The following is a 144,179-nucleotide window of genomic DNA, read 5'->3' as shown; positions in this document are numbered from 1 at the left end:
AAAGCCTGCGCGAGTTCACAGCTGTTTGAAAGAGTAGTTCAGTTATATCAAGTGACGATGTCTGAGACACAAGCAAAATAGTATGCATATTCGTGAAAATAGTATGTTTTTCTATCGAATTGTGAATGAGTGAGTTAAAATTTAACGTCACATCGGCAATATTTCAGCCACATGGTGACGACTATTGAACGTAACTGGATATTTCTGATATAGCCACTGGATACAATGTACACGTATATAAATTTATAAAGAAACCAGAAAAGATCCAGGTTAGAATTGGTCTTCAGCAACCCATGTTTGTAAGAGGCAACTAGCGCTATCGGGTGGTCAGGCTCGCTGACTTGGTTGATTCATGTCATCGTATCCCAGGGGGCACGGGTGGCCCAGTCGTCTAAGGCGCAGCGATTCGCTGTGCAGAGTTGCGTCCCATGGGCACGCTAGAAACCTATGATTGTGGGTTCGAATCCCGGTTCGCCCCGATGTTTCTAGGTTTGTCAGCACCATACCCATGCTCGTGGGTTTCACCAAAGTGGTAAACGTCTGAGGCTTGCATCACTTCGGGCTTTCCTCCTACATTAAGCCTACACGCCATGATATAAGTGGAATACTGTTAAAAGCGGCGTTAAACCCAACTCACTCACTCACTCATCGTATCCCAATTGCGTTGATCTATGATCATGATGTCAATCACTGGATTATCTGGTACAGACCGCCGTCATATAGCTGGAAAATTGCTAACAAGGCGTTGAACAAAAAATAAAAAAATAAAGAGGATATGTCAAAAGGAAACATGTCTATCCGTAATCGAAGAAAAGATGACGTATGGTAAAGTAATGAATTTGCAATGTTTTACAAATATTTATTTCGATTTAAGAACATTGAGGTTATGCTACATTCTTAAGTTCAGCTATATTTCAATAACCACTTCACAATTAGAAAATAGTATTAAGAAAGTTGGGTATTCATTGACATCTCACAGTGATAGAGAGCCTGCATTTCTAGTTTCAGTAAGTACGGTGATAAAACTGACAACCTACAAATATACGCCCTTCTTTAAATTAACTAAGGACGCCATAGAGTATGGGATTGTACAGCTGTTAAATAATACCCTACATGGGCAGACCTGTTAATTAACAACCCATGGTCGTAGTAGAGCTGAAAACCCATGCAGCCCTGATACGGAATATTGTATACGATAAACATATTAGCAAAGCTGCATTAAAATGTTTCTCGGGCACATTTTTTTCAAATGTGAGGACAGAGGTCTGACGTTTATAAACATTTTTCGTCGAAACAAAAGTAATGGGACCATTTCATTTTTTGTCAATCAACAATACCCTGAAGCAGAAGTGGGCACACATCGTCTCGGCTCTTTAATGCAATATCAGTTTGAAGACCGCCTTTGTGGTCTAGTGGTAGAGCGTCCGCCCGGGTTCGATCCCTGGCCGCGTCATACCAAAAGATGTTAAAAGATGGTTACTTGTTGTTACCCTGTCTGGCGCTCAACATTAAGGGGCTAAAACAAGGACTGGTCGGCTCGGAGTCAGTATACTGTGTCTGAGTGGGGTATTCATGTTAAACTGCGGCATGGTATCTCAGTGAGCTAGCACTATAAATCGGCATCAGTCCGGACTAGTACAAGCAGCCACACACACACATACACACACGTGCATGCGCGTCGCTATATAAGTGAAATAATCTTGGACGCGACGTTAAACCCCATTTCACCTCACCTCAAGTTTGAATAACAGTTTCTGCTTACATGACGCGGAAATTTGAAAACTTTTCACATTGGCAATGAGAATGACTGACGAGCCCCGAGTAAAATTTCCTTTTGTTTTTAAACTAACGCAACTCACGTTTCATCCGCCATAACCTCTGGTGCTTAGACTGCATGACAGTAACCGGACTATCATTGTTAACGGGGTCAGGGCTTATTTGCAATTCGTTTGTAGACATTACAGACTACAGAGAATACTCAATACTCATTTGCAAATCTCATGACCAAACTGTTGTAAACACGTCAATTTTTCCTGCTCTTCAAAATACCACATCACGGTTATGTGCATCCGTTGGGATGAATCCACAATGGCTATTATTGTGTTGTCAATTAGACGGGCCCTTTCTTACTGATTAGTGATGATGACAACAATCGATGATGGACCTGTGATTGAAATACATGTTGGCACATGAACGTCATGTCCTGAAAGAGTCATGCAAATACGGACACATACAGTGACTATCTATATCTATAAGTGGAATTGAAGAGATAGAGTTTGCAGATTGCAGAAATATCATGGTGGATTAGCACAATAACTGGTTTCAAAATGTGTCTCAATTCGAGAAATACCGCCGTCATATAGCTTCACTATTGCGGCGTTGAACAACAATGTTTGTAAACAAACAAATACACAAACAAACAATCCGAGTAATCGAAACTGATATGAATGTACCTACTGTAGAACCCCGTTTCCTCGAACTTTGATGGTCGAGGTTTAACTTCGAGCTATACGTACACTCGAGATAGTGGTTAAAGTTCGAGCTACGCGAACATTCGAGATAACTGGTATAACTGGTAACCGAATCCGGCAGAGAATAGGGGAATAGATATTTTCTTAATTAATAGCACTTGTTTCAAATGTTAAAGTCACCATGCAGAAAAGATGAAAATGTTGATACGCAGTTTCAAAGTGAAGACTGTGACTCATTGCTTAACATGCTTTACAAAAACGAACTTCGACATACAAGTACATCATGTTTATGATTATATCGTTACATAGAGAGTACACTTCGACTGAACCGAAGTTGAGGTAAGAGAGTTAAGGTTAGGTGCATATTCAAGACTCATTCGAGTTAACCTATATTTAGAGATGACAGGGTTCAAGACAACATAGGTCGACTATAACTCGAGATGAAAATACTGTATCGGTACTGATTGTGCTCACATACAAATCATGTGTACAGTTGCATTATTCACGCTCCCATCACGAGACTGCAATATAGCGTTGTAACTTGCAAGGGGTGATAAAAATGCAAGTGAAGATTCACTATGAAACAAAATGCCACTTTGTAAATCATATCAATTCTAGTGTGCATTCATGTTCTAAAAACAATATCTGTAAAGACAACACTTGCTAACGCCAACGAACTGATATGTTGTTCACTAGTGCAGTGTTTGCATCCAAAAAATAACACGATGCATATCAGAAAACTCGAAGTCAAGTCTGCAACATTATACCATAGGATAGAAGCATGTCTGGCAAGAGTAAACCTTATTCAAAGGCTAGAACATTTCGCGTGGCCCTGCCCTCTGTTCTGGTTTCTCATCATCCGACAATGAGATGGACTCCGTGGATGTGACCACGGAAGCCAGACTCTCACAGGAGTCCTTCAGGTTAGGGGCAGTGTGAACAGACAAATGCTTCACCCCCAACACCCCGTCCTTCTCAGCATTCAGGGGAGTTTCAATGGAAACTCTGCGGTGTGTCTTATTCGCACGGCGTTTTCTGGGCTTAGCTTTAGGCCTGGTATCGCTGGATTGTCTACTGAGGGTCTTCTTCAGAAGATCCGGTGCTTCCTCTTTGATGGGTGATTTGGCTAGAAGTAACGACGTGAACGGGGTGCAGTTGTATACGGCATCAGCGGTCAGCTGTGACCCCCTGCGCCCCAGAAGAGAAGCACCATCATCTATAGCCTTCTGTCGCTGAGGCTTGATCCTGTGGCCAGGAACTGACTGAGACTTCTTCTCGATGGACGCCGTTCTGGTGATCGGAACCAACGATCTCGTGGGTCTTGTCGGTGGCGGTAATAGCTTTTTATCAAAGACAGACATTGATTTGGCCTTCGCCAAAGATGTAGCCAGCTTAGCAACTCGGTAGAATTTCGTTTTGGGGCGAAGAAATTCAATTGAGGCCTGGTCAAACTGTTGTTGCTGAAGCCAGTCTATAGGGAGAAGATTTCTTTCTTTGTCTCGAAGGTTGAGAGAAGCCTTGCCGTGGCTTACAAGCACTTTACAGCACTCCAGATGACCATTGCGAGCCGCAGCGAGAAGGGCTGAGAAGCCTTCATCATTAAAGTGATCCACCTTTAGCCCCAGGCGTCGGAACGTCTGTGTGAGGAGCTTGATGGCCTCGTGCTGCCCGTGTCTGGCCCCGTGGATCAGAGGAGTATCACCTGGAACAGTAAAGATATATCATATTACAAATTCCTACATATCAGCTTCAGCGATGGTGACGGTGATCATTCATAAGAAGATATTTTGCTTGTTGTTTAACGCCGCAGTCAGCACTATTCCAGCTATATGACGGAAGTCTGTAAATAATCGAGTCTCGACCAGACAATCCAGTGACTGATATCATGAGCATCGATTCACGCAATTGGGATATGTTGACATGAATCAACCAAGACAGCGAGTCTGACCATCCGATCCCGTTAATCGCCTAGTAGTCGCCTTTTTCGGCAAGCATGGGTTGCTGAAGACCTATTCTACTCCGGATCTTCATTAAAAGATTTACAGCTGCAAAGTATGAAGAGGGAGGACACGTACTGCACCTGTATTGACTATATCATGGGGATCAAAGAACGGGCTGACGATATGAGAGGAATCCAAACTTGACGCTTCAAGCCAAAGCCAAGCTATTGACCGTAAATGACCAAGATGGCTGATAATGACGACGGCATCCGATGAGTGAGTGAGTGAATATGGTTTAACGACGCCTTTAGCAATGTTCGAGCAATATCACGGCGGGGGACAGAAATGGCTTCACACATTGTACCCATGTGGGGAATCGAACCCGGGCCTCTTGTGTGAGATGTCAATCCTTTTAAAGACGTAACAAAAAATATATATTCATGACATATAGATTAAACTACCAACGACTTCCAATCTCGTTGTTTCATGCAGTAAACATAAAGGTATCTACTGCCACGAAAATGGGCAAGTACATGCACTCTCCAGTAACAGTACAGTAAACTACGGTTATAACGTACTCAAAGGGACTACTAATTTTAGTTCGTTATAACCGTAGTACGTTATAACCGTAGTTCGTTATAAGCATAACTACAGGAAATAGGCGGGACCAAAAAAGTAAGTTCGTTATATCCATCAGTTCGTTATAACCGTAGTTTACTGTATTAAGATTATGCCAAAATGTTCGACGAATAATATCTTACTGAAGTAGGATTTTTAAAATATACACGAAGGTTTATACATCTAACCCATTACTACCAGACATTTAAACAATAGTAAACAGTTTTTTATGAGCTGTCTGTTTACAGATGAGTGTATAGGGTGAAACCTGGTAAGACCGGACAACGTACAGTGGTTTATAAACTCTTGAAAGGTATCGTTTCTACAACAGTTGCAGCATTTGAAATATTGCTTTAAGGGTTCCATATTAGTCTAAAAGAGAAGATTCCATATCTGGATTTTGAATTATCTTTCATTTACATACTCGATGTTCTGGTGAAACTAGATCATTCGTTTTATATTCATCAGTCTCGTTTACCGAGCAACCATACATATCAACTTCTGCGTGTCCCCATTGTTTTGGATGACGTATTGTAAGGTACGTGCGTGGTTTGTTTAAAGTCTTGATGGACCATTGATTAGGCCTTGTAACCGTTCATGATATACTGCTTAATGCATGCTATTTTGAGCCTCTGGACATAAACCTCTATTACAGCATACAGTTTTAGACATATCTGATGTGTCCACGATGTAAGAAGTAAGGCGCCCGTGGGGAGACGAATACATGTATATTAATTTCACTTTGTAGTTCGCTGTAAATTCAAAATGATGATTCAATGACGTCAAATTATCTTGAGCATATACGTGATTGTAAACGAAATATGGAAATTGATATCTCGTAATTAGGATGATTATTGGGTTTGCAGAGAGGTGCGATGGTATTTAATTACAAGAGATCAATGAAAACTAATTGTGGGGTGATGATAGGGCAAACCTATCACTACTACTACTACTACTACTACTACTACTACTACTACTACTACTACTACTACTAATACTTCTTCTACTGCTACTATTACTATTACTACTACTACTTCTACTACTACTACTACTACTATTACTACTACTAGAACTACTACTACTACTACCACTACTACTACTACTACTACTATTACTACTACTACTACTACTATTACTACTACTACTACTACTACTACTACTACTATTACTTCTACTACTACTACTACCATTACTACTATTACTACTACTACCACTACTACTACTACTGGTTGATGCATGTCATCGTATCCCAATTCGACCGCCGTCACATAGCTGTAATATTGCTGAGTGCGGTGTTAAACAAGAAATAAACATAAACAAACAAACAAACAAACAAACAAACAAACAAACTACTACTACTACTACTACTACTACTACTACTACTACTACTACTACTACTACTACTAAAGAGAGAATTTAATTATTGTAATAGACATTGCTATGACTATGATTGACATATTATTTTGCACTGTGATTTATTTATGCCTGACAGATATCATGTCTTCTTTGTCTGATTGATAAACTTGATGTTGATGCATATGTGAAAATAGATATGCTTTGCGATGATGATATGCTTTCGTTCTGTTTCGGTGCAGATGTTCATGACTTAACTGACGACATGATTATGATACTTGGGAATACATCAAACTGTCTCTCTGCCACTTTATATGGAATTTGAAGAAATGCATTATGTATAGCTATTAGACACTTATACCTTACTTCTCACAAATTGTACATTGTAAATTGTAAATTTCATCGTATATAGTCAACTAATCTAATTTATGTATTGTAGTGAGTGAGTGAGTGAGTATGGTTTTACGCCGCTCTTAGCAATATTCCAGCAATATAACGGCGGGGGACATCAGTTTTTGGCTTCACACATTGTACCCATGTGGGGACTAGAACCCGGGTCTTCGGCGTGACGAGTGAACGCTTTAACCACTAGGCTACACGACCGCCCTTATGTATTGTAAATAACGTATTTGCCTATGTAAGATCCTCGGATTCAACTCTGGAGGAAATAAATTCATTCATTCATTCATTCATTCATTCATTCATTCATTCATTCTACTACTCTCCATCAGACCATCACGACCTGTCTCTCTGTCACAACTGTCACCGCGTGACATTAGGAGGCCCAATCAGAAAATATCATACCCAACAAAAAAATACAAATTTAATTACGATTTGATTAGTAACCCGAGTCAATGGGACGTAAAGTGTAATATAAGTAGCATTGCCTTTAAAATCGACGGCATCAGGGTCAACGCTGTGGTGGCGGATCAGTACGCTGATGACGTCACAACATCCGACTTCACAGGCGTGACTCAGTGCGGTCCTACCCTTCAGGTCACGACGGTTTACTTCCGGTTCACGGTCCATCAGCATCTCCGTCATATACAGTCTCCTTGAGGGATCCTGATGAAATAACGGATCAGTTTAAGAATAAAGAAACGAATAATCTTAGCTTTTACCACTAAGCTATCCCTCAGTCCTTCAGAGGTGAGAATCTAGTTCATACTCAAAATGTAGATAATAAAAGCGATTGATGCCAAATTAAATTATACTTAACACTGTGGCCAATGTAAACATGGAAACACACCTAACATTATGGCCAATGTAACCATGGAATTACACCAAAGCACTGTGGCCAATGTAACCATGGAATCCCACACAACACTATGGCAAATGTTACCATGGAATCACACCTAACACTATGGCCAATGTGACCATGGAATCACACCTAACACTATGGCCAATTTAACCATGGAATCCCACACAACACTATGGCAAATGTTACCATGGAATCACACCTAACACTATGGCCAATGTTACCATGGAATCCCACACAACACTATGGCCAATGTTACCATATAATCCCACACAACACTGTGGCCAATGTAACCATGGAATCCCACACAACACTGTGGCCAATGTAACCATGGAATCCCACCTGACACTATGGCCAACGTAACCATGGAATCCCACCTGACACTATGGCCAACGTAACCATGGAATCCCACACAACACTGTGGCCAACGTAACCATGGAATCCCAAACAACACTATAGCAAATGTTACCATGGAATCACACCTAACACTATGGCCAATGTAACCATGGAATTACACCCAACACTATGGTAAATGTTACCATGGAATCCCACACAACATTATGACAAATGTAAACATGGAATCACACCTAACACTATGGCCAATGTGACCATGGAATTACACACAACACTATTGCAAATGTAACCATGGAATCCCACACAACGCTATGGTTCATGTAAACATAGAATCACACCTGACAGTATGGCCAATGTTACCATTGAATAACACCTCACACTATGGCCAGTGTAACCGTGGAATAACATCAACCACTATGGCACATGTAACCATGGAATAAAACCAACCACAATGTAATTAACCCAACACTGTAATGTAACCATGGAATACCTAACACTATGGCCAAAGTAACCATGGAATTAGACCCAACACTATGGCCAATGTAACCATGGACTAACACCTCACACTATGGCCAATGTAACCATGGAATAACACATCACACTATGGCCAATGTAACCATGGAATAACACCTATCAATGTGGCCAATGTAACCATGGAATAACACCTATCAATGTGGCCAATGTAACCATGGAATAACACCTATCAATGTGGCCAATGTAACCAGCGAAAAACACCCACCACTCTGGCCAATTTAACCATGGAATAACACCTAACACTGTGGCCAATGTAACCATGGAATTACACCCACCAATGTGGCCAATGTAACCATGGAATAAAACCAACAACTCTGGCCAATTTAACCATGGAATAACACCAACCACTGTGACCAATGTAACCAGCGAATAAAACCCACCACTGTGGCCAATGTAACCATGGAATAACATCAACCGCTGTGGCCAATGTAACCATGGAATAACACCTAACACTGTGGCCAATGTAACCATGGAATAACATCAACCGCTGTGGCCAATGTAACCATGGAATAACACCTAACACTGTGGCCAATGTAACCATGGAATAACATCAACCGCTGTGGCCAATGTAACCATGGAATAACACCTAACACTGTGGCCAATGTAACCATGGAATTACACCCACCGTGATGTGACAGGCAGCAATAAGTAACGTATGTCCATCCTCGTTACGAGCGGAGTCCAAAGACTCGTCGGACGCTTCAAGTATGATCCGTGTCTTTTTTATCCGCCCCTCCCGGAGCGCCAGAAACAGACGTTGCTGGTCAGTGAGATCGTCGTCCCGTTTCTTCCTCTCCCCAGCCATGACAAGCGCTGGAAGGAGCAGACGTGGTGGTGACGAGGGTTGCGGAACACTGTTAGATCTAACCAAATACCGTCGCCTTCTCTGTCGTACAGTATACGACGGGAATATAGTATTGATCAATGCCGTGTTGGGAAGAGAAGGGTTGTCTTGAAATTAGTAAATAGTTCACAAAATCCTTTACGTCACAAAGCCAATGATATCCTTCGTTGTTGTTGGTAAGGATTCGGCGTATCTTGCAAGTAAATGTATGTTTTGTAATTAAACCCTCAACGGAATCAGATACCGTGACTGGACTGAACTGGTATGTCTGAACGTCTGTGTCCAGTGGGGGGTGAAATCCAGGAATGGTGCTTTTTTCTCAAACAGAGAAATCACTTTTCCAAAAGTTTGTCTTTGTGTATAGATCACTGTTGGAGGTGATTAATGGGGGTTTCGTCGACTTTTAGTAAAAAGAATCCTGAAAGACTGTCACTCTTTGCCAAAATGGAATCTTCGTCCTTCGTTACCGTATACTTTCATCATCATCATCAGTTTCACTCACGCTGTAACTGGCAACCTTTTTCCGATCACATTCGCTGAAAAAAATCGCCGCACAAGCAAATAATCTATTCTTCCCCAAAAGAAACGCTTGAAAACTAGTTGCTACATTTGAGCGTTGTCCCTGCTGCGTCCGTTGTCTCCAGTACAAGAACAATGTCGTCTGCGCTGTGCAAGAACATCAACCTCTGACGTCAACGATTACTGAACACAGAGATGTGTGGCCAATTATCACCTAAACAAACACAATCGTTAGCAGCCCCAAGTGTGAGACTCTGGGGACGAGGTCCAAGCTCCACGTTACTCTTCAAAATCGTCAGCCACATACATGAAGGGCGGGAACATCATCCTGATTGCTTCACTCCACTCAACCAGGCGGTTGTGCATGTGACATTCACTCTTGATGCTGCGCCATTTTACACATACGCCATTAAGGGATATTGCGGTCTCAGAGACGTGCCACTCGCTGATTAGTCACGCAAACTAGACGCGATTGGAAGTACTTGGTAGGTGACGTCACTCTGTTTGATATGTCTGATCTGATCATCCAATGAGCAATGAGTCTGTTTCATACTTACTGGCGATATATATGTAGTCCTGACATTCACTAGACTAACATATAGTCTATGAAATCTTTTATTACACAATACATTTATTTCCTCTAAAATAAGAACAATTAATTTTCCCAGGGACCATAGACAGGTAGATGGTCTCTGATATTTCTGATGCTTATTTCTATTAAGTCTTTTATTACACAATATATTTCTCTCCTTTAAAATCAAAACAATTAATTTTCCTGATGTGGAATAGAGCGGGCTAGACTTGCTTTTATATAAATCTAGATTATTGGGTTTTTTTCATATAAAAAAATTCCACAGTCATGGTGGACGAGGCATTCACTGACGCCGATGACAACGACAAACTGGTTTCTATCATACTGAGCGTAAAAAGTAAAGCGACGTTAAACCTGTAACGAGTATAGTGAGTGAGTTTGGTTTTACGCCGCTTTTAGCAATATCCTTTAATATCACCGGGGGACACCAGAAATGGGATTTATACATGTTACCCATGTCGGGATTCGAACCCGGGTCTTCGGCGTGACGAGCGATCGCTTTAACCACTAGGCTACCCGACCGCCCCTTAACGAGTATAGAGTAGTGCGTAGGTCAACAGTGCAGTTGATACTGGCTGCATTGTCTTCCATATTTATTTTGGGTATACAGTGAAACCTCATCATAATCATCATCATCATAATCATCATCATCATTATCATGATGCAAATTAACAGTAATAGTGATACATCTGTACCAATACGGTGGATAATGTGTAAGTACTGGTCTAACCTAGGGGAAAAGGAAAGTTTTAAGCCACTTTCAGTAATATTCTAGCGTACCACGGCAAACGTTGTACCCATGTGGTTAGGAAATCGAAAAAGGACTGTGGCGTGACGAGCGAACATTTTAACCACTAGGATACCCCTCCACCCCTCATATACATGTACCTGGAATATTGATGAGTGCTAAGTTAAACAATAAACAAAGAAACTTAGAGAAGATATGAATCTTTTTGATAAAGATTATATTAACGGTATTGAACAGGTATGATATGAATCCCTCTCACAGGGTTCGCAACAACCAATTATTTTTAAACAATCTTTTGATATCCCTCTACATGACCTGAACTCTCGTCATGAATCCACCATGTTTCGCAGTAATAAAATGAACGCGTTACGGGTTCGGTATTGCCGCTTCAGCAATTGAATCATTTGGGGCTTTGTTCTCTGCCATGTAATTATTGTGCTTCAGCACCAAGCACCTTGAGCAGCGGAAGACAAAATACCTACAATCCCCCCCCCCCCCCCCCCCCCCCACACACACACACACACACATGCCTCTCCCCAAAACATCCAAAATGGTACAAGCGCCTGCAGCAGCGGAAGACAAAATACCACCCCCCCCCCCCCCACACACACACACACACACATGCCTCTCCCCAAAACATCCAAAATGGTACACTCAACAACACGACGCTTGATGTTAATTGCGCCAGGAAGCAATAGGTAATACAAGTACGCACTGTACAAATGTACCAGAAGCAGTTTCTGTTTCCTCTAATTGTTACAAAGCATCTGGTCGATACTGCATAATGCATCACACCAGTCGTCCATAGAACGCCGATCGCAGTCACAGCCCGCTTAACACAATCATAAGGGAAGAAAGAACATTTCACGACTCATACACATCAGCGTTTTGTTTACAGGATGCTCTTTTTATAGATCACAACTTCTTTTATACCTTGTAACGATAATTCAGTGCAATTCAACAGTTCCCTGCATTCGGTAATAATAAACCATGGGACTGCAAGGCCGAGGAGTCTGTATACTACCATTGAAAATATATAAAAAGGAAAAAGTCATGAGTCCCCCCCCAAAAAAATAAAATAAAAATAAAATAAAAATAAAATAATTAAATAAAAAAAAATTAAAAAATAAAAAAACAACAAAAAAACAACAAAATACAAAAAACAAAACAAACCGATAACCCTCCCCTTGCAACACTCGCAATATAGGATGACCCTCCTCAGATTCCCGCTGGCCCGACCGGTCCCTATCACACGGCTAAAAATATCCATGTGAGAGTAATACTGTGTGAGGTTACTGATAGACCGGTTTTTCCCCTGGGTACATATCTTTGACGGATCAAAGGAGTATCCCGCGATGACCTTGTTGAGTTATGTTTTTGTAAACATCCTCGAGAAATAGAAGTAGGTCGGTTTTCACACCCCAGTGCTCCTCTTCGGGAACGTAGTTGAAAAGTTTGTGAAAATCCCGATGTTGAGTATCAAACTCACATTTTTTTTATATCAATTGTGAGATATATACTCACCGACAAAAGAAACGCGGATACCATAGTTGTTAGTTCATATGTGAAAAATGACTCATATTCAAAAGACATCAGATTGGTTCGATGCACAAACGAACATACTGGTATGTTGTGTGAACCAACGCTCATGAACGCATCACATGTGACGTCATAGATCCATGACTCGAGATGCACCACTTGTCTCGTGCATGATTAGCGCGTAAAGTTTGGAAATCACGTGCAGGATATCATGTTAAGAATAAAGACATTCTGTGGTAACACTTGACTGATTGTTAGTTTTGTCATTAATTGGTACACATTTGAAACATGTGTTCTTAACGTATATATTTCTTATATGTTTCACCGAAGTGGTGAAACGTCTGAGACTTGCATCACTTCGGGCTTCCCTCCCACATTGAGCTGACACGCCGTGATATAACCGGGATACTGTTAAAAACGGCGTTAAACCCATCTCACTCACTTCTCATATGTTTCTGGAGGTCGCGTTTGTTTTGGCGGTGAGTATATCATGACCTTAGATTTGACTTAGTCAACAAAGCTTCTCCCACTGACCAAACTGCGTTAGATCCATCTCCATCAGCAACTGCATCCTCCATGTTTTGCTTGTTTGTTGTTTAACGCCACACTCAGAAATATTTCAGCCATATGACGGCGGTCTGTAAATAATCGACTCTGGACCAGACAATCCAGTGTTGGCATCATGAGCACCCATCAACGCAATTGGGATACGATGACATGCATCAACCATGTCAGCGAGCCTGACCACCCGATCCCGTTAGTCGCCTCTTACGACAAGCATAGTCGCTTTTTACGGCAAGTGTGGTTTGCTGAAGACCTATTATACCCCGGATATTTTATGCTACAAAAAGTGGCGTAAAACCATACTCATTCACTCACTAAAAGCTAATCGAGCTGTCTTGGCACGTTGTTTATTGGGTACACAGCACGAAGACCGGGTACCCTTTACACATCTTATGGACACATGTACCGTCACGTTCAACTTTGATTATCAATAAATTTAAGTTTTACTATTTCAATAACGTTTAAGTATATGTTCTGTTGTGGGAGAATTGTCTAGACGAAGTAAAATTACATTTAAATAATAAATCATTATAATATGTAGATTTAACCAAGCGTTAACAACGTTAATATTTTACATTTGTATAAACTTAATGATTATACACGCACTATTATGCATACATGTCCATGTATACTTGTCTCTTCTAACTATGACTAATAACTATAACGAGCTTTGGCAATGCGATATCCGAGACTAGATATATTTTAAATTGATATTAATTATTGATCCTGAAATCAAATCATTTGCGATGATTCTCACATCAGTATTAGAAGTCAAAACATTACTTTCGATTCCAACGGCCTTATTTTCCTTTCAATATATATATCGTGAATGTAAAACATTACGCACGTTTAATAATATAATAATAAAACAGAATTTTGCTGCATATTGCAGGCGTGTTTTCATTTCTAAGGCCGTGGATAGGGGAGGTAACTCTGATTAGAGTCTTTTTCGTACGAACCAATCAAATTGCTTTTGTCATTTCGATGACCTCGCATGACCCAAAATGGCAGCATCCATATGAAATATCTAAACCTTACGTGGCACAACCGAAATTCTTTACGTATTTCGCGACCTCACGGCGGATTATCTTCTACAAAGCCATCACAACACATTAGTGCAATACTCCAACACGTGAACATATTGCAACTGTGTGATGTTCAGCATGCGAAACGCATCTTAATGATGCCGACAGTACTCGGCCATCTTCAGTTCGTCTCACATTGAATGGTAAATCATTTGTTTATGTCTGCTTGTAATTGATAATATGGATTAGAGATTTATGTGAATTATGACGATTTATTTCTTTTAGCTTCATTGAGCAGATGTCATTGCAGCTTTGATTTCACGCCTGACGACTTCAATATGTCATTATTATTTTGCCATGAAGTCTCAGTTAAAAACATCATGGACACGTCCAGACGACAACTGTACCTACTAGTTAGAGCTAAGACGATCGTTGTTCCCATGTTGTAACCAGGGAATCACTATAAGAAGACTGTGCACTAGTTGTATTTACCGCTGTAACATCTGAAGGACCTTTGCCTCGACATGCATGGTGAATTTCAGAGTACCTGCGTACACAGTTGATGTGCATCCGAGCGTGGGGTTGCATTTTTTATACTTTTTGTGATATCATATCATCCACGGACAAACCAAATCGTTGGCTAAGGGGTTATGATGAATAGCGTGTGTTGGTGATTGCAATTTAGTATCACTATCATGTGCTCTTTTGGACAATTGGGGTATAAAATACCCTCAAAGTAACATATTTTGTGTTGGTGCATAAGCAGTCCTAAAAAGCTTCATGGTGCAGTGAATATATTGCTGATTGATTTGGATATCAATGAACATCATGCATTGTCCTGGGTGCAATCTCTATAATTAGAACTAAAATGTTAAAAAATAAAAATCATTATATAGGTTTATGTATCATGACATATGTTCATATTTGGATGAGGTATTCTTTGTTCGTTCAGAGTGATTCAAAGGATAAAGAGGTGTCATGAGAAAAAAATATGGATCTACACTTTATAGAATAGCAAATGCATTTCTTTGAGAATCATTGTATTTAACAGTATGTAACACTCACGACTACTAGAAAGCTCTACACAATTTATGCATGATTTCTGATGTCCTTAATGACAACAATTAAGAGATAATTAGGCATGGGCACAGCAGTTTCATAACAAACTGGGTATTTGGATAATAATAACACTTTTGAAAGTCAATACCCAGGCAATAAGCATGTCAATCAGTGACTGGTAACTGGTACTATTTGCATATTAAATTTTCAGTTGATTTAGAAGAAGATTATGAAAAGGTAAAAATAGAAGGATGAACAATCATAAAACATGTACAAAATCACACATTGCAGGGTTAGAAACTAACAGTTTTCATCCACTAGTCTATGATACCTTTACCATTGGGCAGATTGGCAAGGACTGTAGGACTAGTGCCAAATTCTAACGCTGCATTGCATTTCAACAATACCAGAGAATATATCGTGTATATGCATGAATTTACGAAAATAATGTCACTATCACTATAATACAAAACAAGTCTACCAATAGTAGAAATATGTCATTTACCATGTTTACACATATTATGTACACAAGTTACACATTTGACTTCACACGTTTCATGGGAGTCGATACGGGTGGCCCAGTTGTCTTAGGCACTGCAATTACATCCCTGCATCACTTCGGGCTTTCGTCCCACATAAGCTGACATGCTGTTATATAAGCTGAATACTGTTATAAGATTAAGCCCAACTCACTCACTAAATCACATGTTTTAGAAACTTGTATTTTAAAATGAGAGACAGAATTGCATTTTCTTACAAGAAATGACATACAAATGGATAATATTCGCAGATCATTCCTGTAGTACACAGAGTTTGAAAAAACAGTGTCAACTACAACACATGCATCTATTGTTTCACAATCACTGATAGTCCGTCAGACCCTGAAACAAATATATCCAATACAGCCCATGCTAGTCTACATGGTCTATAATGTTTGGCAAGTCTAGATTACTGCACTATCTGAAAATGAAGAAAGTCTCTGGGCTCCATTATATTATTTTTTATAACTATAATTTAACAACTGTTTTTTCTGTAAAATATGTTCATTTCAGAGACTAGATGTTAGTCTAAATCACTGACTGCCGCTGTGTTACCATTTCATCATGTTGCTCCCAACTTATCAAATATATCACCTGCAAAAATAGCTTTGGTATTTGGTAATCTTTAACCATGTCAACAGGGTATCGCAAAACTTTTCAGTGCTGCTAAGGCTATTGTTAGCCAGTCACAGTAATTTCATGGCGCAAACTTTCCAGATTTCCAGTATTGTGAATGAGTAGCTGGAATCATTTCTAGGGGGCACGGGTGGCCCAGTCGTCTAAGGCGCAACGATTCGCTGTGCAGAGTTGTGTCCCTTGGGCACACCAGAAACCTATGATTGTGGGTTCGAATCCTGGTTCTCCGAAATTATGTTTTTAGGTTTGTCAGCACCATACCCGTGCTTGTGGGTTTCACCGAAGTGGTTAACATCTGAGACCTGCATCACTTCGGGCTTTCCTCCCACATTAAGCTGACACACCGTGATATAACTGGAATACTGTAAAATGCGGCGTTAAACCCAACTCACTCACTCACACACTATCTTTCTATCACTGGTTCATCTGAGCTAGACTTTGTTATTTACAAGATGAATTGGGGAAAAATTCTTGACTGCAGCATTCAACTACCTTTACTCATTCCAGAAATACTTCTTTGTACAACTATTTTGTCGTTGTTTAATGCCACACTCAGCAATATTCCAGCAATATGATGGCGGTCTGTAAATAATCAAATCTGGACCAGACAATCCAGTGATTGACATAATGCGCATCGATCTACGCAATTGGGATATGATGACATGCATCATACAAGTCAACAAGCGTGACCACCAATTCCCTTTAGTTACCTTTTATAACAAGCATGTGTTGCTAAAGGCCAACACTAACCCAGAGTTTTTAGGTGACGTACAACTTTGTACATGTTGTAAATGGCGTGGGGTGGTCGGGTTGCCCAGTTAATAAAGCTTTCGCTCGTCATGCCGAAGACCCGGGTTTGATTCCTGACATGGGTAAAATGTGTGAAGTCCATTTCTGGTGTCCCCCATTGTGATATTGCTGGAATATTGCTAAAAAGCACTCTCTCACTCACTTGTAAATGGTGTAGGGTTGAAAGCCAGCCGAGGAACAGCTTATCAAAGATAATAGCGGTTGAGAACTACTGTTACACCCAAATTCACCCAAATCCGCATTCGTGTGGATAACAACAACCAGTGTCACTTTGCCATGAAAATCAAACTGGAATTTGAATAAAAATGGTTGATCGGTAGGAAGGTCCATGCAAAGTTTCACCATCCACACCTTGTGATGTATCTTTGTAGCTTTGCCCTTTTATTGTGCTCTTAAATTTCTTCTCTGCAATACCACTTGAGTGAACAAGCTGAAATTTGATGAGGACGTCTTGGCTAGTTCAAATCAGCATGATCATGATGATCAGTGTGATTTTGTTGTATTATTTTTTTTGTCAACATGTTCAAGAAAATATTAAAATAAATCATATTTGTTCTTGACTTTAAACTTTAAGCATTGCTTGAATGTAATGACCAAGATCCAAGTTTGTATAGAATAGGTCTTCAGCAACCCATGCTTACTGTAAAAGGCAACTTTGCTAGTCGTAAGAGGCGACTAACGGGATCGGGTGGTCAGGCTTGCTGACTTGGTTGATGCATGTCATTGTATCCCAATTGTGTAGATCAATGCTCATGATATCAATCACTGGACTGTCTGGTCCAGGCTCGATTATTTGCAGACAGCCGTCATATAGCTAAAATATAGCTGAGTGTGGCGTTAAAAAACAAACAAATGATGACCTCACTATTTGCACTCATCATCAATTGTCCTTAACAATGTTGCCCCTCACTATAGATATTTGTACCAAAATAATGATTACTTCATAAGTCAGGTGAGCTTCACAGCCTTGTAGCTCTTTTATTGTTGTTGTGAATTATCTGACAACTCAAGGATGCTGATGCAATTATTAAGAGGACTACCTTTTTGTTTTGCAGCTACCATATATTATAAGGAGGTGTAATAATCCACGATGAAAGTGACAAGAACTGTACTGATAGTGTGCCTGTTAACTACCTTGCACATCCACAATCAGTTAACTGAAGCTCAGGGTGCACGATCACAAGCTCAGTCAAAACAAACTGGTACGGGAGGAAACAGAGGTAGTTACCATGCAGGGGATGATGAGGAGGACCTTGATGATTATGAAGACCTTGAAGACTTTGAAGAAGGTAGGAAGTCTTTACCTCCCGAGAAGCAGGCTCCTGTAGGTTCCCAATCTGCCTCCCCTTCTTCTTCCCAGTCAGATCCCAGACAATCCCAGACTCACCAGGCAGCACAGCATAAACCACCACCTCTACCTCCACCCCATCAACCCCCTCCTGTTCACCAAGCCCATGTCCCTCCATCACAACAACAACCTCATCATGAACCTAGTACACAAGCCCCCAAAGCCCAAAGCCCAGACCAGTTAACCCAGGAAGTCCCTCCGGCAAGCCAGGTTTCACCAGACAATGTACAAGGAAGCCCACATTCTTCCTTAGAAAGCTCTCACTCATCCCAAACAGCAGATCGTGCCTCTCAGTCTTCTCAAAGTTCTCATGCTTCTCCTGCCAACCCTGAATCTTCTGAACGAAACTCTGAGGGGTTTGAACCCTCCTCCCACTCTGTGGACATCCCTCCACATCAGCAGCTGCCCAAGAGTTCTCAGCTCCCAGATGGAGGGCAAGGAGAGGAAGATGCTCAGCTTCGACAGGGAGGTGCTAATGCTGATGGGGCTGGAGTGTCCTCTACACAGGCATTGAGAGCAGGTGAGTTTCATTTTTTCTTTTTAGTATTTTTAAGTCTAAATATAGAGAATATGCTCTAGTGGTGAAGATCATGGCCTGTGTCACTGAGGCCTTTCCTTGCACAGAAATCATTGTCAAACTGAGCAATGTTGACAGGCCATGTTACTGAACAAATTCAAAATGATTATCAAACTGGCTTTATAACACAATTAATTCACTCATATTCTTGTTCCTATGTTCTGTTCAGCAAAATGATCAGCAGGTCTTAAAGACATCAATGTAGCTAAACAAGGATGTTTAACCTTTAAGTTGAGGCTTATGTTTATCATGTGTTTGAGCATGGAAACAGTCCTACTTTATACTTGGTAAACTTAACTGTTTTGTTACTTTGATTGCATACTTAGGGGTGAAACAGTACAGGAAGGTCACGATATGATACGTATCACGATATAGGTCATGATACAATACGTATTATATACTTTTAATCGTGAAATTAATGCGTCTCCAAAAGAATGTGAACGTTGACCCCTAGTCAATAATGCAACTCAATATGAATGCGACACCCCCTCCTCTCAAGCATCAGTGGATTTATATCTAAAGAAAATGTCCTCTATTAGGTTTACACTTAGGAGAATCCTCACCCTCATCCAACCTTACATTAATCCAATCACACACCAAATAGCACCGCTCATTAGCGCTGATTAGAGTACTTCCGCTAAAACATTACATGCGCACTGGCTTGTGTTGGCCATTGACGTAGTCGCAAAGAACAAAGACACCATATTGCGTGGGAGGCGTCTGTCTGGACTTGCAGGTGTGATCAGTGATGACCTAAGTGTGTAGAACTGTTGTCTTGACCCCAGCAGTGACAATTCACAGGATGTAATTAGTGTTTGAATGGCATTGTTTATATACTTGTTACGAGTGCTGCTCAATAAACAGTGATGTGGAATACATAGTTGTTTGTTTTCAGCGTATGTCTGAGTTGGTATTTCTGCTATCCAAAATGTCTTATTGTTGATATAAATGCGTTGTTTAATAATGCGAGCAAAGACCACTCACATATTTCGCATTTAATTCATGCTTGCCTTAATTTCAAGATTAACAGTATATGTATACTCAGATCGCATAGAAACTACTTGACAATAAATATTTCAGAGCAGGTTCAAAAAGAAAAGCTAGCTGAAGTGAGTGAGTGAGTTGGGTTTAACGCCGCTTTTAACAGTATTTCAGTTATATCGCAGCGTGTCAACTTAATGTGGGTGGAAAGCCTGAAGTGATGCAGGTCTCAGACGTTTACCACTTTGGTGAAACCCATGTGCACGAGTATAATGCTGACAAACCCAGAATAGAAACATAATTGGGGCGAACTGGGATTCCAACCTACAATCATAGGTTTCTGGCATGCCCATGGTATGCAACTCTGCTTAGCAAATTGTGGCGCCTTAGACAGCTGGGCCACCCGTGACCCCAGCTAGTTGTAGACACATGTTAGTAGCATCTATTTTTAGTAGTGAACTTGACCTGCTAATTACAACACATATTGTGATATTTGACTGACAAAAATGCTGGGAGTGGGGGTAGGCATTTAACAAGTAGTAAGTACGAGGAGCGTTCAATAAATTTTGCAACTTCAATATAAGACCATGTCGCAGAATATCTTTTTCACTTTAATTTTTCAATATAATCTCCATTCACCTCAATACACTTATTCCATTTGTCCTTCAAGCTTTTAATACCACTTTTATAGAAATCCGCAGGTTGGCCCTCTAACCACGCATCTGTGGCAGCCTTTATGGCAGGCTTTATGTCCTTGTCATCCTGGAATCGTCTTCCATGTAGGGTAGATTTCATTTGCCATAACAGGAAATAGTCACTGTGGCCTAAGTCTGGGCTGTAGGGTGGGTGATTTAACTGTTTGAATCCACATTCACATATGGCGGCCTGTGCAATACTCGACTTGTGAAACGTAGCATTGTCATGCAAAAGTAGAATACCATGTGTTAACATCCAACAGCATTTTTGGCGAATAGATTTTCACAATTCTTTCATTACATTAGTACAATACTGTTCATTGATTGTAGTATTTGGTGGCATTTAATCAGTCAGTAAAATGCCTCTTGCATCCCAAAATATGGTGGCGATTACCTTGAAAGCTGATGGTTGAGTGCGAAACTTCCTTGGAGGTGGAAAATTGCTTCCACTGCATGGATTCCAATTTAGTTTCTGGGTCCCAGTGGTGGATCCATGTTTCATCACCTGTCACTAGACGAGAAACAAATCTGGCTTCATCAGCAGTATAGAGATCCAGGAGGTTTCGACAACTTTCAGTTCTCTGACGACGATCTTGATCTCTGAGGTTTCTAGGTACCCATCTTGCAGATACCTTGGACATACTTTCACTCGTCAGTCAGACAAAATTCTTCGTTCTATAGCAGCAATGGGTTCCGGTTGGGTGGCATCTGAAGGCCTGCCTGACCTTGGGTCATCGTCTATGGACTCCCTACCCCTTTTAACAATGTTTAAACTGTAGAGACCAACGTCAAACTGTGGAATAGTCAGGAGCATCCTTACCCATCACTTTACACATGCGATCATGGATTTCTTTTGCTTTGCATCCCTCCTTGGTAAGGAACTTTATTACAGCACGTTGTTCATGTTTGAGAGAATCCATGATTGTGACCACCCTTAGATGAACGATGCCATCATATCTAACTTATTGTTGTGTCTGGAACTTGTTATGACACGTGTCAACCTGATGTTATGACTAGTGTCACCATGGTCACACCTGCCACAAGTTCACATTGTTTGTGTAAACACAAATGCCCAAGTTGCAAAACTTATTGAAAGCTAATTTTTTGTTTTAGCAAGTGTATCGGTTGTATTGACACATAAAAAAACGTATCGTGTATCGTATCATTGCATAAAAACTCATGGTGCACCGATGTATCGTTTCACCCCTTATTCATACAAACTACAAGCTGAAAGGGCACCAAGCAGCACTGAACAAGTCATTTTACAAGTTAACTGTTAAAAGAGGGCAAGTGTATCGTATGGGTTTTTTTACTTAACAAAAATATGCAAGACAACTGTTCCCGTTCAAAGAGATGTTCTTATGCCATGTACATGATGTATACCTTTCTAATTTTTCAAACTTTTAACATGCTTACACTTGTTAGAAACATGCAGCTGATGCGAAAATGTTTGCCATGCTGGCCACCTGCTTGCAAAGCCTTACATAGCTTAACAATAACATTTTGTTATTCGTCGACCAATATCAGCCGACCAGGAATAGAAAAGTACAGAATTCAATTATTCTTTTGTCACTACTTAGAAAATTGGAACAGGTAGATAAGTGATCAATGCATTTGGCTAACATGGCTAATGAAAGATGGTGAGATCATATGTTTATGTTATGCAGTAGTTATGTTTGTGGGAGATTTATATGCTTGCCATGCTTTCTGATTTAATGTTTTATTGAGACAATGGTATTTCTTATGGTTTTAGATCATTTTAATTTTTCATACATGTCAAAGAGAATTGATAAAAAATAGTATTGACAGGCGGGAATGTGAAGTAAACAATAAGCAGTGCATGATGTGAGCTTTAACAATGTAAATTAATTTCAGTTTAGTTTGTATCAACACCAACATCCCAGGATGTCAGCATGATCAACAGGTTATAAGAATATGTCAGGCACTAACATAAACATGAGAAGGCTGTTACGACCACTTGTGTAACAAGGTACACACCTAATGTCAATCTTACACATGTTAATCATTTTAATGTGAATGTCATCCAGTCAAAGAATCATAGATCAATCAGCATTAGTATGATGATGATGATGATGATGATGATGATGATGATGATGAATCCTTGAATTGTCTGTAGCACTGGTTTATTTACAAGTAGCACTAATCAAGAAATCATGATGTTCTTGAAGAAAACTAACCATTCATCATTTGATGAGGATTGCACATCAACTGTCTTCAGATCAGAGGAAGGCACCCAACATGCTCAGCTCACAACAAAGAACGCCGGACACAGGAACACATGAGCAACCAAAATTCAGCAAATTACACAATGCAAGGAATTGGCAGAGAATGTCTATTTCACATACCAGTGCTGATTCACTCGATGTTGGATATAAACACAATGAAGCTGAACAGTTGGAACAAGAAATGAGTGAATATGTTCATCCAGTTCAGCACAAACATAATGTTGTTACAAGTCCAAAGAGTCGACCAGAGCAAGAGGAATTAGATCGAAGAGAACTCGCAAAATCATCTGAGGACATTTCAAAACATCAGGATGCAGCAGGTTTGCATAGTAAGCAACAACAGGGTATGCATGACTTTGTGAAGGGAGAAAATTTGAAATGGCAGGCAAACATGAAAGGTATGCAGGGTCCATCTGTGTCACTGCACCAGAGGCAAGGTCGAGTCTACAAGGAAAATCAGCAACATCATGAAGTTCCCCCCCACCAGGCTAAACAGGCAGTTCAACAACATGATGATCAGTACAGGAAACAACCTGAAGAACCACTCCTGCAGACCATATCTCAACATACCCATCACCATCAAACACATCAACAACATGCACAAGGGTTAGCTCAGCAAGGCAATCAAGTTCATCAAAATCATAATGATCGTATGAAAAAACAGCATCATTGTAAAAATTCTGCTCGGCATGATAAAGAAATCTATGACCAACTTGCTAACCATATCAAACAGCATTCTCGTCCACTTCCTGGTGGCCAAGCCCATGTTGAGGATGATAAGGTTCATATGGTGCACATGTATGACCCAGAACAGTATGCTCACATCTTGAAACAACAACATCCACATGATTTCCCTTTGCGGAAACAAGCCAGTGGTGAACAGAAGGGACAACAAGGGCAAGATGTGCCCCAGGATCTGATGTATCAACTTCCTGTAAAAGAACATGCAGCATACAAACACTCACAAGTGACCAAATCTGACATAGAACACTCACAAAGGACCACCTCTGACAAAGAACAACATGAACTCAGGTCTCAGGGTCTGCTCAGGACTCAAAGTCTGAGGCAAAAACTTCAAGGAAAAGAACAGGCATTCTACAAACACACTGGAAGGACAAACACTGGCACAAAACACTCACCAGGGACCAACACCGGCATAGAACACTTCCTTGCGACCAACAATGAGATAAAACTCTCACAAGGGACAGACGCGAACATAGAACAACATGGATTTGGTCTGCTTAGGACTCAAAGTCTGAGGCAGAAATTACGAAAAAACAAACATCCATCATACAAACACTCACAAGGGACCAAATTTGAGGAAGAACACTCGCAAGCAACCAACACTGGCATAGAACACTCACAAGCAACCAACACTGGCATAGAACACTCACAAGGGACCAACACCGGCACAGAACACTCACAAGGTACCAACAATGGCATAGAACACTCACAAGGAACCAGCACTGAAACACAACACTCACAAGGGACCAAGACTGGCATAGAACACTCACAAGGGACCAACACTGGCATAGAACTCTCTCAAGGGACCAATGCTGACTTAGAACAACATGGATTTGGTCTGCTTAGGACTCAAAGTCTGAGGCAGAAATTTAGAAAAAACAAACATCCATCATACAAACACTCACAAGGGACCAAATTTGAGAAAGAACACTCACAAAGAACCAACACCGGCATAGAACACTCACAAGGGACCAACACCGGCACAGAACACTCACAAGGTACCAACAATGGCATAGAACACTCACAAGGGACCAACACTGGCATAGAACTCTCTCAAGGGACCAATGCTGACTTAGAACAACATGGATTTGGTCTGCTTAGGACTCAGAGTCTGAGGCAGAAATTTAGAAAAAACAAACATGCATCATACAAACACTCACAAGGGACCAAATTTGAGAAAGAACACTCACAAGGAACCAACACCGGCATAGAACACTCACAAGGGACCAACACCGGCACAGAACACTCACAAGGTACCAACAATGGCATAGAACACTCACAAGGAACCAACACTGGCATAGAACACTCACAAGGGACCAACACTGGCATAGAACTCTCTCAAGGGACCAATGCTGACATAGAACAACATGGATTTGGTCTGCTTAGGACTCAAAGCCTGAGGCAGAAATTTAGAAAAAACAAACATGCATCATACAAACACTCACAAGGGACCAAATTTGAGAAAGAACACTCACAAGCAACCAACACTGAAACATAACACTCACAAAGGACCAACAATGGCATAGAACACTCACAAGGGACCAATGCTGACATAGAACAACATGGATTTGGTCTGCTTAGGACTCAAAGCCTGAGGCAGAAATTTAGAAAAAACAAACATGTATCAGACAAACACTCACTAGGGACCAAATTTGAGAAAAGAACCAACACTCACAAGGAACCAACACTCACAAGGAACCAACACTCACAAGGGACCAACATCGGCATAGAACAACATAGATTCAGACCTCAGGGTCTGCTCAGGACTCAAAGTGAGGCAACAGCTTCGAGCTAAAGAATGGGCATCATACAAATACTCTCAACACTGGCAGAGAACACTCCTAAGGTACTGACACTGACATAGAACACTCACAAGGGACCAAAACTGGCATAGAACACTCACAAGGTACTGACACTGGCATAGAACACTCACAAGGGACCAACACTGGCATAGAACACTCACAAGGGACCAACACTGGCATAGAACAGTCACAAGAGACCAACACTGGCATAGAACACTCACAAGGGACCAACACTGGCATAGAACACTCACAAGGGACCAACACTGGCATAGAACACTCACAAGCGACCAACACTGGCATAGAACACTCACAAGGGACCAACACTGGCATAGAACACTCACAAGCGACCAACACTGGCATAGAACACTCACAAGCGACCAACACTGGCATAGAACACTCACAAGGGACCAACACTGGCATAGAACACTCACAAGGGACCAACACTGGCATAGAACAGTCACAAGAGACCAACACTGGCATAGAACACTCACAAGGGACCAACACTGGCATAGAACACTCACAAGAGACCAACACTGGCATAGAACACTCACAAGCGACCAATGCTGATATAAAACAACATGGATTCAGGCCTCAGGTTCTACTCAGGCAAACATGCATCATACAAGCACAATCACAAGACTGACTTTAAACCTACGTGGATGTCTGAAAGCAGACCACAACAATATTAACAACTATCAGACATTTAACGACATATGTTTATCAGCAAAAGAATATGGTTATTCACAGAATGAGGATAAAAAGATTGAAAAGGATGCCATCAATAGCCAAAAGAGAAGGGACTATGAACCTCATATGTCTGAAGACCGTTTTAAGTGGGAAGAGAGAGAACAAACAGAAACTGTTAATCTAAATATTAGTTTTTTTCACAAAATGTTAAACTGACGAGGAAGACAAATTTTACAAATACAGAATTTCTTTTAGATCTATTCAGACAGGTCATAGAAACAGGGGTGATCCAAAGTCAATAGACACATGTACGCTGACACAGTGGAATGAAGAGACATATGGGTGAAGACTTGACAGTCTGCAGTGAACGGGGGGGGGGGGGGGCTCTGGTCTGACGAGGCAAGAATATGTTTCTGTTACAGATGGCAACATTGAGGATCATGTTTCCAGGACTACCAACTTAGATAGTGACAAACCTGACAAAGAAGAACAATGGCCCTATGTTCTTGAAATGAAGAGGCAACAGTATATCGTCATTGAGACTCAGGGGCAGGGTGAGAGACGAAATGAAGTTGAATCAAAGGAGCAAGATGAAGGTCCTCAAGAAACCCTGGAAGAAGTTGAACAACAGGCCCTTGAAGAAGATGAACAGAAGGTTCTAGAGGAAGATGAACTTCAGATTCTAGAGGAAGATGAACTTGAGACTCTAGAGGAAGATGAACTTGAGACTCTAGAAGAAGATGAAAACCAGGCATATATGGAAGAATTGCATGATCAGCAGAAAGTAAATCTTATCGAATCTGAAGAAGAAGATGAATTCAAGGACACTGGCTATATTCCAATAAGGCAGCGGCAGTGGTATTCTGACACAATACCACCCAAGTCCTCAAGGACAGCCAAGGACAATTCACAGAAGGTAAAGGTTGAGCATCGACTAGAAAAAACAGCCAAGCCACTCACAGTTGAAAAACTACCCAGGCCTTATGACAGGAAAACCATGGACATGACGACAGTGAAGCGCATCTATACTACCACAGAGACAACTTCAAAGAAGACTCAACTGCTGTTCAAACCTGATGAGTTTGGATTTGTTAAGATGACAACATACATTCAGAAGCTCCTGTCAGATGGAACAGTCCACACTGAGTTCTGGACTGAGGTTGTTGAACACATCCCAGAGCTTGTTACACACAAGGATCAGTTAATCGCAGAAATGGCTCGGCTGAAAGGTGAGGGGACATCTGTGTTGATGGACGTGTCCTGTCTAGCGTAGCAGTTTTGTTGCCTTCCTCACAAACAGATGTTACCGATGTGCTTGTCTCTCTATTCTCAATGTGGAATAAACTCAGGGTTTATTAGATCTTAGACTGACTGGGACCCAAGGTTTGCAGTTCACCTCTTCAACATTGCAGGAGATTTTATGTAAAATAATTACAAGAAGGTTAAAAATGTGTATTGCAAACATAGCAAGTTGTGCTACTGCTGGTCCCAGGATTTGGTGAAATAAATCCCTGACTCGTTTCACAGTCAGAGCTCTCTCTAGCAAGGACTCCACTTAACCATAGCAACACTCAATAGGTAGAAAGTAATAAAACTAATCATAATCATGCTAATTGGAAGTAGTGTTATAGGATTATAAACAATTAAAATGGGACCTATATGACTATGTGTCTATCATCAGGGAACTAACAAGTTTTGAAGTTATTGTGGACTTGCATGCCAGCATGCATGTTGAAACCCGGAATGCTAACACCATCGTTTCATAGCTGCTATGTAGAGTAGGCATAGTGGGAGCTCTGACCTATGTGATCAGTGTTGTGATGATCTATGTCTGCACGAGCCAATGTCATGGTCTATATCTGCACTAGCCAATGTCATGGTCAATGTCTGCACTAGCCAATGTCATGGTCAATGTCTGCACTAGCCAATGTCTTGGTAAAATTAATGTCTGCACTAACCAATGTCATGGTTTTTCTGCACATGCCAATGTCTTGATTTTCTTCATATGCCAATATCATGATTTTTCTGCACATGCCAATGTCATGATTTTCTTGCAGTATTAATTGAGCTCTTATTGACATTGGCGATATTAAATGTATTCATTAGTATAGTAGTAATCATTAGTTTAATATTAATTGGTAGTAAAATAGTAGTCAGAACTCATTGTAGTATATTGGTTTTCTGTAGTCAGTGTAGTTGAATGGTCTAATAGTAATCTGTACTCATGTTAGTATGATAGTAATCTGTAGTCATCAGGGATAATTCTAGGGTGGGGCCTTGTGCTTTTAGCCCCTAAATTCGAGAAAAGGCTCACCTTTTCAAATATAATGGGGCATTTTAACATTGTGCTGTGTGGGCAAGTGTGGGTGTACATCTGGAATACTGGAAATTTTCACATGAAGGGCCCGTGTCCAAAAATTAGTAGAGTGAACCCAAGTCATGGTACTTGAATGGTCTAATAGTAATTGGGGCGGTCGTGTAGCCTAGTGGTTAAAGCGTTCGCTTGTCGCGCCGAAGACCCGGGTTCGATTCCCGACATGGGTACAATGTGTGAAGCCCATTTCTGGTGACCCCTGCCGTGATATTGCTGGAATATTGCTTAAAGCGGCGTAAAACCATACTCACTCACTCACTCTAATAGTAATCTGTAGTTATGTTAGTCTAATAGTAATCTGTAGTTATGTTAGTCTAATAGTAATCTGTAGTTATGTTAGTCTAATAGTAATCTGTAGTTATGTTAGTATAATAGTTATCTGTAGTTATGTTAGTCTAATAGTAATCTGTAGTTATGTTAGTCTAATAGTAATCTGTAGTTATGTTAGTATAATAGTTATCTGTAGTTATGTTAGTATAATAGTAATCTGTAGTTATGTTAGTCTAATAGTAATCTGTAGTTATGTTAGTATAATAGTAATCTGTAGTTATGTTAGTCTAATAGTAATCTGTAGTTATGTTAGTATAATAGTAATCTGTAGTTATGTTAGTATAATAGTAATCTGTAGTTGTGTTAGTATAATAGTAATCTGTAATACTAATAGTAGATCAGTGTACCATATATCCATATTGTCATTGTGGTGTTGAGTAAGATGGTGATGTGGTACTATCCATACACTATCCATACACTATCCATACACTATCCATGTGTATAGTAAGGTCATGATGCTATACATTGATATGTATAATTTGGCATGTTAAGGAGACATACTCCATCTTCAGTGTCAGTGCCAGAGAATAACTCAAGACTCAATCAGAAAATTGCTTTTAGCAAGCTTGCGACAGTTGAACAAACTATGGCCTGAGAGATGTTTTGGCAGATACCATCAGACATTTGTTCATATTTACATCATAGGAAATGACCCCAATGTCTTGCTTATGTATCATTTTGTATCAGTGTATAACCTGATGACACACTGCTTGGTACCTCATACTACATGTGTGATCCATGGATACTACTGTGTTTCAATACTGGCCTTGTGATGGTACCTCATACTACAGGTGTGATCCATGGATACTACTGTGTATCCATACATGCCTTGTGATGGTACCTCATACTACAGGTGTGATCCATGGATACTACTGTGAGTTGATACAGGCCTTGTGATGGTACCTCATACTACATGTGTGATCCATGGATACTACAGTGTTATGAGACAGGCCTTGTGATGGTACCTCATACTACAAGTGTGATCCATGGATACTACAGTGTTATGAGACAGGCCTTGTGATGGTACCTCATACTACATGTGTGATCCATGGATACTACAGTGTTATGCGACAGGCCTTGTGATGGTACCTCATACTACATGTGTGATCCATGAATACCACAGTGTGTTGATACAGGCCTTGTGATGGTAGCTCATACTACAAGTGTGATCCATGAATACTACAGTGTGTTGATACAGGCCTTGTGATGGTACCTCATACTACATGTGTGATCCATGGATACTACAGTGTTATGCGACAGGCCTTGTGATGGTACCTCATACTACATGTGTGATCCATGAATACCACAGTGTGTTGATACAGGCCTTGTGATGGTAGCTCATACTACATGTGTGATCCATGGATACCTCAGTGTGTTGATACAGGCCTTGTGATGGTAGCTCATACTACAAGTGTGATCCATGAATACTACAGTGTTATGAGACAGGCCTTGTGATGGTAGCTCATACTACAAGTGTGATCCATGAATACTACAGTGTATTGATACAGGCCTTGTGATGGCAGCTCATACTACATGTGTGATCCATGAACACTACTGTGTTTCAATACTGGCCTTGTGATGGTACCTCATACTACATGTGTGATCCATGGATACTACTGTGTATTGATACATGCCTTGTGATGGTACCTCATACTAGAGGTTTGATCCATGGATACTATAGTGTATCAATACAGGCCTTGTGATGGCAGCTCATACTACATGTGTGATCCATGGATACTACTGTGTTTCAATACTGGCCTTGTGATGGTACCTCAAACTACATGTGTGATCCATGAATACTACAGTGTGTTGATACAGGCCTTGTGATGGTACCTCATACTACAAGTGTGATCCATGAATACTACAGTGTGTTGATACAGGCCTTGTGATGGTACCTCATACTACATGTGTGATCCATGAATACTACAGTGTGTTGATACAGGCCTTGTGATGGTACCTCATACTACATGTGTGATCCATGAATACTACAGTGTGTTGATACAGGCCTTGTGATGGTACCTCATACTACATGTGTGATCCATGAATACTACAGTGTTATGAGACAGGCCTTGTGATGGTAGCTCATACTACAAGTGTGATCCATGAATACTACAGTGTTATGAGACAGGCCTTGTGATGGTAGCTCATACTACAAGTGTGATCCATGAATACTATTGTGTATTGAGACAGGCCTTGTAGTGGTACCTTACCACATGTGTGATCCATGGATACTACTGTGTATCAATACAGGCCTTGTAGTGGTACCTTACTACATGTGTGATCCATGGATACTACAGTGTATCGATAGGCCTTGTGGAGGCACTTCATGAATTACTAGCACTGGTTTTTAAGGAGTCCTCAGAAAATTAAATTGAAAACAAAAATGTAAAACATTTCAGTTTTTTTGTTTCAGATTGACAGTTTTTCACACCATTTTAGGACTTGAAGATTCATAAGTTCTTTGAATAAGTCAGCAGAGGAATAATGTTTGGCCATTGTAGAAACAGAACACAATTGTTTCATGTGTTTGGCATGTTGGGCACTATACCTGGTTTCATCTACCCACAGTGCCTGACGGACGGACGGACGGATCTTTTGGAATGCATTTGCATTTTATTGACTTTGGAGCCATGGGTTTCTAACCGGATGGCGTTTCAGTTGAAACCTCTGTGTCAGAATTAGAATCAGAATCAGAATCAGTTTCTTCTACCATGGTTACTGATGTTTTTTAACCTTTTCTTGTCATTGGTATACATGGTATAGATGAGAAAGAACCAATCTTCAATTGTGTTCTCTTGGCCATGTTTACTGACTGTCAAACTTAATGCTTAGTAGCAATATTCAATGCTATGCACTAACACTCTTGGGTGAAATGAATACTCAACTGTGATTGGTCAGATATGTAGCATATTAATGTAGCCTGTCTATTTATAGATATTGGAATTCCCAAAATGTAAATATATTTTTAAAAGAAGGCAGACGTAACTGCAGACTGCAAATAGCTTCAAATAGTTTTCAAGGTGGAAATAGATGTTATTTACAAGCCATAGGGACTGTTATGTTTCAAACAAACTTTCTGTTTCTGAACCAGCTTTTGTTTGGAATGCTGTCAACATTAACCCAGTAAACAAAACTATTTTGTAGGAATTGTACATCAAATAGGCAGGATTCCTGCATCATGTGAAATGCTGATATCACATATATAATAACGAGATCTATAATACAGCCCGAGGGATGGTACATTGTGTTACATGAAAGATCCTTGGATACTATAGTGTAGAGCCCTTGTGATTGAACATCAAATAACATGTCATATCCGACACAACATAAGACACAACATGCGACACAACATGCGACACAACTGATCCCATTGCAACTACATGGACATCTGCCTGTGGCAGCATCTCTTAAAGCTACAAAATAGATCTCAAATGGAACAACTCATCACACACCTTCAGGTCACCGACACTGACTTCATTCAGAACACAAAGACATTATTCAAGAAGGCATACCCTTAGATCTAGGATTATTATTATTATTATTATTATTATTATTATTATTATTATTATTATTAACACCATGCATGTATTGTCAGTCTTACTGTTGTATTACCATTGTTTTAGTTGTTAACTGGCATAAAAATTAAAATTAAATGATAACTTCAATGTTTAATAAACACCTGCAGGCTTCAAAGTTTAAATTTTTACCAAGTAGCCATATGGCTACAAGTATTTATTTCCAGGTAGCCAGTGGTAAAATCAAGAAGTCAAGCCAATATTGTACATGTTGTAGTTAGCCAAAGGCATTTGAAATGATCTTTTATCAAATAACTATTACCATGATTACATGTACAAGTCATAGCACTGCTCTTGTATATTGTATATTAGTGGAAACTGTACTTGAGTTTTGTTATTTGTGACTCGAACAATGATGCAACTTATGTTACTAGATTATATAGGTATATCCTTGCTTATCCAATAAACTATCAACTAAATTAAAATACTACTTACATTAATATTTATGCATTTCGGTTCAATGTTGACTTTAGGAGGAATTATTTGCAAGTACAATTAGTAGCAGACATATTTATTTTTGTGTCTACATATGTGTAGCAATAGAATTGAGTCACCATGAGATATTTTTCAAGGTAGTCATTTGGCAACCTCTGAATTGTAGGCAGTATTTAAATTGAAATTTAGGTCGCATTGGTGACCATTTTAGTCGCAACTGTGAGGCCTAACCTGTCTCGGACTTTGCCTAGAAGCAGGGCAAGGGTGGCACAGTCGTCTAAGGCATCACAACCCACATTGTAGTACTGCAGCTGTTTTGGGTACCTGAAATCCATGCTTATCGGATTGATTCCCAGATTTGTTCCATGGTTTGTCTGCACCAGTCCATGTTCATGGGTTTCCCCAAATGTGTTGATGCCTGAGACATGACTCACTATCCTGCACATCAAGATGACACACTGAGATTTAGCTGAAATATGGACCAAAGCATCAATGAACCCAACCGGGTCATTTTATCAAGATAGCTCATGGGGCCAAGAGTGGCCTCATCTAAGGCACTGCAGCTTACTGTGCAGAGATGCAGTATGAACCGTGGTTTGTCAACATGAAAACTTTGCTCAGGTATGCGTGGATTCAGGATTTTAATTAAGGGGGATTCCACTTGGCCATTTGTAAATTAAGTGGCATTTGGGGTGGTTGGGGGTGTGTGTCCACAAGGGCTGCAACGAATACACTGTGAGGCGAATACGCTTCGTATCATGAATATAGGGTAACGAATACAAATATTTATTCACGAATACAAATATTTACCCATGAATACAATAGCAGGTGAGCAGTTGATGTATTATTTATGATAGTTACGACAATGACCAGTGACTATAATACTGTCAAATTAAATAAAAAAGAGTGTTGTCTTTGATGAAATCTACGCATATATTAATATGTTCTTATGGATATTTAAGGGTCAGGGTATGTAAATGCACATGACTGCATATTCATTAGTATTCGATTCTAGTGACCACGAATAACGAATTCAATTCATGAATGGATACGGTTCGATTCACCGAATACACGAGTGAATCGCAACAGTTCTAGTGTCCACCCAAAAGCCTAACACAAAATATGTATGCCATTTTTAATAATTTCACTTTAACAACCAAGTCAACCTGTTATCAATTTATCATGTTAGGAAATGAGCATACAAAATGTCATCAGATGTGAAAACGGGGGGTGGTCACCCCCAGAACCCTGAAGTTTACCAGTATAAGACTGGCAGACTGTTGTTAATTTCGAAGCCTGTAAGTGTAGACAGTGCCACAAATGAGTCACTGTGGGCCTTCCATCTTCATTAAGCTGATGACAGTGATATCAGTCTGTAATTTTAGCTACTAGTCCTACATTGTCCGAAGCCCGAGTTCAGTAAAATTTAGTCTAGTAAGCTTTGCTAATTACAGTCCATGCCTTGACACTATCATCTACTGATGTCAAGTGTTTTGTTTGTTTGTTGTTTAACGCCGCACTTAGCAATATTCCAGCTATATGACGGCGGTCTGTAAATAATCGAGTCTGGACCAGAATATCCAGTGATTGATATCATGAGCATCGATGAGCATTGGGATTGATGACATGCAACCAAATCAGTGAACCTGACCACCCGATCCCGTTAGTCGCCTCTTACGACAAGCATAGTCGCAAGACTGGGTCATGTTTGTGGCACAGACAGATATATGCTGTGACCGAAAAATGTTCATCATCAGCTGTGTAAAACAACATTCATGCACTACCTTGACTGATAAACATGACTTATACAGATTTGGCTATAGGCACTGTTGTATGAAACACAAGTGTAGCTTGAGCATATTAAAACATACATTAACACTTTTGAGTAACCTCATGACAGTATCCATGGTATTGGTCATTGAAAATACCAGCTCTGTCAGCATGGTGCCGGAGCCAGATGGCATTAGGACATTTACATGATCTTGATAGGACATTCGTCTTTGATTACCAAATTTGAAAAAAATCTTGATTAATATGATTTTGGTGTATAATATGTCCTAGAAACTGAACCAATCTAAAAGTAATCAGGAGCATTACCTAATAACTGAAAAAAATCTTATTTTTTACAATCTTTGCCAGTGTCCCTCATTCAGTAGATTTGTTGGGGTTATGGGGGAGCCCTGGTGGCTATAATGTATGATTCCTACGATGGGTACAACACATGAAGCCCCTTCTTGGAGTTTCCTGTCGTGACATTTCTAGAATATTGCAGCAAGTTTTGTAAGTATCAATCAATAGAAAGTGTACAGTGAGACATTAATGAGAAATTCTTAAGAACTAAACCACTATATCACTCAATTAGTTTGCACGAATCCCTCAATACATGTTGTGCTAATGACCTAATATACTACTCAAATCAAGTTAAAGAACACCCACAAATGGAAGTGTGTGATGCAATACCCAGCAGCCATGACAGATTAACTATAGTCATGTGAAAAAATTGGGTGTTCTTTAACTTCTTTTGAGTAATATATATCCAGCAGTGTTTGAAATTAAGGTTCTCCTAGTCAGCGTTAGAAACAAACTGTTGTCGTCCACTAGTCCTCAGAATGATAACATATAGCAAAAGCCTTGAAAAGGGCACATTTCAACTAGTCCTTATGCTACCTTAACTTTTGGGCAGTTTGGCAAGGACTATAGGACTAGTGCCAATTTCTACCATTGCTAGTGTCCTTGTGGTATTCTGCTGTAGCATTATGATTTAATCCAGTCTAGGGACACCTGAATCTTGATATATTTCATCAAATCTGTGACAAGGATGCTTAAGACTTAACTTCAAACACTGTCATGTATGTTGTAACCATGGTAACCATGGCCATGACGGTAACTGATAATGTCTTACAACTTTCAGATGCCTGCATGCCAGTGTGCGGAGTCAGACACTGTGACTATTGCAATATCCCATTTCTTCCTACCACCCGACCCCTGTATCTATGGCAGTGTTTTGCTGTGTTTGCCCTTGTTGCCTTGTGTGTGTGTGTCTATAGCAGTGTTATGCTGTGTCTCCTGTCACCTGGGTGCTTCTGTTTCACACAGTTTTTCCCATTTTTATGTTTCATTGCCGTGTCTTACAAAGGTGTTAATTGGTTTCTCACACAGTATTATTGTAAATCGGCACTGTATTTTATTCCTCACACTCACTCACTCACCCATGGGTCATTTGTTGAACAGAGAATTCTAATCAAATTAAAATTAAACGTTTTAACTATTGAGCTTTATACTTACCACATATATATCATGTATATCATAATATTTGATAAATGCTAATTGTACTTCAGTACCTTGTATTATTGATTTCATCTACCACAGCGTGTGACATTTAAGAATCTGGCTGAAAATGGTTTGTGTTAATATAGTCCTAGTAGACCAATTCGCTTGACTATAGACTCACATGCTTGATGACAGAACCTCTGGCTTGACTATAGACCCTCTTGTTTGACTAAAGACCCACTTGTTTGACTGAAGACCCACTTGCTTGACTAAAGACCCACTTGCTTGACTAAAGACCCATTTGCTCGACTAAAGACCCATTTGCTCGACGAAAGACCCACTTGATGATAGATCCCCTTGCTTGATGATAGATCCACTTGCTTGACAACAGACCCACTTGCTTGACGACAGACCAACACTCTTGATGACAGACCTACTTGCTTGACGACAGACCAACTTACTTGACAGACCCACTTGCTTGATGATAGACCCACTTACTTGATGACAGACCCACATGCTTGATGACAGACCACTTGCTTGACGACAGACAGACTCTGTTGATGACAGACCCACGTGCTTGATGATAGGCCCACTTGCTTGACGACAGACTGACTCTATTGATGACAGACCCACTTGCTTGATGACAGACCGAATGAAGTTAACTAACTTTGTCATGCCTTAATGTTTGCAACAGCTTATACACATGCATGAATATGATAACAGGTTTTCCTTTATCTTCTGTGACCATTCTTGTCAAAATAACAGGAGGATCTGTTATAGGAATTGGTATTGCATATTTTTCTTATATCCTGGGCGAACTCAAAATACCATAAACTCTATATCTTCCACTGATGTCACACGCTGTATTGGCAGTCAGCGATCTGGTCATCGGCCAGTACAGCTTGTGAGGGGAAATATCCATTTGCCGTCTGTCAATGAACATTGTTTGCAGTCTTTATACATGTATTTTAAGTTACATGCTCCAAATATGTTGTCCTAAATGTCACCAGTGATGACGGCAGCATTGTTCTCTTGATGCTCCTAGTACAAAGATTAAATTGAATAAGAAGAAAACAACTCATCATTAACTTCATGGATGTTTATTAATCATCTTGAACATCATCTTGTAAAATGATCTTCATAAAAGCGTTCAATAATTCAATGAAAGCATCATTAGTACCTTTTTATCTTCCTACCAGTTGAGCACAACCTCTCTCCAACATGTTTTTGACCCTTTGAACAATGTTGAATCTCCTACTTTGTCTTTGACAACATTAACCGCTGCAATATGTCCATGGCTGGGGAATATGTTAATTTTTTAAGTCTTCTTTTATCATCATCATGAATTGATTAATCCCTCTCCGAGTCTGAAGATTTGGAAAATAATAATTCATATTTGGTATGTTATTAAATCATGTTACAGCAATCAATTTTGAGATATCTGCTGGAAAATATGCAAGAGTTATATGTCCCTAGCGTTTTCTGAAGGTTAGTCTCATGGACTAATTACACTGATAAATCATGTTTTTGGACGCCAGATATTGTTTTTGCTGTATCAATATGTTTGCTCTTGATTGCACACACTAATGTGTCTCCATAACCATGGTAACCAATAACATATGGCGGATTGCTTAATCTGGAAAAAAATATCAACCTAGTTCGGCATGTCCAAGTACTTGCTCCTCTAGCATGACTGGGAAGATGTTAGAAGTAGTTGTATGTCTGCCAGCAGTTTATTGATTGCCTGTGTATTGGCACAGACAGTGTAAGCTATCAAACAGTAATTAATCCATCTGTACATGGTGGTGATAATGAAATACCTTGCTTCTTAATGGAATAAACAATTTGCTTGTGTTGGCAGATGAGGAAGATGAGGATCTGCCTGAAGAAGAGCCTTTAGTGGAAATTGAACTTACACCAGAAGAGAAAGAAGGTAAGGGAAATAACTCTTTGTATGTGTTTCTATATATCTGTTGCTTTTGGGGTTGTTCCTGATGCATTAATATCCTATAATGTTTACCATGCTATTTATCCATTGATCTTCTGGGTAGAATTGTCTGCAATTTCCTGTGCTTGTAAGCTGGGTGGGTGGTTAGTAGGGCTTAAACAATATCCCGGGACACCGATGCACTGCGATTCACTCCATATGATACGGTCCGCAATTTGTGAGGTGCTGTATCTCTACTTTTTAAGAAACATTTTTTTTAATAAACTTTTATCACAGATACATTTTAAATGTGTTTTAAATGAATTTCAAATTCGAACCGAGTCATAAAAATGTAACACGGGGTATTCCGAACGATAATTACAGGCTTGACGACTGAATCCATACAATCTAGACCATCTATTAGCCATTCCTGAATGTTTCTTTGTTCAGGTTTCAAATTTTTTATCAAGAATTTGTCAAAATATGTTTCGCCAGTTTGAAATGAGTGCCGTAAAGCATGAGGAAGCTGCCTTCTGATTGGCTAACGTGAACTTCTTGTCAGACATTTCATTGGTCAGTCAAAGTTCGCGCAAGGTTGGTCTGACATGACCCGTAATGGGATGTCCTCAGATCTTTGTTTAGCAGTAGCGATCAATAACTAAGATCTGATTTTAATGAGCTTGATCCCAGATTTGCCATGATTATGTTTGGCTTTGTCTGCACCACATTAAGGCTTGTGGGTTTGATCTTCAAGTTGATATACTCTGATCTGATGTGACTGAAATACTGTCCAGAGCAGTGTTAAACCCAACTCACTTGCATACTCTTTTAGATAAGTCTCAGCACTAAAGTAAATCACTGCTTAAGTCATAAGTTCAATGCAGTTTCATCCGATTTTCATTGTGGAATAGTTGTCCAGGGCCCCATTCCTCAAAGCCATCTTTGTGCTAGGATTGTCTTAAACTGATGTTAAAGTGTGGGAGTTACGGATATCTTTGCGCTAAGATCACTTAGTGGAACAGGGTGGTGGAAAGGTAGTCACAGTGTGAATACTTCTAAGATGGGGGATGACAAGAATATGCCTGTTCTCAGCAACCTTAGGGCTATGATGATTGTAAGCCTATGTTAAAGTGTGGGAGTTAGGATGACCTTAGTGCTAAGATCACTAAGTGGTATGGTCGGTCACAGTGTGAATACTTCTAGGATGGGGGATGACAAGAATATGCCTATTCTTAGTAATGACATGGGCCCTTTTCCACAAGGTGATCTTAGCACTACGACAACCATAAGCCTATCTCAAAGTATGGGAATTACTAGGATTGCTTTGTTGAATGGGGCCTGGATGCTCCTGTGACATTATATTCAACATAAGGCTTAACAAAATAATAGTCTTGGTTCTCAGACACCCCGCATTATCCTAAAGTTCGCTGCTCTTTTCGTATTTATTTCTATTTTAAAAAAAAACAAACCTAAAAAACCCTCAAATATTACAAGTCCAATGGTAGTCAAAAACTGTATTCCAGTATTTTACTCAAGGAATACATTTATGTAGGGAGGCCTTTTCCCAGGTTGATTGTACACAACTGTTTTTTTGGTTACAAGCTAGTTAAGTTACAACAAAATAAACCACAAAAAACTTCCCACCTGCCCGCACTATATTTTCAAAAGCCATTGCCTGAGAACTAATTCTGTTAATTTTTAAGCCTAATGGATAATTGATGACTAGCATTTGGCCTGATCCAAGTGCAGATTGTTTTACAGGTTCTCCTAATGTAGTTGTGAATGTGATATTACTGTTAACACACAACATGGAATAGAAACACTCACTCTAACAGCTAATGTCTTCTAATCAATGTGATAAGCAAGACCTGCTTCAATTGTTCATATATGATGAAGGGAAGATTTCTGTTTCTGTGGAGCAACTGTTACTATCATTGCTCATTCAGTTCAAATCAACTTTCTTTCATTACATTCATTTTCAAGACAGCTGTGATAACAAAGTATGTTATGCTTCCTGGGGTTTGTGGTTATATGAAACTGAACTAAAGACAAATAGGAAAACTCTTCTATCAAAAATTGATTTGTTTGCAGCTGAAGAAATGTACCAGCAAGGTCAAGCTTTGATCAATGGCACATTCTCAAAGGACTACACACGGTGAGTCTACAGTTTCCCATGCTTGTCATAAGTCTACAGTTCCCCATGCTTGTCATAAGTCCACAGTTCCCCATGCTTGTCATAAGTATACAGTTCCCCATGCTTGTCATAAGTCTACAGTTCCCCATGCTTGTCATAAGTCTACAGTTCCCTATGCTTGTCATAAATCTACAGTTATGAAGTCATAAGTCTACAATGATTCATAAAACAACATGCACTTACTCACTCACTCACTCGTCTATGCCAGGGATTCCCTTCAGAAGTCTGAAGGAGCGAAGGTGCAACTATAGTATCACAAAACACTTTTACCAGAATCAATTATTGATTGCAAAACAGCAAATACCCAGTAGTTGTTGTCAGAGATACCAGACTTGGAGCCACTGTGATGGGACATTACTGTACGGGGGAACCATCAGGAATGAATGCCTCTTGGCAGTCAACTGGGTGTCGAGTAGTGGCTAAAGTGCTCGTCACGCCGAAGACCCGGTTCGATTCCCATAATGGGTACAATATGTGAAGCCCATCTCTGGTGTTCCCCGCAGTGATGTTGCTGGAATATTGCTAAAAACCGTACTCGCTCACTTGGCAGTCAACATATATATAATTTTGAAATGTGAATTCCCCATTCAGAGATGCAACTTAGTTTACTTAACAGCTAAAAAACATGAAGTTCTAGTCCTTGCGATACCTTACTATGAGAGAAACTAATTTTGACTAGTGGGCAGGTCCAGTATGCACCCCAGTCATTCATTGTTTTCTATTTACTTCTAATTACACTAATATACCGTCAAAGCCTTTTGCATACTTAAACTAGTATTGTCTTCCAACAATTTCAGTGATCTGACAAATGTGAATTTCAGAGCATACATCCATTTCCTGAAAGCTGCCCAGAAGAACCACACCAAGTCATTGGAACAGGTGGCTTTTGGCCATCTGTTCGGGGACTACCTGCCTCACAATCTGTCCCGAGCCAAGGACATATTCGAAGACCTGTCTCAGAGGGGGTCCCCTACAGGCCAATTGGTAGGTTGAAGTGGACACCACACTTGGCTAGTGTTCCTCAGGGCAAATATTGATACTTATAATGGATCAGACAGACAATATGGTTGATGATGTTTAGTACTTAGAGGACTGTTTTTAAGTCATCAAGTCAAACAGGACCCATGTATTCATATATATCTTACACTGTTACATGATGCAGCATTAGAAATTGGCACTAGTCCTATAGTCCATTGTGACATACTTGACACTGCAATCTGTGAATCGTCAATGTGCATTGAAAAAAATGGCTTAGGGGCCACAGAAAAGAGCACATGCAAGTATTGTGATACTAATCGGACCGCACAGTTGGTGTATCGCCCCTGCCCTAAGTAGAATAATGCTTCATGAGTCTTCATTTAAGTGAGGGGCGGTGAGGTTAAAACATTCGCTCTTCAAGGGCGGACTCGATTACCCACATGGGTACAATGTGTGAAGCCCATTTTCTTGTGTCTCCCCCCGTGATATTGCTGGAATATTGCTAAAAGTGGTGTAAAACCATACTCACTCACTCTTTTAAAAGTTGCCTGTGAAGATTCGGGTCAGAATAGCTCTTCAGAAACCCATGCTTGCCGAAAGAGGCGACTACTGGGATTGGGTGGTCAGACTCGCTGTCTTGGTTGATGCACGTCACCTTATCCCAATTGCATGAGTCAGTGCTCATGATATCAATCACTGGATTGTCTGGTCCAGACTTGAATATTTACAGACCACCATCATATAGCTGGAATATTGCTGAGTGCTGAGTTAAAAAACAAACAAACAAACAACTTTACAAAGTGTGCCAGCCAAGTCCATGAAGTCAGAAGCAATCTTCAGTTATCTTTTGCTGATGTTTTATTACTCTCCAGACTCTGACTGCTTGAGATTATACCACTCTCTGGGATGTTCCTGGTTTGCCAAGACTCAATGGAGTACATCTCAGTGTGATGCTCCTGTCTTACTACAGTGTAAAACAATACACAAACTTATGTTCCACAATAATTTTGTCCTACTTGACATGTCTCCTTCTCTCTGCTCTAGGGTCTTGGCTTCCTGTACAGTGCGGGGCTTGGTGTCAATTCAACTCAAGCGAGGGTAGGTTACCACACATATACACATACAGAGCAACATTGGTAGTCCACAAAACCTGTGCTCTCCATCATTGTTGGGAATGTACCAGTGTCCTCTAGTTCTGAGGGGGCGGTCGGGTAGCCTAGTGGTTAAAGCGTTCGATCGTCACGCCGAAGACCCGGGTTCTATTCCCGACATGGGTACAATGTGTGAAGCCCATTTCTGGTGTCCCCTGCCGTGGTATTGCCTGAATATTGCTAAAAGCGGCGTAAAACCATACTAACTCACTGACTCTAGTTCTGAGAACTACAAGTACAAATCAGGAAGGACTACTGTATTCAATGTAGTAAGCCCCCCATTCTAAACTGTGCCCCCTGATCAATATTAAGACCAGTCTGTATTCTTATTTTCCTGTGTATTTTACCAATTTTTTTTACAGAAAACACAGCAGGGTGGTATGGGTATATATTTATGTGCCGGTAGTTACTATAATAAAAAATGTTTTAGTCTATTTTGAAGTTTGAACTTTTATTTGTTCTCTACCGCTTGATCTCTGACATACTTATACCCCTTTGTCAATTTTCTTTGCATCCTGGGCATATATTACAGTGAATACAGTACTTGTTTTCTCTCCCAATCTTGTTACATGATTTTAGCCACAAGTCTGAATGAGCTGTGGACTAGATGATGTAATGATTGGTATCAGTGCCACATGGTGGAGGGGACATTATTGCTTATCCATGATTTGTTTATCTCGAAACTAGTTATCATGTAGGATTTCACTTTGGTTAACATTCTAAAGAAACCATAAATACCAACTGAACTTCACTACCCTGACAATCCTAAATTGGACCACATTCAGTTTTGAATGTGGCATTTATAATTATTAGTGGTCTGTTTTAGAGTTTTTGGCAGACATTAAAACCATAAGCAGTATTTGAAAAATATTGTGTATGGAGAAATAGGCATGCTAGGTGTAAATTGTTTTTCATATATTTTTTATATTTTGCATGAATTTGTTAGTTTCTTTGTTTAATTAACTACACAAAATACAAACTGGAACTAAATTATATTATTTTTGTTCCTTTTTCAGTCTCTGATCTACTTCACTTTCGGAGCTCTGGGCGGGGACCCAATGGCGCAGATGGCAATGGTGAGACAATCAGAGCAATTTGTCACTACATGCAGTTTTCAATATTTTCAGCAGGTTTTTTGCACCATGGAATACATTATCATAACGTTGTTGTGACAAATAGATTTCACCTAAGACTTTAGTTATTCAGCCTTCCATACTGTGCCAATAATTTTGATGATTTTCTATATTTGAGGTGTCCATTTATATAGTGCTGTACTCCATGAATAAGCATGCTCTAAGCACTTAGACATCATAACCCTGGTCAATGGATCCGTGTGCACTCAACAATCTTTCTCAGCTCCTTGGGGAGTATACAACCCTGTTAGTCGCTAAAACGTTAACAGCATCATATAGAGGTTGGTTTGATGTGTGTTGATGTGTGCAGGGTTACCGCTACTGGGCAGGAGTTGGAGTGGAGGCCAAGTGTGAGTCCGCCCTCACCCACTACAAGAAGGTGGCCAGCACAGGTGAGTTCCGCCACATCCCCTAACAAAGAAAGTTTCCTTATTGTTTGGGACCCGTGAAGTTCCGGGGTAGAATAGGTCTTCAGCATCCCAAGCTTGCCATAAAAGGTGGCTATGTTTATCGTAAGAGGCAACTAATGGGTTCGAGAGGTCAGGCTTGCTGACTTGGTTGATGCTTGTCATCGATCCCAATTGCGTGGATTGATGCTCATGATATCAATCACTGGATTGTCTGGTCCAGACTTGAATATTTACAGACCGCCATAATATAGCTGGAATATTGCTGAGTGCGGCATTAAACAACAAACAACCAACCAAACAAACAAACAAACAAACAAACATACAAACAAACAAATCCTTATGGTTTGGAAATACACAAAATGTGACATAATGGACAGGATAGTAATGACCTCAATCTCTGTTGGGTAAATAACTGGAGATATAAGTGATGTTGAGACTGTCGTGATATATTACTTGAGATGGTAGTAATATTTGGGTTTTGAAAATTTGGGAGCTAAAATAAAGCTGTGATATTTTTAGCTTTTGTTTGTTCAGTTAATGTAATGTTTGATTTTAGACTTGTATGAATTCTAGATATACTGTTATTAATTTACTGTACACACTGCAGAGTGAAAGAAATATTGACAGGTTATAGTGAAGTTTATATGTGCTTCATTTTAAAACATTGCTATGAAAAGCTTCTTCAACCACTGCACATAATCTGCCATGTAACTAACTGAGCCTACGCTTCGAAACATATTTTGACAAATTCTCGATTACAAATTTGAAACCTGAACAAAACAACATTCTTGAATGGCTAATAGATGGTCAAGATTGTATGGATTCAGTCGTTAAGCCCGCAACTATCTTTCGGAATACCCCGTGTTAAAGTTTTCGAGGTTGCATGATTAGAAATCACATTCCGACTGTCACTTTCATGATCTGGTAAGCGACGCTCTGATTGGTCGTATGTAAGGTCGTTCTGACGTGACCCCTTATGGGATGTCCTCAGATCTTTGTTTAGCAATAGCGAGAACTAAGATCTGATGTTAATGAGATTGGAAAAGGTCCTCACCAATCTATGCTGTTTGTAAGAAGTGACTTAATGGATTAGGTGGTCTGGCTTGGCGACTTGATTGTGTGTCATCTTACCCAACGGCTAGGAATGTTAATCAGAATATCAGTCACCAGATTGTTTGGTCCAGAAACGATATTTACAAGCTGCTGTTACATAGCTAGAATATTGCCGAGTGTGGCACTATACAACAAACAAACTGATCCTCCTGTTGTGTTGACAGTGGCAGACAGTGTGTCTCTGTCAGGTGGCCCCACCGTGCAGCGTGTCCGTCTCCAGGAGGAGAGTGAGAGTCAGACAGGCAACAGCCCCCTGCTGGACGATGACCTCTTGCAGTACTACCACTTCCTGGCTGACAAGGGTGATGTCCAGGCACAGGTCAGTCTTTAGTTCCAAATATCCCACGGGGACTCCAGGACAGACTAGATCCCCAGTCTCCAGTCTTTAGTTCCAAATATCCCATGGGAACTCCAGGACAGACTAGATCCCCAGTCTCCAGTCTTTAGTGCCAAATATCCCATGGGAACTCCAGGACAGACTAGATCCCCAGACTCCAGTCTTTAGTTCCAAATATCACACAGGGACTCCAGGACAGACTAGATCCCCAGACTCCAGTCTTTAGTTCCAAATATCCCACGGGGACTCCAGGACAGACTAGATCCCCAGACTCCAGTCTTTAGTTCCAAATATCCCACGGGGACTCCAGGACAGACTAGATCACACCATGATGGCTTTAATAATTGCTCATGCCATCAGTCACTGAATGCAGGCTCTTGCTGAAATATTTCTTCTGCCAGCTCAGAAGGAGATCACTTACTCCATTGTCTTGAGACACTGGTTCATCCTTTTAACATATACCAGTGCCAGGGGAGATAATCCTTCCAGGTTACCCATCAACACAAATACAATTTTCGGTATGTATCTGTTTTGCATGACAAGGCAAGATAATAATTAGGTAAATAATGTTACATTTCAGATATAATGTAGTAAGATTTTATTTTAAAATTTTTTTCTGAGAGAGGTCATTTGTCACTAAATTCATGAACGATATCAAGAGTTCTCATAGATTTTCTAGCATCCGCCCGGAGAGCAGAAGGTCCGGGGTTCGATCCCCAGCCGCGTCATACCAAAAGATGTTAAAAGATGGTACTTGTTGTTACCCTGTCTGGTGCTCGGCATTAAGGGGCTAAAACAAGGACTGGTCGGCTCGGACTCAGTATACTGTGTCTGAGTGGGGTATTCATGTTAAACTGCGGCATGGTATCTCAGTCTGCTAGAACTATAAATCGGCATCAGTCCTGACTAGTACAAGCAGCCACACACACACACACATACACGTGCATGCATGTTGCTATATAAGTGCAATAATCTTGGATGCGACGTTAAACCCCATTTCACCTCACCTCATAGATTTTCTAAAAGCTGAATAGCCTGTTAACATGGTTAACAGAAAATGTTTTAATTTATTTTCATCCCACCCAACTCACAGTGTTGTAGTGTTTCTGTTTTGTACACCATCTTTACACCATGTGTACAGTACTGTAGTGTCTCCATGTTGTACACAATACAGTACTTACACCTACTGTACTTATTTCAGGTGGTGTTAGGACAACTGTACTACCAGGGAGGTCGAGGAGTGGCCATCAACCATGAGGTAGGTCAGCACCAGGGTTTGCCAGAGTTGCATCACATACATCTGTCCTTGATGTGACTTTTTAGCCCACCTGGGTTTTGCCTAACTAATTTTGTTCTTATGAATAGTTTGTCACCATTTAGCATAGCATCCTTCTTGGTACAGTACTGCTGTCTTCTAGTGTCATCTATGTATTTAATGCACATCCCCCTTTCTGTTTCCACAGCAGGCTCTGCAGTACTTCCTGATGGCAGCCGAGTCGGGGAATGCCAACGCTCTAGCCTACCTGGGCAAGGTACACTTCACAAGCATACACATGCCCTATATTATCCCCTGCCACGAAGTGGAATGGGGATATAGAAATGATTGCTGTCCGTACATTAGGACCGTTATGATTCACTCGCGTATTCGGTGAATCGACCCCGTATCCATTCATGAATTGAATTCATAATTTGTGGCCACTAGAATCAAATATTTATGAATATGCAATCATGTGCATTTACATACCCTGTACCTAAAACATCCATAAGAACATATGATATGCATAGATTTCTTTAAAGACAACACTCTTATAATATTTAATTTGACAGGAATTTGGTCACTGGCCATTGTAGCATTTGAGCAGATACTAAGAGTAAGTACCTGGACAAGTGAAGTATATAAATGTATAATGTATATAATTAACAAACCAGGTCAAATAACTGTGGCCTCAATACTGGTTATTGAGCCATTGGTGACAAGTACTACACAGTATGTGGCCTCAATACTGGTTATTAAGCCATTGGTGACAAGTACTACACAGTATGTGGCCTCAATACTGGTTATTGAGCCATTGGTGACAAGTACTAGACAGTACGTGGCCTCAGTACTGGTTATTAAGCCATTGGTGACAAGTACTACACAATATGTGGCCACAGTACTGGTTATTGAGCCATTGGTGACAAGCACTAGACAGTATGTGGCCTCAGTACTGGTTATTAAGCCATTGGTGACAAGTACTACAAAGTATGTGGCCACAGTACTGGTTATTGAGCCATTGGTGACAAGCACTAGACAGTATGTGGCCTCAATACTGGTTATTGAGCCATTGGTGACAAGTACTAGACAGTATGTGGCCTCAGTACTGGTTATTGAGCTATTGGTGACAAGCACTAGACAGTATGTGGCCCCAGTATTAGTCCATTGAGCCATTGTTGACAAGTACTACACAGTATGTGGTCCCAGTACTGGTGTATTGAGCTATTGGTGACAAGTACTAGACAGTTTGTGGTCCCAGTATTAGTGTATTGAACCATTGTTGACAAGTACTAGACAGTATGTGGCCCCCATACTGGTGTAATGAGCCATTGTTGACAAGCACTACACAGTATGTGGCCCCCATACTGGTGTAATGAGCCATTGGTGACAAGCACTACACAGTATGTGGTCCCAGTACTGGTGTATTGAGCCATTGTTGACAAGTACTAGACAGTTTGTGGTCCCAGTATTAGTGTATTGAACCATTGTTGACAAGTACTAGACAGTATGTGGTCCCAGTATTAGTGTATTGAGCCATTGTTGACAAGCACTAGACAGTATGTGGTCCCAGTATTAGTGTATTGAGCCATTGTTGACAAGCACTAGACAGTATGTGGTCCCAGTATTAGTGTATTGAGCCATTGTTGACAAGCACTAGACAGTATGTGGTCCCAGTATTAGTGTATTGAGCCATTGTTGACAAGCACTAGACAGTATGTGGTCCCAGTATTAGTGTATTGAGCCATTGTTGACAAGTACTAGACAGTATGTTGCCCCAGTATTAGTGTATTGAGCCATTGTTGACAAGTACTACACAGTATGTAATCCCTGGTGTGTCACAGATGTACACAGAGGGCAGCCCGGTGGTGAAGCAGAACAACATGACAGCCTTCCACTACTTCAAGAACGCTGCAGACAAGGTAACGCCACACTTCAAACTCTTAAAACACAATGAAAGACCCTAAAATATAGTCAACGAAACAACCCTGAGTAGCCTTGGGTTACACTTGTTCACAGCCAACATTTTATTGTTTGTCTTAAGAGGCAACAATAGGGATCAGGTAGTCAGACATGGCGACTTGGTTGATTGCATGTTGTTGTACTGTGATAGCAGTGTGTCGTTGCTCATAATATCAACCACTGTTATTTTCTGGACCCTTGATTATTTACAAGCTGTTATGACACTTATCAATAATTTGGTGACACATTATTTGCAGTAACTATTAGGTTTTTACTCTTTCTACTTTCAATCAGGTGTGATCAATGGCACAGAATAATAGTATGATTTTGGACTTTGGTTTTCAAACTTTGGATGTTCTATCCTGAACATCTGTGTGTATTCTATGAAGGACCATGGGGATCATGTGTGATCAGTTTCATTTACAAATAAATAAATATATTCCTCTCATATCTGACATGTTACCATGGTTACGCCAAAATGAAACTTAAATGATTGATTTCTTCTTTCTTTACATATGGATACTGTTGTTAGACTAAGTGACTTGGTTGATAGCGTGTCATGTTGACTCGATGGTAGGACCACTGCTCACAATATCTATCACTGGATTGTCTGGTCCAGACTCGATTATTTACAGGCAACCAATATATATTTGGAATACTGAGTGTGGCGATAAGCAACAAACAACAACAACAACAAACAAACATTTGGACCAAATTGTAAGAGAGGAGTTCTGTATAAATTCACACTTAATGAATCCCTGTGACTGTTTGTTTGACAGGGCAACCCCGTGGGGCAGACTGGCCTTGGCTTGATGTATATGAACGGCATGGGGGTGGACAAGGTAAGAGACTCCGTCCCTCACCATGTGCTACCTGGGGGACTTCTGTTAAATGCAGTACCAGAAATATTGTTTGGATTGTAAATCACATGTATCCGCAGATTCAAATACCATAGGAGAAGGCCATTGTATACCTCACAACTTCCTGAGGCAAGGGCGTTAACGGAATATGAAATCAAGTGTCCACTTTCCACCTTTGCCAAACTAGGATGGAATTTCGTGCCTCAATCGTAGTGCCACCAGTGCCTATTACGATGTCCCTTCTATGTCCCTCCTATTGACCAATCAGATTCCACCGCTCATATCACTTGCATTTGCTTCAAACAAAACAGCTGCTCCCAGTCAAGATGATCTGATTGATAGTCAAGATCCAGTTGAAATCCATGTTGTCTATGAACGGGATATTTAGTTAGTGCAGCAAACATGTAACTCTGGAATTCCAGCCTAGTTTGGCAAGGGTGGAAACTGGACCTCTATCATGTCTATAGTCAGTAATTCCCTTGCCTCGGGAAGATGGTACCTCATGACACCCCTTTAGTTACAGACACGGGGATATTATGTATTAATGTTAGCAGATGAAATGTTTGTAATGAAATTGTAGGCTATCTCTGTGTAAGCCTTGACAGCATTCTTAAGGATGTAAACAGGCTGTGACATGTGTGCCACTTGTGCAGGACTTGACGAAGGCAGTGAGATTCTTCACCATGGCAGCAGACCAGGGCTGGGTGGATGGACAACTGCAGCTGGGAATCATGCACTTCAGTAAGTTGATAAGCCGCCCCCCTCTCCCTCCCCTCCCCCTCCCCCTCTCTCTCTCTCTCTCTCTCTATCTTCCCCCCTCTCTCTCTCTTCCCCCTCCCTCTCTCTGTGTCTCTCTCTCCCTCTCTCTTCCACCTCCCTCCCTCCCTCCCTCCCTCCCTCTCTCTCTCTCTCTCTCTCTATCTTCCCCCCTCTCTCTCTCTTCCCCCTCCCTCTCTCTCTCTCTCTCTCTCTCTCTCTCTCTCTCTCTCTCTCTCTCTCTCTCTCTCTCTCTCTCTCTCTCGCCCTCTCTCTCTCTTTCTCTCTCTCACTCTCTCTCTCGCTCTCTCTCCAATTCCGGTGTACCAATTTTGACATGGGCAGTAGAAAGTTTCATGTCTGTCTGTCCTGTTTGCAGGTGGTCTGGGTGTGAGACGAGACTACAAGCTGGCGGTGAAGTATTTCAACCTGGCGTCACAAGGTGGCCATGTCCTGGCGTACTACAACCTGGCACAGATGCATGCTACAGGGACGGGTGTGCTGCGCAACTGCCACACCGCTGTCGAGGTGAGTCACACAATTCACCTACACTATTGACAAGGTTTAGATGGTAGATAAGTCAAAGTTATTGAGAGCGCTGGCTAAAAAGATTGATAATCAGAATTATCGTCGATGGGAAGAAATATTAATGATAATGGATATGAAAATTGTGTCATCGATAATCTTACATAAACAATTGCGATGAAATAAAGTTTAAATTTACTGACACAGATTTGTTATATCAATCATGTCAATTGCCAAAGATGGAAAGCAACTGATTTTGTTAGAACATAAATGTCCACAGAGTATTCCATGCATAAATGTGTCGTAAGTGTGTTGAATTCTATCGATTTTTTTTAATATTTGCTGAAAGTTTCTTCTCCGATATTTATCGATAATTGATTGATATTTAGTCAAAGATTATTGATATCCATTTTCAGTATTGATAGACAGCCCTAGTTATTGATATGTTGTTTGAAAACCCTGTGGTACACGATGTATGTGACATTATCTTAAGTAAACTGTGATTGCAGCTTTTCAAGAACGTTGCTGAGCGAGGCCGATGGTCGGAGATGCTGATGGATGCTCATCGCCTGTACAAAGAAGGACAAGTAGATGCATCTCTCATCAAGTACACCTTCCTGGCAGAGCTTGGGTATGAAGTAGCACAGTCCAACGTCGCCTACATTCTCGATAATGGTAAGTGGAATAATGATACAAGACATTTTCTTATTTAATTGGTAAGTTTACACAAACTGATAATTCTTACCTCATGGGTTTTGCCTTCAAGAAATTCATGCTTGTCAAAAAGCCAACTTATGTGGTGATCAGGGCCAACTTCTGCAAAGCGATCGTAGCGCTAAGATGGTAGTAACTCCTGTACTTTAACATAGGCTTACGATAATCTTAGCGCTAAGATGACTTTGTGCAAATCCAACCAGGTGCAGGAGTGGTTCCATGATTTTTGAAGGGGTGGGGTGTAGGGGATGGGTCGGATCTGGTGCTGGGGGTGCACACGACACAAGACACGATGTTCACAAAGCCAATGAGAGAGGGACTGACACAGGGTAATATGTAGAATACCGAAAAATTGGTTGTGCACCCCTTTCTGGATCTGTCAGTGGGTAACAGGCAATAGATAGAGGATAAGTGAAAGTACCTTGTTCGGATATGTCCTTTTCGTCCTGATAAAGTTCTATGATATGCTTACTATCTGACTCAGAGCACAGCAAAAGACTCAGTTTCCACAAATAGCACCTGTTTTTCAAGAGAAAAGTTTTCACTTTTTACTTAAGGCCGATGTCCCAGACATATTGAGGTACTTTCATCTCAAGCAACATTATTGTATAAAGTGTATTGGTCGGAGTACATTATCATATAATTGTACTACACATGACACCAACACCAAATGGACCAGATCCTCTAGCCATGCTCTGATTGCTAGATGTGATTAGTACTTGGATGGATGACCACCACAGAATTCTCTGCAGCTGCAGTAAAACCGACTTAGGCATACAATGTCATTCCAGTCTTTACTTTTGTGTTTCTTGCAATTGCTTTAATTAAAGGATGTTGTTTCCAGGTGAAAGTAAACTGTTTGAGGATTTTGAAGTACACCAGAGGGCGCTGTTACAGTACACACGGGCTGCATCTCAAGGTAGGCTGTCTTCACTGTATCTTTACAGATGCTCTCTACATGATTTGGTTGGTTGGTTGTTTAACGCCGCACTCAGCAATATTCCAGCTACATGACGGCAATCTGTAAATTACTTAGTCTGGACCAGACAATCCATTGATTGACATCATGAGCATCGATCCACGCAATTGGGATATGGTGACATGCATCAATGAAGTCAGCCAGTCTGACCACCCGATATCATTCATTGCCTTTTACGGCAAGCATGGGTTGCTGAAGACCTATTCTAACCTGGATCTTCACGGACCTGAGAAACTACAATTACTATTAGACATATTTATCATATTTACAGGCTACCATTATATAGCTGGTATATTGCCATGGCTTGCACAGACGTGAAAAGGTCTTGCATTTTTCTAACCAATTCCTCTCCTGTAAATGACCTAAAAATGTAACTTTTCATACTTTGTAAAACCCCTAGTTCAGATGTGTTTAAGACCGTCTGGACTTGGTTACCTCAGTGTTATCTCCCTTCCAATGATTGCATGCTTCTGATAGTCGATTATCCAGACAGTATAGCAAGTAAGTGCAGAACGTACGATCTTTGCATGACCTTGAGAATGCTTCCAATTTAGTAATTAAAATACTTTATGAACATTGATTGCTGACCTTAGCATTAAGAAACACCGACTCACTCACACGTAAAGAAAAACTGTACTTTTTTGTCATGGTCACAATCAAATACCAGGTCGTGACCATGTGGTATTCCAGGTTAGGATAGACACTGTTATAAGCGGCAACTAAATCATGTAAATAACTTGGTGATGACATGTCATACCCTGATGGCATGGGACAACACTGATAATGTCAGTCACTGGTTTGAATGGCCCAGACTGCTGCTTTAAGAAACATTCCACAGACTGTTGGTTACCATGGTGTTTCTGCTGCAGGTTCTACATGGGCCAGGGTGAGGATGGGGGACTACCACTACTATGGGTTTGGGACAGACATCGACTATGAGTCAGCAGCCAACCACTACCGCGTGGCCTCCGAGCAGCAGCACAGTGCGCAGGCCATGTTCAACCTGGGCTACATGCACGAGAGAGGCCTTGGACTCCGACAGGTCAGTACCCTCCAGTGTCAGTGTTGGGAAGACATTAAACACTCAGTCTCATTAAGATCAGATCTTAGTTTTCGCTACCGCTAAACAAAGATCTGAGGACATCCCATTACGGGTCACGTCAGAACGACCTTTCGCGAATTTTGTCCGACCAGTAAAATGACTGACAAGAAATCGACATTGGCCAATCAGAAGGCAGCTTTCTCGAGCTTAACAACACTAGTTTCAAACTGGCGACTACGCTTCGAAACATATTTTGACGTATTCTCGTGTTAAATATATCGTGGTTGCATGATTAGAAAACACATTCCGACTGTCACTTTCATGATCTGGTAAGCGATGCTCTGATTGGTTGGATGTAAGGTCGTTCTGATGTGACCCCTAATGGGATGTCCTCAGATGTTTGTTTAGCGATAGCGAGAACTAAGATCTGATTTTAATGAGATTGTTAAACACTTGACAGCAGTGTTCGAAAAATTACTGCTCGCCTGCTTGCCCACCTGCCTGTGTCTAGTAACTTTTTTGTCGGGCTGCATGAAATTTTCCTCCACCTGCCTGACTGGTTGGCAGATAGTTTTAAGACTCCTTGTAGTTTCTCAAGCAATTGTTTGCATTATTTCAATTAAATCAAGATGCGATTTGTCTCTTACTTTTCGCGAGTTTTAATGTTTGAATATGGGCAGGTAACTTTGAAGATGTGCAGGTGACATTTAATGGGCGTATTATGTCGTATTGGGTTTTAAGATTACTTGTATTTCAAACACTGCTTGACAGACAGAACGTTTCAGATAATTAACAGGTATATGGACAACATGCATGTCCAACTTTCATGGGGGCGGTCAGGTAGCCTAGTGGTTAAAGCATTTGCTCGTTCGCTCGTACCCAACATGGGTACAATGTGTGAAGCCCATTTCTGGTGTCCCCCGCTATGATATTGCTGGAATATTGCTAAAAGCGGCGTAAAACCATACTCACTCACTCACTCCGACTTTCATGTGGAATCTCTAAAACATGCTGATTAAATCATGGTCAGGTGCTCTGAGCGTTCCTACAGGAAACTAGGTGGACTCTTGTGTCTGTTGATAAAGATTCACTGATAGATTTATCACAGCACAAATATGTGGCCCTATTACACAAGTCAGTGCACTCATGAATGTCCAGAATTTGTCACAGTTGAATGCCTTGAATGAGGTGTTTGCTCCGTTTTTGAATCCTGAAAACAGTGTTGGAAGCAGACAGAAAACTTGTTTTTAAATACCAAGGGAGGTCACTCTATTTACAAGCTACTGAGGGAGTACAGTGCTTGACACTGACCCAAATTTGTCAGTGGACCAAAGGACCAGTACCCAAAAAATCTATTGGTCCTGTTGATCTCTACCAGACACAGGGTGTAGAGTTTAGTCCTCAAACTTAAATTACTTTGTGACCCGTGAAGATTCCGGGGTAGAATAGGTCTTCAGCAACCCATGCTTGCCGTAAAAGGCGACTAACGGGATCGGGTGGTCAGACTCGCTGACTTGGTTGATGCATGTCACCATATCCCAATTGCGTTGATTGATCCTCATGATATTAATCACTGGATTGTCTGGTCCAGACTCGATTATTTACAGACCGCCGTCATATAGCTGGAATATTGCTGAGTGCGGCGTTAAACAACAAACCAACCAACCAACCAACTAAGTTACTTTGTTTGTCCCCAAAATAACACTAGACTACGGACCACCATTTATTTAATTTTACTGTTCCTTAAGAAAATATACTAGACACAGACCAGTGGACCAGTGTTAGTGTCGAACAATGAGATAACTTGACATTTCATGAGTGCCTCAGTTGACTGCCACTAACAAACATCAGAAACAAACTCACAATACATCTTCTGCCACATTGCAATATATATGTGTGTTTGTTTCCCCATGCAGAGGCTTTTTATCTTGTGACTTAGCAAGTGCAAAAGTTCTGATTTCGCTTAACGAATTATGTCCCACACACTCAATGACTGTGACATGTAAAGATGTTTTTTAGATTATATAATTGTACTTCAGGATGTTCATCTGGCAAAACGCTTCTATGACCTGGCAGCAGAGACGAGCATGGACGCCCAGGTACCAGTAACCCTGGCGCTAGTCAAACTTGGACTCTTCTACGGCTTTGATGTCTTCAACAAAGAGGTGAGATTAACTTGTGGCCACATCACGGGGGGAGAAGGGAGCCTTCAGCCTCGACTCTTGTTACTGTCTTTAGCAATGACAGTTGGCCTTGAATAGTCTGGAGTACCTTCCTGAAATAGATGCACTTCAAATAGGAAAATGTCGTTCCTTATCAGTAACATTTTAACATGGGTTAAAGGCAATTTAGAATAGGGCTATTTGTTGTGTAATTTAACTTGCAGGGTTGAGAGTAGGAACAATGTTTCTTTCTTCGTGTACTTTTGACGTGTGTATAAAAGAATTGATAAATGTCTTGCAGTCATGACAGATGATGTGTCACTCACACTAGACTAAACACACTTTGTGACAGTGAAAAATATTAATGAGCATGATTAGTGTGGAGAAAAAGACTCATTGAAAAAACTGCATATCTGATTTTGCACCTTTAGAGTTACGGATTTGATCTATACCTGATTATTGACTCTAAAGTTAGGCTAATTCCACAGCGAGTTTGTGACAGGATGGTATCATTTTCTTCAAAAGGTTTATGAACATGAAACAATTGATGTATTGTTAGGCTGAAATTGATGTCTCGTTAGGCTGAAATTAAAGTATTGTTTAGCTGAAATTGAAGTATTGTTTGGCTGAAATTGATGTTTTGTTTGGCTGAAATTGTTGAATTGTTAGGCTGAAATTGATGTATCGTTAGGCTGAAATAAAAGTATTGTTTAGCTGAAATTGAAGTATTGTTTTGCTGAAATTGATGTTTTGCTTTGCTGAAATTGATGTTTTGCTTTGCTGAAATTGATGAATTGTAAGGCTGAAATTGATGAATTGAAAGGCTGAAATTGATATATTGTTCAGGCTGAAATTGAAGGTCGTTAGGCTGAAATTGATATATTGTTCAGGCTGAAATTGAAGTATTGTTAGGCTGAAATTGATGTTAGGCTGAAATTGATGAATTGTTAGGCTGAAATTGATATATGGTTCAGGCTGAAATTGAAGTATTGTGAGGCTGAAATTGATGTTAGGCTGAAATTGATGAATTGTTAGGCTGAAATTGATATATGGTTCAGGCTGAAATTGAAGTATTGTTAGGCTGAAATTGATGTTAGGCTGAAATTGATGAATTGTTAGGCTGAAATTGATGTTAGGCTGAAATTGATGAATTGTTAGGCTGAAATTGATATATGGTTCAGGCTGAAATTGAAGTATTGTTAGGCTGAAATTGATGTTAGGCTGAAATTGATGAATTGTTAGGCTGAAATTGATATATGGTTCAGGCTGAAATTGAAGTATTGTTAGCCGGAAATTGATGAATTGTTCAGGCTGAAATTGATGTACCTCACATCACACATTTGAGACACTGATGTTTCAGGTGTATGACCGTAAATGCCACTGGAGGATATTATATTTGTCAGGTTGTTACTGTGAGATGCTGGTGTTTCAGATTGAGTATTACCAAGGTATATTCGCCCGCCTGGATCCCCGGTTGTACCTGGGGCCTGATTGGGATCTCTACATCATCACGCTTCTGTCTCTGGTTCTTGGACTTCTTATTTTACTACGGCGCGCCAGGTAACACAGCGAAGGGGCAACTCGTTGACACGGATATCTGTAAATTTACATTTTTGTACATTGTAAATAAATGTAAATACTGCCATGGTAATTAATTAAAGATTTTATTGTTTTACAAGATTTGCTATGTCAAGAGAGATTATTTTATTTATTCCTGATCACACATCTTGCTTTTTTAGTTCTTAAGTATTACCTTAAATAATTATGCAGAAAAAAACACAATATTTTTCACCGTTAATGTTTTTTTCATGGATAGTTAATGCATTAACTATTGTTAACTATTGTCAATGAACGGACCATTTATGCTGTAATGCATCAATCATTTGATAATCCGGGGTGTAGGGGAAGGGGAGCTGGGTGGCCAAGATTTTATATTGATATTAGATATTTTTTCAGCTACAGCTACAAAGCCCGATATTTTTTTATGTTGAAACAATGTCATTTTCTAAAGGCATTTCTTTTTTCAACAGTCTGAAGCATAATTATTTTTTTGAGGAATTTTTTGGGGACAGTTTATTTTGTTTGATAAAATCACAGCCCCCACCTCCCCGCACACAGACAAAATATCAAATGGTCTGTCCCAAAGTAGCTGTGAGACATAAATTAAAGTATGACATTCCTAGTAATTAAAAGAGAAAAGCGCCGATCGCTTTATTGTTTATGTATTGGGCAGCTGATCAGGCTGGTAACTTCTTGTGTTGGGTTCGTACACTGTTTTGATTGTGGTGATGAGTTGTACATTGGGAATACTGTAAATCTTGAAATTAACGCGAGCGTGAACTAAATGCAAAAAATGTGAGTGGTCTTTGCTTGCATTATTAAACAACTCATTTATATCAGTAATAAGACATTTTGGATAGCAGAAATACCAATTCAGACAAACACTGAAGACAAACAACTATGTATTCCACATCACACCTGCAAGTCCAGACAGACGCCACCCACGCAACACGGTGTCTTTGTTCTTTGCAACTGCATCAAAGGCCGACACGAGCCAGCGCGCATGTATTGTTTTAGCGGAAGTATTCTAATCAGTGCTAATGAGCGGTGCTATTTGGTGTGTGATTGGATTAATGTAAGGTTGGATGAGGGTCAGGATTCTCCTGTAAACCTGACAGAGGACATTTTCTTTAGATATAAATCCACTGATGCTTGATAGGAGGGGTTGTCGCATTCATATTGAGTCGCATTATTGATTAGGGGCCAGCAGTCGCATTCCTTTGGAGACGCATTAATTTCACGATTTACAGTATTCAATCGCAGCAGTTGTCGACCTCGTGTGAAGTAAAGTCCTCTGATCATCACTTGCCTTTCCTTTTGATGGGATTATATTTATTTTATTTAATTATTGCAGTTTGTATTGTATGTTTCATTTATCTGGGTGTACAAACTAGAACACATGTTGAGGAATAAGATTGATATGTGATGATAAATATTGATTTAATGGCGTTTTGTCATTATGATACGAAAATGATGAAGTTGAGTGAACATAGTGTAATTGGGATGGAAAAAACGCTGTTATTTGCACTGGTATTTGGACAGGTGTCCTTTCTGTGTATGTGTTCATCCTGTTAAAAGTTTTTTATTTGTTTTGCCTTTAAGCTGAAAAGCATGTTTTCATGAAGGTGTACTGTGTACTTGATCCCGTGTATTGTCACACAGTTGTATGTGTATATGTTGAATGAATTGTAGACATGAGTTGTTAAGGATAGCTGAATGTTTTATGGTTTTCAGAATTCATTTATCGTCAACACTAGGTTTTGTGTACACTACACTCATCCCCAATACATATGGCCAATTACCGGTGTAGTGCCTAATAAGGGAGAACCCTCCACCAACCCACAAACCCTGAAAATCAAATGGTTTCTCCCTAACCAACTAATCAAGACACGACTTTGTTCAAGTGAGTGGGAGGGCGGTCAGGTAGCCTTGATGTTAAAGCGTTTGCTCGTCAGGCTGAAGACCCGGGTTTGATTCCTGATGTGGGTACAATATGTGAAGCCCATTTCCGGTGTCCCCTGACTTGATATTCCTGGAATATTGCTAAAAGCGGCATAAAACCATACTCACTCAAGTTAGTCGGAAACAACTGAGTTGCATAGCCCAACGTGAGATTGGCATCATAGCCCTTCAGTCGTCTTAAATAGCATGCTCATTCACTCAAATGAGTTGGAAACAACGGGATTGCATAGCCCAACATTATAAATGGCCTCATTCCATTATGTGACTAAAAGTAGACCCTTCACTATTACACCGCAGAGTGGCCGTATGTATTCACAGGTGATGGAAGAACATAGTTTACTTGTACACAAGCCCATGTGGTATTGACATGCAGAGATGTAACTTTTTGCCTTGCTTGCTTTTGTTTCACTCTTCATCATTTTCACCTACTGTAACTACGACTTGATCTTTTAATCAGTTTCAAGTCTGTCATAATGGAGTTTTGTCTGTGAGGATGTATGGATTAACATGGAAAACTTACAGATGTACCCTCACTGTATGGAAGTTATAAAGTGTGTGTGTGTGTATGATATAAAAATGAAACAGAATGTTTATTTGGAATGGCGTGTCTTGTCTTTTGTTGCAATGACGGATTGGATTTGGTATTGAAGAACTGGGTTTGCGAAGCACACATCACCTAAATGTACTGTATATTGATCATGTTGATGTGAACCACACGTACATCTTGGGACTGAAAAGTGTATTAATCCTGATGCCAGTTTATGTCAAAATAATTGGCGACGTATTGGGCATGGATGGTATGCTCAAAGTGCATGACAGTATTGCGGGGTCGAACAATTCTGTTTGTAATCCATATACATTCTCAGCTCCTTGGGAATCATACAACCCAAGCTGGGCCTACCTGGCAATCATTGGCTGCTGGGAGAACAGAGGCATATTTCAAAGAAAGTCACTTGCAGCGAAAGACTAACATGTTTTAGTGGGACCGGACAAGTATCCAAGGATCTCTCAGGAGTCTAGCTTGTGTGTCAAGCTATGCCAGCACTCTTTATCCTTGACTGATTTGTGACCTGTGGGGTAGCCCAGTGGTTAAAGCGTTTTCTTGCCATTCCAACTATTAGACTTTGATGCCCTCATTGGTACAATTGTGGACCGACTCCGTGGTCTAGTGGTAGAGCAACCGCCCGGAAAGCGGAAGATCAGGGGTTCGATCCCCGACCGTCATACCAAACGACGTTAAAAGATGGTACTTGTTATCCTGTCTGGCGCTCAGAATTAAGGGGCTAAAACAAGGACTGGTCGGCTCGGAGTCAGTATACTGTGTCTGAGTGGGGTATTCATGTTAAACTGTGGCATGATTTCTCTGTTAGCGAGCACTATAAATCGGCATCAGTCCGGACTAGTACAAGCAGCCACACAAAAACACACACGTACATGCACGTCGCTATATGAATGCAATAATCTTGGACGCGACCTTAAACCCAATTTCACCTCACCTCACCACAGGAGTCTAGCGTGTGTGTCAAGCTATGCCAGCACTGCTTATCCTTGACTGATTTGTGACCTGTGCGCTATACTGTGGGGTAGCCCAGTGGTTAAAGCGTTTTCTCGCCATTCAAACTACAATGGTAAAACCCCGATCTTTGATTTCCCCATGTTATGGCAGGAAAATGGCTAATAGTTATGTCACACAAACTCCTTGAAATGTTACAGGAGCCTATTGTATGCGGGGATCATATGCTACTCAAAGTTTGCTTAAGATATAAAAATCATCCAACAAATATAGATTGGAATATCCGGGTACCCAATGATTGAGGCCGCGATTCGCTGGGCACGCCAGAAACGTATGATTGTGGGTTCGAATCTAACACCAGCTAAGAAATGGTCCTCGCACATTGTACCCATGTTGGGAATCGAATCTAAGTCTTCAGCGTGAGGACGCTTCAACCACAAGGCTACCCGATTGCCCCTGTTATAAGTGGTGATCCTTAGCAAACTTTGAGTAGTATATATGCAGACAAACCGACATACAATTGTATCTGCAAGGCTAGCTGAGACTGAACATGTAGATGCACCTTTGTAAGCGTGTTATCCTCTCATTTGGTATGCTCACAGGTTCAAATCCCGACATGGGTACAATATGTGAAGTCCATTTCTGGCGTCCCTAGCGGTGACATTGCTGGAATATTGCTAAAAGCCGCGTAAAACCATACTCGCTCATTTGGTATGTCATGTACTGTATTTGAAGAAATGAGTAAGACATGACATATTGTATACCTTGTGTTGCCTTCACAAAAAAACAAATTACAGTAAACTACGGTTATAACGAACTCAAAGGGACCACTAATTTTAGTTCGTAATAGCCGTAGTTCGTTATAAGCATATATACAGCATATACACAACAAATGGCCGGGACTAAAAACTAAGTTCGTTATATCGATCAGTTCGTTATAAGCGTGTTCGTTATAAACGTAGTTTACTGTATATTCTTAAGATCATCGCCTTTAAACCAATCTCACTGAAAACAGATCTTAGTGCTCACGACCAACTCACCGCCCCTTCAAGGAAGACATCGGCCTCAATCCCCATGTACTGTGGCCCAGTCAAGCATTGTCTCAAAGGCTGATAAACAACATCACACAATTACTTCTTATAACGTATTTAATTCACACAAAATAATCAATAAACAAAACAAGGTTTTTATGCTTCATTGGAGACAAAGGCAAGCATTGACCTCACAAAACAATATCACTGATGCACGAAGAAACATTTAGTTACACTTCACTCGTCAGCAAGCGTGGCGAAATAAATCAGTTAATTACATTCGTTTCCTTTAAACGGTGGAATGTCGATAATTTTAATCAATCCGTTTGTGCCCAGGTGGGATATTTTTGTAATTGTGGGTATCAGGTATAAAGCGTTTCTCATCAGAAAAACGAACCTTTGTTAAGAGAAATGGTTAAATCCGAACTCGCGATCTTATTAACCAGCATTACAAACCTTACTCGCTATTAAGCGCCACGCGGAACTCATTAATTGAGAAAATCCCTGAAGTCGTCAGTCTAGAGAATTTGCAATTAATAATTAGGAGAAAATTATATCAATATTGATATATCTATTACCATCCTATGTTGTCCTCGTTCTACTAAGCACTCTGCAAAATAGCTACGACCATGTTTAAATCGTTTTAGCTCAGACTTTCTAGGCATGGTGTTTGTCGTCGGGCGATTGGTGTGTCTCCAATATACTACAAGATATATTTAAAAAGGAGTCCAACTCAAGTCTAGAATGATTTGGCAAGTCTAGATTACATTAGATCCAGGAACTAAGGATTGTTCTAGAGTCCATATGAATTTGATTTTGTATTTTGTGGATAAATATTTTTGATTCAGATTAAATTATTTCTGGGAGTAAATTTTAGCCTTCTGATCAATCGCAAACTTGGCTCATATGCTTTAAGTAAGTTTTATTCTGGACAGAAGTTTAAGTCATTCTTCAACACATATATATGTTATTTATGTCTGACAGAAACGACTCGTGTCAATAGGCGGCATAAAAATACATGTTTCCAGGGCACAGCTATCTCAAATGTGAGGAAGGCGCTGGGGTATTCTTTCCTTTCTATTTTATTTAAAACATCAGTGACGAGACTGTTTGTTTTCTCCACCAAGAAAACCAACAAACCACATGACAGATTGAACGCGATCCTTTTAGAACAATGTCAGGTATTATTTTGCCAAAAAATAACTGATGCGCAGTATTTAAATTGACGAGCCGATGCATGAGACATTTTCCGCTTTTTAGCCATACTAGTGTTCTGAAACCACACCATAGCGTCATGATTGAGATTATAGGTACGCGTGATTATGGCGTAAATATGATGTAGATATGACTTAAATATGACGTAAATATGATTACCGGTTAAGATATAGCACCCTATCAAGCCTGTTCACTAAATGCTGAATAGGATATATGAACTACGAAGGGGATCTAAAGATAAGTCCACTCCATATATGTTTGCGTATGAGACACAGATAAGACATTTCGAATTTGCTCCATGATCGAATTTACGAAAGTTATCATGAATACTACAATTTGTAAATGGAAAATAGCTGATGCACTCGCACAGTTTCTGTAACGTTAATGTTTCTAACGTTCATATCCAGCTTGCTTCCATTTGTCTACTTGTCCATTGCCTATTCCCTTGCTGTTGTCTATCAGTGCTAATTACGCCTGCCTCCCGTGTGCCCATTGCCTATTCCATTGCTATTGTCTATCAGTGCTAATTACGCCTGCCTCCCGTGTGCCCATTGCCTATTCCATTGCTATTGTCTATCAGCGCTAATTACGCCTGCCTCCCGTGTGCCCATTGCCTATTCCATTGCTACTGTCAATCAGTGCTAATTACGCCTGCCTCCCGTTTGTCCATTGCCTATTCCATTGCTATTGTCTATCAGTGCTAATTACTCCTGCCTCCCGTTTGTCCATTGCCTATTCCATTGCTATTGTCTATCAGTGCTAATTACGCCTGCCTCCCGTGTGTCCATTGCCATTTCCATTGCTATTGTCTATCAGTGCTAATTACGCCTGCCTCCCGTTTGTCCATTGCCATTTCCATTGCTATTGTCTATCAGTGCTAATTAAGCCTGCCTCCCGTGTGCCCATTGCCTTTTCCATTGCTATTGTCTATCAGTGCTAATTACGCCTGCCTCCCGTTTGCCCATTGCCTATTCCATTGCTATTGTCTATCAGTGCTAATTACGCCTGCCTCCCGTGGCCCATTGCCATTTCCATTGTTACTGTCAATCAGTGCTAATTACGCCTGCCTCCCGTTTGTCCATTGCCTATTCCATTGCCATTGTCTATCAGTGCTAATTACGCCTGCCTCCCGTGTGTCCATTGCCTATTCCATTGCTATTGTCTATCAGTGCTAATTACGCCTGCCTCCCGTTTGTCCATTGCCTATTACCAATCCGTGAAAATTTAAGCCCAAGCTTTCAGTGGTCTATCGCTATCCATTATCAGCGCAAATGAACTGTTAAGTGTTGGCTTCCATTTGTCACTTCAATTTATTCAACTGAGGAAGCAGTAGGTATATACTTCGAAACGTAGTGTTCCTTGTAATAATGAAGTTGACATCCATAAATTATTTTACCTAATGTTTCTTATATTCGAAAAATATAATAATTTTGTGTGAAATTAACGGAAGTGCTGTATCAATAGAACATTACAGAAAACACATTCAGTATCAGGGGATAAGCTATTTTCGTTTGTTTTGTTTGTTTGTTGTTAAATGCCGCAATATTCCAGCTATATGACGGCGGTCTGTAAATAATCGACATCATGAGCATCCATCCACATAGTTGGGATACGGTGACATGCATCAACCAAGACAGCGAGCCTGACCACCCCATCCCGTTAGTCGCCTCTGGTACCCATGAATGGCTTGGTACCCATGGATGCTCAAAACACTTAAATCTGCATCCCAGGATTTCACAACAACATCTGTGCCCTGATCTCAAGATGGGTAGTAACATTAGGTGATATGCCATCATTGTTTCACCTTCAGTTGGTCCTTTGAACATAAATAATAGTCGTACCTTGCCTGCAACTGATGCATATTCTTCATATTATTTCCTTTTTCTAATTATCAATTTCTAATCATAAAATCCAAACTTTTAATCCGGTTTGTTCACATATTTTCCAAGTCAAGGCACAGTAATTTCTATTGATGCCAAATCTCGAAACTCCGTTCGTTTGAAAGCTAGAAACTCCATTTATGTCAAAGTTCGAAAACCTTCTTTTGTTTCAAAGCTAGAATGTCCGTTTATGTCAAAGCAAAAATCTACATTTGTTTTAAGACTAGACACTCCGTTTATGTCAAAACTCGAAACTCGAATATGTCGAATCTCAAAATCAGACATTCTTGAAATGGCAATTATGGAATGTCCGATTATGTCAAAGTGTCGATGAAGGATACATATATAATTTTGAATTACACAGTTGAGAAAGATAGTTCATGTATTTACTGATGAATATTCAAGGAAAACCCCTCTCTCCATTTTGTATGAGTTCAGTGCGCCCATGACATATATAGGATTTATTGTCGACATGAGCTAGACCGCTAAATATAAATCGTGGTTTTTGAAATGTTGTGTGTATAACATTGATGACAATATAAATATTATTATTCATATAACACACATCTACACCCCGCATTTCTTCTATAATTCTGTGAAACAAAAAAGCTTCAATGATGCTGAAACAGGTCCATGCTGATAGTGACAGCATGCGGCATTGATCTTACAAGAATAAGCAGCATCACCCACCCTCATTGTCCATACGTGTATGTATATCTGCACTTACAGGATCATACTTATTTCTAATTTCTATGATTAGCGTGTGAACTGTACAATATCAATGCGATCAATATGTCAGCTAATATGTCAACATTATGTGAAAATAGAATTTCTCACCGGGCAAGGACGTCATGATACTCCTATCGAAGCACACACAACAAAACATAATATACATAATCAACAACTTATATAAATTTGGAATGGTATACATCATGGTACATATTTATCAATCATTGAATGTGTTTAGAATTATGATCTTGTATTTGAATAGCTGCAAATAATACAGTCATCGTCATCATCATCATCATCATCATCATCATCATCATCTTTTGCTCGTCAGTTGTTGACGTGGAGACATCGTGACGTATATTTGCTCTAGGTTGTTCTCTGACAACATATCATGACGTATCAATGAGGTGTATCACATCTACTGTCCGTATACAATGCAAAACATCGACGCCAGTAAAATAAAAAACCCAAAAGTCACTCCGTATACAAGCCCTCTCGAGGTAAATAAAAATTCTAAAAGTGTTTTTGTCAGAGATGTTATCAATCTCGTTTGTTTCATATTTTACCCGCAGTCAGCATTTTTCCAGCTATATCACGGCACCCTGTAAACTATTGAGTGAGTGAGTGAGTGAGTGAGTTGGGTTTAGCGCCGCTTTTAACAGTATTCCAGTTATATCACGGCGTGTCAGCTTATGGTGCTAACAAACCTAGAAACATAATCGGGGCGAACCGGGATTCGAACCACAATCACAGTTTCCTGGCGTGCCCAAGGGGCGCAACTCTGCACAACGAATCGCGGCGCCTTAGACGACTTGGCCACTCGTGCCCCCTGTAAACTATTGAACGACAGACAAGCCGTCGGAATCTGATGACTCGCAATCAACACAATCTCATCGCCTGACCACTTGATCTAATTAGGCCGCCCTATACATCAAAGCAATTGCAGGGGACCTTTTCTAACTCGGGTCCCCAAGAGATAATCAGTCTTGTACAAGAGATGCCATCTGAAAAATAACATGGCTTGAGCAAACAACATTTCCTGAAAAGACTTCCAGTTCATTAAAAAGAAAAGCTTTCTGATCTCATTATGCGAGTCGAACTTATTCATACCTCAATAAAATATAGCCGTCGTTTTAAACCAGTCTTCTTTTCTTACAGTACTGATGATGATAAGAACGATCCAGTTAGTTGATTGAGAAACATTGTAGGTTTTATCATCATCGATCCATAAGTTTAAAAAATGTTATATTACTCAGTATAATATATGAAAAACACGCAGTTTGTAGATGAATATGTAGAGACAGTATATGTGGATACATACTAAGATATAGCCTATTAACGGTATGATGTACCATTTGACATATCCCCTGCAAGAGGAACTTAACACTATCAGTGCATGCATTTTTCTTTTGAAGAACTTAATATAGATTTTCATACCCAAGAATTGACGAGGGTTTAAATGAGATGAGATAAGATCCTTGATTGTCATTTCGAAGTTGGCAGTTCATGAAAACTAAAAATATAGTCATTTCAACTTCCGCATTCCTGACATTGTGACACATTCTCTGCCCCTTCATCCGGTGATTTCGCCCTATCACTAAACGGTTGTAGAACATAGAAGTTGAAATCCATATTGCTTGTGTCTCTAAGAGTGAGTGAGTAGGGTTTTACGACGCATCCAGCAATATCACGGCGGGGACAGCAGAAATGGGTCTCACATTGTATTCATGGAATCAAACCCAGGCCTTCGGTGTGACGAGCGAACGTTTGAACAACAAATCGTACATAAAATAATTTGATTTAAAGGTAAGCCTTAATCTTCATGAAAAGTGCTATTTGAGCGTTTGTTCTGTTATATTTACATCAATAACAATTTGACAATGTAATAAATCAAGAATAAACAAAGCGAATTGCAACAAAATCAAATAATATACAACAATGTAATTTTGATTCTGCAAGCGGTTAAAATCAAGACTCCCAAGAAAATATTAACACAACGCATCCGGTGTAAACTCTTGGTGATCCCACTGTCAAATCTGAGGGATCCTGTTAAGAACTAGTTTTTAGGATCCAATTATCGTAGCGTAAGCTCGTCTAAAATTGTATCTCAATACACCACTTCATACATTCTGATATGGAATAGAGATGTTATCCAGAAGAAAAGTCCCTTGTATGTTCCGACATGGAAATCACAGTATGGCAGAGCTATCCTTTAGAAATTCGCATGAACTGATCCTTGGAATATATTCAAACCAAAAGCCTCCCACAATGAAATTACAAGGCAACAGAAAACAGCACCAGCGTGTAGTCGGAAAACATCGGACATTTCCGATATCCAAGGTGTATCTTGGAATTCATCGAACTTTGCCGAGTATGATACATCCTTCCGGACGGAATGGCGGATATATGCCTGTGACCTTATAACCGGACACAGTTTCCATTGGATGTTTTGCCGTTGAGAATATAATGTGAGTGTTTGGCCCCTTCACAGGAGTGACCGTTCAAGGGCCTCAAGGTCATTTGGTGTTCCTCCCTTATGGCATTGATCTGATCACGTGATGTAGCGAGTTCTACGTCCGAATCTATAGAATCGGAACATGTATCGACATGCGCATTAAGAAACTCATTAGATCGATATGTCTTTGAACTTCCAGACGCTATAAGACACGTGTCCGACTGAACGTTATCAGTATCCGAATCGGTGGTCTTTTTAGAAACAAGTTCTTTTTTGTCTGAAATTTTCTGACTCTTTTCAGCGTCTTTCCTCTGAACTGGCTCTTTTTTCAAACACTTCAGCATTATATTATAACCAGCTTTATTGTCTTTAGAATACGCCGCCCACGACCGACCAAATCCCGTGGACTTCTTGCCAGATTTATCAAGACTTGGCTTTGTTTCCTTGCTCCTCCTACTCGAAGCGGAACCGCGGCCATGTTGGCTCGCGCCACCACTGCTACTTCCGCCGGAAGAAGCCGCTTCGCTGATATGGCAATCGTGCATGTCTCGAACATCGGTCATGCTTTGTCGTGTGGTCTGAGCATAGCTGTGAGAGGCCGTTGCGTTCATGCTGTCCTGGTAACGGAAGATGTGCTTGGAGACACAGCAACAGAGGAACGTGCCGATGATCTGTTTGAAACTCCGCCGGAACTTTTTGCTCATTATGCTGTAGATGAAGGGGTTGATGCAGCTGTTGAGGAAGCCACAAAGATGGGTCATAAGCATCGTAAAGAGGAAGTTGCTTTTGTGGAGGAAGCTGCTGCCGTTGTTGTAGGAGGCCTGGATCTGGCTTACGATGCTGACCCAGTACTGAGGCGACCATGCAACGATGAAGGCAATTGCTATCACAATGACCATCCGGGCAACCTGAAACAATAGGAAACAAGAATATATATGTATGTTATATTGTTGTTTAACACCGTAGTCAGTTATAATTCAGCTATATGACGGCGGTCTGTTATTAATCGAGTCTGAACAACGACCCAACGCTACGGTAAGAAGCATTTAAACCAGCCTGACCGCCCGATCCATAAAGTCACCTCTCACGACCTGCATAACCTGCGAAACGTTTTGAATCCAGAAACCACACCGATTTATTTGTTTGTTTGTTGTTTAACACCACACTCTGGAATATTCCAGCTATATGACAGCGGTCTGTAAATAATCGAGACCGGAACAGACAATCCAGTGATTAACATCGTGAGCATCGATCTACACAATTGGAATACTGTGACATGCATCCACCAAGTGAGTGAGTGAGTGAGTGAGTGAGGTTTTACGCCGCTTTAAGCAATATTCCAGCAATATCACGGTGGGGGACACCAGAAATGGGCTTCACACATTGTACCCATGTCGGGAATCGAACGCGGGTCTTCGGCGTGACGAGCGAAAGCTTTAACCACTTGGCTACCCGACCGCCCCACAACAACAAGGACCTACAGACGGAGGGACCATGTCTGTCATCAGTCTTGGGCGATGAGTGATAATTAGTGCACGGGGAAACTTTTTTTTTTTTTTTTTTTTTTTAATATTTATATTTTTACTGTTCCCTGAGTTGTAGAGTAATGCAGTATTCAATCGAGACATATTTCGGATTGCAACAGAATGACACAATACATTCTTTATAATTTAAAGGTTTTGAAACAAACAGTGTCACGTTTCAAACTAAAATGTTGCAACACACAACTAAAATCAAACATAGCATGTATCAACAGAGAATCAAATGCTGAGAATAAATGTCACCATAATTTGTTAAATTTATTTTCGGCATCCTTTTCAATAACTATAATTTCTTGATTGAATACATGTTGTTAAGTAGTTTTAAAAGTCTATCTATTTTCGGTTTGATTCCTTTGATTCCATATACACGCACATGCTCCTTCCCCTATAAGATATACGATTGATTAAAGTATTACAGTAAATCAAACCAAATAAGACATTTTGTCAATTTATTTTGTTGTGAAAGATAGTTATTAAGCTAAAGTTCGAGATCATCCCAAAACGGGGATACTGTTTCTGCTTTAGAATAATTAGCTGATAAATGGATGTGAGATAGCAGACACACGCTTGAAGCAAACTTTTATGCCCGTCAAATGGCCTAATCCTCAGTCCTATTTTGATCTTTAGAATCAAAGAAGATCCAGGAAGGAATCTGTCGAAAAACGAAAAATTGAACACAAGCGCCCATAAAATATCTCTTTGTGTCATACCAGAAGGATGGCATACGTGAAACACACCGAAATAAAACAGTGAGTGAGTGAGTGTGGTATTACGCCGCTTTTAACCATATTCCAGCAATATCACGGTGGGGGACACAAGAAATGGGCTTCACACATTGTACCCATGTCGGGAATCGAACCCGGGTCATCGGCGTGACGAGCGAACGCTGTAACCATTAGGCTACCCGACCGCCCCCGAAATAAAACAACAAAATATTATAGATTGGATGAATAAACCCTCACCAGTTTCACATTAAAACTTAAATAAATCCCTTAAGTTCATTTAATTAGTCAGATATAACTTGAATTCTTGATAGATAACTGAAACCCGGAGGGATGGGACCAGAATAAAAGAAAAAAGAAAAATACACTGACAAATTGAAAAATGTAAGAAATAATTTTTTTAAAACATAAAGAGTCTGGCGTTGTGTGTAGAAAAAATTCCAGAAACCTACCTTTCCTGAGAAGTTATAAACTGTATGTTCATAATGAAAAACATATTATTATCCCTCTTCGATGCAAATATGCAGATGATAAAATATCTATCTCAAAGGCTGCGATCAATAAACTATCGTGTCTTAGTCTGGGGATAACTGCTTCTTGGGCAAGTATACCATAGCTGAGAATTTGAGCAAATTAAGCCACACCATCGGGACTTAACGTCGAACTAATCACCTTAGTCACGAGAAGTTAGTCTGATCAGCTATGCACCCATACGTTATATACACTCTGAGCAAAAGAAGAAGTAAAAGGGCAGTGCAGTGTTTAAAGTGATCACGCCTTGTACCCGTCTTATTCCCCGTGGATACAGCTTATGAATCTCCTCCTCGATAACTTCCGCCGTGATATTGCTGCAAAATTGCTGAACGTGTCATTATACCTTATGAGCGCAGCTTTCGCAAACGTTCCGTTTTGAGACTCAAACCTCGTTGCGACTACATACACGTCCCTGCGAATAGTGAAGCTTACATTTGCAATTTATATCCTACAGTGTTTTGACTCTGTCGTCTTAAGTGTGTTGAAGAGACAAAAGTGTTTTCATCCTCAAAAGTAACCTGTAAAAAAATTAGCTATGGGAACGGTCACCATCATGGGACGGACTATGATCTAAGGGGTTTAAACTCGCTGTCCTGAGTGTGGCCCTACGTTTTCAGGGTCAGCCACTTTGTATGTTCGAGGGGCAGATTCAGCCCATTATGTCCATGTAATAAGTGTTATCATAAGCCACGAGATTGATGTACAATTTGAAGTAACTGACAGGCAAGGCTGTGTTAAAACGACCTGAATCAAACGTGATGGGACTTGCAATTTCCGACAGCTTAAGACTCCTTTAAGTGCCAAAGACGAACCTCGTCTCAAAAGGATCTAGCCAGACAGTGATATTAGAAGCTGGTAAATGCGGTTTCAAACTCATACGTACATTTTGTCCCCGTAGGTAATGATAAACCACGTGGATGAAGAAACCACGTCTCTAATCTGCGTCCTTATGCCTTATGATGGACGTCTCACTCGTCCTCACTTTGGACCAAGCTGACTTTAATCTGGACCCATGTCAAGATCGGTGTCTCTCATATGCAATAATTCGACCTAATCGACTATAATCTTGAAGAAATAAATTCCGCGTGAATCCGATCGGGGTCTGAATCTGCACTATCTGGATTGAGATATATCTTGTGTTATTTATTATTAAACCCAACACACGCACGCATTCACGCACGCACGCACATATCTGGGCCAATGCAGTACCGAATCGTGGTACGATAATATTGCTTTTGTTTGGTCGAATTACTAAGATGTATGAAATCAATGTCCGTGAGTTAGCACGGCACAACATTATAAAAAACATGTCCATAATTGTTTGAAATATCTGCACTACCAAATGGGGACAATAACGAATTCAGACGAAGCGCTGCAACCACATTCGTGTCCACTCGGCTTCTCCGATTTGCTACACAATGATTTCGCTGTAAACTGCATATTGAACCTTCCCATCGCATGTTGCTCGATCAGATAGAAACTAGGTATACATGTTGAGTTTGTGTATAATCCAGTTCCAGTTCCCCCCCCCCCCCCCCCCCCTCCCCCATGCTAGCCGAAATTGAACTGAAATCCAGTTCCAATATAGATACCTCCCAATGTTAGCAGATATAACCTGGGGATTGAGTTGATCCGAAATCCAGTTCGAATATAGATACCTCCCAATGTTAGAAGAGAGGTTTGCGTTATTCCCAAGTCCAGTTTTAAAGTAGTATAGATCGTTTATGTATTCCATATAAACATTAGTCTTCGCAAATATTTTTCATTACACGTTTATATAAAATGTCATTATGTACAAAACAATTTCTCTCGCGATTCGCTTCGTGAAGGTACGTCAATTCTAAAGTTATTCTGCTATTAATTTAAAATATATTTTTTTTCTGAGCAATGAATTGTAAGTCTTCTACTGTAGCGCACTAAGCACAACATTTAATGGGTTTACAACATTTGATTAGCTCTGAAATGACATTTTGTAATCATAAAACGTGCTCAGAAAACACACATAGTAAACAATAAGTGTCCACTTTCAATAGACATGGAGATTAAAATAAATGGATTTTTTCGTTAAATTTGGTTTCAATTCAAGTTCGAGCAAAAAGGAAGATCATTACTATGCCAGACAGTCAGTTTGGTCCATTTCATCTTCTTTCGGCTGGAAAGTTTACAAATGACGTAACTTCGAAGGATGGGTAGATCCCTAGTAATGGTTTGTGCATGCCAGGCTGGTCCACTAAACGTTCTTATCTTTAGCAATGTGTTCTTGGGAAAAAATATTCCCTTTTGCAATACGACCCCTTTAGTTTCAGATCGATGTTAGATTTTCATACTTTAACTGACCTGCAACCATTATTTTAGTATAAAGTGTATCAGGGTGTATTTAACATTGTGTGAATCTATAACATCAGCATGCTTTGTTTGGTGTTCTTCGCCCCCCCCCCCCCCCCCCCCCCCCCCATTAACCCCCATTAACCCCCAAAGTAATAATAAAAATAAATAATAATAGTCCATTTATATGTCGCTGTACTTCATATATAAGCGTGCTCTAAGCGCTCAGACATTATTACCCCGGTCCCTAAATCAATGTGCGCTCAACCATCGTTCTCAGCTCCCTGAGGAGTATACACCCGATATTACCTGTTAGGCGCTAGAAGGTAAAAAAGCACCTATTCTCATCCCACCGGGTACCCATTCCCTGCTGGGTGAATAGAGGCACACTTCGAACAAAGTTACTTGTGCTTCAGTGTGGTGGGACCGAAGCTCCGGAATCCTCCAGGAACCGAGCTGCCGAAACGTGGTCACCCATCCACCTACTCTCCGCGACCGACGTTGCTTAACTTCACCTGATTTGTGACCTGTGCCACCACAATTTAATGAATCCACCGTGCCAGGTAACAGGAGTACTTAACGAATGCATATTGTGCTGCTTATCTGCCCCTACAAGCTCGAGTCATCCGCCATCCATCAACACATCAATGTTCCCATCATAGGTGCCAAGTGTCACGTTGGGCTTCTGAAACGGACATACTAGATGCATAAGTTGCTATCTGTTTTCTTCGTACCCTTTAATCGAGCCAAGTTAGATACGACCGGGGAGCGGAAGGTCCGGGGTTCGATCCCCGGCCGCGTCATACCTAAAGACGTTAAAAGATGGTACTTGTTGTTACCCTGTTTGGCGCTCGGAATTAAGGGGCTAAAACAAGGACTGGTCGACTCGGAGTCAGTATACTGTGTCTGAGTGGGGCATTCATGTTAAACTACGGTATGGTCTCTCAGTGAGCTAGCACTATAAATCGGCATCAGTCCAGACTAGTACAAGCAGACACACACATACACACACGTCGCTATATATGTGCAATAATCTTGGACGCGACAAAACCTAATTTCACCTCACCTCGCCATATAAGATACGATAGGCATCACTAGATTCCAAGTTACAAATATATAATATGTATATTAATATGTATAATTATGCAGAACCCTTGTCCGGAAATAATAACTGTGTAATATAACGCCTGGTCGGACAATCAATGAATCCTTCCGAGGTCAACGGTGATAAGCTGCAATTATTCTCAATGATTCCGTCACACTTAACTACTCTGACAATCAAAATGATCATCTTCAGTTTTGATGCATGAAATTATCGGAACTAGCTGTCATTTATCTGCACTTTAGACGTTAGTGTTGTCTGTTATTCTCATCTTATGATAATGGTCACTGTAACGTCTGTGAGGATACCAGACAGGTTGTCATTACCAGCTTCTCTATAAACCATCAGATGAAAGGCATTGTCAACATATAATGGCTTTTAGCCAATCAGTACCTTCCGTTTATTCTCTTCATGCCTGCGTCGTGCGTCCTTCCGGCCCAGCTGCGGAGAACGTTTGATGCAGATTGGCTGAAGCAGGCATATGGCGATCATGATGCATGTGACCAGAATCGTTATCATGGGGATGAGGTAAATAGAAAGAAAGAGGAAGATGAAGAAGCCCTGCCGGAACCTTCCCGTCCCCCACGCTTCCTCTCCGTACATAGCGACGTCTATGTCGTCGAAGCGGTCAACGCATATCTGTCTGGAAATTTGACCAAGACGGCTTCCAATGGCGAAGGCGTAGCTTCGACAATAGAGATACGGAGATGCGAGCACAATGGGGATGAGCCACGTCGCTGCAATGATTTTCCGGGTTCGTGACTTGCTGTTGATCTTCATGGCGGACAAAGGATGTACGATGGCGTAGTACCTGGAAATGAAGGAAATGGGTTAGAATGGATCATTTCACCCCGGAGATACACCATGGCTACAGGAGATTACTTACCTCAAAATGCCACGTACACTTTTAAGTTGTTTTTATTTCAGATATGTCTAATTAAATGTCTGGATTCCCCCGATCCTTTTGAAAATGTCATGGAAGCTTGACCATACCAGTGTTCTTTTGAATTAAAGGTTGACGGAAAGAACACGTCCCTACATATCTGCAACTACTCCGTTCGGTTTCCTTGTTTCTGCTGGTGGCTGGTGGACTTGCTTCGTCATAAGTATTTATTTCTCATAACTGCAAAAGAATTGATTGGCCGAGACATTAAGACTGACACCCCCTCCCCAACCACTGTGTTGCAAAACGAACAAATTTGAACTTCTTTTCTTAAAAGCAGCAGACATAGTTCAAAATTAACTATCGTCTTTAGTATAAACAACAGGCGTTACCTAGGCACTGGGGTATTGGTCCACCACTTGATTGTCTGGTTTGTTTTCATTTCACCTACAAATTTAACGCTTGCCTGTGCATTTTGTTAAGATAATATAGCTTCAATTTATTCAATCCCCTATTTTAGATTTGATGACGACCTCATATTTAATACCATCAAGTACCAGAACTCTGCAAATACGAATTTCAGAATTTCCAGTCCTCGCACAGCTGTTTAAGCTTATTACGATTTCTTTGGAAATAGATGAAGAAACACAAAATATAATTCATTAACATTCAAATATATCTTAAGGTTGCAGTAATGATATATGATGGAAATGACATGCGCCAACGTTCACGATATATTTTTGCCTACGATCTATTCACATAAATAGATAGGATGTTTACAAATGAACCGGTTAGCCAGCGCACGTTACTAGTTCCCTGGTTCAACCCTGCCATGTGCTAGTCAGCAGTGCAAGGTAACAAACAGCAGATTTAAAGCACATGTATACCCGTAACACATTCATATATATATTATACTTATGGTACGGTATCTCTGTAAGTTAACGAAGATTGAATCAGAGGATTTTCCTACTAGACTCCTAGACTGTTAATGCGTTGTGAAAGTTGTCGTTACGTTTGTTACAGTAGTCTTAAAGGCGCTTTAAAAGTTTCCAGACGACAGGGTTAATTTTACCGAATAGGATGATTTGTTAAAAGAATCTAGGGACAAAGACTGCTTCTCAACTAACAAGATACCCTGATTGTCTTTTTGACTGCCAGCATACGTCTTATCATGATATACCGTTTTACTAGTATCTGACATACCAAATATGATAAATTATTGACATGCTGCTTTGTTATCTTATGATTTTCACGCTGTTTATATAGCCTTAAACGTTCTTCAAATACTGGCTAAAATCCATTGGAGCACTTTTTAAATTGATGATATAAATAACAAACTCTTCCATTGTCGTAATTGCCAATAAAATACATTAGCGAATACCCTATTCTGATAAACTGTCCCAAATACATCCATTCCAATCGAAGCATTATTTACAGTTAACAAAGATGTTACAAGATTCGAAGCCTGTGCAAATTGTTAAGATATGCGCTCATTCTTGAAACATGTTTCACTCATTGATTGCTACACACATACCTTTGTTGGCACATGGTTTATAATAGATACACTGGACGCAGAAACGTACCGGGATGAAAGGGATCAATCATTTATAATTGCTTGTAAATTAAAGTCCTTTCGTATGAACACCAATAGAGACCTTCGATGCGCTCTCAACACGTGTGGTATAACGATTGGAGACACCATTGTCAATACTAGCTGAGGTCCAACAAAAACTTAAAACGAATAGTCAGAAAAAGATGTTTTATTGTCGACGTATGTTTGTAATGTCAGGTAAGTTCAAAAGTATAGATGTAATCGAACCATTATATTTGTCATGAGAACACATTACATATATATTTCGTTTGTCCTATTCACCTTTGATCAGTATTTATATTCGTGTCATGATTAGCATACGTATATGTCATATTGTTCAATCTGAACTTCTATATTTTATTAATGGTTTGATCAATTTGTCAAACATATGTTTCCACGTGCCAAAATGAAATTGATTTTCCTTTCATGTGTTTGGTGTTTTAATGTGAAGAACTTTTGCAATTAGAACTGTATGTATGATTTTAAGCATATAACAAAGTTCGACAAAGAACAAAACGGTTTACAAGCAACTAATGACATGTTTGACTTGATATCACAAATATTTGATGCAACAGAAATAAAGACGACCAGTCAGACAACAGAATAAAAAATGTCGCCATTATATCATCAATAGAAACTAATTGCTGCTTACTGATATTTATTTTCGATATTGCTTCTGTTCCAAACATGAAGTCATAGACGTTTGCTCTATAGTTACAGAGCAGGAGATGATCAATATATGAATAGAAAGTTCAGATATTGCCAGGGCTATGTATTTAACGCTTATTAGTAATCTTACGCATTAATGATGCATGCGCACATGCTACGAAATGAAGGGAAAACTTTCAGTAATAGCGGGGGCAACTGTGCAGAGTTGCGTACCTTGGGCACGCAAGAAATCTTTGATTTGGGGCTCAAATCCGGTTAGCCTCCGTCATGCTTCTAGGTTCGTCAACCTCATACCCATACTTGTGGGTTTCACAAAAATGGTAAACGTCTGAGACCTGCATCTCTTAGGGCATTCCTCCCACAAGCTGACACGCCGTGATATAACCGGAATCCTGTTTAAAGCGGCGTCAAACCAAACGTTCTCAATCAGTAACAGAGTTAGTTCTAAATACAGTTGTCTTCTTATAACCAGGGGGCACGGATGGCCCAGTCGTCTAAGGCGGCGCGATTCGCTGTGAAGAGTTGCGTCCCTTGGGCGTTAAACCCAACTCACTCACTCACTCACTCACTCACTCACTCTGATAACCAAACGCAAATATCGATGAAAACTCCACTGCTCTAGTTCGACTGACGTAGCGGATGGTCTTTGACGTCGGAGTACACGTGTCCCGATCATGTCCTTGACGTGCTCTATGGGGTCAAGGTCAGGACTGGTCATTGAATTCTGGTAATGTGAATCTGGAGGTAGTCAGTTACGCTATGTGCAGGTTTGGCACAAGCGTTATCGTCTTGAAAGACCAAACGTGGACCAGCATGGGGCGCAAACGGCAACAGCAACTGCAACGGCAAACGGCTATTGGGGTCAGTGTCTTGTCTCGGTAGTGCCGGCCAGTGACCATCCAAAGACAAAATAGGCAGTGGCGTTCTGGCGGTCATAGTGATCCCGCCCCATATCCTTACCCCCTGCAAATCTGTCATGTTGACGTACGATGACGCTCGCATGACTTTCGTAAGGACGCACCCAGACACGTCCATGCGGATTGCGAAAGTCTAGAGTGAATCTGGACTCGTGTGAAAACGTCACACGGGATCACCGGCATTTCCCCAGGTCCTACACTCTAAATACTATTGGCGTTTAGCTTGAATGTGTCGATTTGTTAACGCTGGTACAACACGTGGTATATTTAATTGGGTTCAGAATGGTACACATGCATCGTCAAACTCTTCTATCATCAAATTAAATGATACGGAATCAATAATTCTTTTATCGCAACTAGGAAGCCATGGTTCAAATGTAGTTAATTGAACTATCTTTAGGTAAGGATGTCAGTGTGTCTTCAGGTCATGATGTAGCTTGTTGCGCAACTTTATACCTTGACACAGAAGCTATTAAGACACCACGTCGACTAGGTTTTTTGTTATTTAACGCCACACTCAGCAATATTCCAGCTGTGAGTGTGGAACTGGTATCCCAGTGATTGATATTATGAGCAATGTTGCACGCCGTCGGGCTGATGTGACAACCAATCAACAAAGTCACCGAAACTGACCATCCGATCCATTTCGTCGTTTCTTACGACCAGCATAGGTCGTTCGGTACCTACATTGTTACGCTTATCCCGACAGGGTATGCAAGATTTTGTAACGAGATAGGATATTTCTTCAGTTACAGTTACAAAACCAGATCATTTCTTAATTTAAAACTATGAGCCTGAATTTGTAAAAAAACCAAAAACACTTATCAACAATTTATTTTTTGTGGCAGGCAATTTCTTTTTTATTTCAACAGGCTGAAGCATGATTATTTTATTCAAAGATTTTCAGAGACTACTTATTTATTTTTTTGAGATAAAACCTCCAACCTGTTCTTCTTGCATAATTATTTTATTCAAGAATTTTCAGCGACAACTTATTTATTTTTTCGATAAAATCTCCAACCTGTTCTTCTTGCGTAATTATTTTATTCAAGAATTTTCAGCGACAACTTATTTATTTTTCCGATAAAATGTGAGATGATGTTTTGCATGCAAGTATTTCGGATATATTTTAACGACCAGGCTAATCGAGGCATATTTGTCTTAAACGTGATGGGCAATTGTTTACCTAACACCACGATAACCCCTTTAGTGTAACTCAAAAGATGACATACCAACGGGACCTTGAACCAGCCACGGCAGACCATTTTACCCATAATTATTAGTACCAGCAGAAACTTCTCTAACAGACATCAAAGGTCACGACTAAAGTTGCTTTTAAATAAAGCAATCACTGATCCTAATGAGAAAACCGCAGGGTTTCTAATGCCATTTATACTTGCTTCCCCTCTCCTAGAACCCAGGCATCACTTGTACTTTAACACTGGTACATGAGTTCCAGCTGATGACCTAAGGCGGATCAGATGACAGTAGAGTTAACTACACGTGCCAGCCTTACTGAATGCTTGCCAAGCGTGCTTGTTTCTCAGCGTCAAAGGAAGAGGGGAATATATGCATGGTAATTAGTTTACATGAATGTTATATGGAGATAAAGATGGCTAAAGATAGCTTGATAAGCTTCAATCCAAAAACAGCTAGCCTTGAGGAAGGTTATTCCAATGAAGACGTCGCTAACCAGGTGGATGTATCATTCTGTGATGCACGCTTAGCTGTTCCTAATTAAACATGACGCCATAAGGGAATACATATTCTAACTAGTGGTACTATTAAATTTATCCTCTGAAGGTGTGTTATTCGTGTGAAACTTTCTTCTATGGTTAGACACATAGAGACATTACATCGCCTGAGAACCATAATGTCCTATCTCCAATACAGTAAACTTCGGTTATTACGAACACATAGGGTCCACTTATTTTTGTTCGTAATAACCGTAGTTCGTTATAAGCATATATACAACATATACACAACAAATGGCCGGGACTAAAAAAAGTTCGTTATATCGGTCAGTTCGTTATAAGCGTGGCCGTTATAAACGTAGTTTACTGTATTTGAGTAAATGATATTTTAAAATTTGAAGTGCTGTATAATATTAACTAAAAACGATATGCCTTTATTTCACATGAAACAAACAAAATTTAATACACAAATATTTACACTTTTTTTAAAGCAAAAGTAATTATCCATGTTCTCATTTACAGATAAATATTATTTTTATGTAAGAGTACCAAAGAAGTTGGGTCATCTTGTTTTCAGATCCATACTGTTCTATCTCCATTAGTAAATTCAATTGGCGTAGTCTGACTATTTATGACCAAAGTTTTCACCCAGAGGAGAGATCACATACTTGAGTCAGCTTATTGTAATGAAGTCATCACAATTTACTTACTACTTCAGGTCACAGACCACACAATTCACTCCCAATCTTCACATTCTACAGTTGATAAATGATAACCAAATAGTTCTATCTCCAAATGATTTGGAACTATGTGGTCTCGTTTCCTTGTCACATGATCTGTGTCAAGACTTTTTTTTACATAGAATCACTAAGAAACTACTTTCCAGCAACAGGGGCTTCATAAAATTCAAAACAATGTTAGAAAAGCACCTATTTGGAAAGAAAATGCAAAAAAAACCACCAAAGGACATAGGACCATCAGGCGACGAAAAGTTGATATTGCAATTATAAAGTTATATTACATTTGGACAACTTCCGTACTCGGGTACAAGGTACCCGCCTGCGAGGGAAGTACATTTCTAAGCGGGAAATAAATCCCTTATACCCCGCTTCGAAGCAAAAAGCCGCACGCTTTTTCCGAGTCTATGGAAGTCATGTGACACAGCACAAGTTAACCTCAGCTCAATCGAACAACTGTTTTCTATCAATTTTGAATTCGTTTTAATTCTTTTACAATTGCAGATGAAAACATGTCGGTAAGATAAATTCCTTGTATATACATGTTGTTTTATGGGTCCTTCATTAGGCTTTTAGTAGACACCCGTGTTTGACGGTACCAAACATTGAAAAATAAAATAAGTGGTTATTCAATGATGTTGTATTTAATACGAGCATCATAGGGAATATTACATGCATCATATCATTGAGTATCTCACAACAGGTGGCGTGGTACTGATGTGTGGTTTTGGCGTATTTCTTCCTCGGTTAACATACTGGCGTTCTATGTAGCACTATTTGATATCTCACTAATACGAAGATCTTTGATCAACTTATTAATGTAGTAATGCTTACATATAATGCATATGGTAGTTCAGTATTACTCACTGTAAACGACTAGTTTCCACCCTTGTCGAACTAGGCTGGATTTCTGGGATTTGGAAAAGATCAGTTGACGCTAAGTTGACGGTACACATCCTTTGAAAGTCCTGCAGTCGACCAAAATATGCACGGAAGTTTACGAACCGGATGATTTCGTAACGCGATTTTGATTAGACTATGCATAGACTCGTAAGTCCAGCCTAAATATAACCCCATAATTCCAGCCTAGTTCGGCAAGGGTGGAAACTGGACTTTTATAGTCAGTTAACTCCCTTGCCTCGGGAAGATGAGTATTACTATAAATAGCACTTATTCACACACGTATCTGAGGCCAGGTCAGTGGGAACTTTACACACACTTTTGATATAGGGCAGACAGATTTTGAATGACAGAGGGTGGGACAGAATAGGTTTATTCCTATTCTGTTTCCTGGTCCTCAGGGGACGATCGGGTAGCCCAGTGGTTAAAGCGTTAGCTCGTCACGCCGAAGACCCGGGTTCGATTCCCGACATGGGACATGTTTGAAGCCCATTTCATGTGTCCCCCGCCGTGATATTGCTGGAATATTGCCAAAAGCGGCGTAAAACAATACTCGCTCACTCGTCCTCAGTTTGTATACTCAACAAATGGCAAAATGACGCACTTAATCCAGTCCGAAACACTTTCAACAGGTCTCCTCTAAATCTGTGCAATAGGAATTTTTACTTGGCACAGCACTCTCGGACAAGCGATACTTCATTGTATCATGCGATTTGAAACATGGCGTCTGATTGCCCTGATATTAATGAAAATAAAACAAAAAATGTAATTAGTTTCTATTTGAGCTTTAAATGAAAGACAGAGTCCCTTGTCGTAAGTGGTTTCTTTTTCGTCTTTCAAAAGAGAAATTCTTCAAGGAAGAAGAGGCGACGAACGCTTTGACAAAAAAAAAATCTGTAAAAATGTTCATCCTTTCAGAACATCCAGTTTTTGAAAGCTATGTCGCTGCAGATAGCCCCCGGGTGTATTTTTTCTTAATTCTGTTTGTCATGTTTTTGGTTCAAGCAATGAATTGGTGATGGGTTCACCCCAAGCATTTTGTCAAATTACACGCCAAGTGGTTTTGTCCGGGGCGAGAGTGTGTAAGAGGAAACCTACAAACACTCATCCTAATTGCTCGCGAGTTAAGGGGACAATTCCAGCTAATTCTGATTCGTGAAAATTGTCAGTGGTTTAGAATATTACACATCTTCTGCGTCTGCTGAAGCGAGAGCGGAATTGAAAATGACATTCTGTCATTTTTTCCCTACATGCATTTTGACAAGTGAATAGGATTAATTGCAGTTGTATTGGAACCTGTAATAATTCATTTAAAATATGACAAGATGCATCGGAAACCTCTCGATAATTTTAACATTCATTTTTCCATTTTTGCTTCAAATGAATAAGCACAAAAACATCAATTGATGCAAATAATCCCTACACACGAGGCTTAGATTATGATATATAATTTGATATATACTCTCAAACTCATTATTTCAACAAGCTTTTTTCGTTGTGTGGTAAAAGCCATGATGTATTTGCTTTTGCATATTCATTGCACTTTGCTGGACGCATAGCACTTTTTATTGGGTATTCATTTTCAAAATTGTTTTTTAATGATTTTATTTCTTTTTGGAGTACACAAACAATAGGTGAGGTTAGGTGAAATGGGGTTAAACGTCGCGTCCAAGATTATTGCACTTATATAGCGACGTGCATGTACGTGTGTGTGTTTGTGTGGCTGCTTGTACTAGTCCGGACTGATGCCGATTTATAGTGCTAGCTCACTGAAATACCATGCCGCAGTTTAACATGAATACCCCACTCAGACACAGTATACTGACTCCGAGCCGCCAAGTCCTTGTTTTAGCCCCTTAATGCCGAGCGCCAGACAGGGTAACAACAAGTACCATCTTTTAACGTCTTTTGGTATAACGCGGCCGGGGATCGAACCCCGAACCTTCCCCTCTCCGGGCGGACGCTCTACCACTAGACCACGGAGGCGGTCCTACACAAACAATAAGTTTACAGAATATACTTCACATGCAATCTTAAATACATACAAGTAACAAAGTATATCTATAGATGATAACAAACAAAAACTATTCCAGTGTCATATTGTTGGATTGTGCAAGTTCCTGGGTTTAAACGAACAGGTGGCACAGAGAGACCAAAATGTCATGAATTGTGTGTATTTACATTGTGAATATGATATATTTCTGTCGATGTAAAATGAATTGGTTATTTCTTGTTTGATGTGTGGGACATTTGGTATAGTGTCGGAAATGTTTGATTTGAATATGTTTTGCTTTGTTATAATATGATTTAATACATCATTTATTGAGTATTCATGGATGTACGCTTTTGGAAAGACTTTGCTGAAACGGAAACTACAAGATTATGATGGCCACCATATTGACTTATTTCCTTTTCATGTTACACATGCAAGAGTATAACAACATATCGGAAGGTCGATGGTTTGGTTCCGGACCACGTCATACCAGAAGACGTCAATATATGGTACTTGTTGTTACTCTGCCTGGCGTTCGGCATAAACGGGGAAAAACAAGGACTGGTCGGCTCGGAGTCTGTGTCTGAGTGGGGTCTGCATGTTAATCTGCTGCTTGGCATTGCAGTGGGCTTGCACTATAAAACCGGCATATGCAGACTAGTACTAGCAGCACAAAAACAAACTTGTTTAAAAAACATTAGTGGTCAAAAATACATTTAGATGAAGTTTGTTTGACTTGAACGCTTACTGATTTCGCTTGAAGTGGCATGGTCAAGTTTTATCAAGTGATAGTGATATTAACATGAAAACAGTGAAAAGGGAATGGAACATAATATGTATTTTGATGTGTTGTCATTTGCAATTTATGTTGCAAACAAATTGTTTCCGAGTGAATCTATATATACACTCGACATGTCAAGTAATTTATTGTATAAAACCTTTGTTTCAAGCATTTCAGAATATCAAATGATCGGTCCCTAAATAGCCCATGATAGATATTTGTGTCAAAACATTAATAAAACGAAATATGAAAATACCCTTCATCCGCCCCAGGCAGTAAAGTTCTTTTCGCCCCGTGGGTAAAGCGTTCGCTCGTCACGGCTAAGGCCTGGGTTCGTTCCCCACATGGGTACAATCATGTGTGAAACCCATATTGCTGGCATATTGTTAAAAGTGCGTAACACCATACTCACGCCACTCCACTCTTTCATTAACCTTTCCATGGACTTTCCTTTGACCTTCAGCTGCCAGGAGCTTCTCACACTGGACAATGGCTATAGTTTCAGGACAACTGACTTTTGTCCCTGTAGCCTATCGCCAAAAGCACCCTTGGCTTCATTGATGACCATCAACATCAAGTCCTGCCTCCCAACAATGAGTCTTGTCTACTGTTCTACAATGGTTGGGGGTCGTCAGGTGGGATGTGTCCTAATTTCCCGGAAAGCGTAATTTCCCCGCAATTGATGTCTATCTTGAGGCACCGTCTACTGCCGGACAATATCCTCATGTCTGCAGCACCACACTGAAGGCATATTGTTCGTCCAACCTTTAGAACGAACATCCTCTGAGATGGAGAACCTCGATCAGGAATAACAACGTGACAACCCTAAGTTGACTTATATAAGATGCCATTTACCATTGTGTGTTCTTCTCCCGGTGTGATGGAATCCATTCTAATTTCATGCTTTATTGCACCCAATGAAAGAAGGTAGCCTGGTCTTTGTTTTGTAATCAATATGTAAAATGGAAATGGTGAATGCATGTTTCAAGTATAAATTGAAAATTGTTTTGGATGTGAAATCCAATTTTGTTTTGCTTTAATTGAAATTTATGTTATATAATGATTGATTATGATAAGTTTGTAGTTTATGTAACAAACCTGATTGTGTGATTAATATCACCAAGTATGACATCATCATGTGTGTTAAGAGACATACGTGTAATATAATCATATCTTGCTAGGGAATAATCCATGGGAGATATGCGCCATATGAATTATATTTGCTGTATGAACCAGTGTCAACAACACATCATTCAGCATAGCCAGATCAACATGTATATGATTTGACGTGCGACGTGCATGTACGTGTGTGTGTGTGGCTGCTTGTACTAGTCCGGACTGATGCCGATTTATAGTGCTAGCTCACTGAGATACCATGCCGCAGTTCAACATTAATACCCCACTCAGACACAGTATACGGACTCCAAGCCGACCTGTCCTTGTTTTATCTCCTTAATGCTCAGCGCAGACAGGGTAACAACAAGTACCATCTTTTAACGTCTTTTGGTATGACTCGGCCGGGTATCGAACACTGGACCTTCCGCTCTTCGGGCGGACGCTTTACCACTAGACCACGGAGGCGGTCGTCTCTGACATGAAAATGTCAAAGATACATATACGGACGGCAAATGCTTGTAGGCTGTTTGAAAGATGATGAAAAATCTATATCACAGATGTGCATTCAATGCCACTACAGTGCCATTTAGGGGATGGAGGTCAGTCAGAGGATCTACCATGCTGTTTATCTGCGGTTTATCTCTAGCATAATAACCAAATGATTTTGCTCAATCGCACATGGTCCTACAGAAACGCTTTTGAAGTGTTGGTCACCAATTTCCACGCTCACATCATCTGACAAACATTTACGATTCACTCTGTTGCTGAAGCCCACATCAAAGAACGTTGTGATGAAATATTATGGCTTATGTTTGGTAAAACAAGTGATGGGTAGCGTCTCCATGTGGGTGTACCGTAGGGAATGATATTCAATACAACGAATAGCGAACAATATAACATCCGCCGGTTTATTACTCCCAGGAGAACGAGATTTTAGTTTCATTTGTGGAACAGTTTAGCACGAAATTGCGTGTTTACAAGGTAGCCCTGTTCTTTTTAGACGCGTGAAGACTCGGGTTAAAATTGGTCTTCAGTAACCCATGCTTGTCGTGCGAGGCGACAAACAGGATCGGGTGGTCAGGCTTTCTGTCTTGGTATCCCAATTGCGTAGATCGAAGCGCATTATGTCAATCACTTGATTGTCTGGCCCAGACTCGATTATTTACAGACCGCCGTCATATAGCTTGACTGGAAAATTGCTGAGTGCGTTTTTATACAACAAACAAACAAACCTGTTCCTTTTATGAAAGTGAAAAAAAAATCCCGCTTCATCCCTGATTGATAAATACAATATAAATGTCCGAAGTGCGTGTATCATGGTTTCAAAGTAAAAAAATCGTTTTGCCCACTAAAATAATGATCCTAAGTTATAAGACTTCCTTGCTGGACAAATGCTAGGGGCAGAAGGCAATATAATGATTTGAAGAGTGAGTTTGTGAGTGATTGGGTTATGTTTAACGCCGCTTTTAACAGTATTCCAGTTATATCACGGCGTGTCAGCTTAATGTGGTAAGAAACCCGAAAGGATGCAGGTCGTAGACCTATACCACCTCGGTGAAACCCACGAGCACGGGTATGGTGCTGACAAACCTAGAAACATAATCGGGGCGAACCGGGATTCGAACCCACAATCTTAGGTTTCTGGCGTGCCCTAGGGACGCAACTCTGCACAGCGAATCGCGGCCCAAATCATTGGGTACCGTGATATTCCAATCTATATTTGTTGGATGATTTCGATATCTTAAGCAAACTTTGAGATACTGTAGCATATGATCCCCGCATACAAAAGGCTCCTGTAACATTTGAAGGAGTTTGTGTGACATAACTATTAGCCATTTGTCTGGCCACCCGTGCAGCCGTTATTTGAAGTAGTAGAATGTGATATTTGTGATAGTTCATGCTATAATGTTCATTTTTCAAAGAATTGTAAATCTCCTCACGGCATCTCCAGTCATGACAATGTGGCAATATGAATGCCAGAGAGCCTGACGAGCATGTTGATGGTTTTCAATTACGTTTGTGAAACTTTATACCAGCTTTTAAGGAAACGGTTTTATTGCTTATATTAATTCTTCACTTTGGGCGCAGAATGTCATTGAATCTGTTTTCACGAAGTGACTCGGTTACAGATACCTATACTAAACGTGATGAGTCATCTTCTTCTCAACATCTCCTTGCAGTCTGTTGCTGTAACGGCAAAACGAAAACATCGACTAAACACGCCAATCGACCGAAATGGATAAAAAATGATAAATGTGATGAAAACATGATACAATTTTTAGAGCGACGAATTCGTCAATGAGGTTTGAATATGTACACGTTCGTTTTATCTTTGATGCACTTAATTTAGTGAATTGTTTTACGACACTCTTAAAAACATTCCAGAAATATCACGGTACGAGACACCAGATATTGGCTACACGCACTGTGTCCATTTTGGGAATCGAACCCGGGACATCGGCGTAACGAACCAACGCTTTTACCGTCAGGCCATTCCACCACCCGTTGATTGACTAGGGAATATCTAGCAATACATATAATATGATGTTATCATTGAAGTCAACACTCAGATCTTATTATTGCTGTTTGAGGTTTGATTTAATTATCTGTAACCATCTTCCCGAGGCAAGAGCGTCCACTAGTCTTTTTATCAAGGTCTGGTAGAAACAAGGCTTTGCTACAGGCTAGTGGACACGCTTGCCTCGGGAAGAAGATCTTTAACGTACATATATGCAAGAAAGTGTCCTTTCCTGGTCTTGGGTCATGCAATAATAGTGGCTACAGTGTGGAAACGCCTGCATCATGATTTTACAAATTGTTTGAAACGTGCTGAACACTTTTGTATCTAACGCACAAATTCCCCTTCTGGGTACCCTGGCCCAGTGTCCAATGGCTACAAGTCGCACACAAGAGTTGTGTCCCTTAGCTGCCAAGATTCGCGGATTTGAGTGAGTGAGTAACGGGTTTTCGCCGCCTTTAGCAACATTCCAGGAAAATCAGGGCGGGGGACGCCACAATGGGCTTCACACATGCTATTCAAGTGGGGAATGGAACCCGGGTCGTAGGCGAACGCTTTAACCACTAGGCTACCCACCTTCACCGGATTTGAGTGTCATATTTTATAGGATCCTTGACGCACCAGTGCAATCCTCTGTGACCCTCATCCAACCTGATACAACCGTAGTTGAACCGCATCCTCACTCACTCTTAATGCCATCTACATGTTATAGTGACGTATTGCAAACGCGGCATGACTCATCCATCACCAAAGCATGTTTCCATGGCAACCGTCAAGTTGACATGGCAACCGTCAAGATAACAAAAACGTCAAGTTACACCGTCAAGTTGACATGGCAACCGTCAAGATAACAAAAACGTCAAGTTACACCGTCTAGTTGACATGACAACCGTCAAGTTAACATAAAAAGTGGCATTTGTGACTCAGCACAATGGATTATGTATTAAGTTTAAACAATAAATATCAGAACTTCTACGGTTCATTTGTGTTTTCTCCACATTCTGCTAACCCAGCGGGTTCTGTTTTCAAGGCGGGAAATGACGTATAACAAAGTTCGGACATCAGACAAAGTTATGACGTCAGAGAATGCCAGTGTAAAGTCATATCTACTTACAACTGCGAGGGCGACGTAGAAAGCGAAAATTACTGATAACCTTTATATTTTACAACGTCGATTAAGTGGTCACGGTTGGCCCAGTCGTCTGAGGCGACGCAGTTCGCTGTGCAGAGTTGCGTCCCTTTGGCACGCCAGAAACCTATGATTATGGGTTCGAATCCTGGTTCGCCCCGATTATGTTTCAAGGTTTGTCGGCACCAGACCATGCTAGTGGGTTTCACCAAAGTGGTAAACGTCTGAGACTTGGATCACTTTGAGCTAATTCCCATATCAAACTGACACGCGGTGATAACTGGAATACTGTTCAAAGCGGTGTTAAATCAAGTTCACTCACTCCAGTGTTGATTGATATTATGGGTTTTCAGATTTGCAGGCGTTATCTGATATTTGATAATGTTATCTCATATCATGATCTTTAGTTTGTCAGCGCAATGCAAGTGATCGTGTCTATTGCCACAACGGTTACCTCCGCCATTAAGCCAACACCTTGTCATTTATCTAAAATACTGATTTACTAAACACACATTATCATGCAATACACGTATTCAATTCTTCAGAAGTGAGTGAGTGAGTTGGGTTTAACGCCGCTTTAAAAATTATTCCAATCATATCACGGCGTGTCAGCTTAATGTGGGAGGAAAGCCCGAAGGGATGCATGTCGCAGACGTTTACCACTTCGGTGAAACCCACGAGCACGGGTATAGTGCTGACAAACCTTGAAACATAATCGGGGCGAATCGGGATTAAAACCCACAATCATAGGTTTCTTGCGTGCCCAAGGGACGCAACTCTGCACAGCGAATCGCGGCGCCTTAGACGACTGGGCCACCCGTGGCCAGAACATTCTTCAGAACATAAAGTAGATACTAATGTGAATACTGCGTTCATTCCAGTTTTCATCACATCACTGCATGTTAACATGAACCTGTTGTTCGTGCCGCATCATGTTTAAACCCACACAAATATAGAAGCATGCATTTATGCAAGAGCTTAGGCGAGTTTGATATTTCGGGTATTCTTCCTCAACGAGGAGTAATCAGCTGAAGTCTTGGGCCATGCATCTCTGTAGCCGGCACTTCACTTAGATTTGCTAATTAAGGAGAATTTCACTGCGATGTTTTTGTAATGGCGCTTCACAAATGACAGAGCCAATTCTCCCCATGACGTGTTTTCTGGCCCAAGATAAAGACTATGGTCAAACGAAGAAAATTGGCTGTGTGGATTACTCGTGGCAGGCTGATAATTACATCCGTTCCGAATCTGTACGCTCACAATCCGACACAACATTAAACGTCATTTGCTGGAAAGCCAATGAATGGACAACGGCTTAAAAAATACCCCACATAAATCATCGTGTTGCTTCCACAAACACACAAGTTTTCAAATTTGGATCAGCGGTGATATATTAATTTGACATAAATGACATTGGCAAAAAGCTGATGCGATGATTATATTTTAAAAATATACACATAATGCTTGATAAAACCCCCACTGTTGATGCTTAGGTGGGTGTAAGCCACAACCTGCGCCAATCCCTAGGGGATGATTAACTTCCTTGGAAGATTTAGCGCAATTTAATCAATCAAATAGTGCCTTTGATGCAATCCATGCAATTTTTCATATTTGTCCATGCATTAATCATTAAGTACACTCTGAATGGAAATATATCAGGTCCATCTCTGTAATGGTTACACACATAATTATATACTCCACCTTGCCAATGTGGCCACTGATATTGATAAGTTAATGACAATTTCCCCCAGAAAGCACTTTGTATGTATGCATATGAATAGTATGCAGTTTGTATGTCTCATGCCTCTTTGTATTAAAAAACACGCAGATAGGCCCACCACCCCCAATCCCGCCCACACACAAACACCCCCCCCCAACCCATAATTCTTACATCCACACACCCACCACACTACATAAAAGAAACTGAATATAATCATAGCCATTTACCATGTGCATTTTTTAGGATTAAAGATGTTTAGTAAGGTTGAATACATTACTTGGCTTACGTTTAAGCAAATGTTTCATCATAAATTCGACCACAGACTTTCAATGTTTGTGTTTTTAATAAGATATGGGGAAATGTCAGCTTATTTTCCTTGTAGTGACAGATGTATAGCAGTTTGGGAGAGGCATTTGTGAGATGTGTCTGACTTTCTATGATACTGATATGCGTGCAATAAGATAAGGCAATTACTGATTGATAAGAGGTGTAATGGGGTTTAACGCCACATTCCAAATTGCTGCACGTATATATATTGACGTGTGTGTGTAGCGGCCATAAAATTTTCGAGTCCCGTGATGGGATTCGAACCACGGACCTTCTGATCCGAGGTCGGACGCCTTGTCCACGTGGCCAAAGACGTTAACCCCGTCAGCAAGCTGACAAGGTAAGGATGTCATCTGTGGGATGACTCCACGCCCTGCTACATGTGGGTAGCTGCTTAGACCAGTCCGGACTAATTCCGACTTTATAGTGTCAGCCCACTGAGTTGCCATACCGCAAAGTAACATGAATATCCAACTCAAACACAGCATACTGACTCCGAGCCGCCAGTCCTTTTTTAGCCCCTTTATACCGAACGCCAGGCAGGGTAACAACAAGTACCATCTTACGTCTTTTGGTATAACGTAGCAGGGATCGAACAGAATGGTAAGATATTAGACGTAGTGAGGAGCATACATGCAGACATATTAATTCACATCTTGGACCTTCCTCAAACCGATCTTATTATTACGGTTATCGTTACTCCAATGCTTTAACAGAGACGTCCGATAATCGAAGCTAGAAGACGGTCATTTAGACGCACGCGCCCTAAGCCGTTCACCGGCGCCCGCGTCATTCCTCCGCGCACACACCCTTGGTAAAGACAATATAGGAAAATCCGGACAGAACCCACGTGAATGCTCTGTGCATTGTTGCCTCAATGATGGCTCAGGTGCTTACAATGAATCACGTGTTGCGTGTCTGTTACCGTGCACAGGTTTTGACACTGTTAACCATGAGGAGTCTATTTGCAGTTCGCCTCGGTTCAGCGTTAATTGTGGCGTTAAAGAAATTCACTCATCCACTCACATATAGACTGTCATACACTGAATACACCAGTTACGTTCCTTCCCGGCGAACACCCTTCAAGAACAGAAACCAATAGGTTAATCCCACTGATCTTGGGAAGAATTAATTAATAATCAATCTATTTTGCACGCTACAAAAGGAGTAGGTTGTTAGCTTTCTACAAATAACACGTGCGACGTTCTCACGGCAACACAGATGCTGGGGCGTACGTCCATATCGATATCTCTCAGCATCCATCCCCGTCTGTATTGACTGTAAAAATCCGTTGTTACTTTTTCAAGAAAAGAAACACGGAAATAAAGTTAAAACAAATCCTTTGCGATTCGCAGAAAGGAATTCGAAACCAACCTATTTTAAGAAACCTTTCGAACGCCAAATCACATTTAACCAGAAAAATGTAAAAAAAAGTACCAACGCACCCACCAATACTTCCAGAACTGACAGCCTTTCTGATTTGCAAATTTCCCAAAAGGTTTGCTGGCCACCGGGATGGGTAACATCAAAAAGCGCGACTTCGAAATTGAAAATAACTGACAGAATACTAAACCGGAAAATGATTTAGCATGCACGAATTTAAAACACGTTTGGAGTAGTGCCGAGTTTTAGTGTCGGTCGGTGATGACAAGCAAGGACGTGATGTTGCCGAAATCAGATCTACCAATGAAAACCAGCAAAGAGCAAGCAAACTTGGGAATGTACACACTTTAAATAGAAACAGCTCCCACAAAAAAATCCTCGTAAAGTGTGAATCGTAATTATTAAAACCCGCTACATTTTGAATGGAGACTCACTCACTCACTCACTAATTTGAACAGAGTTTAGTGCACAATGGGCACAAGTTGTGTTACAGGTAGAATATGTCAAGACAATTAAACTCTCTATGCATGCCTCAGTATTCACAGGAGTCTGGAACTAACTATAGGCTTAATCCTTATTGTTGCAGGGATTATCTCGGTCTGAAGATTTGTTTAATGAGAAAAATACCAGCCGGCAAAGCGAGAACACCCCGATGACACCAGGTGTTCCCGAAAAGGGTAAGCATGTCTTGTCCTTCTGGTAACATCCGCCACTCACATAATTTGCATTTATAAATGAGTGTTTGTTGCCAGACGAAGCACAGCCGTACTCCGGCCACGCGATGGCGCTGATTACATGAGCAGGAAGAAGCGTAAACTTTTAAACAATCTGCTGTGTGCTCGGTTACCCATCAGCTGGTACCTTTTGCATGAAATACCAAATCCGTAAAGTAAGACTAATTTAACTCAAGTAAAGAAACAGTTGTGGTATAATCAAAGTAAGCACACTCTATTAATAATGCATCCGGCTGATGCACGCCTACACAGATACATTGTATAACACAACATGAAGCTCGACGATAAGGAGTTCAACCTTTACTGGCATTTCGAACAAAGAACACTTTGATTCCCCCGGATCGTTCAAAATGCGAATCACAAGCCCCGATAACCTCATCCATCCTCCTGCTATGTGTATATTTATGTTTCCACTTTGATGATCCTTCAACTGATATCCCACTCCAAAGATTGCGTGTTAGGATGTAATAGTTATGACCTTCATCTTTGGATTAGTTTTCACACACGCACGTCGCACGTGTTAATCTTTAACATTAAAATGCCTGTTGACTTGTTACATTTACAGGAAGAATTATTTTGGGATTATCTCCGTGTTGATAATTTCTGTTAGATAACTACTAATATGAGACTCGAATGGTGACAGTGTCATTTCTGACCGTGGTAGTAATCCGTAGGTGGTGTGTGTGTGTGTGTGTGTGTTAGTGTGTTAGTGTGTGTGTGTTAGTGGGTTAGTGTGTGTTAGTGGGTTAGTGTGTGTTAGTGTGTGTGTGTGTTAGTGTGTGTGTGTGTTAGTGTGTGTGTGTGTGTGTGTGTGTGTGTGTGTGTGTGTGTGTGTGTGTGTGTGAGAGAGATTCACAGTCCATGCAGCTGACATGTCACTGACTGTGGCGTAGAGTGCAAAACAATCATGACTAACCCAGAAGAGATATTAACCGCTCGTCGCTCCTGGCAGACCTTTATAAAATGAGATACACTCTTCAATAAAAAAAGAAACGCACAGGTAGATTTTTAGTAAATTTATTGTACTTAATAAAGTCGATATTTTTCATTAAATATCGCAGAAACAAATATGAAATTTTGGAGCTCGATAGTCACATGCTGTCGTTGTACAGAGGCATTGAAAACTATTAATTGTCATGTCACATAAGTCCACAAGGTTGCGCCGAACTCACTATCTCGTGTAACCGTGCAGCAATCACGGCTCTGAATCTCCTCGGCACTGGCTGGATAAGTGTACGAATTCTGTCCTGCGGAATTCTGCCCCATTCTGCGTGTAACGCGTTGGCCAGTTGTGGCAGTGTCTGCCCGGTGTTCTGACGTTGACGTACACGTCGATCGAGTTCATCTGAGAGATGATCGATTGGGTGGAGATCTGGAGATCTCCATGGCCAGGGCAAGACGTTGATGTTGACATTGTGAAGGAAGCCTACTGTGACACGAGTTGTGTGAAACAGCACCTTCTGGCGGTCAGTGATTGGAAGAAGGTGAGTTTGGAGAATTTGGTTCATGTAACGATTTGCTGTCAAATGTCCCTGAACAACAATTAAGTCAGAGGCCCGATATCCTACTCAAATCAGGGATGCGTCCTGCAGTCCCTTCAGCTGTGGCATTGCGATGACGTAGATGGAACAGTCGAAAATGGTGTTGTGGTTGAGGTTGAAGTGGTGTGCAACAGAAGACTGCGATTCCCCTCTTTGGATACATCCTGTGGCGATGTTCCGATCGGCAGCGTTAAGTCTCGACATTTTCGAACTTAAAAATGTTGACAATTGAATGACAAATTATTGACTTATGCTTTCCTTTTTATAGACACTACCACGAGTTACGAATGCCATAATTTGCACGTGCATTTTGCTTCAGTGTTTTGCTCCATGACATTTTTGAACAATTTTGAAAACAGTGTCGTTTAAGACATTGCAAATTGACAACGGCTGCGTTTTGACCCACCGTTTGTCGAATATCAGGCCACCAACATTTTCCAATATTTTGTGTAGTCAGGTTCAATGAACTACATATTACCTGTGCGTTTTCGTTTTTGAAGAGTGTATAAAATGACTGTATGCCGTAAAAACATGAAGTAAACGAAAGAAATCAAGAACGACATTTAATCCTTTCGTAAAATTCCAATGCATCGCCGCGAAAATACCACGTAAAGCAATATACAGTCAAACACCATTGTCTCGAAGTTGAAGGGTCCTACGTAATTACTTCGAGTTATCGAGGTTCGACACAAATAAAGAAGAAAGATAGAAAAAAGCAGGAACCAAGCTTTACCTTGAGACAAACGAAGTTCCACACAACGGTGTTTGACTGTATATTCATTTATTCCAGTGAAGAGGCGAACTGACAGAAATGAACACTTGTGAAAGTAATTATCTGCTCTGAGGACTGTCAGTCTACCATGTATTGCAACGGTTTCGTCATACAAATTAATACATGTTATGGCAAAGCGTTTGTTGAATAGTCACACATTCTACGCCCTTTCATTAATTTCCGAATCCTTTTCCATCAACAAAACAGCAAAAAGGTTGCCGTTGACCATATAAACAAAAGAAAACCCGCGTTAACCAAGTGACGTCTGGACCGCACTAATCACTCCTGTTTTTATTCATTAACTTAGAAGTAAACACTTTACCCGCAGTGATGCAATAAGGCTTCACATCCTTGTCGCCATTAATTCGAAGCTAACAGCTCCAGGTTAACGTATGCATTATCACAGACTCCTAATTGCCCCTTATGGCCAAGCTGTCTGCTTCCGGCTGCTTTGCGCTGATGGACACCAATTGTTGAGTGTTGAACCACAACAGACAATCCTTTCAACACTACATCATGGCAAACAGCATATGGCGCAAAGTAAACGTGACTCGTCAAGGGAGGTAACCCGCTGGGCAACTGACACCCACCGGAAGTCGACCAAAACGGACAAGGGATCCTTGAACACCCCCGATTGTTCCTAACGGAAGTCAACCACTTTTTTAAGTTCTTGAATGAGTAGGACAAGGAGCGAGCGAGTAAATGAGTGAGAAGAGTGAACTCCGTGCTAGAAATACTTAAAACGCAACTTAGCTGAACTGGGTGCCGTAATACAAAACAACCTCAGCGCCGAAACTGTCGTAAGTGTGTGTTAAGGTATGGGAGTTAAGGTATGAGATCACCTTAGCGCTAAGATCCTTTTGAATATCACCCTGGCCTACAACAACTTTAACCATTAGTTTGTTTGTGGTTTAACACCACAGTCAGCAATATTCAAGCTATATGATGGCGGTTTGTAAATAATCGAGCCTGGACCAGACAATCCAGTGATTGACATTATGAGCATAGTTCCACGAAATTGGCATACAATGACATGCTTCCGCCAAGTCAGCGAGCCTGACCCCGCGCTCCTGTTATGACAAGCATAGTCGCCTTTTACGGCAAGCATGGGTTGCTGAAGACCCATTCTACCTCGGATTTTCGCGGATTCTGTTGCCATAAGAATGTTAGTCAACATGTTTATTGATCTAATCGTCCGGGACATGGGGCCAGTGGATAAGGCACAACACCTCGGTCTGCAACTGCATCTGTTGACACCATATAATATTCGTGAATTTTACCAAAGTGGGTTTTCTTCCCATTTAAAACTCTGTGTGTTGGTGCGACTGGTGCCACCGGTGGGGCAGAATACGCTCACTTTTTCGCGAACACCTGGTGTCATCACTGTTTGATAGTGATTCATAAACACATGCTCATGATTTAGTCGGAATCGTGCAATCGACTCTGCTTTAGGCAGATACTTCTACTGAATATGGAAAGGGTTTTATCGCTTTAATTTAGAGACATATCGTTTACAATGGCGTAAGACCCAGTTAACACTCCATATATATTTTTGTAAGTGACGTTGATACAATACAGACACTAACTATATGGATTACCTGTGTGAAATGAAGGAACGTATTCTCCGTGAGGTAAAGCTATTCTAGTTCCTGATCTTTAAGGATGTAGCAATGCATCAGGATCGCGATGTCAGGCTGTCAGTGTCGATAAGCATCTGGCAAGGGTGAGACGATTTTACAATTACTGCTTCAGTCTACAACAACTGATGATGATGAATATACGGGGAACACCCGGTGCCTGTTTGATCGTCTGGGATGCTTGTCCCCATTGCGAATATGTTTCTCTTATTGTAAGGTTTGTTTCTTTGATGATGATATGAGAAAATACGTTATGAATAATTCATCGTAACAATTTATTTGTCTGTTAAATCAAATTTATTATTTGGCAAAATAATTGCAGGTGTTACTTTAAACTTGGCTTTTTTTACCCATAGTTTGTATGAATATTGCACACTGAGGAAAAAATACATACCATACTCCAATACAGTAGTGCAATATTTATGCCTTAATCTTCATAAACTGTCCTTGACGAGTGTATCTGGTTAATATTTATGTATTATGCAAGTTTAAAATAAAGTTGCATTTTTGCCTGTGTACTGTGAATCTTTTGCCACAGGACTGCCTCCGTGGTCAAGTGGTAGAGCGTACGCCCAGAGAGCGGAACATCCGGGGTTCGATCCCCGGCCTCGTCATACCAAAAGACCAAAAGATGGTACTTTTTGTTACCCTGTCTGGCGCTCGGCATTAAGGGGCTAAAACACTGGTCGGTCAGTGTAGAGTCACTTGAGTCAGTATACTGTGTCTGAGTGTAATATCCATGTTAAACTGCGGCATGGTATCTTAGTGTGCTAGCACTATAAATCGGCATCAATCCAGTGTGGTACAATCAGCCACACACACAAAAAACAGTGTTAAACAAACATCGAATCGCAGCTTTTTCTTCCCGAAGGTATTTCAGCCACCCTGTCGATGTTTTCATGAAACGAATATAACAACGAACGTACTACTGAAAAGTTAATGACCACGCTTTCATATTATGTAACCAATCTGTCATGGCATGACATATACTCTTCACAAAGAAGAAACACAAAGCTAGATTTGTGTGAGGTAGGAAAAAACATTTCTACGAGGAACCGTGCAGGATATTGAGCCAAAATATTTTGGAGAGAACACTTGGTGATTGTAGTCTTCTCAGTTATCGGTACGTAGGAAAAGTCCAAGGTGAAAGTCAGCTACCATCAATAACGTATGTCCCCCATTGGAATCGATAGCGGCCTGACATCTCCTGCCCATGGAAGAGACGAGTATGCGAATGACATCCCGGGGAATGGTAGCCCACGCGGCCTGCAACACAAAAGCCAACTGCAGCAAAGTCTGGGGTTGAGGTTGATGTCGGCGTAGCCGTCTATCCAATTAATCCAACAGGTGCTCTATCGGGTTCAAATCCGGGGATCCTGAGGGCCAGGGCAGAACATCAACGTTGTGGTTGTGTAGACAGGCTCTTGTGATCCGTGCTGTATGCGGTCCAGCGTTGTCCTGCTGGAATACACCGTTGGCTGCAATTGAGAGGTAGGAGAATTCCGTTGATGTATCGTTGGGCCGTAAGATTGCCCTGGATATGGACCAAACCTGTCCTGCCATGATGAGAGATATCCACCCACATCATTACGCTACCCCCACCAAACCTGTCCACTTCCTGGTCGCAGGTTCTGGCGTAACGTTCTCCCCGACGTCTGCAGACCCGTGCTGTTCCATCCCCTCGACGGAGGAGAAATCTTGAACCAGACGCTGAACCAGACATCTCTCCATCGCAGTTGAGGCCATACCCTTGCAATCGTCGAACAGGACGTCATGCTCGTAGACCTGCTGCTCGATTTCGTACGGTCTGCTCGGCGATTCTGCGCTGTCCGGGTATTTGGGATGCGATTGAGGTTGCTGTGGTCGCCCTTTCACGTAGGTGGCGCAGTCGGATGTAGCGATTATGGGCGGGGGTGGTTACTCTTGGTCGTCCCGACCCTGGCCGATCACGTGTTGACCCATGCTGTTGAAACCGATCCACTAGCCTTGTGATGGTACTGGGCGCTACATTGAAAACCCTGGCTACAGCTGATGACGCAGATGCCGGGCAATAAAAACCCTGTACTTCAATACCATTCATAGTGCAGCTGCACTTGCAGTACGTGCAGCTCCATGACACTTGGGTGCATTTTTCCGAATCGTACGTTTCCCCGACTAATGGTTTGCATGTCCTTGTTGTGATCATTTTCATCAGGGGAATTTGTCACTGACACTATAACACATTATTAAACCTCTTCATTTTGCACCTCTTGGTCAGTAATTTCGCTTTTATGGCCAAAAATATCCGTATTGCGTTTCTATTTATGAAGAGTATATTAATTTGAAAGAATCGGGTGGACCTTTATGACAGATTAACTATCATTGTATTACTAATATTAAACCATCGGGTGGGCCTACACCTCATACTGCATCATACACACGAATGTGGGTTTCTAATTTGTCGGGGCGGTCGGGTAGCCTAGTGGTTAAAGCGTTCGCTCGTCACGCCGAAGACCCGGGTTCGATTCCCGACATGGGTGCAATGTGTGAAGCCCATTTTTGGTGTCCCCCGCCGTGATATTGCTGGAAAATTGCTAAAAGCGGTGTAAAACCATACTCACTCACTCACTCACTCTAATTTGTCTCATGACACATTAACACCACCCATTTCTATATGATATATAATAATTAAAGAGCAATGGCATGCTCTTCATCTTCTGCCAGGCTTGATTTGTTATTGTCCTCTCGCATGACTTGCAATAGACATGTCTATTAACCAATCTGGGATGCGCACGAGATAAATTTCCTTTGCGAGCTTGGATAAATGATAGTGAAACACCCTGCTTTGTCGCTATAAAGGAGCAATCAATGACTCGTATATCTTGTCCCAGTACATCCAATTGCAGTACGCTCCTCTTGCCGCCAAACAGGGAAGACGTGACTCCAAGTATGGATATATAAGACCAAGCTGCTCATCACAGATTGGTCACACTGTACGCACCGTACCGTGTTAATGATCCTCAGGCACGCAAAATGCGTGAATTGGGAGGTTAATCATTGATGGTGTGATGTATGCACGGAACACGGGAAGGGATCGTCTAAATTAATCGCCCTTGGCTTAAAATATTAAGATTTACATGCGGCATTGTAAGCCATGTGTCCTGTTGCCTAAACAAAAAATACTATCTCTGAATTCAGAAATCTCGAATATTTAATTCAGAAAGGGTGTGAGAGTCGAGGTTCAGCAATATATTCCAGACATACACCCTAGGTTCGCTCTAAGAATGCGCTTTACAAGCTGTAATATGTCTTTTAAATCTTTTCCACAAAGTGAGTGAGTATAGTTTTACACCGCGTTTAGCAACATTCCTGCAATATCACGGCGGTGGACATCTTAAAAAGGCTTCACACATTGTACCCATGAAAGGAAACCAACCCGGGGCTTCGGCGTGACGAGCGAACACTTAAACCACTAGACTACCCCACCTCTATGACGACCAAGCGCTTTAAAACACAAGGTTACCACCTTGTCAATTTCTCACCAAAATAAGAGGCAATAGGGATGAAATCGCTGCCATATACTCTTTGTTATCTTGTCTCTTTACCTATCTATGGTCTCCGCGTACATCATCTTTCCAGTAGGAGGTAAGCCAATAACACATCCATATCCGTTCACAGACCACTTGGGATTACATTCCATATAATGCTGTCCCCTTATATCCTTTGATATGCCAGTATGAGTGCTACGTATGTACGTCAATGATGGCCGTAATAGCCAAGTGTCATAAATCAGCAACGAGTTCCTCTGTAATTAGACAAAGCGTCAGACCTCCCGCACCTGTGCCCATTTAATTGAGACCCACTCAATCTCAAGGACATCGATCCGTCCTGGTGGACACCAAGAAGAGTTCATGTATGGCTGGGACGATCTAGGACTGGGAGAAAAACATATTAAACGTGTTCTTCTACCATTGATTTCCTCCTCAGGTGCTGGAGTTACGAGCCTACATTCGCGTGGAGTGTCCTCGAACCACCAACGATCACAGATTGAAACGTCAGATTCGTTTGCTGTTTCACACTTGTTGTCGATGGTGGACTGCAAATGTCACTCAGTCTCGGGAGGGAATATATGATACGCGTCAGTCAATACAATAAATATGACCCTGTTACGAAAAACAGGAAATATAAATGTTGGTTTTACAGGAATTACGGAATGGTATTGATCCTGTGCCTAAATGTTATTATCCTCCCATTTTTGTTGTGTACGAGTGTCAAAGACGTGGATAGCCCTGATCGTGACTCCTGATTGTTGGTTTTACCAAAGTGGTAAACGTCTGAGACCTGCATCAATTCGAGCTTTCTTTCTATGATTGTGGGTTCGAATCCCGGTTCGTACCAATTATGTTTCTAGGTTTGTCAGCACCATACCGGTGCTCGTGGATTTCACCAAAGTGGTAAACGTCTGAGACCTGCATCAATTCGAGCTTTCTTTCCATGATTGTGGGTTCGAATCCCGGTTCGTACCAATTATGTTTCTAGGTTTGTCAGCACCATACCGGTGCTCGTGGATTTCACCAAAGTGGTAAACGTCTGAGACCTGCATCAATTCGAGCTTTCTTTCTATGATTGTGGGTTCGAATCCCGGTTCGTCCCAATTATGTTATGCATCACTTCGGACTTTCCTCACACATTAAGCTGACGCGCCGCGATATAACTGGAATTCTGTTAAAAGCGGCGATAAGCCCACTCACTCACTCACTCACTCGAGCTTTCTTTCCACAGTTAGCAGATGCACTGCGAAACATCTAAAATCGCCCAGGCGGCTTTACGCCACTGTCCCGTTCATATAGTTTCAAAACAGGAATAACTGTGAACGTCTTGGTTTTCAGACAACCCTTTAAATATAGGTACGTATACCAGATATGATGAACAGGGATCATTTGGTTTGTTTGTTTGTTTGTTGTTTAACCCCGCACTCAGCAATATTCCAGCTATAAGACGGCGGTGTGTAAATAATCGAGTCTGGACCAGACAATCCAGTGATTAACCTCATGAGCATCCATCCATGCAATTGGGATCGATGACATGCATCAAACAAGTCAGCGAGCCTGACCACCCAATCCCGTTAGTAACCTCTTACAAGCATAGTCGCCTTTTACGGCAAGCATGGGTTGCTAAAGACCTATTCCCTCCCGGATCTTCAAGGGTCGAATGGTGAGTGGTCGGTTATTTAGGTAAGCCGTCATTTGGAATTCCTTTCAAGAGTAATAGTCCACGTGCTCCACAGCCAAAGAAATGATTAAATTCCCCACGAGCCTAGTGGTAATAAATCTCCTGGATTACGGGTAACGCTCGATAGGGGCCCCACATCACTGCACCAGTGCCCTGACTTTGCGTTTGAGTAATGAGTACAGAGTCCCTCTGGTGCACTGTGCCGAGTATCCGAGCGTGGGTGCTAACATATATATTTAACGTGATCGTGACAGCAACAGGTGAATGACAAGACTGAACTGTTGACTCTGTGATTAAAATAGCACAACTTCATTCAGGTAGTGTGAATCGCGTTCGTGACATAAGCCTTATGTTGGTGTACATCGTGGAAAATTGCTTGGGCTCTAGCAGGCCTTCTTCTGCCCGCGGGAGAGTTTGTATTCATGAATAAGTAAAGACGTTCCTGCCAAAGGTTGTTAGGTTGAATGTTCGAAGCGACTTGGTAGTGTAGGTTCCATCTATTGTCATTGTATGCCATGTTGGAATTAATGAGTTTGTTTAGGAAGTAACTTTCACTTTGTGTGAGTTCATTGGCGTGTGAACCTTCATAGAGTAAGGGCCAAACTGTATGAACGTCGGACCTTGCGACAGTATTGTAGCAAGGATATCCTTGAACGGACGTGCAATAAAATTCTCTGACTTATCCCAATGTATGCTAAAACGCTAAGTTCAAGATTAAGGGTCTAAATGATGAGAAATAAGGCTTCTGTATTTATTCTTGCTTGGGAATTCCCAGGGGTTTCCCCAGGACTAATGAAGTAGTACGTCAGCGTTTACGTCATTTCAAGAAAACAGTCTCGTGAAAAAAACGTATTAACGTTAAAATGTGTCGTTCTTACACTTATGAACTTCAGTTTCGCAGCCATCTGGCCGGCCTCTCTTCCAACGAAAAAGCCGTATATCGTCTGAACTTCAAATTAAAAAAAATAAAGGATCAAATGCATGGGTGAGTGAGTGAGTGAATGACTGAATAGGTGAATGAATAAATGATTGTGAAACAGTGTTAGGCGATTGAGTGAGTTTGGTTTAACGCCGCTGTCAACAATATTCCAGTTATACCACGGCGCGTCAGCTTGAGATTGTTCGAATAAACATATAGAAATAAATAAATGAGGACACGACTGAAAGAATGTAGGTCGATGTTTGAGTGAGTGTTATTATTTATTTAATATTTATTTTACAGAAAATACTGTTTGTAGCACAGGGAATAGAAACTGTAACTTTATTGTCCCTTGAAGTTTATATTCATCTTCAAATAATATGTGTCACTATGGTTTCGAAAATAATAGAAATAATTCTATGAATTGAAAACGTTATGTAAAGTATATTACACATATGTAATATCTGAGTATCAAAATCACATTTATATTATCATCGTTCCCAATCAGATTGTATTTTTCATACGAAACATTGATTGTTTGTTGTTAAACACCGCACTCAGCAATATTCGGCTATATATGCTTGTCGTAAAAGGCGACTGACGGGATCTGGTGGTCAGGCTCGCTGACTTGGTTGATGCATGTCATCGATCCCAATTGCGTGGATCGATGCTCATGACGTAAATCACTGGATTGTCTGGTCCAGACTCAATTATTTACAGACCGCCGTCATATAGCTGGAATATTGCTGAGTGCGGCGTTAAACAACACACCAACCAACTATATGACGGCGGTCTGTAAATAATCGAGTCTGGACCAGACAATCCAGTGATTGATATCATGAGCATCGATCCACGCAATTGGGACACATATGACATGTATCAACCAAGTCAGCGAGCCTGACCACCCGATCCCGTTAGTTGCCTCTTACGACAAGCATAGTCGCCTTTTATGGCAAGCGTGGGTTGCTGAAGACTTATTCTACCTCGGATCTTCACGGGTCTCATACGATACAGACACATCGATGAGGGGGCTTGCCCTATTCAAAATGAACATCAAATAAAAAAAAGCTTGACCTAACAGTGCTCCTCATGAGATCGCCAGCTCGTCAAACTTTTTTAAAATTTCAAGGCTCTAATAGTTTTCTTCCACATAAGAGGACAATATTATCTAACTAAAATACCGTTGAGAAAAAATCAAATTGATCTGGTCGATGACATGAGAAAACTCCTTTGATAGCCGTAACTGACCGTCGAAGCCCTCAATAGGATCACAACCTCAAAACGTTTCTCGCCGATTGACTTTTCTGTCATTTCCGCCATGCAAATATTTGCAAAAATTGTTTCAGCAACAAAGTAAAAAAATCCCTACAAGATGAATCAGATTCCTGGCAATTCAATATAGTCTCAACAAGTGAGTGGAACAAAATTTAGGCAAGTTAAGACTGCTATAGTAGTCAGTGCTGTGTCGCCCAGTCAAACACACCTATACGTCCGTCGATGGCAAACTCTATACGCGTTAGCCCTTGGGGGAAGTTTTCCGCTAGCTACTTTAATCGCGACTATCTTGTAGTCGCCATCGAGTCTCCTTTGAGCTATCGTTACAGAACACATCTGTCAGCATACAGACACGGGCGTTTGCGAATGCAGAATTCCTTTTGGGAGAATATTACAGATAGATTAAAAATTATTACAGCATTCTAACGTAAATGTATAGTTAAGTAATAGCAAATATACAGATACCTATCATTTTTTTCAAACAATTTATATACTGATGGAAAAAAAAGGGAACACATAGTTTTAGACACATTAAAATGATATGCTATCATGGGTTCCTATCCTTGTCTACTAAATATGCCTTTGTTTGTTTGTTTGTTGTTTAACACCACACCCAGCAATATTCCAGCTGTATGAAAGCGGTCTGTAAATATTCGAGTCTGGACCAGACAATCCAGTGATTAACATCATGAACATCGATCGACGCAATTGGGATCGATGACATGCATCAACCAAGTCAGCGAGCCTGACCACCCGATCCCGTTAGTCGCCTTTTACGACAAGCATGGGTTGCTGAAGACCTATTCTACCCCGGATCTTCACGGGTCTAAAATGCCTTTGAAACAATGCATACAAACACATCTCAACAATTGTTTCTGACCTGTGTTGACTTGGTATGCGCTATATCAAATGTACTGACAGTAATATATTTCCCTACAGTATATGTTTCATTGTTCTCTTAATCATTTCCACCATTGTACTTGATGAATATCTTATATGTGTTACAATAAAAAAGATTCGAGTCTCGCTCGCCCGATTCTGAGCAGTTTAAAAAAAATTCTGAATGTCTATAAAAGCATATTTTCAAAGTGTAACAATACCTTCTTTGATAGGCATTTAGAAGTTGGAGTACTAAGTAAGGATAAGAATTTATGGATGAACAACTTCTTTATTACAATTAAGAGCGACGTTTCGGTGTAGGTTCTAACACCGTTAGATAACTTGATAACTTTCTTGATAACGGTGTTAGAACCTACACCGAAACGTCGCTCTTAATTGTAATAAAGAAGTTGTTCATCCATACATTCGTATCTTTACTTTGTAACAATACCTTTTCATCTTGTAACCTGAAAGAAGCTGTGATAGGCATTTATTAGTTGGAAAATAAATACACGACACTTTTTTAATCACCTGATGAAGGAGAAAGAAGTATCTCTGAAACGTCGTGACAAAGAATATAACAGTTGTTATCCATAAAAAGTGTCATGTATACTTGTAACCTTAATGTTATGGCTCTAATAACACGCCGTGATGTAACTGGAATTCTGTTCAAAGCTGCTTAAGCCCACTCACTCACTCATGTGTGATATTGCTGACGCATAATCACATCTTCATCCACGGATTAAGCCTGAAAGGTTTTTTAAGTAAGTCGATACCAAAAGACCAAAACTAAGTTAAATATACCTATAGCGGTGTAACCTAGATCCAATCAAATCGGTGCTTGGAATATCCCCGTGAGACCTATATTATGTTTCTTTCTGAAACTTTGAATACATGGTCATATTCCATAGAAAAAACGATCTTGAAACTAACACGTTCAGAAGCTCTTTACTCAAAATAAAGACTTCAGCTCACCAACCGAATGATGAGAAAAAGATAAAAGAAACACATTTTCAAACTTGTCGGGACAAAATTGTCGAACATACCTCCTTTCATCTCCGGTGAACCTACTGGACCAGTATACCACCTGTCAATCAGCATTCTACAATTTACAGCAAATTGCACGAAAAGATTTCCCCCAAATCGCTAATAAGCCATCATTATTTGGAATTTGTGACATCTCCGTTGGTCTAGCAATGAGCACATGCAACCCGCACGATGTATGAGCTGATTTGTATGCCCAACATGGGTCATGAAATGCTCCTTCTCTTTGAGAGTCTCATTGTGGCCATGCCCTGCATTAAGTTGGCCATAGATCACAAACACGTTCTCTTGGAGGTTGAGAAGTACATGCTTTCCCATTTCGCGAACACCTGGAGTTATCACTAACACTGCAATCAATTTCCAACCCTCTTTTTCATCAGACAGAAATACGAGATCGATTAGTCCTATGGTATTTTTCGAATTATGTTGTCACTCTGATCGATTGGTTTATCCTACAGGTTCCCGTTTTCTACGTTCTCAACCGTTTAAAACACCGGTCAAGAAACTTTCATTTAAAACTTTCCATCCTACCAGAGAAAAATAACACTGTTCGAAATGCGGGTTATATATTATTACAATCTCCATATGGGTTAAACCCCGTTGTGTCGAAATTGAAGGGACCTACGTAAATACTTCGAGTTATCCAAGGTACGGAAACCGAAAATGATTAATAAAAGAAGAAATACGCAGGGACCAAGCGTTTACTTCCAGACAAGCGTAAGTTCGACACTACGGTGTTTGACTGTATATCTCAATCCTAGTCAATCCATATCCGAAATATGCATGAAAAGAGAGTCAGATGTTTTAATTAATTGCCACTTCTCAAAGTTTGGAATTGCTGTTCATTGACTTTCCATGCTCTCTCAAAGTTTAGAAAGAAAGTATTAATTTTCTTCCAGTGGTTAACCTGTAAGAACCCTTAATTTAACGTGCCTGTATGTTGTATTGCAACTGGTACATGTTGGTTGGTTGGTTTGGTTTGAGGGGAATCAAATCTCGGGGTCCTCTAAAGAAGCTTGGATAGGCGGTCTGGGAAGAATACCATGCAAGCAGACAGACAGACATTGTGTGTTTTAGCCTCATCTTAATACATCAAGAGGTATAAAACAGAAATATTGCTGTTGTTGTTTAACGCCGCACTCAGCAATATTCCAGCTATATGACGGCGGTCTGTAAATAATCGAGTCTCGACCGGACAATCCAGTGATTGATATCATTCAGACAGCTAAATGTCACTTTGCACATCAATAAGCTGTCAAAGTGATCATTTATCAAAACAGCAAATGAAATGTATCCATTTGATATTGAGAACAAACAGTTAAGACCGCCTCCGTGGTCTAGTGGTAGAGCGTCCGCCCGGAGAGCGGAAGTCCGGGGTTCGATTCCCGACCGCATCATACCAAAAGACGTTAAAAGATGGTGCTTGTTGTTACCCTGTCTGGCGCTCGGCATTAAGGGGCTAAAACAAGGACTGGTCGGCTCGGAGTCAGTATACTGTATCTGAGTGGGGTATTCATGTTAAACTGCGGCATGGTATCTCAGTGAGCTAGCACTATAAATCGGCATCAGTCCGGACTAGTACAAGCAGCCACACACACACACGTGCATAGCATGCACGTCGCTATATCTTGGACGCGACGTCAAACCCCATTTCACCTCACCTCACAAAAAAACCCTGATTAATTCCACACATCTGATAGATGCGCTGTAATTTCGGGATGAAACAAACCGTTCTCTGATCTATTCTTATTAAAGTTGAAAATGGCGTTAATGGCATGTTTTACGATTAGACCAAATATATCTCTTGCTCGTTGTAATTTCACATTTGTTATATACGTGAATCTCCCTTTTTGGAATAGAAAAACTGGAATGTCTCACAGGCATCGATTATTCTACAAAGTTATTATTAATTGATTCTTTTGACAGTGACATTTAAGCTCACTATTTCTAGATGACGTTTCCTCTATCAAAGATGATCAAAACAAACTCTTTAACTGCAGATCTATCTATATTTAGAATGTTCACATCATGCTAAAAGTCCAAATAATCATTTTCGCTGTAAGCGATGGGCTTACCATGGGTTCTTAATATGCCACGAGTTTGGTACCGTTATTAAATTTGTCCCTTCAATGGATTTGTTTTCCACACAGAATCAGACAAATTATTCCTAACCATGTATCCGTGTTAAGTCTTTGAAAGGCATTTAGAAATGATACACATGAGGTAAAGAATTTATGGATGTCAACTTCTTTATTATGAGGAACACAACCTTTTCGGAGTATATGCTTACTCTTTCATCAGGTGACCTGATGAAGGAGTAAGCACATACCCCGAAATGTTGTTCCTCATAATAAAGAAGTTGACATCCATAAATTGCCGATGAAGGAGTAAGCATATACTCCGAAACATTGTGTTCCTCATAATAAAGAAGTTGGCATCCTTAAATTCTCTTCCTTTTATCCGTTTTGTGGTTATTGTCATAAAAAGACATAATGCAGTTAGTTATGACTGTGTCGTTGTCATACTAACTCATTGTGATGACGCACTATCCATGACAAAAACCTTGACCAATCAAGACGTCTTTAATACTGGAACTCAGTGACCTTTCATTCTGATATATTCTTGTGATGCTCTCTCTGCAAATATCAGCAAAAACGATAAACAGCAAAGGAGCGGAAAGTAATACGATGAAAGAAATTAGATTTTCTGTAAATTTAATGCAGATTTTCTGTAGGTGATTAAGGTCGTCAAGATCGATAAAAAGATGATCACCACAAACATTTGTCATGTTTTCTGATAGATCTGTTCTTTATTCGTTTGCCTTCTTATAACACGAGTCAACATTTGAGCGTGGTCTTGTCTTTCCCAATTCACATTTCAAAACGAAGTCTCTAATCCAATATCTTTATGTGTGCTATGGCCTAGTTATTTATAATCGGTTGTAGTTTTCGATTTAATACACCATAAAAAAAAATATCCTCCATATTTATTTACCTGACAGTGGCAGAGCGTCCGCCCGGCGAGCGAAAGGTCCGCGGCTGGATATCCGGCCGCGTTTTACCAAAAGACGTTAAACTTTAAAGATGATACTTTTTGTTACCCTGCCTGGCGCTCGGCATTAAGGGGCTAAAACAAGGACTGGTCGGCTCGGAGTTAGTATACTGTGTCTGAGTGGGATATTCATGTTAAACTCTTGCATGGTATCTCAGTGGGCTAGCACTAGAAATAGTCCGGACTAGTACACACATATGCATGTAGACTCATTGAATAGTTAATATTTTAATTGGGTACAAAGCCATATATTTGCCATAGAGGAATGTAACCGAGTGTTCAGATCCAGAAGTAGAGAGTGGGATTAACGCCGATTCGTACAGTATTTCAGATAGATGTCATCTTCCCGAGGCAAGGGAGTTAGGAGTTAACTGACTGTAAAAGTCCACATTCCATCCTTGCCGAACTAGGCTGGAATTATGGAGTTATATTTTGGCTGGCCTAACGGATCTATGCATAGTGCAATCAAAATCGCGGAACGAAATCGACATCCGGTTCGTAAACTGCCGTGCAGATTTCGGTCATTTGCAGGATTTGCAAAGCATATGTACTGTCAACTTAGCGTCAACATATATTTTCCAAATCTTTTCACGTCTTCAATCAAGGTGTTCACGTGATTTGATGCACTTCGCGAAGTAAGATCCGTTTTATTACAATATAGAACTTGATTATCGATCAAATCGTCTTCACTTGGCACCGCAGTTTTGTTTGAAGAAAATGTAAGTGATATGAGAGGTAGAATCGGATTGGTCAATAGGAGGGACATAAAAGGGACAACACTCGTAATAGCCACTGATGGCGGTACAATCAAGCCCAGAAAATCCAGCCTAGTTAGGCAAGGTTGGAAACTGGACTTTTACAGTCAGTTAACACCCTTGACTCGGGAAGATGGTTAAATGTCAGCGTTATGCTTAAAGTTGGGGGAAACCGGACTTCAACGTGTGCCACTTTGGTACAGTATAAGCCACAAAACGCTTTCTATAATTCTCTGTACGATCGCGACTATGTCGTAAGCATGTGTTAATAAAACACTATCAAATTGTGTTCTTACCAGGAGTCCGGTAAAAGACCCAATATCATACCCTAACGGTGAAACCTGTCACAAATACACGCAAAGGCAAATCAATTGTCAAACATACAAATCCGGAGCAAAACAGGAAGGATCTGTTTTCAAACCTACTATCAGCAGATTATATGTCTAAGGGACGCGGCTTGCATAGTGAATTGCGGTGCTTTCGATGACTGTGCTACCCGTCCATAACATAGGTTAACATGGAAGGATTTTTAACACATGAACCCACTTACTTATGTCTTGAAAATATTCATGTTGCTTAATAGATATTGTGATAAATACTTGGTAAAACAGTACAACACCGTCACTAAATTGTTCACGATCAAGAAAGACAACAATTTCCACTTTAATTACTCACCTAAAGTCATATATATGTAATTGGTCTAGTGCCCTCGTAGGAAATGGAATAGAAATTGACGTATTTAGAGTGAATTACGGAATACAACCTGGCTGGAAATGCTTGAAGGGGGTTCTAAGGTAAACGGCTGGAGCTCAGACGACCCGGCACACGTGATACCATCATGCATATTGGTCCAAGTTTGTGACTCTTCTACATCACCGATGTTTGATTTGACAGCAACAGGTTTCTCTTTTGTTGAACCAGATGTTTGTTTGTTTTTTGTTTAACGCCGCACTCAGCAACATTCCAGCTACATGACGGCGGTCTGTAAATAATCGAGTCTGGACCAGACAATCCAGTGATTTACATCACGTACATCGATCCACGCAATTGGGATCGATGACTTGCATCAACCAAGTCAGCGAGCTTGACCACCCGATTCCGTTAGTCGCCTTCTACGACAAGCATAGTCTTTGAACCAAATGTAAGAATTCGACAGATGTAAGAATTCGATTTTCCACAGCACGTCAGAAACAGCAAATCACTTATACTTATGTACTGAACATTTTTTTAAAATACTTTTGGGGGATATATATATGTAGTGAAAACTGAGGACACGAACTCATATAAATAGCCCCCCCCCCCAAAAAAAACCCAAACAAACCCAAACAAACAAAAAACAAAATCTAAGAAAGAAATCAAAATCCCCCCCCCCCTCCCCACCCCCCCCCCCCCCCCACACACACACACACAAATATTAATGATAAAAAAAATAATCATGATCCTAACTGTTTTTGTTCAGTATATGAACATATACATTCAAGTGACACTCTTCCTATTTACAATACACGCTAGTGAAGGCCACTCCTCCTACCGAAGACCCGGTTCGATTTCCAAAATATGCACAAAATTTTACGTCCATTCCATCTTCGCTATTCAAGGATGGAATGCTTCACTAAGCGTAGAAAACAGAGGTTATTTACTTTAAATCACGTATGACTGCACGACGTATACTCTGTACCCTGTAGGGATTCCGAGTGGCAATACAGGTACGATCAACCTATCTGGTCCAGACTCGATTATTACAGACCGCTGTCATACAGCTGGAATAGTGCTAAGTACTGCGTTAAACAACAAACAAAGGAAAAGGACTTGTTTGGTCGTACTCTACTCATTATATCAATCACTGATCATTCTGAATATTGTTGATGGGGTGTTAACGACCAAACATCATTTCTATGAAACCATTGTTTGGAAGATGTCATCATATACTGAATTATTTAATTGTTCTTAAAGCACATGAGTTCCAATTAAATAACGACTGCCAACAATTCGTTTTATTTAGGTCTACATGTATATTTATCCGAGTTTTTTAAGAAAACATTTTTATAAGTTGATTCCAAACTTGTTCCATTCTGTCTTTAGAATGTATTTGTTTTAAGCAGTTTTTCAGCAATATTACAGGAGCATACAAGAACGGCCTTCAGACACTGTTCCTATGTGGGGAACGAACAAGGAATTCAGCGTGACGAGCGAACGCTTTAACCACTAGGCTACTCCGGCACTCCTCTTCCGAATGATTCGGCCTCTTGAGTTTCGTTCACAATGTTTCTCCGCATATAAACCCCACGTGGATATGTAGAACTGTGAGCGATGATAAATGTGGTCATGTCAGGTGAAATACTTTATGACTAAAAAACTTTCCATGCAGCTGTAGAACATAACTTGTCCTGCAGACAGAAAACTCATTTATCAGGTATGCCATAGTAATCCTCTTACAATTGCGACAGGTCTCATTTAGTCACACTATTGACAACAACAACCCCAAAACACTTCGCACCGTTAGGCATGTCTGTCCATTATGTAAATAAATTGTAAAAATGGCAAGAAATCTGTCAAGTGGGATAAATTACATTTCCTCAGACTCAATATAGGTTCTGTGATTTGAACGTCACGCAGCAGGGTTGTCTGGCAATATTACCAATTCACTTTCTTCTTTCAAGTCATCAAACAGATATCAATCGACCGGAATGTTTCATCCAAGGAATGATCCCACCAGTTAGAAGCTGGTGCTTTCTCGTTATCAGTACCAATGTGTTCTGCCGAACGCTAACTTCTTGTGGTCTTCACTGTAGAGAATGACCCCCGGGAACATAAACATGGGTATTCTATAATAGAAATTCTAAGAGTATATGCCTTAACGCGAGTGCTGACTGTTCTTCCTGAAGTTAAATGTACTTTCGTGGGGTCAGATTGGATGGTCTGGAATGTATTGCTTGGACAGTGAGAACCAATCACTGACAGTAATAACAGAAAAAGATAATACAAGATTCCCTTGAAGTTGATTACTATTAGAATCCCTACCTAGAAACACTTGCATACAGTGTGAAATGTAAACTGCCCTGGGGGTATACGTGGAAGAGTATCCTTATGATGTATGCGAAAGGGCAATCACTATTTTTTTGAATACGGCTATGTCACTTCACATCTTTGTACACTGGCTCCCCCTGGTGCCCACAAAGTTGTATTGGAGCCTGATATAGAATATACCTTCAGATCTTTACAAAGCAATTCTAAGGCAACACGATAATTGCAAAACCAATTTGAGTCTACAGTGTAAAATCTATATTCATTTAAGAGTTGCGAAGAAATCTTTAGAAGTAAATGGATGGAATAACGGACAACTGACACGATGGCAAGATAGACTTCATCTGAATTTCAGAGGACATGCAAGCACAATGAAGTTGTTTTTGTGTTTACGCTCTGACTAAATACTATGAGTATCCCATCCTTTGCACACTATCTTAAATTCACACGCAGCCCATCGATTATACTGGCTATTAATGCTATAGAGTGCGTCGTTGCCACAGCTGTAGCTTCGCCGTTTGACACCATGCAGAGATCGAAAGGACTGGCGATTAGTATTCTTCTCATGCGGAATAGAAGATAATCGGTTTTCCGTGGACCGTTTATGTCATGAAGTGCTGGAACACACTATAATGTGTGCTAAGGAGCTGAAAACAAAACACACGAAGCATTCATAAAGTCGCCTTATTAACACACGAAGCACCCAGTGAGTACGGGTTTACGTCGCTAATAGAAGTATTGCAGCAATTCAACAGGCTGTGACAAGCATGATCTGCACCTATTGTACCTTTTTTGGAAAGCAAACTCGGGTCTTTGATGTGATAAGCCAACGCCTTAACGGACAGACTACCCATCGGCCTCTTTCAATAACTTAAAAGATTGATGTGAAGTTGTACAAACATCACATTGAATGAGTATTTCAGTTACAACGTGAGTGAGTGAGCTATTTCAAGTCGCAGTTACACCATTACGGCCATTTCTGAAACTAATCGAGTCGGAGCCAGGAGAACCAGAGCGCACCGATCAATTCCGCTGGAACAAGAAACGCAATCAGCATAGATCCCCGTTTCACAAAGCGATTTTAGCACTTTGACAACCGTAAACCTAAACATGGTGCAACAAGAGTTGTCGCTTCTTAGAACCAGGCCAAGATCACTAATTGCAACCATTCGATTCCCATGATTTGGCTGTTTCGAAGAACATGATGCAGAGCCAACCAGTCCGCCCAGGACCCCCACGGTGTTTCTGTCAGAAGCGATTTCCCTACTACCAAACCAATTGATCCATTGCCGTAACGTTATTGACAAATGTTTATGTTAACAGTCCAGCGTTACTATATTACTCTACAGAGACACTATTACTATCGTTACGGAATTAGCAAGAGTGCTGATTGCAGAGGCTGAACTATCAATACAGTGTTGCCCTGGACACACCTCACAATGTGGCAATCTCTAATGGCATTAGGTGGAAAATGATTTTCTAGTCCTGTCTGAGGTTGTTTTATCATGAATTTCGTACTCAAAGAACTAATTATTACTTCAATCTGTGTACCACAGATTGGTAAAAGCAGAGCCACTGTGTATAATGAGATATAATAAGTAATCAATGTATGCCATTGATATGATAATATAAGGAATATTCAAAACAGAAACGAGCAGAGCCGATTATTATTAGTATAGATGGCAGTTTGAAGTGACGTGGATGGAAGAGGGGGCACGGTGGCCCAGTCATCTAAGGCGCCGCGATTAGCTGTGCAGAGTTGCATCCCTTGGGCACGCCAGAAACCTATAATTGTGGGTTCGAATCCCGGTTCGCCCCAATTATGTATCTAGGTTTGTCAGCACCATACCCGTGCTCGTTGGTTTCATCGAAGTGGTGAACGTCTGAGACCTGCATCACTTCGGGCTTTCCTCCCACATTAAGCTGACACACCGCGATATAACTGGAATACTGTTAAAAGCGGCGTTAATCCAACTCACTCACTGGATGGAATAAAAGGCTTTCTTCAACGTATTTCTAATTGCAAAAGACTTTCATCAACATATTTCCAATTGCAAAAGACTAAAGACTAGTAAATGCTCAGATAAAAATGCATTGTTTCTGTTGAAAAGAATCTTGTATGTGAGCACCCCATAATGAAGTATGTATCCCTATTGAAGTATGTATCCCTAATGAAGTATGTATCCCTAATGAAGTATGTTTCCCTAATGAAGTATGTATCCATAATGAAGTATGTATCCATAATGAAGGTGATATTTCAAGATGAACATGCCCTTTAAATAACCGTAATGGTTTGCCCACATCCAACTAGTTGGGTTAAAGATTTGGTTTTGTTGAAAAACATCAGAAAATATGCTTCATGAAAACAGCAACATAATATCAGAGTGTTTGAGACGTAACCCATATTTACAAAATATCATAAATGTTGAACAGAACAAAAATGTAATTTGACATTTACATGATCCATTCCGATAACTGAGTTTTATAAAAAAAACCTTTGTCAATTGGTCCTGAAAAATAGGGCTTCAGCATCCCATGATGGCGTAATATATGACAATGCTTGTCGTAAGAGGCGACTAACGGGATCGGGTGGTCAGTCTCGCTGACTTGGTTGATGCATGCCATCGTATCTTAAAAGCATGGATCGGTGCTCATGATGTCAATCTCTGGATTGTCTTGTCCCGACCCGATTATTTACAGACCGCCGCCATAAAGCTGGAATATAGCTGAATGTAGCGTTAAACGACAAATGATATGGACCAGGCAATCCAGTGATCAGTAGCACGATTGGTTGGTTTGTTGTTTAACGCCATACTCGGCAATATGCCAGCTATATGACGGCGGTCTGTAAATAATCGAGTCTGGACTAGACAATCCAGTGATTGATATCATGAGCAACGATCCACCCAATTTGGATCGATGACATGCATCAGTCAAGTCAGCGAGCCTGACCACCCGATCCCGTTAGTCGCCTTTTACGACAAGCATAGTCACCTTTTACGGCAAACATGGGTTGCTGAAGACCTATTCTACCCCGGAATCTTCACGGGAGTAATCGAAGCATGGCGTCAGGCTGTCAACCAAGCCTCAAAGCCCGACCAACCGATCCTCTAAAGTAAGTACCAGTGTACTCAATGCTGATGTAATAACCGGCAACATCTTCACCAGTTTCGCGAATACGTCATGTCATGGTCGTTATTTTACAGAGATTCTGGAATGAAGGTTTTATGACGTTGTCCCTCCAGCTTTGTTTGTATGTGCCTTTTCATGGGACAGAGAAACAGATAACCTTTACGTCAATTCATCTCAGTTGACTAACATCAGAAAATGAACTAATTTCGCAAAGAAATACCACCCTACACATTATCAAAGACACACACCATCTCATGGATCGAGCAGGCAATTTTATGACTCTGAAAACACACGTAGTCGTAAAGAAAGTAGTGTTCATGTTAATGATGCGTTTGGGACCAAGTGCACTGCTGAAGAAACGACCTTAGGAGGGCAAATCTCTAGAAAATCCAACGAAAGAAAATTGGACGAGAACCAATAATTTATCCACCGTAATTTTTCTTTCCTTTTAAACATAGTCTGGAAACAAACATGAAAAGACATCGTTACCAGAACGGAAACTATTTTCACCGGCTATGATTGTGGTTTGTGGCCTTATTTAATTTGATATTAAAAATGGTTGATAGAGACAACCTCTCACAGCATCTATGGCTGTCTGATATAAGAGATAAAGGGGTATGGTTTTCAAATCTGTTCACCATAGACAAAGTCTGGGAAGTTATATAAAAAGTCTTTCAATAATATAAGAAATCCTTTTAAATACCACCACATTTTTTTGTCATGTTGTCGTGCTTAGTGTGTAACTGGAAACCTATTTTTCTTTACATTGTTTCTTTGATCATATTCTCCTATCTAGCATACAGTGTCGTCTTTCAAACTCTTTATAGTCTATTAGTAAGTTCAGTAGGCGCTACTTATCAGACTTGCACTAGGCACATCGAAATGAAGAAAAGAACTAGTTAAAATGGAAAATATGGTTCGTATTGAAGTCACAATATGACGTGAAAAGTTTCATGTGTATCTGAACTCGTGTTCAGGTTGATGCTAACTAAACTGTAATGGGTCGAGAAATATCAATGCAAGAAATTAACCAGTCTAGATTATCAGCCGACACAGATTCCATTTGGCGTGAAGGTAAAACTACCCGTGAAACTAAAATGAATTGACCACTAAACGTCGGTGGTGACACCAAGCGTCACAAAAATGGTAATCATTTCCTGTTCAACCTGTATGCATTCACATAATTTGCATAAAAAGTAAGTATTTATTGTTTGACACACGATAATTCATTAAAGAATTTTGTTAACACAAATAAAAACGATATGTTGATTTTTAATTACGTCCGCTGTGTATAATTGCAGAGATTCTGTTGCTTATAAGTAAAGAAAAACGTTAAGAAAAGCATAACTGACAGATTTCAAATTGGTAAAAACCTCGAAGATGTTACATGTAAGCGATTGTTTTGCTGGGTTCTGTGTCCTTTTTTCTATGACTATCAGAGTAATTGGTACTTGTAAATTCCATAACACACAGTCTGCTTGTTAAACCTAGAAGGGTATTTAATACGTATGCCTTTAACTTATGATATAATTGGAATCGTACAATGGACTCTGAATATGGAAAAGGCTTTGTCGCTTTCATTTAAGACACCAAGACAGAATTCTTGTCTTCCAAGAAATTATGTGCTTGCTCAAATCCTGTCTTTTTTAATAGTGTGATGATCCGACCGGGGAAGTCGAACCTCCACGAGAACTGTCCTCCTTTTCCATGCATGATCTTCTTATTTATTATCGATATGATTGTTATATCAACTTGTTGAAGGATATAGTGAATATAGCAAGAATAAAGTGGAACAACATTACAGATTGCATTTGAGATTTGTCACTAAAAAATTAAGGCCCGTGAAGATTCCGGGTTAGAATAGGTCTTCAGCAACTCATGCTTGCCGTAAAAGGCCGTAACGGGATCTGGTGGTCAGGCTCGCTGACTTGGTTGATACATGTCATCGATCCCAATTGCGTGGATCGATGCTCATGATGTCAATCACTGGATTGTCTGGTCCAGACTCGATTATTTTACAGAACGCCGTCATATAGCTGAAATATTGCTGAGTGCGGCGTGAAACAACAAAGAAACAAACAAACAAACACTAAAATGAAATGAATAATTAATTAATCATTTGAATCACAAGAATTAATGAATCCATTTGTAATGACATGTTGTTAATTCACAAATATAAATACAATAGATTTTGGGGGAGTATGAGTTACATGAGAAACTTGTGCACTGAGTAAATCTCGCGCAGTAATTTTCCTAATTATAAGCATAATAGATATTATTAATATAATATAAAACTGTTTGTGATCACCGTTGTTTTTTTGTTGATATGTTGTTTAATGCCTCAGTAATATTCAAGCTGACCCGTGAAGATCCGGGGTAGAAAAGGGCTTCAACAACCCATGCTTGCCGTAAAAGGCGACTGTGCTTGTCGTACGAGGCGACTAACGGGATAAGTTGGTCAGGCTCGCTGACTTGGTTGCACGTTATCGTATCCCATGCTCGTGATATCAATCACTGGATTGTCGTATCCAGACTCGATTATTTACTGACCGCCGTCATATAGCTGGAATGTTGCTGAGTATGGCGTTAAACAACAAACAAACAAAATATTCCAGCTATATGACGGCGACCTGTAAATACACGAATCTGGACAAGTGATTGGTATATTGTGATCAACGATCCATTGGGTACAATAACACCCACTCAGCCAAGTCATCGAGCCTGACCACTCGATCCATTAAGTTGTCCCTTACGAAGGTCTCACGAGTACGCAGACCGCCTCCGTGGTCTAGTGGTAGAGCGTCCGCCCGGAGAGCGGAAGGTCCGGGGTTCGATCCCCGGCCGCGTTATAACAAAAGACGTTTAAAGATGGTACTTGTTGTTACCCTGTCTGGCGCTCGGCATTAAGGGGCTAAAAAAAGGACTGGTCGACTGGGAGTCAGTATACTGTGTCTGAGTGGGGTATTCATGTTAAACTAAGGCATGGTATCTCAGTGAGCTGGCACTATAAATCGGCATCAGTCCGGACTAGTACAAGCAGCCACACACACACACACACACACACACACACGTGCATGCAGTCGCTATATAAGTGCAATAATCTTGGACGCGACGTTAAAGCCAATTTCACCTCACCTCACGTGTACGGTACGCCATTTTGACGTGACTACAGCATGTGTTAGTCACACAGCTTTCAATTATAGCCTTTGACCTTCAGGAACTGACGTTCTGTATGCTGAAACCCACAGCCCAGCGAGTGATATTTACAAGATCAGGCGGTGACCCAACAGCGTCAATCAATCATTGAAATAGTTGAGTAGTTACATGTGTAGGGACGGTTATCATTTCGTCATAGTTTTCTGAAGCATCAGATCATTATGGCGATGCAAATATGTCCGTGTCCGATTAATTTCTGATATTTGTTATCTGGACATGAGGTTACATTGGGCTTGACAAAAGCTTTATTAATAGAAGCGTATCACTGCCATTTCTACTCCATAATCATTCCTTGTCACAAAGGGATTTATTTAAATGGAAGAAAATTAGAATTTTGAAAAAATCAGTTCCACAGATAGTTTTACAATAATCAGTTTCAGTTCCAGATTATATTGAAAACAAAAAAATAACAAAAAACTACTTCGATATCAAAATACAAGTAAATAGATACAATTTCGATTTGACATTTGTTGAGAAGTTTTTATGTAGTCCAGTACTTTCCTTGACAGAAGATATGAACGTCAAAGCCAGAGTAAACGGCGCTATAGACTCCATTGGGCGTTAATGGCACATTAGATGTGAAAACCACACGAAGAGACCTCTGAACATCAGAGATGACACCAGAGGTGAGGTGAGGTGAGGTGAGGTGAGGTGAGGTGAAATTGGGTTTAAAGTCGCGTCCAAGATTATTGCACTTACATAGCGACGTGCATGCACGTGTATGTGTGTGTGTGGCTGCTTGTACTAGTCCGGACTGATGCCGATTTATAGTGCTAGCTCACTGAGATACCCCACTCAGACACAGTATACTGACTCCGTGCCGACCAGTCCTTGTTATAGTGTCCGTAACACGCCTCTTTATACAGGAATACTGTTCCAAAGCGGCGTTCATCCCAACTCACTCCGGTACTCACTCACTCCTTTTAAGGCATGTTGCAAGTAAAAAAACAATGATCAGAAAAGCACATCCAAAATAGTAAGCATTATCATTCTACCATCAGTCTCTAAATGAATGAAAGTTACATTTCTTTCCATTGCACGATTCCGACGAAGCATTTCTTTATGGGTCGCTATCAATTAGCGATGATACCAGGTGTTCGCGAAAGGTGAGCATGTCTGATCCCACCGGAGGCCCCGTCACAAACACATGCATAGGCAAATCAATATCCTACCTTGAATGTTGTTACCCTGAGTTTACGATTTTTGAGCAAGAATCGTATCACACGCTTTCAAATATTAGGGGAAAGCGCATTCATGCCAGATTTTACCTCAGAAGTTGTGAAATGTAGACATCAAAGGCTGGAGATGTTATGAAATATAATTTCGAAAAAGATTTAGCGATTTCATTGGTTTATTTTATTTCTATTTCTGGTGGGTAAATCAGGAGCAGGAAATTGGCTCTTTTACCGTTATTGAACGATATCATATTATTGGTGTACCTGAAAAGACCCGTGAAGATCCGGGGTAGAATAGCTATTCAGCAACCCATGCTTGCCATAAAAGGCGACTATGCTTGTCGTAAAAGGCGACTAACGGGATCGGGTGGTCAGGCTCGCTGACTTGGTTGATACTGGTCATCGATCCCAATTGCGTGGATCGATGCTGATGATATCAACCACTGGATTGTCTGGTCCAGACTCGATTATTTTACAGACCGCCGTCATATAGCTGGAATACTGTTGAGTGCGGCGTAAAACAACAACCAAACCAAACCAAACCAAACCTGAAACTTAAGATAAACTTCTTGGTCACATTTCCGAACATTTAAATAAATCCCTTCCTATTCATGCGTGAAAAAACATGTCAGCAAAACAGGGAGCACAATTCTTGCCGAAGGTATGCTCATGTCTTGTCTGAATGTCTTATCCCCAAATGTTATCTATGAGGAAGTCCAGCATAATAATTATAAACTTCAGCTGACATTTCCTTCCATTTTGGGCAAATCGTTCTGATCCTTTGAAGATTGATATGTAACTGTATGGATGGTCACAACGTTTAGTGATAAATGCGCTATGGGTCACGCAATGAAGTTCGTGTGGGATTGTCATCCTTCCACCCATGATATCTACATGTATGTATAGTTACGAAAGACACAGACCATCACGCATGGCATCATTGTTTAGTTTTCTTGGTCCAGACTCTATGACTTACACGGCACCGTCGTCATTACGCTGGAAGTGTGACGTTAAACAAGAAACAAACAAATAACGCAGAAATTAATTTCTGCTTCGACAATTCTCACCAAGACAGCAGTAAGATTAGTTCTCTTCCAAACTCATTTCCTCCAAAGGCATGGCGCCAGAGGTAAAGCTATAGTCGTGGTGACAGTTTACTACCAGTACTGTCTGAACAGTACATTTCTTTCAAATTCAATTTCCCCTTGCGGAACAAAGTTCACTTTTAGTAAAGATACATATCCGTCCCAGACATCTAATTCTCCCACGGTAATCATATACAAGTAAATTAGTCGTAAAAGTACACGGTATGCGCGACGGTACTCGTACAATAGGGTGTTTAATATTGTTTAAGTCTTGCGGGAAAACAGCATGCGCCGATTCTATCCTCAGTTCCGTGTGTCTCATTGTGAAAAGACCGCTGAGTTGCAGGTTGTTCTTGCATAACTAAAAGTATTCCTTATTTTGATTTGCCTCAGAATGATCACATGACGCTGTGGTGTTGACTTGAAAAAGGAACAATAACACGGTAATCCAAGGAAGTGATATTGATTAATCCAAGTTGACATTTAACAGTAATCCATAAACACATGCTTATGATTAGTCGATATCGTACAATGGATTCTCCCTTGAGAACATATTTCTTATGGAAATGGGTTTGTCCCTTTTATCTCAATGCAGATAACGCCTTATCCTCCATTATGGTCTTAATGGTTTTCAGTCAAAAAGTGATGACTTTGGCAGAACCTAAAGCCAATAATAAATCACCTTCTGCCGCGTCCTCATACTGTCTAGCAAAAACGGACGTCCTTAGAAAGAAAGAAGTGATTATACTCATCAAATCAATGGGCTATTGTGTTAGGAGTTTTGAAAGTGTTTACAAGCAGTGTGAACGATTAGAAAACAACGATGTCATCATAGTTTATGGACTTGAGTTTACCGGCCCTTTACAGCAATAAAATCCTTCAATCCTGAATATTTTATGAGCATTATTATGGAAAACCGGTATGGTGTTATCTGTTCTACAAAATGAAGAGTTTTGGTTGCTTCTTTTTTGAATGAACAAACGTCTGGAAGCATCCAACGGGCATGTATGGGATGAGTGAGTGAGTATGGTTTTACGCGAACGTTTAGCAATATTCCAGCAATATCATGGCGGGGGACCAGAAACGGGTTTCACACATTGTACCCATTAGGGGAATGGAACCCGGGCCTTCGGCGTGACGAGCGAACGCTATAACCACTAGGCTACCCGAACTCTTACAAGAGCCAACAGCGCTTGGCACACACGGGGTCCAATGTACTAGATATCACTGGGGTAGAAGTAACTACATGTATTAAACATCACATGACAGTCATTTCTTCAGAATAAGAGCATACCTACATGGCTGCTACGCGAGGATATATAATCACCTAAGAGTTTGAAATATACCAATGACGTGGGAGCATGGATCACGAATTACACATTAGTTCTAAAGCAACTAGGGACGTGCCTAAGCTTCAGAACTACGCACTACCCTACGCCCAGGATGTTTGGAATAAGTTGGTCATGGTGAGGTGCATATATGTATTTGATATACTTTCCTCTTTTGAATTTCATGTCTTAATTGTATATTTGATTTCGTCCTGTTTTTCAATAGCAAACTGCGCAATACAACTTCTCCACTGCACATCAGTGGCAGGAACATCTGATAGCTCCAGTGTAAGGTAGCAGAGGGAATTGTTTCGATGATAGACATTTACTTATTTCTAGTCTCCAGGTTAACCTTTAAACAAACACAATGATCTTCTGAAGTTGGTATATGAGAACGTATCATCTGAAGATGTCGTGTCTTCAGATTATAATTACAATACTGCCCAGTTCTGTACACACAGAAATGTCAAAACAATTTCCAAAACTTCTGATCCAAAATGTTCTCCCTAATGATGCCTTCAATTCGAAACTTGATAATTAAATTTATGAAAGAAATCAATAATTCTGGTGGCTTTGAATCACGTATACCAGCAAATGAAGACGAGACTGTTGAAAAGGATTTCAACGTATTTATTCTTTAAATGTGTCGTTTTGGTAATGGTGCTCGTACGATGAAGCAAGAATTGGGAACTGTATATCCATTAGTAAAGTACATCTTTATTGACACTACAGCTTCTAACATTCATTTTACAGATATTATACCAGGAACTAATTAACCAGACCAGGACAGTCGTATTCTGATGTGTTCTGTCTTGATCCGAGATCTGAACTCAATTGTTAATCTTAATCGATGCACTATGGTTTTGGTTTGTTGTTTAACGCTGCACTCAGCAATATTCCAGCTATATGACGGCGGTCTGTAAATAATCAAGTCTGGACAACACAATCCAGTGATTAATATCATGAGCATCGATCCAAGCACTTTGGATCGATGACATGCATCAACCAAGTCAGCGAGCCTGACCACCCGATCCCGTTAGTCGCCTTTTACGACAAGCATAGTCACCTTTTACGGCAAGCATGGGTTGCTGAAGGCCTATTCTACTCGGAATCTTCACGGGTCCAATGCACTAAGGCCACATGTGGAGTGGTTTCAATATCAGCACTTAATTGGATGTGTGGTTCCGGTTGTAATATCATCAATAACCAATATTCCTAGGATATAGAGACAATCATTAGTTAGCCTCGCTGGAGGAAGTCTTCCATCGGACAGGCAGCCAAGAAAAACGACCGTTCAGTATTTTTTATATGCTTACCAATGGGTTTTTGAGCTCGGAAAATGGATTGTAACTTGAAGATTAAATCGGTTTGGTGATGCTTTTTCGGTAAGTCGATACAAAGAAGATTCATGTAGAGAATGAAGTATGTCTTCTTGAGCAGAACATGGACAATAACTTTATATGTATGTTTGGACAGTTCATGGTTGTGGCTTCAACATATATATATAAACTTACATCGTTACAAATTATTGCAATCTTGGGTACAATGTGTGAAGCCTATGTCTGGTGTCCCCCATCATGATATTGCTGGAATATTGCAAAAAAGCGGCGTAAAACCATACTCACTCACTCACTCTCAGAAAAATATATGTAATTACAACAAACGTCAACCTAGTATAGAATGAGTTCTCTTCATGTGACCAGAACGAGGTTTAGCATCCTGAAATGTTCTAACGAAATAGCCCAGGGCAATAACCCGCCATGTGTTCATCTATCAGATCAGTCATTTGTTCAATCAGACGAAGTGTCACATGACGCGATTGCTCATTACGTCGACCCAAATACATGAACACAGTGCCCCTAATGTGAACGTCCCTCATTACAGTGTATTCTTCTACTTTGTTTATATTACTGTCTTGTATAAAAACTATGTCTGACATCGCTGATTGATGGCCACGTGTCTGATTACTCTTCTGACCAATATGCACCCCAAAAAAACCGAGCGTTGATAAGCTCTGAAGGGTTGTAGCCGATTGTTACCTTTTGAAGCATGATCCCTAGCTGTTGTTATCTATTGCTACTTTTAGTTCTGTATTAGGCTTGAATGAGGAGTGCTATCAAATTACCCTGACAGCTGTAACGTTGTACCTTTATAAAATTAATGCAAAATATGTTTTGCAGTTAATAATGTTTTGGAGATGGCATTTAATGTATATTTTCCTGATGTCACTATTTTGATGTTTATAATCCTGATTTTACAGAAAGCAAAACACAACTGTAGTTGTAAGCACACATCACAGTAGGAAATAGATATTTTGTTGTGCTACGTTGTCATTAAAACGAAAACAAATTGTGAATTTCCTTCATGAAGCTACATTCCACTGATGACGTCTTACAAGACGCATAACAACGAAATAATGACGTTTTTTTTCTTGTGAGGCAATACGCATTCATGTTAAATGTTAGTAATAAACAACCTTTCGTAAAATCGGAATGATGTGCCATTTCGTTTGGTGTCAAACTGTCGTTTTGGGCATCTGCAAAATCGGTTTAGGATTATCGGTTTCATCCTGATCAAAATAGAATACGGCGCCAGATAGCATCGATACGCTACAGTTCGAGTTGCATACTAAACACAAAACTGAAAAAGCACGTTCCCGAACCTTACCAAAAAATACAAGGTTTTTCGAATATCACCAACACCGATGTCCTTTTTTTCATGCAATGCAGGCCAACGGTCAATGTTAGGACCTTACAAGATGTGCAGCCAACTAGCTGCGTTGTCTTGCACTATTGACATAAAAAACAAACATTGCCAAATGTATTATGACCTAGGGATTAGTAACGGTATATTATATATTCGTGTGATGGATATATAGTATTTATCAGGAAGATAGATTTGACGTCAGTGTTCATAGGCAGTACATATCAATAGAAAGTGATATTCATGATTTTAGTGAATCCATGAAGATCCGGAGTAGAATCCATAATGCTTGCCGTAAATGGCGCCTATGCTTGTCGTAAGAGGCGACTAACGGTATCGGGTGGTCAGGCTTGCTGACTTGGTTGAAGCATTCACCGTATCCCAATACCGTGGATTGATGCTCATGATATCAATCACTGGATTGTCTGGTCCAGACTCGATTATTTACAGACCGCCGCCATACAGCTGGAATATTGCAACAGAAACAAACACAAACTTCAACAGCAATCGTACTTCAAATGTAAACAGTCATTCCTAAATCTCAAAATGGGGGACCCGTTTGCACCTATACACCCTGACTTAAACTATTGACTATTGATATTCTGGCGTGGGGTTGGGAAAGGGGGAATAGTACTTTTTGTATGGAGACTAGATATAGTTTCATCAACAAACGCAAAAGCAGGCATATTTTCCATTGAAACCACGAGTCTCAATATTTTGAAAAATATATAAACCTTGCAACAGTGTGTTTTTGTGTGTTCCCGACAATTTCTTTAGCATACATATTTCTGTCAAGCATTTTCAGAGACAATATATTTCCGTATTTGTTGTTAGCTTCTGAGGGAATGATAAAATGTAAAAAAATATGGCTACCATGTGCTTATTTATCACATTGTGGTGTCTAAGCACATAATTCAAAACCTCTATGCCTTTCTGAAAATTCTGAACTACATAACAAAAACAAAACAAATTTGAACAAATTCAAAATTTCAAATACGAATTCTGACTCGCAAATGAAATTTCCACATAAGATATGTACAGTAGTTTAAAACAGATTCTTTGTGTGTGTGTGTGTGTGTGTGTGTGTGTGTGTGTGAGAGAGAGAGAGAGAGAGAGAGTGAGTGAGTGAGTGAGTGAGTGAGTTTGGTTTAACACAGCTCTGAACAGTTTTTCAGTTATATCATGGAGTGATGTGGGAAGAAATCCCAAAGTGATGAAGGTCTTAGACGTTTTCCACTTAGGTGAAACCAACGAACATCGCATCTGGCTCGCCTAAGAGGCGGTACTCTCTACGGCGAATTGCGCAGTCTCAGACGACTTGGCCACCCGTACCCTCATGTGCATACTTATATATTAGCAGAGAAAATTATGGAGGTCACAAGGAGTGATCGAGGCCCTTTTCGTGAAGTTCGTTGCCTAATATTTCTACTACATGTTCAATTAGTTTTGTATTTTGTGTCTCACTCTCAATCTTAATGCATAGATCTATATAGGAAATTGGCCTCCATCCCCGACAAACCGCGCCGAACCCAAGACGACAGAGAGGCAACAACACTCACGGATACCACGCCCTCGGACCAAGGAAAGAAGGTTCTTCCAAGGGTTTGCGCTTTGGACAGTGGTATACAAAGTAAAAAAAACCAAATGCCTCGCCACAACTGAACCGGGATCCCCTCAGAGATCGTAAACAACCAATCCCCCGAGCACCGTAGAATCCACACGGCGTCATACCCACCCGCCCCAAACATCCTCTACGAACACGGACGAAGTAGCTCGCAAACTGCCCCAAGGACCACGGTCACTCCCCTTCCCCCCACAGAGGCCTGACGGCATTTCCTTGTCACATATAAGTAGAAATGATACATTTCTGGTAAGAATGTTATTGTTTGACATATCATGATTCTAGTGTCACCCCGCTTTAAACATTGTTCAGCCCGCTCCAGTACTCTCACGATCACACCGCCCTTGTGGCCTTGTTCAATAAACAAACAGACGTGACAAACGTGGCCGACGTTACTTGCACAACTCGGGGAAAACAAAGTTAAGTTTGTCTTAACAACCATTATCGACACCTTTGGGCAGTCGCCTGTCAGAACGAGTTACAGCATACTGTTTTCTAATTGGAGATAATCAATTTTGAAAATAAGAGTGTGAGATTTGTCGTCTTGCCCGCAGATCCCAAGAAACAAACTGGAAGCCAACCGGAGTCTTACGTATGTTTGCAATCTCGCCCCTACCAAGTCACGCCCTGCTCGTTGAGGCACCAAAGGTTAAGGACTTTTGGAATAGTCAAAATGGTTAGACCAATAGATGTTTTACTGAGTAAGTATGGCTTTACGCCGCTTTAAACGAAACCCCAACAATATCTCAGCGGGGGACACCTGAAATGGGCTTCACACATTGTACTCATGTGGGGATATCGAACCCGGGTCTTCGGCGTTACAAGCAAACGCTTTAACCACTAGGCTACCCCCTTGCGCTGATATTTGAGGTAACAGTACCCTAATATTGAATGAAACCTAGATTGAAACCATCACGAGAGACAGAAATGATAATTACGGGAAGGGGGCACGGATGGCCCAGACGTCTAAGGTGCCGCAATTAGTTTGTAGAGATGCGTCCACTTGGCACGTTACAAACCTGTGATCTTGTGTTCGAATCCCGGTTCGCACTGATAATGTTTCTAGGTTTGTCAGCTCCATACCCGTGCTCGTGGGTTTCACCGAAGTGGTAAACGTCTGAAACCTGCATCGTTTCGGGCTTTCCTCCAACATTAAGCTGACACGCCGTGATATAATTAAAATACCAACTCATTCTCTCAACGTTAGGGGACATGTATACCATCATAACGGGTTTGCGGACAAACTTAATCTGAAGAAAGTCCCCTCAAACACAATAACAACTCAACATCGGATGAATAATACTTTGACAACACTGCGGAAAGCGTACCATCTGACTCTGATTGAGGGAATCCAATCTCGGGGTCCTCTAAATAAGCTTGAATAGGCGGTCTGGGAACACTACCATGCAAGCAGACAGACAGACATTGTGTGTTTTAGCCTCATCTTAATACATCAAGAGCTTTAAAACAGAAATATTGCTGTTGTTGTTTAACGTCGCACTCAGCAATATTCGACGGCATTCTGTATATAATCGAGTCCAGTGATTGATATTATGAGCATCGAATCCAGTGATTGATGTTATGAGCATCGATCTACGTAGTTGGGATACGGTGACATGCATCAACCAAGTCTGCGAGCCTGACCACCCGACCCCGTTAGTCGCCTTTTATAACAGGCATAGTCGCCTTTTACGGCAAGCATGGGATGCTAGAGACCTATTCTACCTATTCTCAGGGTTCAAAAATGAAATTAGCCAGTCTTTACTGGGGTATGAGAGACTATAACATATGTACATGTATTAAATGCATATATTTCAATAAAACATTTAAACTGTATCAACGCACTCATATATACATAAAATAACATTTAGTGGGTATTGTTAATGCGGGATTCTCTACGTTTTCAGATGACATGTATTGCAGTAAAAACAGTTGTTATACCGGCCAGTTTAAACTCTAAGGTGTGCTATTCTTCTAAATTTCGACAGAGCACTGTCACTGCGGCTCAATACTATGTTTCTTGTTTCATCCTATTCCAGTTGCACTGTGTGGTTGTAGGTTTGGTTTCTTCGACTGGGAGATACATTCTTGATTTACTTTATTTTCAACTTCTCTAACTCCGTGCTCGCTACTGTCTCTGTGATAACGCGCTACTGCAAGTATGTTCTCCTGTAGGATTGAAGTATGACATATACGCTCCCCAACCCATCAGCTGTAATTTTCCCACTGCAGATTGTTCTTGACTATGGTAGACCCATGTGTCATTATCGTCCATTGGCACGTCGTCGCCTATGGCACCGTCTGAGGAAGCATGTCATCATGAGATCTCGCACAATCAAAGTTCCTTTCCTTGTGCCAATGCTTGCCGTCAGAGGCGACCAACGGGATCGGGTGGTCAGGCTCGGCGACTTGGTTGAGGCATGATCGTTTCACAATTGATTAGATTTTGCTGGAATATTGCTAAAAGCGGCGGTAAACCATACTCACTCACACACTCACCCACTAAAGCAAGTATAAACACCCGATCCTCATTTTATTTTTCTGACAACCAGCAACTGGTTCTGAGGACATTCTCTCTGCTTTCTCGGGATGTTTTTTTTGGATTAAGAGTACGGATGTGGTGCTGACCCAAAACAATATATTTAATAAATGAATAGAAAACTCAAGTCTAGAATGCTTTGGAAAGTCAAGATCCTGAAATTAAGCATTGATCTGGGATCCAATTTTGTCGATATATATATATATATATATATATATCATAAAATCAGACAACTATAATTCTGGGAATAAATGTTGGTCTATGTGGCTGATACAACAGATCAAATTATAAACGATTTTTGTAAACTGTCAGGCAGACTGAAAGCTACTGAGGCCTAGCCCAACTATATGTGTTCATCGTCTAGGAATGGAAATGACACTGGATGGTTCATGTTTATTTGATCAGTACAAGACGTTTCCTTGTTTTTCTGTATTCCTGTAATTTATTTATATTTTCAGACACACCCATGGGTTGCTTTAGGTCTCTGACATTAAGGTGCGGCTGTTGGTTTCAAAACGGGCCTGTCTGAATACATGCTGTGTGCGGGGACATCGTCGTCTGCGCACTATAAGGCCATTTGATCATGTTAAAACATTGGGAAAAAACACCTAATAACAATCTTAACTTTGATCGTCTTTACTATAAATGCCAAGAAGCTTTTTAAAGGTAGTAGAGACATTTGAAACGGATCGTATTGAGACAGTAGGTATGAGGCAGGTGATATCGGCTTGTATTAAGTCAGAGGGGGCACGGGTGGACCGGTCGTCTAAGGCGCCGCGATTCTGTGCAGAGTTGCGCCCCTTGGGCACGCTAGAAACCTATGATTGTGGGTTCGAATCCTGGTTCGCCCCGATTATGTTTCTAGGTTTGTCAGCACCATACCCATGCTCGCCGGTTTCACCGAAGTGGTAAACGTCTGAGACCTGCATCACTTCGGGCCTTCCTCCCACATTAAACTGACACGCCGCGATACAACTGGAATACTGTAATAAGCGGCGTTAAACCAAACTCACTCACTCGCTCACTCACTATTAAGTCAGAAGGTAGAAGGCTGGTGATATCGGCTTGTGTTAAGTCAGAAGGTAGGAGGCAGGTGATATCAGCTTGTGTTAAGTCAGAAGGTAGGAGACAGGTGATATCAGCTTGTGTTAAGTCAGAAGATAGGAGGCAGGTGATATAAGCTTGTGTTAGGTCAGAAGGTAGGAGGCAGGTGATATCAGCTTGTGTTAAGTCAGAAGGTAGGAGGCAGGTGACATCAGCTTGTGTTAAGTCAGAAGGTAGGAGGCAGGTGATATCAGCTTGTATTGAGACAGTAGGTAGGAGGCAGGTGATATCAGCTTGTGTTAAGTCAGAAGGTAGGAGGCAGGTGATATCAGCTTGTCTTAAGTCAGTAGGTTGGAGGCAGGTGATATCGGCTTGTGTTAGGTCAGAAGGTAGGAGGCAGGTGATATCAGCTTGTGTTAAGTCAGAAGGTAGGAGGCAGGTTATATCAGCTTGTATTAAGTCAGAAGGTAGGAGGCAGGTGATATCAGCTTGTGTTAGGTCAGAAGGTAGGAGGCAGGTTATATCAGCTTGTATTAAGTCAGAAGGTAGGAGGCAGGTGATATCAGCTTGTGTTAAGTCAGAAGGTAGGAGGCAGGTGATATCAGCTTGTGTTAGGTCAGAAGGTAGGAGGCAGGTTATATCAGCTTGTATTGAGACAGTAGGTAGGAGGCAGGTGATATCAGCTTGTGTTAAGTCAGAAGGTAGGAGGCAGGTTATATCAGCTTGTATTAAGTCAGAAGGTAGGAGGCAGGTGATATCAGCTTGTGTTAAGTCAGAAGGTAGGAGGCAGGTGATATCAGCTTGTGTTAGGTCAGAAGGTAGGAGGCAGGTTATATCAGCTTTTATTGAGACAGTAGGTAGGAGGCAGGTGATATCAGCTTGTATTAAGTCAGAAGGTAGGAGGCAGGTGATATCAGCTTGTGTTAGGTCAGAAGGTAGGAGGCAGGTTATATCAGCTTGTATTAAGTCAGAAGGTAGGAGGCAGGTGATATCAGCTTGTGTTAAGTCAGAAGGTAGGAGGCAGGTGATATCAGCTTGTGTTAGGTCAGAAGGTAGGAGGCAGGTTATATCAGCTTGTATTGAGACAGTAGGTAGGAGGCAGGTGATATCAGCTTGTGTTAAGTCAGAAGGTAGGAGGCAGGTTATATCAGCTTGTATTAAGTCAGAAGGTAGGAGGCAGGTGATATCAGCTTGTGTTAAGTCAGAAGGTAGGAGGCAGGTGATATCAGCTTGTGTTAGGTCAGAAGGTAGGAGGCAGGTTATATCAGCTTTTATTGAGACAGTAGGTAGGAGGCAGGTGATATCAGCTTGTATTAAGTCAGAAGGTAGGAGGCAGGTGATATCAGCTTGTGTTAGGTCAGAAGGTAGGAGGCAGGTGATATCAGCTAGTCTTAAGTCAGTAGGTTGGAGGCAGGTGATATCGGCTTGTATTAAGTCAGAAGGTAGGAGGCAGGTGATATCAGCTTGTGTTAAGTCAAAAGGTAGGAGGCAGGTGATATCAGCTTGTATTAAGTCAGAAGGTAGGAGGCAGGTGATATCAGCTTGTGTTAGGTCAGAAGGTAGGAGGCAGGTGATATCAGCTAGTCTTAAGTCAGTAGGTTGGAGGCAGGTGATATCGGCTTGTATTAAGTCAGAAGGTAGGAGGCAGGTGATATCAGCTTGTGTTAAGTCAAAAGGTAGGAGGCAGGTGATATCAGCTTGTGGTAAGTCAGAAGGTAGGAGGCAGGTGATATCAGCTTGTGTTAAGTCAGAAGGTAGGAGGCAGGTGACATCAGCTTGTGTTAAGTCAGAAGGTAGGAGGCAGGTGCTATCAGTTCGTATTGAGTCAACAATTAGGAGGCAGGTGCGATCAACTTTTAATGAGTCAGTGGGTAGGAGGCAGATAATATCAGCTGTTACTGAATCACAAGGTATGAGGCGGGTGATATCAAAAACTTTCATTGAGACAGTAGGTAGGAGGCAGGTGATATCAGATCTGATTGAGACAGTAGGTAAGGGGTGATTGTTATTTGAATTTTTGTTTTTGTTTTGTAGGGGCAAAGGGTTATGTGGAATCGCATTCTTGTCTTTTACACAAGATTGGAAGAAAAGATATGTGCAAACGTGTTAGCGATCTCTGTCTTTATGTACTAATGTATCCCTTACAAAATGTCGAAAATCTCTCAGTATAAAGAACATAACCTAAGTTGGATAAATGTAAAAGAAACTTAAATTGTATTGTCAAGATTTCGAGACATGTATTCATTGAATCTTGTAGGTATACCGGTGTCCAAAGAAAAGAAAGAATCTGTGAGGGGTGCGACCTAAATGAAAAATAAGGTACCATTGTCTTCTCAAGTGTCCAGGGAAAAGGGATATGTACAGAGATATTATTATGTACAATCATCTAAATACATTTGAATTAAGGTCTTTGTTCGCGAACAAATGGTATCATGACTATTTGATAGTGATTCGTGAACACATCCTTATGATATAGTCGGAATCGTACAATGGAATTGTAGATATTTCTTTAGATTTAATGTCGTTTTTACTGAACAATGTAGAACGCTACATTTACAGAAAATGTCAGTGTTTATTTATTATGCAATGATGCACAGAAAATACTCATTACGTAGCGATAAGACTCATAAACATGTATATGTATCATGCACTATAGACATTGATTGATAAGGCGGGTGATATCCAATTATGTTGTGTCAGCAGGAAGAAAAAGATCTTAGGAATAAGAAAGAGAGTGCATTGAAGAGAGAATTACTGGTCTTAGGACAGACATTTCCACCTCGATATTATTTGTTTATCCGTCCATTCACTTACACAGAGGAGCGGAAAATATTTAATCAAGCAGTGAAGAAAACTTCAAAGAAACCCACTTAAAATTTTAATTAAAATAAATTAAACGCAAACTCTTTCATGATTTCTTTTACTAGCACAACTGAGGTCAGCTAATGTGCGCTAATGCGCCTAAGGCCATCTATCTGTTGCCTCGACAAGGAAGTTAGATGAGTTGTGTCAGGGAAACTTCCATTACTACATGTGCAACCTGATGTTATCTTCTCGAGAATAAGATAAAAATGAACAATGCTTTTAGATATAATCATAATAAACACGGTATTTACAGATTATTGGAACAAAAAGTTATGGTGAAACTTATACCTCCATCCAGATGGCACTGAAAGCTCAGATCAACATGGTAAATTGTCTATTGTGGTGACATCCTCTGTGGAATATTCACACATCTCATAAGAGCAGTGATTGAAGAAATAAATCCGTTTTGATTGCATCAAATCCGTAGATTAGGCTGTGCAATGCCATCGCAACGACAACGTATTTAATGTCATGTAGCAATAAAATCTGTACCCTCCTTGAATGTTGTTACATGTAGAATCTTTTGTTTGAATATTACAGCGATTGTTACATACTCCGATGCATTTCTTGTCTGTTGATTAATCTGTTTATATCAACGGAAGGGGTTTGGATGGATTGCAGAAGTTCAGAAGCACTGGAGGAATTAAATCAGTGGAAAGCAAGGTGGGCTTACTTCACAGGATGACAACTCAATCTCGACTTAGGTGCCAGAGAATGTTTCAGCGGAAATGAAAGCATGGTTTATCTTACATAAAGGTCACTGTACCAGGAAACGAATAACACATAGCATCAACCAGTAAGGATCATGACATGTTCTCGTTTAGATTTCTTCAGCTACTGTTTAGGTGGCATCCTTGTTGTTCATTGACGCCATCTCCTCTAATGTATTGGTTTTTTTCATCATATTTCTGTCGTCGTTGTTGTTCTTGTTGTCGTTGTTCTTCTTCTTATGTACACATTAACATAGACAAAAGCAGCAAAGAGGGTTTGGGTGATCCTGGCACAGTCAGGCTGGTTAGGCCCATCACCAGCTCAGCCCTTGACCCTTCTACACGCAACCTAGGCAGCGAATGCTACTTCTCAAAGGAAGTGCTGCCAGGTCGAACCCACCCAGAACCTTTCGGAGGTGGGTCATCATATCAGTCATTATCATATCAGTGTCATTTCATTTCACCCATTTCTTGTTACTAATCGTGGTAACAATAAATATACCAACAATTTGTCATATAAGAAAGTAGATTTCATCTGAAGTTTACTGAGAAAACAATATGTGAAATGCTTGATTTTCCATTTTGGGGTAGGACATTAAGGCAAGAAGTAAGCTTCTAGATGGGTTTCTTTTGTGCTACCCTCCTTGTTGATCTGTTTCTTTATGCATATAAATCGAAATTTCTGCTCGGACTTGCAAAATCAAAACAAGAGATTTTGGCCAAGACGTTTAACTTAAACTTCAGGTATCTGATATCCTTCAATAATGGTCACACAGTCAACTCCCTTCCACTGACCTGAACTAGAAATAAAAGAGATAAGTAAAATCACCCTCTATTCAATACTTAGAGCACTGCATACAGATTCAGAGTGACAAAACACTCTCCACAAGATAAAAGGGATGACACCAATGCTCAACATTAGAAGTAGAGCAATATTGCAGCAGTTCAGCCTTTGATGTCTACATTTCACTACTTTTGAGGTACAACTAATCGAGTATGCTCTTCTGCGAAGATTTCAAAGATCGTTATACGACTGTTGCTAAAAAGGTGTTTGATCAAGGTTACAAAACTCAAGGTCTCAGTAAAACTTTCAAAAGGTTTCATAGTGGACATGTGTGAGGACATTTCCAAATTTGACTCATCAGTGACAAAAATGGTGTCCGATGCAATTCCCTATATTGACTTGTACCGTACATTCCTGTGTTTTGTTTTGAGGTGAACGATTGATTTGCCTGTGCATGTGTTTGTCACGGGTGCCACCAAAGTGGAACAGGAGACAATTTAACAGTGATTCATATGCTTATGATAAAGTCGAAATCGTAGTACTACAGTGGACTCTGATTTTCAAATAAAAGCCACAAAACCATGTCCGCAAGAATTAAAACCAGACTCATTTATTAGATAAACCTTGTGTGATAACCTAAAGTTTCGAATTTGAAAAATCTACCCGGCTCGTTTCTATTTAGAAACTTCTAAATTGAAAATACTCTATGTGTATCTCCATTCTGCCATGACAAAATGACAAAAAAACGCGTCTTTGTCTTTGGTTATATCGGAAATGATTATCGATGTGGCATTGGTTAATATTAAGTTTTCTACTTCAGTAAACAACGGTTATAACGAACTCAAAGAGGCCACTAATGATTTTACATTATAACCGTAGTTCGTTATAAGTATATATACAGCAAAAACAGTTCGTTATATAATCAGTTCGTTGTAAGCGTGTTCGTTATAAACGTAGTTTACAGTATTCAGTAGGTTGAATGGCGAATTAAGGGATCAGCGACAATCGGTTTTTCTCTGTATATATGTTTAAACGAAAATATATAACTTCATGGATGAACTTCTGGTTCATTGCATTTAGCATGATTCTGGTTTATTGGATATATGTTGGCTCTATGTACCCCCACAATAATACTTGAACCACTCAACCGAGGCACATTACAACCACGGAGTCAGTTATCATATAAGAATCATTTAAACTGAAATCCCTAGAGAAAATTAAGCGACCTTTGTAATGTCTCTTCCGAACATTTCGGAATTAGAGACATTCCTGCATGTTAACCTTTGAATGACATCATTGTGAAACTACACCATATAGAATTCGTTTATAATACAAAGCAACTTGGTCTGTGATAAAAGAGATTGTCATAGCCCAAACAAGCGTGTCACCCTTAAATCGCCTCTGTTTCTGATGCCACACTGGATATAACACCAACGGTTGCCAGAACACGCTACCCGTTGTATTATATAACCTAATAAATGTTATATAACTGTTATATAACAAGGATGGTATCTACTGATCACATGGTGCCATTCTAAAAAGGTAATACACAATGGTTTCCATATGAAAAAATATAGACAGCCACTCACATGTATTTACCGCAGGTTAAGGATATGTCTTAAAGGATATGCAAACGACTCAACCATCTGCTTCCAACCTCAACGATAACAAAGTCAAAACATTTTGATAAACAAATAACCCCCAGAAGCAGCTTTCAAAAACGCATATGTCTTCATTTTCAAGAACCGTGCATTGTTAATGGTCCCTTTACGACTCCTTACGAAATTGTTCTGACATCAAACAGTTACGACTGCTCACTTCACCGTAACACTTCGGTAATTGCAGGAAAAGAGCGAGATAGATAATTCCCAGCATCACGGAGTAGGCACCGAGTAGACGTGAAGGAGAGGCTGAGAGTGTTATGATAGAAAAAAACCCATCTAAATAAATGAACTGAAAAATGCTAATAGCCTGATAATAAGAAAATCATGTCACTAAATATGTACTGTCGTGTACTGTACTTCTTGAATCCTTTTGCATAACATGTGTGAAGGCAAACCCAGGGTGAACGTTAAATGATGTTACAGCATGTGCTGTAGTTTGTTCCATTCCAGTAACACTACAAACACTAAGTTTCTATGCGATGCATATTGTAACAGCAAATTACGATTTCTTTACTATTTTCCGTATCAACACCATTCCTTAGTCAGACAGACAGACAGACAGAAGTTTATTCAATATTTTAGGCCATATGACCTATAGTACTTTGTATCAACATTGTACAGTCACGTGTAGGTAATAATACGTTTATATGTAATATTAACGTCTAATTTCAAAAATCATCTTCAGGAATATTGACAGAGATGATATTGTATTAGCATTGCGGGAGTTCAGCAAATTTTTCATCAGTTGTTCATCTTTGTACATAGTGGAAATCATAGGGAGGTATCTATTTCTAAGAAACTGATACTATTTACAAATGAGAAGTACATGAAACTCATCCTCAACATAGCCTTCATTACAATAATCCTTAGTACACCTAATGGATGAGGTTTGAATCTCTTCAAGAAACAAGAAAAAAGAAACACCTTGTTTGTTTACATAGAAAATACGAATACAGAGAAATGCATGTATATTTTGATAATGTACAAACAATACTTATTGCATGCATTAAAAACCATAAAGCTTAGAAATCAATTTGATCATTTATTTCTTTTCAGTTTTTATCTGTGAAAAACTATTTACTAAATGCTGTTTAATTGCTTGATCAAACATTTCGTTAGAGGAATATATTTTAATGTGTTGACATTCTAAAATGCATATCAGCTCCTGTTTACTTTACCACGACCGTGTTACGAATTTCAAATTAATATGAGAGCAAATAACGCACGAGCTTGTCAACATTAAATCGTATCATGTACGCAAAAAGCGCGGTGATGTTCGTTGAATATATTCATGTAAGCGTCTTCTTTGCAGTCTCGTGAGAACATTAATGAGAGATTTGTTACAAATAATTATTCCTTTGCTTTCATGGCAATGTACAATGCTTCCTTACGTGTGTTGCTGCTTAATCAGTTGCGTCTTTATTGATTTTGGATACCTTGAGTGGACTATCATTATTTAACCGACAGGATTATCTATCAAGCAGATCTTCATGAATGAAAAGGGGAAATGCAAAAGAAAGGATTTCTTTGCTGAATCATCCATATTTGTGATGACAATATTTATTGTCAAGTTTCCTAAACATATAACTGGAATATTAAATGTTTTTGTTGTATATTAGGTTGATTGTTGTCAACAGAAAATTCATTTTAAAGACATTGTTACACCTTGAATGTATGATATATTCTGTCTTACCTTTCCAACGAGATGGCAACAAGGGTGAGGACGCTGGTGAATACGAAGATAGGGAGAAGATATGAAAGTACTGAACACAGGGTGTCGCTGGAGAAGACGTGCCACTCACACGGGGCCGTGTACTCCATCAACTTCAACGGCATGACAATGGACGACACCAACAAATCCGATATCGCAAGGTTGACGATGTAGTAGTTGGTCACAGTATGCATGTATTTGTTACGTATCACTGTCCATATTACTAAGACGTTGCCGGTGACGGCCAGGAAAATGATCAAACTGTATATCACTACTATACTTAACGCCACTGACGTTATTTGTGTAAGGTCAAGGTGAGGAAGAACCTTAGCTGTGCACTGATCAATGTAGTCCGATTGAGGATTTGTTTCCGAGTCACGAGACATGTTGTGCCCCAACTCTCCTTCCGTTCCAGGGGACAGAAAGTAAGTTAGATTCATATCACCAGGGTGGCTTGGCAAAGGTGGATTCAGGGTAATTCCTGCCATCTTATACTTCTGCAGTTTCTTCTAAATATCCAGGAAAATATATTCACGGATGAATTATTCACACGTAACCTTTACAAACTATTGAAACAAAGGTGAACTCCATTTACATTTCAAAAAGAATGTCTCATAAATGTATACAATAGCTTCTCCACAAATATTTACGAGCCACAAGATATATTACCAGGCATCAGGTGACTGATAAAGAGCTACTCCTATCTGTAATCCGATGAGAATTATATATCACTAGTTCTTCTCTGGCTCTTCAACATGAGGTATTATCATGATGCGATAGGCTGGTCCATTGAACTGTTCTTTTGGTATCCCATGTATGTGTAGACGACACTCTGGTTGACCTTCCTTTAAAGTTGTCTAAAGAAAGTCCATGTACTGCCTTTGAAACGTCGCAGGTGAACCTACAACAGAATCAGATGTGAATCAAGTCGTATCGAACCAACGCTATCCTATGCTTGTTGCGAGGAAAATACACGAGGTAAGAATCGTCACTTGTCAATCACGCTAACAACACGTCTTCTGATTGGTCGACCCTTGGTGTCTAATTACTCGGGATTCTGACATCGGCTGGCACTGTAAACCGCGTTCGTGTTGTGGGGATGAGACTCAGCAGCGATCGAAGCAACCGCTCTCTCGTAAAGCGATCAACTGGACACGCGGGTGATTTGCGAAGCCTACTGGTCCCTTCACCTTAACAGAGCCTCACGCCTGGTGGGGTATTGTAAGCACCAGTTACAACCCTTTATAGTCTATAGTGTTTATTCAACGGTGCTATGATACACACGACTCAAGCAGTTAACTGCGCTCGAAGGAATCAACGAGCCACGCCTGAAGACTTACTTTATAAACGTTTTTAGTCTGTAGGTAGATGGAGATAACATATGCAGGGAGTGATGAGGATGTTCTGCCACTGCACATAAGTGTTGATCTTTCAAAGTATTGGTGCCGCTTGCAGACCACCCGAGAAACCCATCCTTTACCTTCCCTGATATACACCACTGTACTTTACTATCACTGATATAAGACCGTTCTACCTCACTACCACTGATATGAGATCGGTGTACGTTAGAAATGTGTAAACATCCGATAGAATTCTGCACGTTAAGGTTATAAAACATATCTTAAATTTCATATAAATCCTTGAGATATAAATAGTTAAAGACTGATATACAATTGAACAGATTCATCCGAATGTGAAAAGATAAACATTGTCGGTATTCCCTCCGAAACAACGAAACACCGGGTGTTTTTAGGCATTTATTTCGAACAGCTTTCCTTGTTGAAGTGTCTGATCTGTGTGTCAAAATTCTGGCGTATAATCGATATCAACAAAGCCACATCGATATCACCCTGCCTTCACGCAGTCAGCAATATAATAGTTATAAAACGGTGGCATGTAAGTATTCTAGTCTGTTCCAATGAAACCAATGGTTGTCAGCAAGAACACAAACGAAAGGTAACGGGGACCTTCTTTATCCCTGACCTCCCGTCGTGGAGGTAAAGTATAGAGTGTGTGTGTGTGTGTGTGTGTGTGTGTGTGTGTGTGTGTGTGTGTGTGTGTGTGTGTGTGTGTGTGTGTGGAGTATAGCGTGTGTTTGATATGTGTGGGTGTGGAGTATAGTGTGTGTGTAATATGTGTGTGTTGAGTATAGTGTGTGTGTGATATGTGTGTGTGTGTGGAGTATAGGGTGTGAGGTGTTTGGGTGTAGTATATAGGATGTGTGTGATATGTGTGGGTGTGGAGTATAGGGTATGTGTGTGTGTGTGTGTGTCTGTGAGTATAGTGTGTGAGGTGTTTGGGTGTAGAGTATAAGGTGTGTGTGATATGTGTGGGTGTAGAGTATAGGGGGTGTGTGATATGCGTGTGTGTGTGTGTGGAGTATAGGGTGTGTGTGATATGTGTGTGTGTGTGTGTGGAGTATAGGGTGTGAGGTGTTTGGATGTAGTGTATAGGGGGTGTGTGATATGTGCGGGTGTAGAGTATAGGGTGTGTGTGATATGTGTGTGTGTGTGTGGAGTATAGGGTGTGAGGTGTTTGGGTGTAGTATATAGGGTGTGTGTGATATGTGTGGGTGTGGAGTATAGGGTATGTGTGTGTGTGTGGGAGTATAGGGTGTGAGGTGTTTGGGTGTAGAGTATAAGGTGTGTGTGATATGTGTGGGTGTGGAGTATAGGGTATGTGTGTGTGTGTGGGAGTATAGGGTGTGAGGCGTTTGGGTGTAGAGTATAGGGTGTGTGTGATATGTGTGGGTGTGGAGTATAGGGTATGTGTGTGTGTGTGTGTGTGTGTGGGAGTATAGGGTGTGAGGTGTTTGGGTGTAGAGTATAGGGTGTGTGTGATATGTGTGGGTGTAGAGTATAGGGTGTGTGTGATATGTGTGTGTGTGTGTGTGGAGTATAGGGTGTGTGTGATGTGTGTGTGTGTGTGTGTGTGGAGTATAGGGTGTGAGGTGTTTGGGTGTAGTGTATAGGGTGTGTGTGATATGTGTGGGTGTGGAGTATAGGGTGTGAGGTGTAGTGTATAGGGTGTGTGTGATATGTGCGGGTGTAGTGTATAGTGTGCGTGTGTGTGTGTGGGAGTATAGGGTGTTAGGTGTTTGGGTGTAGAGTATAAGGTGTGTGTGATATGTGTGGGTGTGGAGTATAGGGTATGTGTGATGTGTGTGTGCAGTATGGGGTGTGTGTGAGATGTGTGATTCTAGAGTATAGGGTGTGTGTGAGGTGTGTGATTCTGGAAGTATAAGGTATGTGCGAGTGATGGGTTGGTGTGAAGTATAGGGTTGGTAGGTTGGGAACATATAGGGCCTTGCTACTCGAAAAGAAACGCCGGATTCTATAACTTCTCTGTCTACACCAGACCATGTACGCATTGATGAATCCTTCCTTAAATAAAGAACTGATTAACTAAACGCTCAAACAAAACAACATTTTGCACCAACAAATAACAGTCTAATCCGATTACATGCAGTAATTCAGTGGGATTCAGTGTACGGTTAGGCGTTGGCTCGACAATGCTGCATTATGTTTTATTTCTGGCTGCTCATCAACGAGGATCCAGTAATCAGATGAGAAAGCTCTCACTTATGACTTACTTGCTTCACTAGGCTTATTCCTAAAACAGGGGGCAGCGCTATGTTTTGATGTCACTGAATACGTGTACCGTCAGATAACCTTCTTGTTTCTGAAGACAATATATTGTATTGTATGAAGCAAGGTACGCACATTCCGCCTCAATCGGTGTGTTGTGTCCGGTGACAGTGGCGCCGACAATCTGGCTGTAATATGGATTCTTCTCGTCATTAACGAGATGGTCGATTGGATTAAAACAACAAACACTGACACTGACTCCTTGATCTTCAGTGTCTGGAGACGTAAAAAACTGACAGAAAAATAACTCAGCCCATCTTTGGGGTAAAGTAAATAGATTGTAAGGTAGACATGGCTTCTTCCTGGAAATTGTCATGATCACTGTCGGTCGGTAAAAGGCTTGTGTGGACATATTGACAACACAATAAATTGTCATTTTACTACCGTATATACATGTGCATTTTCATGCAGGATGTCTTCATCTACGTTTTCAAACAGCTTTGCTCATGCTTAACTAAAGCTGAGATTATCTCGTTAATAAGATGTCACTCACACAGAGGCGGTTACCATGTACTCATTCAGATAAACATGTGTGAAATCTTCATCCCGACACCTTACTTTCATCCAGAACGATTGGATTGGTTTTGTGACGAATAGACATAATATTTTATGTAGGCGTTTTGTGTGTGAGGCGCTGCTTATTCAAGCATACAATATTATCATCTTACGCTAGGCGACTGTGGCGATATGCTGCTGTCACAGATGTTCATGTATACACATATACTGTTCCATATGCTGCTGTCACAGAGGTTCATGTATACACATATACTGTTCCATATGCTGCTGTCACAGATGTTCATGTATACACACGTACTGTTCCCTATGCTGCGGCCACAGATGTTCATGTATACACATGTACTGTTCCCTATGCTGCTGTCACAGATGTTCGTGTATACACACGTAATGTTCCCTATGCTGCTGTCACAGATGTTCATGTATACACATATAATGTTCCATATACTGCTGTTACAGATGTTCATGTATACACATATACTGTTCCACATGGTGCTGTCACAGATGTTCATGTATACACATGTACTGTTCCATATGCTGCTGTCACAGATGTTCATGTATACACATATAACGTTGCATAGATTGCTGTCACAGTTGTTTGTGTATACACATATACTGTTCCATATGCTGCTGTCACAGTTGTTCGTGTAAACACATATACTGTTCCATATCCTGCTGTCACAGATGTTCATGTATACACATATACTGTTC

At 40.5% G+C, this 144,179-nt stretch overlaps 3 protein-coding genes across 4 annotated transcripts; 1 reads left to right on the top strand and 2 right to left on the bottom strand.

The window, feature by feature from the left end:
• Positions 1-3,159: 3,159 nt before the first annotated feature.
• LOC139444108 (uncharacterized) lies at positions 3,160-9,357 on the bottom strand. The gene is made up of 3 exons (XM_071225014.1): positions 9,154-9,357; positions 7,270-7,447; positions 3,160-4,173 (listed from the first exon to the last, which is right to left on the bottom strand). Exons 1-3 carry the CDS (start codon positions 9,331-9,333, stop codon positions 3,284-3,286), a joined length of 1,248 nt encoding a protein of 415 aa, XP_071081115.1. The 5' UTR covers positions 9,334-9,357; the 3' UTR covers positions 3,160-3,283.
• Positions 9,358-14,338: 4,981 nt separating this feature from the next.
• LOC139442425 (protein sel-1 homolog 1-like) lies at positions 14,339-60,096 on the top strand. Of its 2 annotated transcripts, none has more exons than XM_071223238.1 (21): positions 14,339-14,562; positions 18,459-18,692; positions 26,906-27,712; positions 38,329-38,400; positions 40,486-40,549; positions 41,410-41,572; positions 42,611-42,664; positions 43,734-43,793; positions 44,161-44,242; positions 45,538-45,692; positions 46,912-46,968; positions 47,174-47,242; positions 48,807-48,884; positions 49,704-49,766; positions 50,438-50,525; positions 50,920-51,068; positions 51,575-51,740; positions 52,624-52,698; positions 53,628-53,800; positions 55,840-55,965; positions 57,395-60,096. In XM_071223238.1, exons 2-21 carry the CDS (start codon positions 18,494-18,496, stop codon positions 57,524-57,526), a joined length of 2,832 nt encoding a protein of 943 aa, XP_071079339.1. In that variant the 5' UTR covers positions 14,339-14,562; positions 18,459-18,493; the 3' UTR covers positions 57,527-60,096. The 2 variants fall into 2 exon arrangements, with proteins under 2 accessions (XP_071079339.1, XP_071079338.1); XM_071223237.1 differs by having other exon boundaries at positions 18,459-19,271; positions 57,395-60,095.
• Positions 60,097-68,012: 7,916 nt separating this feature from the next.
• LOC139444051 (galanin receptor 2a-like) lies at positions 68,013-140,035 on the bottom strand. Its single transcript, XM_071224956.1, has 3 exons — positions 139,291-140,035; positions 74,925-75,342; positions 68,013-69,215 (listed from the first exon to the last, which is right to left on the bottom strand). The coding sequence occupies exons 1-3, from the start codon at positions 139,794-139,796 to the stop codon at positions 68,271-68,273; spliced, it is 1,869 nt and encodes a 622-aa protein (XP_071081057.1). The 5' UTR covers positions 139,797-140,035; the 3' UTR covers positions 68,013-68,270.
• Positions 140,036-144,179: the final 4,144 nt, after the last annotated feature.

Source organism: Haliotis cracherodii, unplaced genomic scaffold (assembly GCF_022045235.1).
Source record: "Haliotis cracherodii isolate W230 unplaced genomic scaffold, xgHalCrac1.p SCAF_5, whole genome shotgun sequence".
NCBI classification, from domain to species: domain Eukaryota; kingdom Metazoa; phylum Mollusca; class Gastropoda; order Lepetellida; family Haliotidae; genus Haliotis; species Haliotis cracherodii.
Note: the sequence above shows the minus strand (reverse complement) of the source record. Positions and strands in the feature narration are given on the sequence as shown.

Excerpts from the sequence above, each read along its gene's own strand:
- LOC139444108 (XM_071225014.1), bottom strand. The coding sequence starts at position 9,333 with ATGGCTGGGGAGAGGAAGAAACGGGACGACGATCTCACTGACCAGCAA. Across the intron at positions 7,448-9,153 it reads TTGCTGCCTGTCACATCACG|GATCCCTCAAGGAGACTGTA; the intron begins GTGGGTGTAATT and ends TTATTTCATCAG. Across the intron at positions 4,174-7,269 it reads TGATGCCGTCGATTTTAAAG|GTGATACTCCTCTGATCCAC; the intron begins GCAATGCTACTT and ends TTACTGTTCCAG.
- LOC139442425 (XM_071223237.1), top strand. The coding sequence starts at position 18,494 with ATGAAAGTGACAAGAACTGTACTGATAGTGTGCCTGTTAACTACCTTG. Across the intron at positions 38,401-40,485 it reads TACACCAGAAGAGAAAGAAG|CTGAAGAAATGTACCAGCAA; the intron begins GTAAGGGAAATA and ends ATTTGTTTGCAG. Across the intron at positions 48,885-49,703 it reads TCAAGAACGCTGCAGACAAG|GGCAACCCCGTGGGGCAGAC; the intron begins GTAACGCCACAC and ends TTTGTTTGACAG.
- LOC139444051 (XM_071224956.1), bottom strand. The coding sequence starts at position 139,796 with ATGGCAGGAATTACCCTGAATCCACCTTTGCCAAGCCACCCTGGTGAT. Across the intron at positions 75,343-139,290 it reads GTTGCCATCTCGTTGGAAAG|GTACTACGCCATCGTACATC; the intron begins GTAAGACAGAAT and ends CTTCATTTCCAG. Across the intron at positions 69,216-74,924 it reads ATGAAGAGAATAAACGGAAG|GTTGCCCGGATGGTCATTGT; the intron begins GTACTGATTGGC and ends CTATTGTTTCAG.